General features: G+C 42.2%; 2 protein-coding genes across 3 annotated transcripts; both read left to right on the plus strand.

Moving 5' to 3' along the window:
* The first annotated feature begins 6,869 nt into the window (after window positions 1-6,869).
* On the plus strand, window positions 6,870-76,771 carry LOC125460696 (polypeptide N-acetylgalactosaminyltransferase 15-like). Its single transcript, XM_059638225.1, has 10 exons — window positions 6,870-8,365; window positions 15,620-15,786; window positions 22,586-22,790; window positions 49,256-49,423; window positions 53,466-53,583; window positions 68,445-68,639; window positions 70,864-71,013; window positions 71,483-71,584; window positions 72,131-72,274; window positions 75,677-76,771. Exons 1-10 carry the CDS (start codon window positions 7,893-7,895, stop codon window positions 75,824-75,826), a joined length of 1,872 nt encoding a protein of 623 aa, XP_059494208.1. The 5' UTR covers window positions 6,870-7,892; the 3' UTR covers window positions 75,827-76,771.
* Window positions 76,772-84,230: 7,459 nt separating this feature from the next.
* oxnad1 (oxidoreductase NAD-binding domain containing 1) lies at window positions 84,231-115,883 on the plus strand. Of its 2 annotated transcripts, XM_048519780.1 has the most exons (8): window positions 84,231-84,461; window positions 90,891-90,954; window positions 94,253-94,359; window positions 98,303-98,444; window positions 98,728-98,896; window positions 111,890-112,035; window positions 113,743-113,851; window positions 114,980-115,883. In XM_048519780.1, exons 1-8 carry the CDS (start codon window positions 84,322-84,324, stop codon window positions 115,129-115,131), a joined length of 1,029 nt encoding a protein of 342 aa, XP_048375737.1. In that variant the 5' UTR covers window positions 84,231-84,321; the 3' UTR covers window positions 115,132-115,883. The 2 variants fall into 2 exon arrangements, with proteins under 2 accessions (XP_048375737.1, XP_048375742.1); XM_048519785.1 differs by lacking the exon at window positions 98,728-98,896 and having other exon boundaries at window positions 111,793-112,035.
* The last annotated feature ends 6,013 nt before the right edge of the window (window positions 115,884-121,896 follow it).

Raw genomic sequence — 121,896 nt, forward strand, 5'->3', positions numbered from 1 at the left:
TTCAGTTTTATGTCCTGTTTTAACCATTTTACACACACAGATCCTTGAAAAAGTTACTTTTCTGTTCTTCCATTGTTGCAATTCTTCCACACGGTTTCTGCATTTCAACTTCCTTCTTGATACTTCTGCTTCCAGGTCAAGGACCACCAAGACACATGGGCCAGAATTTTTTCTAATTCAGATCAAAAGAACCACTTTGACCTGGATGATGTCTAGCTTCTAGTGTTGTCAGAACTGCATTCATCCAAGCAATTGGGAAGCATTGCATCACAGTCCTGTCAGTTGCCTTGTAGATGATGGGCAGACATTGGGGAATTAGGAGGTGAGTTTCTTGCTGCAGGATTCCTAGCCTCTGACCAGCCGTTGTATTTATATGGCTAGTTCAGTTCAGTTTCTGGCCAGGGTGTTGATAATAGCGGATTCAGTAATAATAATATCAAGGAGTAGTGTTTAGGCAGCCTCTTATTCGAGACGGTCATTGCCTGACATTTTTGTGGCAAAAATGTTATTTGTCACTTTTCAGCCTAAGCCGAGATATTGTCGAGACTTTGCTGCATAAGACATGAGATAATAGGAACTGCAGATGCTGGAGAATTTGAGATAACAAGGTGTAGACCTGGATGAACACAGCAGGCCAATCAGCATCAGAAGAGCGGGAAAGCTGATATTTTGGGCCTAGACACTTCATCAGAAATGGGGGAGGGAAAGGGTGTTCTGAAATAAATAGGAAGAGAGGGGGTTCGCAATAAACAACTGCACCTCCCAGTCGCGAACCATTTCAACTCCCCCTCCCATTCCTCAGATGCCTTGTCCATTCTGGGCCTCCTGCAGTGCCACAATGATGCCACCCGAAGGTTGCAGGAACAGCAACTCATATTCCGCTTGGGAACCCTGCAGCCCAATGGTATCAATATGGACTTCACAAGCTTCTAAATCTCCCCCTCCCCACTGCATCACAAAACCAGCCCAGCTCGTCCCCTCCCCCCACTGCATCCCAAAACCAGCCCAGCTTGTCCCCACCTCTCAAAATAATCCAGTATATACTGTTATGAGCTCAGCTGTTGCCACAAAACATATCAGATGCTCAACCAAAATTCAGTTTGACATACAATTTTTTTTATTTTATTCAGATGGTTTTCCACTGAAACATAAGCAAGTAACGTAGCAGGTTTGGTTGAACAATAGAAAAAGTATATAATGCAAAGGAAATGAAGAAAACAATAGAATAAATCAAACTATTTCCATGTAACACATATTTAAAGATTTAGAACATAGAACATAGCACAGTACAGCACAGAACAGGCCCTTCAGCCCACAATGTTGTGCCGACCATTGATCCTCATGTATGCACCCTCAAATTTCTGTGACCATATACATGTCCAGCAGTCTCTTAAATGACCCCAATGACCTTGCTTCCACAACTGCTGCTGGCAACGCATTCCATGCTCTCACAACTCTCTGCGTAAAGAACCTGCCTCTGACATACCCTCGATACTTTCCACCAACCAGCTTAAAACTATGACCCCTCGTGCTAGCCATTTCTGCCCTGGGAAATAGTCTCTGGCTATCAACTCTATCTATGCCTCTCATTATCTTGTATACCTCAATTAGGTCCCCTCTCCTCCTCCTTTTCTCCAATGAAAAGAGACCGAGCTCAGTCAACCTCTCTTCATAAGATAAGCCCTCCAGTCCAGGCAGCATCCTGGTAAACCTCCTCTGAACCCTCTCCAAAGCATCCACATCTTTCCTATAATAGGGCACCCAGAACTGGACGCAGTATTCCAAGTGCGGTCTAACCAAAGTTTTATAGAGCTGCAACAAGATCTCACGACTCTTAAACTCAATCCCCCTGTTAATGAAAGCCAAAACACCATATGCTTTCTTAACAACCCTGTCCACTTGGGTGGCCATTTTAAGGGATCTATGTATCTGCACACCAAGATCCCTCTGTTCTTCCACGCTGCTAAGAATCCTATCCTTAATCCTGTACTCAGCTTTCAAATTCGACCTTCCAAAATGCATCACCTCGCATTTATCCAGGTTGAACTCCATCTGCCACCTCTCAGCCCATCTCTGCATCCTGTCAATGTCCCGCTGCAGCCTACAACAGCCCTCTACACTGTCAACGACACCTCCGACCTTTGTGTCGTCTGCAAACTTGCTGACCCATCCTTCAATTCCCTCGTCCAAGTCATTAATAAAAATTACAAACAGTAGAGGCCCAAGGACAGAGCCCTGTGGAACTCCACTCACCACTGACTTCCAGGCAGAATATTTTCCTTCTACTACCACTCGCTGTCTTCTGTTGGCCAGCCAATTCTGTATCCAAGCAGCTAAGTTCCCCTGTATCCCATTCCTCCTGACCTTCTGAATGAGCCTACCATGGGGAACCTTATCAAATGCCTTACTGAAGTCCATGTACACCACATCCACAGCTCGACCCTCATCAACCTTTCTAGTCACATCCTCAAAAAACTCGATAAGGTTTGTAAGGCATGACCTACCCCTCACAAAGCCGTGTTGACTGTATTTGATCAAGCCATGCTCTTCCAGATGGTCATAAATCTTATCCCTCAGAATCCTTTCTAACACCTTGCAGACGACAGACGTGAGACTTACCGGTCTATAATTGCCGGGGATTTCCCTATTTCCTTTCTTGAAGAGAGGAATTACATTTGCCTCTCTCCAGTCCTCAGGTACGACTCTAGTGGAGAGCGAGGATGCAAAGATCTTCGCAAGTGGCGAAGCAATTGCATTTCTCGCTTCCCAAAGCAGCCGAGGACAAATCTGATCCGGGCCTGGCGACTTGTCAATCTTAATGTTTGACAAAATTTTCAGCACATCGGCTTCGTCTATCTCTATCCATTCCAGCATGCACACCTGCTCTTCAAAGGTTTCATTCACTACAAAGTTGGTTTCTTTCGTAAAGACAGAAGCAAAAAACTCATTTAGGGCTTCCCCTACCTCCTCAGGCTCCACACACAAGTTCCCTATGCTATCCCTGATCGGCCCTACTCTTTCTTTGACCATTCTCTTATTCCTCACGTAAGTGTAAAATGCCTTTGTGTTTTCCCGGATTCCTTCTGCCAAGCCTTTCTCGTGCCCCCTCCTGGCTCTCCTCAGACCATTTTTGAGCTCCTTCCTTGCCTGCATGTATTCCTCTCTAGCTGAACTTGACCCCAGCTTCCTCCACCTTTGAAGTGCATGGTAAAATATAATCTCATTAATCCTCATAGCACTCTTTTACTGTTTTTATGCTATAGTTGGTTCCCATATCCACATTACCTATATGGCTTAATTCAATTGATGTTTCAATTCCCAGTCTTGAAAGCAAGGTAATCGCTTCCTTGATAACTGGGCTTATACTTTCTCAGCTTCAAATAACTCCCTTTAGGTTTTAACCAAACACTACTAGTCTAAAACGTTCAAACTGAACTCCTCACCAAGGGAACCTTTTTAAAAGTCGTTCTAAAGCTATTTCCTTTCTCTGCAAGAAACTTTCACACATCTAGCTTCAACCAGCACATCTTAAAACTTGAAAGTGAAAGCCTCCTCCTATCTATGCGTGTTTCGCCTAAGCCAACAAAAACACAATTTCAAATCCTTCTAAATGAAACCGAATGCAGGACACTGATAACAAAGTGTAGTCTGTTTCAGTATTTGAGGAGTCGTGAATGGTGTTGAAAATTGTGCAATCATTAGCAAACATCCCCATTTCTGACCTAATGATGGAGGGAAAGTCTTTGATGTAGCAGTTGAAGATGATTGGGCCTAGGATAAGAACCTCAGGAACTCCTGCAGAGTTCTATTGGACTTGAGATGTCGAACCTCCAATAGCCAAATGCAGGACACTGATAACAAAGTGTGGGGCTGGATGAGCACAGCAGGCCAAGCAGCATCTCAGGAGCACAAAAGCTGACGATTCGGGCTTAGACCCTTCATCAGAGATGGGGATGGGGTGAGGGTTCTGGAATAAATAGGGAGAGAGGGGGAGGCGGACCGAAGATGGAGAGAAGATAGATGGAGAGGAGAGTATAGGTGGAGAGGGGATAGGTCAGTCCGGGGAGGACGGACAGGTCAAGGAGGCGGGATGAGGTTGGTAGGTGGGAAATGGAGGTGCGGCTTGAGGTGGGAGGAGAGGATAGTTGAGAGGAAGAACAGGTTAGGGAGGCGGGGACGAGCTGGGCTGGTTTAGTGATGGGCAGCCCTCCGCTCCAACCCCAACCTCACCATCAAACCCGCAGACAAGGGCGGCGCAGTGGTAGTATGGCACACTGGCCTCTACATTGCTGAGGCCAAATGCCAACTCTCCGACACCTCCTCCTACCGCCCCCTCGATCATGACCCCACCCCTGAGCACCAAACCATCATCTCCAACAACATTCATGACCTCATCACCTCAGGTGACCTCCCACCCACAGCCTCCAACCTCACTGTTCCCCAACCCCGCACGGCCCGTTTCTATCTCCTTCCCAAAATCCACAAACCTGCCTGCCCTGGTCAACCCATTGTCTCTGCCTGTTCCTGCCCCACCGAACTCATCTCCACCTATCTGGACTCTATTTTCTCCTCCTTGGTCCAGGAACTCTCCACCTATGTCTGTGACACCACCCACGCCCTCCACCTCCTCCAGAACTTCCAATTCCCTGGCCTCACCTTCCGCGACCTCTCTGTCTCCATCTCAGGCAACCAGCTAGAAACAGATGTCCACTTCAAACCCACAGCTACCTAGAATACACCTCCTCCCACCACACCTCATTTTCACCACGGACGTCAAGTCCCTATACACCTGCATTCCTCATGCCGACGGCCTGAAGGCCCTCCGCTTCTTCCTGTCCTGCAGGCCAGACCAGCCCCCTCCACTGACACCCTCATCCGCCAAGCCGAACTCGTCCTCACCCTCAACAACTTCTCTTTCGATTCCTCCCACTTCCTACAGACAAAGTGGGTGGCCATGGGTACCCGCATGAGCCCAAGCTATGCCTGCCTCTTTGTAGGTTACGTGGAACAGTTCCTCTTCTGCACCTACACTGGCCCCAAACCCCACCTCTTCCTCTGTTACATTGATGACTGTATCGGCACCACCACTTGCTCCCAAGAGGAGCTCGAACAGTTCATCCACTTCACCAACACCTTCCACCCCAACCTTCAGTTCACCTGGGCCATCTCCAGCACATCCCTCACCTTCCGCGACCTCTCTGTCTCCATCTCAGGCAACCAGCTAGAAACAGATGTCCACTTCAAGCCCACTGACTCCCACAGCTACCTAGAATACACCTCCTCCCACCCACCCCCCCGGCAAAATTCCATCCCTATTCCAAATTCCTTCGCCTCTGCCGCATCTGCTCCCAGGAAGAGGCATTCCACTCCCGCACATCTCAGATGTCCGCATTCTTCAAGGACCGCAACATCCCCCCCCACAGTGGTCGAGAACGCCCTTGGCCATGTCTCCCACATTTCCCGCAACACATCCCTCACACCCAACCCCTGCAATAACTGCCCTAATAGAATTCCCCTCGTCCTCACCTACCACCCCACCAACCTCCGGATACAACGCATCATCCTCCAACACCTCCGCCATCTACAATTCGACCCCACCACCCTTGTCTGCCTTCCAGAGAGACAACTCTCTCAGTGACTCCCTTGTCCGCTCCACACTCCCCTCCAACCCCACCACACCCGGCACCTTCCCCTGCAACCGCAAGAAGTGCTACACTTGCCCCCACACCTCCTCCCTCACCCCTATCCCAGGCCCCAAGATGGCTTTCCATATTAAGCAGACGTTCACCTGCACATCTGCCAATGTGGTATACTGTATCCACTGTACCCGGTGTGGCCTCCTCTACATTGGGGAAACCAAGCGAAGGCTTGGGGACCACTTTGCAGAACGCCTCCGCTCGGTTCGCAGTAAACAACTGCACCTCCCAGTCGCGAACCATTTCAACTCCTCCTCCCATTCTTTAGATGACATGTCCATCATGGGCCTCCTGCAGTGCCACAATGATGCCACCCGAAGGTTGCAGGAACAGCAACTCATATTCTGCTTGGGAACCCTGCAGCCCAATGGTTTCAATGTGGACTTCACAAGCTTCAAAATCTCCCCCTCCCCACTGCATCCCAAAACCAGCCCAGCTCGTCCCTGCCTCCCTAACCTGTTCTTCCTCTCACCTATCCCTTCCTCCCACCTCAAGCCACACCTCCATTTTCCATCAACCAACCTCATCCCGCCTCCTTGACCTGTCTGTCCTCCCCGGACTGACCTATCCCCTCCCCACCTAAACTCTCCTCTCCACCTATCTTCTTCTCTATCCATCTTCGATCTGCCTCCCCCTGTCTCCCTATTTATTTCAGAACCCTCTCCCCATCCCCCTCTCTGATAAAGGGTCTAGGCCTGAAACGTCAGCTTTTGTGCTCCCGAGATGCTGCTTGGCCTGCTGTGTTCATCCAGCTTCACACTTTGTTATCTTGGATTTTCCAGCATCTGCAGTTCCCATTATCACTGAAAGGAAAAGGAAAGATTTTTCTCTGCAGCGATTCACTTTAAAATACTTTCGACTCAGGATGATCAGTTCTTGAAAACAAAAAGGATAAGTTTTGAGATGTTCAGATGAATTTGAGTAAGACGTTCTAGCGCACAAATATGGTTATCACTGAACACGTGCAGTTGTTGCTGGAAACTTTGCAGACAGTCATTCTTGGCAAACGCTGCACAGGCTTGTCATGTGAGAGCAGCTGAACTGGGTCTCCAGGTAACACACTGCGCACGCAACCAGAGTTATTTGCTTCAAAAACGAGAGCTGAAGGCGGAGCCTTCTTTCTTTCAGCAACTCAAAATCCAAACTACTACAAGCTCTGTCGAGTCTCAGAAACAGTGTTCCAGCAGGCAAGACCAATAAATATCTTGAACCATGTCGATTTCATGTTAAAAAGAATTCCAATGTGGCTTTTCATTAGCTTTTTTTTTCTAAAAAAAATACATCTCCACAGAACTTGAATCCACTTTTAAACGTCCCCTCAAACCTTAAGTCCTCAAAAAATGTATTTTCGCGATAACAGAAGCTGCTCTCCTAAGAATGAGGTGGAATTACGTTGTTCATTAATCGGAAGCAGAATTGAACATACCGTAATTAATAAGCTCACTTGAAGCTACCGTTCGAATCAGATAGTATGGGCCCCATGGGATTCAACTGACTGCTCCTGTGAAGATCAGCTTTAATAGAATGGGAGAAGCGTTGTTCTGCACGTGGTTTATATTATTCGCAGCTTGTGAATGCTATAGTTACTCATACACATATTGTCAAATACAGACCTCTCATTTTGAAAAGCACATGGCTTGATCACATTTAGCAACTGGAAACCTTACGTATCGAAGTTGACAAAACATTCTCTGCACCTGCAGAGGAGTAACTTGAGTGCAGAATTGAACCATCGTGCGGGGATTGAGGGCGCTGAGTGGTAGGGAAGAGAGTGAAGTTGATTGCAAATTGAATTTTACATTTTTGACGAATGGAATACATTAAAGAAGACAACGTAAAATGAGAGAATCGTTATGCACTGCCCATAAAAGCGTTTTCCGGTGAAGTGCGTTGTGTTCAGCAGGCGCTAGGACCGAGCGCCCCCGCCCTGTCAGGATGTAGCCAGTGAGAAGGTTGTGTCTGTATCTGCTGCCAGGAGCAGAGCAAAGGCGACAGGGCAGCATCAGGCTGTCTCAGGGCAACTGGGGGAAGGACACACATCCGCCACCACACTGTCTTGTTTTCTCTGCAGTTGTGTTAGCACACAGCATTTTGGTTCTTAGGGAACAAACAAAGTTCAGAGCAGCATTACAGGAAGCTCCGTGTGCAGCAGATTTCTCTGACCTTCCCCCCCCGCCCCGTTGGAAGGATGAGGAGATGCGTTTGGGGAGATGGCCGGAGTTGAGCCCTTTTACAGTCATGTGGAGGAGGCGCTGGGGCTGTGGGCTCTGCCTGTCGCTGCTCGCCCTACTGCTGCTGTTGCTGAATAGCCAACCGCCCCAGCAAGCCGAGCCTTCCACCCCCCGCCACAGACCGCAGCAGCAGGACAGGCACCTCACACCGCAACACTCCCCCCTCGAACTCATCCCTCTCGACTCCTTCAGCGCCGACCAGTTCATTGTAGTGACTGAGAGAGCTGCCCGGACCCGAAGGAGGGCTTACCGGCTGCTAGGAGCCGCTAAAAGGGGCCAGGAAGCCGGGGGGAGCACCAGGCTTCTGCTGCTTGACCCCCCTCCCCCGGCTGACCACAGGCAACTCGAGCTCCAGGGGCTGGAGAGGAGCGGCTTCAACGAAGTGGTCAGCGAGAGGATCTCCCTGCACCGGAGCCCACCTGAAGTACGCCACCCTTTGTAAGTACAGGAGGAACTGCTGCTCATACCCGGGTGTCCTACTGCCCCCCTATCACCCCCCCCCCCCCATATCCTGTACACTGTTCACCCCACCACTGCCCTCCTGTACACTGTTCACCCCACCACTGCCCTCCCATACCCTGTTCACCCCACCACTGCCCTCCCATACCCTGTACACTGTTTCACCCCCATTCCCACTGCCCCTGATATCCTGTACACTGTTCACCCCATTCCCACTGCCTGCCCCCACATCCTGTACACTGTCCACCCCGCCACTGCCCTCCCATACCCTGTACACTGTTTCACCCCCATTCCCACTGCCCCTGATATCCTGTACACTGTTCACCCCATTCCCACTGCCTGCCCCCACATCCTGTACACTGTCCACCCCGCCACTGCCCTCCCATACCCTGTACACTGTTTCACCCCCATTCCCACTGCCCCTGATATCCTGTACACTGTTCCCCACCATTCCCACTGCCCCCCATATCCTGTACACTGTTCTCCCCCATTCCCACTGCCCCCCCATATCCTGAACACTGTTTTCCCCCCCATTCCCACTGCCTGCCCCCACATCCTGTACACTGTCTACCCCCCACTGCCTCCCATACCCTGTACACTGTCCTCTCCCTGCTCCCTCTGCCCACCCCCACATCCTGTACACTGTCCTCTCCCTGCTCCCTCTGCCCCCCCATATCCTGTACACTGTCGCCCCCCGCTCCCACTGTCTCCCCCCTCCCACTGTGCCCCCTTACTGTCTCTCCCATTGTCTCTCCCGCCCCACTCCCACTGTCTCTCTTCCCCCCCCCCCCCCCCCAAATCCCACTACCCCTTCATACTGTTACCATTCTCTCCCACTGCCTGCCAAACCCGCATGGTTACCTTCACCCTCACTCTGTCACCTTTTCCTCTCACTGTCTTCCTTATCCCCTCATAGTCTCCATTCTCCCATCTCAGTGTCTCCTGTCAATAGCTTTCAACCCAAATTTGTGTGATTGTGCCTGCAAAGAACAGTGTTGATTATTGTTTTGAGGATGCCTGAAAGGAGATCCATTCAAGTAGCTGGCCATAAAATTTCTTTTCATTCCTGATGCTGCAGAGTGATCTCATAATATATTTGGAATTTTCCACATGATGTGCAGTACATTCCAAGTTATTCATACTACAAATAAAAACATATTTGGTATTAGTCACATTTCTTACTGTTTCATAAACATTGTTTTACCATGGGTCTAGCTTTTCATTAATATCATCCATCACACCAGTTTAATCCTGATTGAATTCTGATAAAGATGAGTTATTTGCATTAATTTTATAGTTGCTACTCTTATATTCCTTTTAAACTCTGTTTACCTAAGTTAACATTGAGCTGATTTATTCATAATGTCATAATTCATAACTGGCTGAGTGTTGTTTAGTTTTCTTTGAACTTCAGTTGAGAGGTGATAAAATTATGCCAAAAGAAGAATCTGGAGTTTATCTTTTTATGAATGCCAGAGATTTCAGAGGCTGAGTCTTAAGGGGAATGCTTCTATAAACTGTGAACATAACACTGGGTAGTTGGTACAATGACATGTCAAACAGGTAAGCATCAGAAATATGTACTTTCAGTTTTAAGATTTAAAAGGGAGGTTCTATGGGGAATATTTCTTGGAGCATGCGGCAGCATGTGTTAAATACTGCTAATGGCTCACTTTGGGAACTACACTTTGGACTGGGGAAGGTGGAGCTGTCAACCATTAAATGACTACATTGGATTAGTATCTTAACACGTCTCAGGTGAGGAGCTTCTGACTATTCCCAGTTCCTCCCCAATACTCTGCCTTTATACCCAACCTGCCCCCTCTCAAATGTAAAAGTTTGGAACCAAGGAAATCATGTTGGAGCAAGAGATAGCAAAGTGTGGAGCTGGATGCACACAGCAGGCCAAGCAGCATCTTAGGAGCACAAAAGCTGATGTTTCGGGCCGAGACCCTTCTTCAGAAAAGGGGGAGGGGGAGAGGGAGAGGATTCTGAAATAAATAGGGAGAGGGGGGAGGCAGATCGAAGGTGGAGAGGAGACAGACAAGTTAAAGGGGGCGGGGATGGAGCCTGTAGAGGTGAGTATAGATGGGAAGGTAGGGAGGGGATAGGTCATTCTGTGGAGGACGGACAGGCCAAGGGGGCGGGAGGAGGTTAGCCGGTAGAAAATGGAGGTGTGGATTGAGATGGGAGAAGGGGATAGATGAGAGGAAGAACAAGTTAGGGAGGTGGGGACGAGCTGGGCTGGTTTAGAATTGCAGTGGGGGGAGGGGGAGATTTTGAAGCTTATGAAATCCACATTGACACCATGGGGCTGCAGGGTTCCCAAACGGAATATGAGTTGCTGTTCCTGCAACCTTTGGGTGGCATCGTTGTGGCACTGCAGGAGGCCCATGATGGGCATGTTGTCTGAGGAATGGGAGGGGTCGTTGAAATGGTTCGTGACTGGGAGGTGTAGTTGTTTGTTGCGAACCGAGGGCAGGTGTTCTGCAAAGTGGTCCCCAAGCCTCCGCTTGGTTTCCCTGATGCAGAGGAAGCTACAACGGGTACAGCAGATGCAGTATACCACGTTGGCAGATGTACAGGTGAACATCTGTTTGATGTGGAAAGAAATCTTGGGGCCTGGGATGGGGGTGAGGGAGGAGGTGTGGGGGCAAGTGTAGCACTTCTTGCGGTTGCAGGGGAAAGTGCCGGGCGTGGTAGAGTTGGAGGGGAGTGTGGAGCGGACAAGGGAGTCCCAGAGATGGTGGCCTCTCCCAAAAGCAGACAAGGGTGGGGATGGAAAAATGTCTTTGGTGATGGGGACGGATTGTAGATGGCTGAAGTGTCGGAGGATGATGCGTTGTATCCGGAGGTTGGAGGGGTGGTATGTGAGGACAAGGGGAATTCTCTTTTGGCGGTTATTGCAGGGACGGGGTGTGAGGGATGAGTTGCGGGAAATGCGGGAGACATGGTTGGGGGGGTTTGCGGTCCTTGAATAACGAGGACATCTGAGATGTATGGGAGTGGAATGCCTCATCCTAGGAGCAGATGCGGCGGAGTCGAAGGAATTGGGAATACGAGATAGAATTTTTGCAGGGGGTTGGGTGGGAGAAGGTGTATTCTAGGTAGCTGTGGGAGTCGGTGGGCTTGAAATTTTCTGTTGGTTCCTAGGTGGAGATGGACTCAGAGGTCGCGGAAGGTGAGGGATGTGTTGGAGATGGCCCAGGTGAATGTGAGGTTGGGGTGGAAGGTGTTGGTGAAGTGGATGAACTGTTCGAGCTCCACTTGGGAGCAAGAGGCGGCACTGATACAGTCATCAATGCAACGGAGGAAGAGGTGGGGTTTGCGGCCAGTGTAGGTGCAGAAGAGGGACTGTTCCTCGTAACCTACAAAGAGGCAGGCATAGCTTGGGCCCATGTGGGTACCCATGGTCACCCCCTTAGTCTGTATGAAGTGGGAGGAATCGAAAGAGAATTTGTTGAAGGTGAGGACGAGTTTGGCCAGGCGGAATGGGGTGTCAGTGGAGGGGGACTGATCAGGTCTGCGGGACAGGAAGAAGCGGTGGGCCTTGAGGCCGTCTGCATGAGGAATGCAGGTGTATAGGGACTGGACGTTCATGATGAAAATGAGGTGTTGGGGACCGGGGAATTGGAAGTTCGGGAGGAGGTGGAGGGCGTGGGTGGTGTCACAGACATAGGTGGGGAATTCCTGGACCAAGGGGGAGAAAATGGAGTCCAGATAAGTGGAGATGCGTTTGGTGGGGCAGGAGCAGGCAGAAACAATGGGTTGACCAGAGCAGGCAGGTTTGTGGATTTTGGGAAGGAGATAGAAGCGGGCGGTATGGGGTTGGGGAACAATGAGGTTGGAGGCTGTGGGTGGGAGGTCACCCAAGCTGATGAGGTTTTGGGTGGTTTGGGAGATAATGGTTTCATGCTCGGGAATGGGGTCATATCCAGGGGCGGTAGGAGGAGGTGTCGGAGAGTTGGCATTTGGCCTCAGCAATGTTAAGGTCAGTGCACCATACTACAACTGTGCCTCCCTTGTCTACGGGTTTTATGATGAGGTAGGGATTGGAGTGGAGGGCTACACACCCGGCACTTTCCCCTGCAACCGCAGGAAGTGCTACACCTACCTCCACACCTCCTCCCTCACCAAATCCCAGGCCCCAAGAAGACTTTCCACATCATGCAGATGTTCACCTGAACATCTGTCAATGGGGTATACTGCATCTGCCACATCCGTTGTGGCCTCCTCTACAATGGGGAAACCAAGCGGAGGCTTGGGGACCGCTTTGCGCAACACCTACGCTCGGTTCGCAATAAACAACTGCACCTCCTAGTCATGAACCATTTCAACTCCCCCCTCCCATTCCTTGGATGACATGTCCATCCTGGGCCTCCTGCAGTGCCGCAACAATGCCACCCAAAGGTTGCAGGAACAGCACCTCATATTCCGCTTGGGAACCCTGCAGCCCAATGATATCAATGTGGATTTCATAAGCTTCAAAATCCCCCCCCCCCCCCCCCCCCCCCCCCCCCCCCCCCCCCCCCCCCCACTGCGTCCCAAAACCAGCCCAGCTCGTCCCCGTCTCCCTAACCTGTTCTTCCCCTCACCCATCCCCTCCTCCCACCTCAAGCCACATCTTATTACCTACCTACTAACCTAATCCCGCCCCTTGACCTGTCCGTCCTCCCCGGACTGACCTATCCCCTCCCTACCTCCCCACGAATACTCACCTCTACAGGCTCCATCCCCGCTCCTTTAACTTCCACCCCTCTCCCTATTTATTTCAACACCCTCTCCCCATCCCCCTTTTCTGATGAAGGGTCTAGCCTGAAACGTCAGCTCTTGTGCTCCTAAGATGCTGCTTGGCCTGCTGCGTTCATCCAGCCCCACACTTTGTCATCTCAGATTCTCCAGCATCTGCAGTTCCCATTATCTCATGTTGGCGCAGTCAGTTTTCTGTGTTCTGAGAAAGGGCCACCAGACCTGAAACATTAACTCTGATTTCTTTTCTTCACAGATGCTGTCAGACTTGCTGAGCAACTTCTGTTTTAGTTTTTAGTTTTTTTTTTAGTTTTTGTGTGCATGCTTTCGTCAGAAGACTCCCCAAACTCACTGTGTGAAACCGCTCCTGTCCATCGGAGCGCAAATGTCACGGTTTTGTTTAGGATTTGCAATTGATATATAGAATTATGCTGGAAATTAAAGGTGGAATCATTTTCATTCATTTTAAAATTTCCTCGTCATTTAAAGCACACCCAAGCTCGGAAGAAACACTGTACAGAAAATAATACTTGTGGAAGTGTGGAGAAAAATCACAGCTGTTAATTTTATTTAAGTGGCTAGCCTGATCTTCCTGTGGTTTACACTGCTGTCTACATTTTAAATGACAGTTTAATGTTTCTCTTTTACTACACTGGGAGCCTCCCGTCCCAGCTCAACCCTCTATCCCTACTTCTGCTCAAGCCCATCTTTCACCCTCAGGAGGTTGAGCAGGGAGTGTGGATCTAAGGAGGCTTTAGTATCATTGGCAGTGAAAGGATGATGAAATCTGGCCTTGTAGTCTCAAAGCCGGCTCCCACTAGTCTGAACATGTGTTTGGAGTAACTCTGATAAATCTTAGAGAAATCAAGTGAAGCCATGAGAAGAGAGAGTTCCCAGTCTGTGAATCATCGCGGATCGGGAGTTAGCTCCTGACATTTGGATCCATGTGAGAATTGCTTGAGCTAAGTTTGGCTACAACAAAAATACCATGGAGCTTAAATGTGTAATTATGCAGATGTTACTCAGATTAATGTCTAGTTTAACAGCTGGATATAACTGCACAACTGACTCAGCAGCAAATTGAGTAACGTCTCCCAGCTATCTGATTAACACCCCTTCCCTGACCATCACTGTATCTCCTGACCTTCAAAAACCCCCCATCATCATTACGCCCCAACCATCAGTAACTCACCACCAACCAAATGTTTCGTCCAGTGATCCACCTCCCTCCTCATCCATCTATTCACAACCGTACCCATCTTGGTCCTTTATTGCCCTCATTCCCTCCTCCTTCTCTCACCCTTTTGCTTGCTTTGGCATCTCACTCGTGTTACCACATATAGTCATCTGCCATACCCCACCCACTTTCCACGTCATTTTGCCCACCTTTTCAATGACCTATGCCATCGAACTTCCGGTCCCCCACCCACCTGATGCTTTCCTCCCCCCACTAAGAATCAATCAAAGACTGCACCTTTAAATTTACCAGCCTACATCAGCTGGCGATATAAAGAGTAGGTGTTTCCTTTCTTCTCCAACTTTACTCCAATGAAATTTCCGGGGAATACAGCGCTGCATGTTTCTTTGACAGCTGCGATTGAAAGATCCCAGAAGGACTGTACAGAAGTGTGTGTCAGGATAATCTTTATGCACAACATTGCCACTGCTCAGAAGATTCAGGTGTACCTACTGTCAGGTCCTTGTGAGACCGTCAGTGGACTCTTGAGCATTTCCAGTGAGCTAGAAGTTTAGAGTTCCAACTGAACATGGTTTGCCAGAACTTCTGACTCCATTGTGAACCTGCAAAGCAGTGAATGCCCCAGCATAGTGTACATGACCAGGAATATCGGCCTGATTAGAAGCGTAGATAGCCAACACGGTCAGAAGAGAAAATGCCAAACAAATTAAAATAAGACCAAAAACGTAGGAGCAGAAGTTAGGCCATTCAGCCCATCGAGTCTGCTCCACCATTCATTCATTGTTGATAGGTTTCTCAATGCCATTCTCCCACTTTCTCCCCATAACCCTTGATCCCTTTGACGATCGAGAACCTATCTGTCTCCAGAATATAAATATACTCAATATCCTGGCCTCCACAGCCTTCTGAGGCAGTGAATTCTATAGATTCCCCACGTTCTGGCTGAAGAAGTTTCTCCTTATCTCTGTTCTAAAAGGTCTTCACTTTATGAAAAGGCTCTGTCCTCGGGTCCTAATCTCTGCTACCATTGGACAAATAAAATAGTGTGCAATGTAAAAGTAAGACTAACTATGGTAAAGAGAGATTATTTTAATTGCAAAGCCAGATGAGAATAGTCAATGGAATTCACAGTTAGATTTATGCACTGCCGATGGTGTTAATTATTCTAGAACAATCGGTTTATGCATAGCTACTAATATGATACAGCTGGAAATGAGTACCCAGTCATTGAATTGTGTCTACTGAATAATTGGATGGAGTTGTCTATCTTATTACTTTGTTTGTAGATGCCTACAGCAGGAATATAGTCAAAACCTGCCAACTGCCAGCATCATCATTTGTTTCCACAATGAAGCCTGGTCTACTCTTCTGAGGACAGTAAACAGTGTTATGGACACTGTCCCGAAGAAATTTCTCAAGGAAATCATCTTAGTGGATGACCTAAGTAACCAAGGTATATTTTAATTGGAAAATTCAGTAGATAATGAAAAATGAGAGAAGTGTGCATTCATTATTGATTGAGAAATGAGGCTACAGAACTGTTATTTCATTTGAAAGTAGGGAGGAGGAAAGTAAATATATTTGTCTTGGTCAGTAGAGTCTACTCAACAAGTGACTTCTCCATGTGAGCTCCAATCCAATCATCACTGTACTCAGCAGGGGCATGGCCAACAAATTTAAAGTTGTAATCTTTCCACATGGTATCCCCTCATTCTCTACTGTACATGAACATGCTTTCTCTTTTCATGGCGTCAATTGTCCAACCTCCAGAAAATGTTGAATTTTACTGCTAAAATGGTACAAGCTGCTTAATTTTTCAATGCTTTGTATTTCATCATTGGACTTTTATTTTTTAAAAAAAGTTCTTACTTTTATGTGAGATTGATCACAGTTCAACTGACATCAACCATCTGAATGGCAGAGACCAACTTTCAATACAGATCTGCACATCAACATTGCACCTTGGAGGGCTCGTGCACCCTCCATTGCAATGTTGCTGCCTGGGCAATCTGCAGGCAGGGATAGCCACCAATTTCGGGTATTAGACCCCAGTTTTCTCTCTCAATGCTCATTCACTTTCTGTTGATTTGAATGCTTGCAGCATCACTGGCATTCCTTGCTATTTGACTCAGTTACAAAACCAGGCATCTTGTCATAGTTGTCAGTATTGATCAATCCATTGGGTAAATATGTTGCTGTATGGCACCATGCTACATCAGTGTCACACCTGCAACATGTGCCAGCAGCTTATGACGCAAACACACCGTTTGTGCTTCAATCAAATAGCCATGTCACAAAGTTCCATGGAAAGTAGTCATCGTCAGGTTAAGGAAGACAGTCTTCAGTGTGTATTTACTAGCGCAATAAGTCAAAGATAGAGTCCTGTCTTAGTGCAGGGGCTTTTACATGGTCAGTCAGCTGCTTGGGGTGGTCAGGATCGGGGCTTCCGTATCACTGCAGGTCAGGGATTGGGTCATGGTCAGTCCTGTAAGTGCAGTACAACTAGTCCAGGGATTTGTGTTAAGTCCATCAGGGAGCTGCACAGATCATTTGGGGCCTGGTCATTCATTTGTCAGGGATATCTGTTCAAGTCAGTCAAGTCCAATGGTCAGCTCAATGAAAGTAGAGGCAGGCAAAGGGAAAATGTCAGGGGCATTTTGTTAGGTAAGGAAATTGGAGAAGTCAATAGTGGGGATTGAAGGCAGATTTTGGAGAAGCCGGGGGACATAATTGTAAACAGAGCAACTCAGTACACAAAGTTGGGAGATGATAGAGCATTGATGGACATGGGTTACTGCACATAGTGGTGGGATGGGAGGTGTCATTTATGGTCACAACCACCATAGCTTTAATGGGATGGACTGTTCAGTAAAGTAGTTAGCATGAACTGAAAACAACAAATGTTGGAGATCACAGCGGGTCGGGCAGCATCCATGGAGACAGCAAGCTAACATTTCAAGTGTGGACAACTGTTCTTCAGTGCTGAAGTGAAGTGCGGAGGGGACAGCATTTATGATATAATTAGGGGTAGGTGTGGGGTGTAGAGTGGTGGGAGTGAAAAGATGTTTATAGTTCAGATTAAGCGATTGGGCTGTGCGAATGACAGAATAATGGTGTGTCTAACTGTCAGACTTGAAAGAACAGATAGCCCAACTGAGTTGGAGGGCTGGAACCCAGGGTAATGTTGAGAGATGAAGATATAAGTGAAAGAGATATGTAGGAACATAGAAATATTGAAACCAGGAGCAGGAGTGGGCCATTCAGCCTTTCTAGCCTGCTCCAACATTCAATATGATCATTGCTGATCCTCTATCTCAATACCATATTCCTGCTATCTCACAATACCCCATGATGCCTTTTAGAAGCTGAAAATGCATCCAGCTCTGTGGAAGCTGAGTGGGCAGTCAGGAAGTGCAAGGAAGAAAACAACGTGGAGGTTCAGGGGGCTCATTGTCTTGCTGAGCCTGTGGCTCCCTTTGCTCCTCCATATTCACATAGCTCAGAAATGTGTACAGGAATTGGAAAATGGCAGAGAACACACCCAAAGCGCGCAGAATAATAGTCATCTCCCTGTGAAACAGAAATGACTGCAGGCGATATTAAAAGTGGTAACTGGGCGACTATTCACAAAGACATTTGAGGACCTTGTGGGCTGCGCAGGGTCATAGAGCTGATCTCCTCTCACCTTGAAATGTAGGTATTCGCTAGTAGGCTGTTAGTGACAATGCGGGGAATGGTGGTGGGTGCATAATGTATCACGGTGTACTGCTTGTACAGTCTTCATCAGAATAAGATCCTGTGTGTCACACGTCTTCCATAACCCTCCTTGTTGGAGTCCTCCAGGGCCCACTGTAAGTATGACTATGCTAAACCATATAGCTGGCTTTCCCTAGGAGTGCAGGAAACCAGAAACTGTTCCTACACCAGATTGACAGCATCATATAATACAGCTGACTTCATCAGTAGAAAAGGGATCCCTTTCATTAATGTACAAGTGACATGTGATCATCAGTACCACATCTTGTTAGTCTATACCATGTACCAATGAACTGTCATGATGCTTATATCCTTGAGAACTCCCAGGCTTGTACTTCATTTCAAGGGCTGGATGCCTACAAGAATGGTCATTAGGAGACCAGGACTACTCTCTGCATCGTGGATGATGATTTCATTACATTGTATTTCAAATAACATAAGCTAAATTTTTATCACATACTTTAAGGTCAAAACAAAAATATGTTCCTTTTTTTTCCATCCTTTTCTCATTCCTAAGTGATTTATTGTGACTGGAAGCACCCTTTATTATGCAGCATCTAACTGGCTGTATGAAGGCAAGGGTAGGTTGAAATAGTCCTCAATCAAGCACAAATTATTTAAATGTAGTTCAGGAGATCTCAGTTCATTACTTCTCCCATAAATCTTCAGTCCATTTTACAAATTGAAATCAAGGTCAAATTTTAAAAGGATGCAATTTAAAAAATTGAACTGCTCAACAATGTACGAATTCATACAGGCAGTCCCTACATTGGAAATGGGTTCTGTTCTGGGGTTAATGCCATTTGGAACACAATGCAGGACAATGTAAAGCAGCTGTTCTTAAGTACAGGAAATGTTCATTTGTTGAGTCTTTAAAATCACACCCATGAATGGGAGCACATTCATATGTGCAGCATTTGTAAGTTGGATATACATAAACTGGGGAAGTCCTGTGCATTGTAGTTATATGCACAATTATTTAACTGTCACACACAGACAGAAAATCTGGGAATCAACAGAGCTTGCTTTAAAATATGTCTATTTTAATAAAACACTCACTCTGTAAGTCCCTTAAAGATGAATTAATAAAACATACAATTTTTGGATGTCAGCATGAAATTTTCTCTATTTTGTTTGCTTCAATTGCAAGAATTCCTTTAATTGGAATCATGAATCAATCAATCAATCGTGAACATCATTGTGTACTCAATTATTTTTCCACAGTGCCTAATCATCATCTTTGTTAGGGAGGGCACTCTGCATTTTTTTTTATTGGTACCAAAATCAACAATTCTCGCATTATACCTTTAAATAACTCTCAGTAATTTCGTTATGCACTGACCTGCTTACACGCTATACTTTTGACAGGATCTTAACAGTCAGTATCTTTGTCTACTGTAAAAATAGAGTTAAACTGACCAGGGAATATCCAACCATTAATGTTTACCCAGTTTTGCTGAACATTTAAACACACTTTGCATTATTCGAAGACTCATGCCATTCTGGCCACAGACTTTAACCAATATTAGCAAAGAAAAATTGATAATTTCTTTGGTCAGGCAGGACCTGGGAATGAGGAACAGTGTTAATGGGTGAGATTTTAACTCATTCAAAGCATGTCTACTTGGACAGATTTAGAAATGGAGTCCAACATTTCGGATCAATGATTTTTCATCAGACCTTGTTTCTCTCTCCACTGATACCGCCTGATCAATTGTGAGTTTTCACCATTTATTTCAGATAAATGTGTTATTTTCTTTTGTAATTTATTTCTCTGTTCTCCTGATGTTGGGACTGAATGTTTGCCACATTTGCTTTCTTAGTGCAGTGCCTGCAGCTAACTTCTCACATTGTCCTGTAAGTCTCATAATGTATTTCAACATGGAATGTCCCACATAAGTATAAAATAAATAATACTTGTACTTATGTGCTAATTATAAAAGAAAATAAAACAAAGATATTATGATATATACAGAATTCATGTTCAACTAATTTCTTGAAAACTTTGTTAGTGTTGCACAGAATCCAAATTCAACATCCCCATTATATGTGAACATTAAGCACAAATACATTCTAGACAAGTGCCAATTTAAACATTGTATTCCTGTGATTAGCCCAGTTGCATGGAATTATGTTAGCTATTATTTTGTTTGAAACTATTGTATGAGTTAAAATGAGATTTAGAAATGATTATAAGATGTTGGAACAGAAGTAGGCCATTCGACCATCTCATCTGCTCTGAGATGGTGATCGATTTGGATAGTCCTCACCTCCACTTTCCTGCCTTTTCCCAATTGCCCTTGATTCTGTATAAAAACCAAAAGAACTGCAGATGCTGTAAGTTGGAAACGAAAACAGAAATTGCTGGAAAAGCTCAGCAGGTCTGGCAGCATCTGTGAAGAGAAATCAGAGTTAATGTTTTGAGTCTGGTGACCCTTCCTCACAACCTGGCAGGGGTAATGGGATCCAAAATGTTAACTCTGATTTCTCTTCACAGATGCTGCCAGACCTGCTGAGCTGTTCGAGCAATTTCTGTTTTTGACCCTTGATTCACTGATAACCTCAGCCTTGAATAGACCAATGATACATCCTCTATAGCCCTCTGCAATAAACAACTTCTCAGATTTACTAACCTCTAACCTCTTCTCATCTCTGTACTAACTGGATGACCCCCTACTCTGAGATTATACTTCCTGGTCCAAGACTCTCCCACAAAGGGGAACAATTTCTCAGTATCTACCGTGCTAAGCCTCCCACCACCCCCCCCATTTGCCAAGAATCTTATTTTATTCAATAAGGTCACCTCTCATTCTTCTAAACTTCAATTTGTACAGACCCACTGAATTTCTCCTTTTATAAGAAAGTCCCTCCATACCTGGGATCAACCTAGTGAAGCCTGTTTGGACTGCTTCCAATGCCAATATAGATAAAAGGACCAAAACTGTTCACAAGATTCTGGGTGTGGTCCAACCAGTGCCAAGTATGGTTTTAGCAAGGTTTCCTTATTTTTGTGATTATTTTGAAAGGTAATAAAAGACAATTTGCCTTCCCTATTACTTGCTGACATGGTATGTTAGGTTTTTTGTGATTTACGCATGAGGACTCCAAAATCCCTCTCTGATGCAATATAAGTAACATTGATCTTTTCTATTCTTCCTTCCAAAGTGCATAACCTCACATTTTCCCACTTTGTATTAAATCTACCAAGTCTTTGCTCTTTTGCCGAATGTCAGTGAAGATTTAGCAGGCTGATTCCAGGGATGACGGGACTGACATCTGAGGAGAGATTGACTAGGTTAGGAATGTTTTCACTGGAGTTTATATGAAGGAGGTGTATCTTATACAGACCTGTAAAATTCTAACAGGACTAGACGGGGTAGATGTGGGGAGGACGTTCCCGACGGTGATTGTGTCCAGAACCAGAGGTCACAGCATGAGGATTTGGGGTAGACCATTTAGGACTGAGATGAAGAGACATGTCTCCACCCAAAGAGTGGTGAGCCTGTGGAATTCATTACCATAGGAAGTAGTTGATGCCAAAACGTTGAATGTCTTCAAGAGCTGGCTAGATATAGCATTTGGGGCAAATGGGATTAAAGGTTATGTGGAGAAAGCAGGATCAGGCTATTGAGTTGGATGATCAGCCATGATTGTGATGAATGGCGGAGCAGGCTTGAATGGCCAAATGGCCGCCTCCTGCTCCTGTCTTCTATGTTTCTGTCTATAGTCTTCTGTAGACTCTTGTGTTGTCCTCTCTACTTGCCAGTGCATCTATTTTTGTGTCATCTGCAACCTTGGTTATAATACGTTCACTTTCGTCATCCAAGTCATTAGTATGTTGTAAATAATTGTGGCATACAGGGTGTTGTAATTGAAAGATGAAATTACTCGAATCACCGTACAATATGAGTACTTGCAAGCATAGGAATCCTTTGCTCAAACTGTGCCTTTTATTGTTCTGTCTTTGGAAAATTACTTTTAGTTTCTAGACAATACCCTTCAATTTATTTGCTCTGTTTTTATTGTTCTGCTTGGGTTGGCACAATGACCTATCGCACTCTCAGCTTCCGCTAATACCACAACTCAGCCAACTGATAGGAACTGCAAAGATCAGGCGAGGAAAGATGCTGTCTCCAGTTTCCCTTCTTTGTTGCAAAAAGGCATCTGACTGCTAACACTGGTTGGGTAAAATTGGTAACAAAACAGATCATATACACTCAGGGAAAGAAGTTAATTTCTGTGAATGAGAGACTTTTCTCATTTGTTGCTGCCAAACGTTCCAGACACAATTGTGACTTCAATCTGTATGCATTATTCATGTGGATTACCTATGGTGAATGAAACATTCCCATTACAAGTGAGTATAAATAACTTTCTGGGTGACATTTATTGGAAGCACAAAATCTCATTTGTGTTTAGAAATGATGATGCCTTGTAGATTTAGGGATTTTATTGCTAATTTTGTGTGGAATTCTGATAAATTATTCTTTTCATAGGACATTTGAAGGCAGCTTTGAGTGAGTATGTGTCGAAGCTGGATGGTGTGAAGTTGATTCGAAGCAATAAGAGATTGGGGGTAATTGGAGCTCGCTTACTTGGTGCAGCACGGGCAACAGGGGATGTCTTGATTTTCATGGACTCACATTGCGAATGCCACATTGGCTGGCTTGAACCACTATTGGATCGAATAGCTCATGACAGGTATGGTTGGTGAGCTGTTGTTTTCAAAGCTCAATGAAAACAGTTGTTTGAAGCTGAAAATAATATTTCCTCAGAGTGATTTGATAAACATCCAGTTGCACCAGGTGGTACATTGAAACTAAAAGATAGCAGTGTAATGTAGATCAAAATAGCTTCTATTGAATATTATTTAGTGTGACACTCAGTCTTGAGTTTTCACTTTGAACTTTAATTTTAGCTGGTACTGCAATGGTGGTGGTACTTTTGGATTCTGTGAATCTTAACAGAAGAAAGGAAACCATTTCAAATTGCATTTCTACTCCTGACAATGGTTCAATAAACTGGATGAGCCAAACTCTACTCTAATTAAATACCCTGAGGGATGATTTACCTTTTCACATGAGTGAATTTGAAAATCAGGCAAATGATTTCCTCCATCAGTTTTCCAGTAAAGTTATCGAAGGTGACCATTGTTACAAAGCTCCAATTCAGTCATGGTCATGCACACCAGCGAGGATTACCTGTGAAAATGATTCTCAGCATATCTTGGTGACTTAAGCAGTGGAGGCCAGGGGTCATAATTCAAAATCTTAGCAATTTAGGTACAAGACATCTGTTTCAATTCTCTATCATAAAATGGTGAAAATTTCCATTTGTAGTGATTGTAACAAGGTCAGCCAGGTGGACCTCATAAAATATGAGTTCCCTGATTGGGGCTGTTAATCTAGTTCAATCAGAGAACCCTGGCTCGCACATAAGAACAGAGTATCAGAGATCCTGTTCGCTCCGAGAGCTGGCTCTGAGGGAGCTGGGCCAGTGTCAAGAACTCACTGTGTGTAAATAAAGGATGACTGGGTGATGGGAGACTGACCTCTGTGAAATTATTTCACTGGTGACAAGAGAAAAGCACAGTCCTGAAGAAATTTACTCACAACGGTCATCTTTGAGTTGAGGTAAGCACTTCTGGCATCATGCCGTTATTTGGAAAGCTTGATGCGTTTGATCCTGGCATCAAAGATTGGGCCCAGGATGTAAAAAGAATGCATTTTGTTTTCTGGACAAATGACATTGGGACAAATGAAAGACAATGAGTAATTCTCCTGACAGCTTGTGGACCCGTAGCTTTTTCAGTTCTTACGAGCCTAACTTTCCCTGAGGCACGAGATACTAAGACATTTGAAGAGTTGACGGATTTAATTGAGGAATATTACCCCGTCCCGAGCCGCCTCTAATTCTGAGAGGCCATTGGTTTTACTCAGCAATTCGAGAACCAGAGGAATCTGTATTGGGATTTTTGACCAGCCTATGATGAGTGATAAAGGCATGAGGCTTTGGTTTAACTATTAATGAGATGCTGCGAGACCTTTGGTATGTGGGATTAATGATGTAACCACGCAAAAGTGCCTACTGAAGCACAACTGGACTCCTAATAGACACTACAACTGGCTTTATAATTGGAAAACGTGGCAAGTGGACTACGTGAGTTGCAGGGTAACTAAGCTGGGCAAACATTGCTTCAGAGAAGGCAATCATATAGTCACATTCAGGACATATCCTGAACAGAAGGACTCTAGATCAGCCCACAGCAAAGTTCCAAAACAAAGCCAAGCCTTAGCCAAATAGTTAAAATCTTCTTCAGGATCCAGGCCAGCAAGCCTTTGCGGTTGAAGTTGGTAAGCAGACTCAAAACAGCAAAGGAGTCCCACTCAACTGAAGTTGAGTAAGAGAACTGATAGGCTGGTATCGAGGAGAGTGCACATCCTGGAAAGTCCACCAACATTTGGTTTGGAACAGTTAAATTACTTAGCAATATCCAAATTAGAGCCAATCAAAATAAATGTCTGGTTAACTGGTCACCTAGTTCTAATGGAGGTTAATACCAGTGTGGCCTTTTCAGTGATCACAAAATTAGTCATTTAAAAAAAACACTCTGTGCTCCAACCCTTAAGTTTTGCACAAGACCTTGGCCAGACTGAGAACCTGTACCAGGAACCTTTACAGATTAAGAGCCCTACTCTGGTTTCACTCTCTTATAAGAAGCAGCTAGCTCAGTTCCTACTGATTGTAGTGAAAGGCTCGCATCCCAGCTTGATGGGGCAAAATTGGTTGAGAAAGATTCACCTTGATTGGCTTAACAGTTTTCGATTAGGAAATACCCAAAGGTTTTTCAGGAAGGTCTAGGGACTATCAAAGAAGCCAAAGACACCTTGCATGTTGACCAGGAAGCAATTCCATGACTTTGTAAGGCCTCCCCATTGCCATTTGCCTTACGGGAAGTAGAGGCAGAAATCAGAAAGCTGAAAAGCGTCGGAATCATCAAACCAGTCCAGTTTGCGGAATGGGCAGCACCGGTCATACCAATTTTGAAGCCCAGTGGGTCATTTCACCTTTGCAGAGATTTTAAACAAATGGTAAACCATTCCTGGCAGCTGGATAATTATTCAACCCTTCACATAGAGGATTTATATGCAAAGTTTGCAGGGAGTCTGTGTCTCAAAGGTGGACATGAGCCTTGTGTCTTTGTAATTGCAGATAGGTGAGGATACCCAAAAGCATACTACAAGTTTTACCAGCATAAAAAATCGCCAATTAGGGTATCGTCAGCCTGTGCAATTTTTCAGTGGACAATGGAGAGCATTTCACAAACTCTACTCCAGGTTGCAATATATCTAGATGATGTGTTAATAAAAGCGAAGACTAATAAGGAGCACTTAGAGAACTTGGAAATGGTCCTTAGATGTTTCTTCCAGGTGGGTGTGCACCTTAGGGTATGTTCTAGGCACCCTGAGTGACCTGCTTGGGCGACAGAGTCAACAGGATGGGGCTATGTCCGTTGAAAGATAGTGAGGGCAATCAAATGTGCCCTAGCTGCCATATCTGTGCAGGAGTTTAGGTCTTCCCTTGGGCTGGTGAATTATTATGGAAAATTCAAACATAACCAGGCCTCCACCCTGGCACCTTTGCATTAACTCTTATAAAAGGGTCAGCCTTGGAAATGGCCAGATGGCCAAGCCATAGCTTTCAGGGAAGTGAAGAAACAGCTATCATCCTCTCCATGGTGTTAGCACACTATGATCTGGTATTAACATGAGATACCTCTCTGTATGCCATCAAGGTAGTATTAGCTCCTAGGTGGCCCAATGAAGAGGAACGCATCCAGGACTTCAGCTAATACAGAGCATAAATACGTCCAGAAAGAGAAGGAAGGTTTGGCGGTCATATTTTGAGTCAGTAAGTTCCACCAATACCCTTACTGATGTAAATTTGTAATAATAATGGACCACAAAACCCAGCTAGGTCTTCTTAAAGTGGACAAAGCAGTGCCGCCTATAGCTTCAGGTCAAATCCAGCAGCGGGCTCTAACATGGTGCATATAATTACCATTTGGAACATCATCCCGGAGGCCAAGTAGCAAATGTAGATGCCCTGAGCCACCTCCCATTGGCAGATACTGGTTGGTACCACTACTGAAAGGGTTTGTAATGGGTTTAAATTTTCTGGACACACTTTCAGTCACAGGTGACAATATCAGACTTTGGACGCAGAGAGATCTGGGCCTGGCAAAATTGAAACAGCTGGTGGTGATGGGGAAACCAAAGGGCTGTCACAACTAGAATTGAAACCTTTTTGGTGTTGGAGAGATCAGATCATAGTAGAGGACGGAATGTTATTATGGGCAGCAATTGTGATTAATGAGCAAAGGTCACTGTTAGATACTGGCTGAACTCCGCCACGGTCATCCAGGGGCTTCCAAAATAAATATCTTTGTGAAGTTACATCTGCTGGCCAGGATTGGATACAGACATAGCTGCGTAGGTGGGGCATTGCTTAGACTGCCAACAAGAACAAGCATTACCAGCACCACCCCCCCCCCCCCCCCAAAATCTTTGGGAATCACCAGGTAAACCCTGGGCTTGGTTGCAAGTTAGCTATGCAGGTCCTTTAATCTGCTCAATGTTCTTAGTCATTCTAGATGTCCACTCAAAGTGGCTGGATGTGTGTAGAATTCATTCGTCAAACTCGAGGAAGATGATAGAAAAACTGCGCGTGTCTTTTGCAATACAGGGACTCTCAGAAGTGTCAGTCACAGATAATGGACCATCGTTTACCAGCAGAGAATTTGAGTATGTCCTAAAATCGAATGGAATTCGATATAGCTCCATACCAACCATTGTCCAATGGTGTGGCGGAAAGACCAATCCACATTTTGAAAGCAGGCTTACAGAAAGAGCCTACAGCTTCAGTAGATACCAGATTATAAGGCCACCCAACATGCAACTAGATGGATAGCTCCAGCAGAGTTGCTAAGGCTAGAGAAGACTCCACAACAGGTCAAATCTTATCTTCCAGGTCCTGGGAGGTGGAAGGTGAAATAGCATCAGGAATGCCAATGCTAGGCACAAGACTCCCCCAAGCAAGAGAGACAGTTTAATTCAGGGAACGAAGTTTGGTGTAGGGACCAAGGGAAGGGCCTTGCATGTCTATGTAAGGTCAGGTCCAGCAATGTATCTCCTTCCTGAGCTTTATACAATGGTCTCAAACAGGCACATAGATCACATGAAAGCTGCAAACCTGCAAACAGTGCGGGAGCAAAACAACTATCTTTCTGACTGTTCTGGAACCCAGGGTTCTCCCTCTCTGTTACGCTTCTCAGAATCTGAGATGGACATGGTTTATCACTGCCTTGACACTTTTGTCACCTGAAGAGGAGAATGATTTCTTCCAAGACACTCCAGATACAAGAGGTAAGCTACTGTGCATTATACCCCATCCATATCAGAGGCAGAGTTAGAGGAACCAGTGCTAAAATGCCCCAGGGAGGCTACAGAAAGAAAAGAACTAGCCTATGTTCTCGACTCGGAGAGGGAATGATGTTGTGATTCTAATGAGGTCTGCCAGGTAGATGTAATAGAATATGAGTTGCCTGTTTGGGGTTGTTTACCTGGTCCAATCCGGGAGTCCTGGCTGACAGATATAAATAGGATCATCTCAGATTCTAAAATGTGAGGCTGGATGAACACAGCAGGCCAAGCAGCATCTCAGGAGCACAAAAGCTGACGTTTCGGGCCTAGACCCTTCATCAGAGAGGGGGATGGGGGGAGGGAACTGGAATAAATAGGGAGAGAGGGGGAGGCGGACCGAAGATGGAGAGTAAAGAAGATAGGTGGAGAGGGTGTAGGTGGGGAGGTAGGGAGGGGATAGGTCAGTCCAGGGAAGACGGACAGGTCAAGGAGGTGGGATGAGGTTAGTAGGTAGCTGGGGGTGCGGCTTGGGGTGGGAGGAAGGGATGGGTGAGAGGAAGAACCGGTTAGGGAGGCAGAGACAGGTTGGACTGGTTTTGGGATGCAGTGGGTGGGGGGGAAGAGCTGGGCTGGTTGTGTGGTGCAGTGGGGGGAGGGGATGAACTGGGCTGGTTTAGGGATGCAGTGGGGGAAGGGGAGATTTTGAAACTGGTGAAGTCCACATTGATACCATATGGCTGCAGGGATCCCAGGCGGAATATGAGTTGCTGTTCCTGCAACCTTCGGGTGGCATCATTGTGGCAGTGCAGGAGGCCCATGATGGACATGTCATCAAGAGAATGGGAGGGGGAGTGGAAATGGTTTGCGACTGGGAGGTGCAGTTGTTTGTTGCGAACTGAGCGGAGGTGTTCTGCAAAGCGGTCCCCAAGCCTCCGCTTGGTTTCCCCAATGTAGAGAAAGCCGCACCGGGTACAGTGGATGCAGTATACCACATTGGCAGATGTGCAGGTGAACCTCTGCTTAATGTGGAATGTCATCTTGGGGCCTGGGATGGGGGTGAGGGAGGAGGTGTGGGGACAAGTGTAGCATTTCCTGCGGTTGCAGGGGAAGGTGCCGGGTGTGGTGGGGTTGGAGGGCAGTGTGGAGCGAACAAGGGAGTCACGGAGAGAGTGGTCTCTCCGGAAAGCAGACAGGGGTGGGGATGGAAAAATGTCTTGGGTGGTGGGGTCGGATTGTAAATGGCGGAAGTGTCGGAGGATAATGCGTTGTATCCGGAGGTTGGTAGGGTGGTGTGTGAGAACGAGGGGGATCCTCTTGGGGCGGTTGTGGCGGGGGCGGGGTGTGAGGGATGTGTCGCGGGAAATGCGGGAGACGCGGTCAAGGGCGTTCTCAATCACCGTGGGGGGGAAGTTGCGGTCCTTAAAGAACTTGGACATCTGGGATGTGCGGGAGTGGAATGTCTTATCGTGGGAGCAGATGCGGCGGAGGCGGAGGAATTGGGAATAGGGGATGGAATTTTTGCAGGAGGGTGGGTGGGAGGAGGTGTATTCTAGGTAGCTGTGGGAGTCGGTGGGCTTGAAATGGACATCAGTTACAAGCTGGTTGCCTGAGATGGAGACTGAGAGGTCCAGGAAGGTGAGGGATGTGCTGGAGATGGCCCAGGTGAACTGAAGGTTGGGGTGGAAGGTGTTGGTGAAGTGGATGAACTGTTCGAGCTCCTCTGAGGAGCAAGAGGCGGCGCCGATACAGTCATCAATGTACCGGAGGAAGAGGTGGGGTTTGGGGCCTGTGTAGGTGCGGAAGATGGACTGTTCCACGTAACCTACAAAGAGGCAGGCATAGCTGGGGCCCATGCGGGTGCCCATGGCCACCCCCTTAGTCTGTAGGAAGTGGGAGGAGTCAAAAGAGAAGTTGTTGAGTGTGAGGACGAGTTCCGCTAGGCGGATGAGAGTGTCGGTGGAGGGGGCCTGGTCGGGCCTGCGGGACAGGAAGAAGCGGAGGGCCTTGAGGCCATCTCCATGCGGAATGCAGGTGTACAGGGACTGGACGTCCATGGTGAATATGAGGTGTTGGGGGCCAGGGAATTGGAAGTCCTCACACCCCGCCCCCGCCACAACCGCCCCAAGAGGATCCCCCTCGTTCTCACACACCACCCTACCAACCTCCGGATACAACGCATTATCCTCCGACACTTCCGCCATTTACAATCCGACCCCACCACCCAAGACATTTTTCCATCCCCACCCCTGTCTGCTTTCCGGAGAGACCACTCTCTCCGTGACTCCCTTGTTCGCTCCACACTGCCCTCCAACCCCACCACACCCGGCACCTTCCCCTGCAACCGCAGGAAATGCTACACTTGTCCCCACACCTCCTCCCTCACCCCCATCCCAGGCCCCAAGATGACATTCCACATTAAGCAGAGGTTCACCTGCACATCTGTCAATGTGGTATACTGCATCCACTGTACCCGGTGCGGCTTTCTCTACATTGGGGAAACCAAGCGGAGGCTTGGGGACCGCTTTGCAGAACACCTCCGCTCAGTTCGCAACAAACAACTGCACCTCCCAGTCGCAAACCATTTCCACTCCCCCTCCCATTCTCTTGATGACATGTCCATCATGGGCCTCCTGCACTGCCACAATGATGCCACCCGAAGGTTGCAGGAACAGCAACTCATATTCCGCCTGGGAACCCTGCAGCCATATGGTATCAATGTGGACTTCACCAGTTTCAAAATCTCCCCTTCCCCCACTGCATCCCTCAACCAGCCCAGTTCATCCCCTCCCCCCACTGCACCACACAACCAGCCCAGCTCTTCCCCCCCACCCACTGCATCCCAAAACCAGTCCAACCTGTCTCTGCCTCCCTAACCGGTTCTTCCTCTCACCCATCCCTTCCTCCCACCCCAAGCCGCACCCCCAGCTACCTACTAACCTCATCCCACCTCCTTGACCTGTCCGTCTTCCCTGGACTGACCTATCCCCTCCCTACCTCCCCACCTACACCCTCTCCACCTATCTTCTTTACTCTCCATCTTCGGTCCGCCTCCCCCTCTCTCCCTATTTATTCCAGTTCCCTCCCCCCATCCCCCTCTCTGATGAAGGGTCTAGGCCCGAAACGTCAGCTTTTGTGCTCCTGAGATGCTGCTTGGCCTGCTGTGTTCATCCAGCCTCACATTTTATTATCTTGGAATCTCCAGCATCTGCAGTTCCCATTATCTCTCATCTCAGATTCTGTTTGCTCTGAGACCTGGCTCTGGGGGAGCTGTATCAGTGTCAGGGCCTTTCAACGTGTAAATAAAGGGTGACTTGGTGTTGAGATACTGGCCTTTGTGGAGTTATTTCACCATTCATTGTACTTAAAGAACAGGAACTGTTGAGCTAGATGTACACAGTTTGTAATATGTGTTCACATTGTGCATATTAAAAAATAGAAGTTGAATTTTTACTGCAAAGAATCATCGTTGTTTTCAAGTAGAATGTATCTTGCCAGTGATTGTCAGCCAAAGGGAGTTCTTTTGTGTTGCTGAAAGGCCGACACATGACACTTGTGCAAGCCGGCAACCAGGGGCCATTTTTGATATGTGTAAGGGACAATTGGAACTCATCTGTCATGGTTTGTTTACAGCCCACCTATCTCAGTACTGGCCTAATTTGAAGGTTACGGAAATACTGTAGCTGAATGAGTGAAGTAATACTTTCCGTTATTGTAAGCCCGAACTATCCATTTGTATTTAGTATGATGAGATATTTTTGGTTATTGACAGTTGTGAAATAACATATTTTTGAGTGCAAGTCTAATTGCATGCATGGATAAATTCCCAGTGTTTTGGCTTTTTCTAGCTTGCTTTGTTTCCTGTGAATTAATTTTAATGATTGCTGTATATCCAAAAGTTGTTTTGCATCAATTTCCTCATACCAGAAGAACTTATTTTTGTTGGTTGGGAATGTCACCTCACTACACTGACATCATTGTAGTGGGTGATGATTTTGTATTGCTTAGTATTAACCCTTTCAGACCAATATATGAAAATCTGCAGAACTGATTAATTCAGGAATAAAAACAATTAAATGCAACAATACTCCACCAGATATTTTGTACACTCTGCAGAAAGTAATTAGATGCTTTACAAAATGTTACGACTAAATTATTTTACCTTTTGGAAAAATGTTAAGATGATATGCTTACATTTGTTTCCTCCATACAGGCCCATGAGTGTGGCTGTCTGAAATGTAATCTGATTTGTGGCTTTGCACTAAAGGTAGAACTGAACAGTTGATGCTGAACAGTTTGTATCTGATGCAAAATTTGTTTGTACTTTCTAAATCCTGTGGGTGGCATTCATTTCAAATCATCATAGCTTGAATTAGGAGTGAAAATTGCAAAGAGAACAACACAAGTGATTTTTTAATTTATAGTTACAGCCTACAGGATGTTCTGTCAGCAATTTACATCAACAGAATCTCCGGCACACAGACAAAACTGATGAGATGAGATGAGATTATACTAAGTGCAATTGGAATAAATTGTACTCCATCATTTATACAGAAATCGCAGCAGTGATTTTGCTGCAGATTCATGGGGAATTTCCATTTCCTGCACATAATGTAAACACAGCATGAAAATAGTACACTAACTGCTGAAAGTCAGCCCATGTGAAAATACTGCAAAAATAGACTGTGACATAATAACCCCATCAGTAATAATGCTCATTTAAAGAGCAGGTGCAGGCTCGAGGGGCTGAATGAGCTCTTTCTGCAATGTAACACTTCTGTGATTCTGCAACATCAGAGATGTTTATGGCTGTAAGTGCCAGAATAAATTTCATGGGGGAAATAAACTCTCTTATTCTGAGCGAATGGCACATGAAGAAATGGCAATTTGCTTACAGTCATTTGGTGTGAAATAGCACTAGTCCCTGAACTGCTTTTAGGTAATGATGAACAGTCAGGTCCTCTGATCAAAATCATTCAAATAACTATAACTTAGTGATGCATTCTTTGTTATTATATTCTTTCTCTTTTAAGTAACTTGTATATAACTAATCAGTCACAAAATTGATAGATTAGTTTAATTTTAAAAAAAACATAAGTTTACTGAATGTTATTACTAAGTGGTGTGAGCTTCTACATGGTATGGCAGTTGAATGAAACAAAGATGTAGTTACAATAAAGTAAGGTTTTCCACCTGAAGAATACTTGAGCAGCAGAGAAAAATTGTCTAAGCACCTTTTGTGGACCCAATGAAGTGTCTATATCTGAATAATTCAGTTTTCAAGAAGACTTTTAAATGTTTGTTCAGCATTCCCACCCAAAATAGCTGGGAGACGATTTGTAGAATTTAGTTGTAATTTTCATGTGCAATTAGCCAGATATACATTGTGCACACTAAACCTATTTGTACCAGGCATTAAGAAACCTATCCAGTGATCCTTTAAGTGTACCTCCTTTTTTAGGACTTACTTCTGTGATAAGCTTTTGATCATATGCTTTAATAACTCCTTATCCTTGTCAGTCATGGTCCAGTTTGCAGCACTTTTGCTTCTGAGTCAGAAAGTTGCAATGTTAAGTCTCACTCTAGAGCAGAAGTGTGATTTTTCAGAGGAGAAGTTAAACTGAAGCCTCAGCTATCCTTACAGCTGAATCTTTTGAAGAATAGCATGAGAGTTCCCTCATGGAAGTGACCTGGTCAATAGTTATCCTTCGATCAACTGCACAACAACAGAATAGCTGGCAATTATCACATAGCTGTTTGAGGGAGCTAACAGTGTACAATCTGGCCACTGTTTTCCCTTCATTCATAATAGGGATAAAACATCAAAGATACCGTATTAGCTGTAAAGCAGTTTGGTATTTGTTGAGTTCATGAAAGGAGATATGTAAACATAAATCTTCATTTTCAGTTTTTATATGTAGCTTGATGTCAGATTTTCACTTGGAATGTTGTTGTGAAGTACTTGAATGTTTTATTACCTTTGTTTTTGTATAAAGTTGTTTTAAGCAAACACACTCTCCAACACTTGCAGAAAAAGGTAACCCTCAGAACTTCAGTCATTGTTAATGTTGTTCTTGTCATTAAGCACAGTGAGGTTTGGAATTACGTTCATTTATGACTAGAACATGTCCGGAAATCAAATGATTGCTTGTTCAGTAATGATGAATTGGTGGAAAATGGCTGTTTTGTTTTTAGTACAGTAATAATGTCTTTTGAAGAATGGAATTGAATTTTCAACTGGAAAGGTCCGTAAACTACTACTTCAGTGAAAATAAATAACTGCTTTATTGCAATACGTGTTTGAAGCTATCTACTTAACATTCCATATTACCTCAGTAAGTGGTATCATGCCACACTACTTCAGCTTTCCAATATATTGTATCACAAGTTTAAAAGAGTCTAAATATTTAACAAGATGGAGGATTGAAAGTAATTATGTGTATTTTAATTGCATGTTTTGCAGACCAATGACTTTTAATGTTCTTGTACAGCCAGAAATATTTTTGAACTGGAGCCAAACAGCAGGAGAGCGTACATCAAAGTGAAAAATATAAAATATAGTCACATAAGATTTAAACCCTGAATGGAGCCTGAGGTCTTATGAAATTGTTACATTCAGCCGTTAGCAAAAGGAATATCTGACTGAATTCATTAGATCAATGAAGGAAGGGGTAATGATGAACTGTTGTCGATCATTGATGATAATGACAATCTCTGATTCGTTTCCACATAACAGAGATTCTTAAATGACTGTGAAGTCAGGCTTTCACAATGAATATTTTCCCATATTTTGGGTGTGATTTTGACCTAAAGGACAATCCTTCCTTGCCACGGGTTCACTTTCCTTCAGTTAGTTGGATACACTTGGCTTCAGGAATTGTAATGCCGTTACAAATCACTTATTCCTTTCACAAAAAAAAGCAACACTTTTTCCAGTTGCAATGTTACTTTTTTAACATGTTCTTTTGGCAATTCTTATTTTTTGAATTGATTGACACAAGATCAGTTCACAGTAGAACATTGTTTAACGTACCATTAGGCTTTCACTCTTGTTGCATCAATAGCTGACACATCCTGTTCTTTATTCTATCTCACTATTGGATTTTCATGATCGTTTTGAGGTAACTGAGTAGAAAATGATTCAAGTTATCAATGCTGGAATGCTAACATCACTGTCAGTGGCCACTGTGCGCACTTTAAATTGAATACAAGTGCTGGGGTTACTACTCTCTTACTCAATTTCAAATGGCTACTGAGGGATAACTTGTGGCCTTCCTCTGTCTAACTGTAAGGCCCAGGAGCTTTAAAGTCAAAGGCCAACTTCAGGCAACATGAAGACAGAAAGTAAAAAAAATTGTTGAAATAATATTTGATGTTCGTAACCAGCCATGTTCACTGCTCTGCAAGAGAGATTGCAAAACCTGTTTCTTAAAATAAATGCTGCTATCATCCAAGAACCAGAATACGAGTTTTAACAGCAATTCCTGAAATCATTTAAAAGCCTGGGAAAGCCAAACACTGCGTACCATATCGTCCTGATGGCAAACGTATTTGCTTGTTCACACCCAGGAAAGCCCCACACATGTAAAGACAAGGTCAAAATGGAGCCTTGAAAGACACGTGATTGACCACATGATGCCCTGTGATGGTGACAGTTGCCAAGCTGAACTATTCTATTAGAATTACTGTTGACTTTACATTTGCAGAAAGCAGTACAATGAGCGATATGTTCGATGACACCTGCAGGTGGGACCCCAGCTAAACTTACAAGCAGCACAATCTTCACCAAGCTGGACACAAACAGCAGTTTCTGGGAACATCCCCCAGACAAACAATCCAAACTGGTAACCATATTCATCACATGTTATTGTTTTAACTGTCTGCTTTTGACATCACATCCACTCCTGAGCTTTTCTAACCGATGATATTTTCAACATGCTAGAAGGGATGGAATGCATTTTCATCCATGAATGCATTAACGTCCAACATGATGACAGCGTAATGAGAGTCTTAGGATAGTTCCAGAATGCTGGCTTGTTAGCTAATGACAAGTATCAATTCTCAAATCCAATGACTGGGCTATATTGTTCAGGAAATAGGAATTAGGGCAGACCCACAGAAGACAGAAGGCATTGTCACCAAAGAATAATATCATACTCCAGTGATTTATGGGAGTGGTGAACCACTGGGAAAGTTCAGATTCCACTTAATCCAAATTAGTGAGGCTCTCAGCCAACATTTGAAGCATATTTAGGCTTTATGTTGGACTGAAATCAACCACATTCATTCAACTGAATCAAAGAACTGCTCATTTAGTCTGAGGACCTTATACACCAAGATCCTCACCTTCCAACTATAATAGTGACCGATGCAGCATCCAAAGTCTGGGAGGAGCCTTTTTACAGGTTCAACTTGAAGGAATTAGAGGTCTGTCTACTATACTACCACACATATTAATGTCACCAAATAAAGAAGCATATGTGTGAGAAAATCTCTGATTACATTGTAGATCCAGTGAATAAAACTGAAACTGACCACAAGCTACTTGCAACTTGTTAAATACAAAGGCGCTTGTGCAGATTTGTCCTAGAATCCATTGATTTCCGTTGTGGCTGATGCAGTCTGACAGAGTCATGGAATATACAGTGAAAACACCAGCCTCCTGTTCACTCATTATTGAAAACACCCATTAGCAATTCAGGCAAAAAGGGCAAAACATTCTGCAAGAACTCTAGGTTTCTCTGGTCTTAAACACTCACTAATTGCAAGCCAAGGAGAAGATGTTGCAGAAATTTTGAGAAGCTCAGTTACCTGTTGAAGAATATGTGGAGCCCAGTATGTTCTGTCTTGATTGTTGTCTGGAATATGTCTCAGTAACCCTATCTTATGGCAGTATTTTGAAAATGCCAGATCATTACCATTAGCAATGACCGTGAGGTTGAGAACAAAAAGGTACTGATTGCATGAACTCTCTGTTGGGCATCTTCCTGTGACCCATCAAGGACATCCAGATACTAAAAATTTTAGGCTAAAGCCCTGCAATTTCTATAGTGGACAGGGTCTCACAGGTTGCCTCAAAGAGATGGTCTCCAACTGCACTACTCACAGAAAGTAGTAGGGTGGCATGGTAGCTCAGTGGTTAGCACTGCTCCCTCACTGTGCCAGGGACCTGGGCTCACTTCCACCCTCAGCCAACTACCTGTGTGGAGTTTGCACATTCTCCCTGCGACTGCGTGCGTTTCCTCTGGGTGCTCCAATTTCCTCTCACAATTAAAAGGTGTGTAGGCCAGATGGGTTGGCCATGCAGGGATATAGGGTATGGTGTTGGATCTGGATGCGATGCTCTGTGGATGGTCAGTGTGGACATGATGGGCCAAATAGCCTATGTCCATACTGGAGTGATTCTTGATGAATTGAGGTATAGGTCCATTTTAAAGGCCATACTAACTTGCTTGAAGACTGTATTTTCTATTTTAGGAATCTTGGAATTGGCATCTCTGGCAAAGGCCACAATTTGCCAATGAGTGTTTTCAATCCTTTACGGCCTCATATGCATTTGTTTAAGTTACAAGTTAATTGAGGTACTCTCAATACATGTTACTAAGCTGAGAGTAGGGTACATAGCATAAAAATCTTTTTGGAAAGGATGAAGATTTTCACTTAGCCCTATTGAGCTGCAATTCAACCCTTGTGCCAAACAATCTGAATGTACACAAGCTTCAGATGGGTTGTAGTCTCCCTCTCTTTCCCAGTCGCTAATGTCAAGAGTTACAGTGTAGGACCATGAATAAGCACAACAGAAAGAAAAATGTTACAATTGTGTGCTTTCACTCAATGTTTTAGGGTTCACAATCTGCCGTATTAGGAAAGGACACTCATGAGTGGTTCAGTGACTAGTAAATCAAGGGCACTGTGCTTGTGAGGCTCCAACTGAGACTGCACCTTATCCAAATGGCATCTTTTGAAGAAGAAAGAGAGACTGATTTTCACAAGAAAGGAAGCCAATGGCTGAATGACCCACACACCCTGAACCTCAGGAAGACCCTGTGCCAAAACAGATAAGGATTGATAGAATAGAGACAAGGACTAAAGGCCCTCTGAGCAATAGTGTGCATCCATAACATCCAATGAAACTCCGTACACTTCCAGGGATTAATCATAAACCATCACACAGACTTTAATTTCTGCAGCACCACTTTTTAAAGAATACTAATTTCTTTAATCCTTCCTCACTTGACCGTTGCTTTCCTAGCATTTCTGGGATGTTACTTACATCTTCTTCCACAAAGATAGAAGTAAAGTAGTTGTTGAATTGCCCTTCCTGTTCTTTTCTTCATTGACTACAAATGAATGAAGGTGTGATTTAATATCAACAGGGAAAACCTGCATTTAGTAGTTCCGCTAATCATGTACAACTTCAGCAGTTCCTTTTGTGATCAAAATGTTAATTAAGCTTTTAATGTCAGCAAATAGAAGACAAGAAGCCTGACTTTTTTTGCTAGCATTAGAAAATTTATAAATGGCACTTTAAATATTCCAACCAGTTTCACAAGAATTTTCAAATAAATTAGTTGCCATGATTTACAGTAGTTCTGCAGGCTGCGTGTAGTGGTATGAGACTACCTGCCCTGATAATCTTCAATGCTGCCCAGATTTTTGCGCAGTTTGGCAACATTCCTAATTCGTATTGCATTTTGCTGTTAATGTAACAAGACAAACTCAATGTATTGACATAAAACTACTCTTTACCTGACCCACAGAACTTGCTGAGCTTGCAGTTTCTTTTTGTAATAAATGGCATATAATTGCATAACTTGCTTAAGTAGGAATATAGCCCTCAGCCGAACCTGGCATATCACCAGCTTGTTAAAACAAGTACAGCTGTTTTCTGGCCAACGACATGACAGCACTGCAATCTAAAACATAGGTTAGTGCAACACGGTCACCTATTAGGTGAAATAATTGAGATTTATGGTATTCCAACAAAAGGGAGGAGTTGGCATCGACTTTCAAATTATCAGTGCAAATTATTTGAGGCAAAAAATGTTACAGAATTCTTGCATTTTGTTTGAATAGATTCTTACAAGCAAGGGCAAGGAGACACATTGGCATAGTGGTAATGGCAGTGGATAAGCAACCCAGAACCCTGGGCTATTGTTCTGGACATGGGTTCCAATTCCCACCATGGCTGTTGTTGAATTCAAATTAAATAAAAATCTGGAATAACGAATGACAGTAATGGCAATGATGTAACCATTTATTGCTATAAAAACCCAATTCGTTCACAAATTCCCTTTGGGGAGGGAAATTTGTCATTCTTATTTAATCTGACCAACATGTGACTCCGGAACCATAGCCATGTGGTTGACTTTTAACTGCCTTCTGTGTAATTAAGGATGGGCAATAAATGCTAGCTTAGCCAGCAATGTCTACATGTATACTAAACTGGACTGAGAGTTATGAGTTTTGAACAGGTTTATTTTTGAGGGGTGCATTGAAAGTGCAGCCCAAATTAAGAACATGCTCAAAGTGAATCCTTATTTATTAATTCAGGCCCTTCCTGTTGGGTGTATATATTTGTAGCCAATTTATAACTTGACTGCTGGAGTTGAGTCTTAAGCATTTGAGGGGAGGAAGGAGAGAGGTGTTTGGTTGTTTCTACCAAAACAACACAGTTGATTGGTGAGTAGCATTGGTGGCTATTTCTAGCTATTTGAGTAAGAGTGAGGTCTTCTGTTTGTGTTCAAATCTCTAGTCTTTTCTCTTTTTCTTGCAAAACACTTGTTAGATAAGAATATTGACACTAGTGCATAAAAAAAGGAAAAATACTAAGAAGTTCAGTGTTTGGACACTTCAAGAGCACGAACACTGGAGTGATTTAATGAATAACTTAATATAGTGATGGTGGGTCAGGTCATGTGTTGCAACCGCAGCATGTGGTAGCTGCTGGACAGCAAGGTGATCCACAGCACATACATCTGGAGCAAATATTTGCAGCTCAGGCAACTTTGGATCCAAATTGAGGAACTGGAGTCTGATCAGGATGTTATGCCACATCAGGGAGGGGAGGATGTTATCCTTTGCTCAGAAGCAGACACATATCCTTTAGATCAAGCAATTCAAACTTGGTCTATGATCAAGGACAGGATGCCATGATTGTAGGTGAGGCAGTTCTTGAGAAGCCTTGAAGTTAAGAGGTTCTTGCAAGCTATGTGGATGACAACGAGGAGTGCAAAGCAAATCAGAACTGTGGTACAGTGAGCCGTTCAACTGGGATGAGGAAATAAAAATGTAGCACTTCTACGGACAATACAATCGGGGATAAATACACGAGTGAGAGTCCCATAGGCTGTGTCACTTGGCTGATGCCAGGGTTAAGGAGATCTCAGTGCTGGAGAGGACCTTGGAATGGGGGGCTCAGTTGTCATCATCCCTGTTAACACTGATGACATTGATCGGACTAGATGGAGGTTCTGCCTCACAAATTGAAATACATTCCTCCACACCAATCTTTAAGTCACTTTAATTCATGTATTTATCTCAAAGACTTTATTTACACTGGGTTTGTTTGCACATGGCTCAGGTAGTAATCCTGAGAGTTTTCTTCTCCTTGATTTTCTTTTTAACTTAGTTCCTATCTATTCAAATTCCTTCAGCAGCAAATGTGAGAGAGAATCAGCCTGTGATAGGAGGAGCAGCAAGATGGCGAGTGATGGCAGTGAACAGGCCACTGAGACTGGAATGAGCAGGACCACCAAGGACTGAAGGGGGAGGGAGGGGAGAAATGGGAGGCAAGGCTTTTGAGACCGTGTGTCAGAAACACAGGGTGATAGGGCTGGCAAAGTCAGGGGTCTGGGAGGAGATGTAAGACAGCAAAAAGAGAGAGAGTCACAAAGTGGGAGGAAGAAACTGTAAGCGAGAGCACGGTTGAAATGGAGAATAGGCGGCTCAGTAGGAGTGGGGCAGAAGAGGGGCTGCTAAGGGAGGGGAAGGGGCTGAAAAAGGCAGTGAGGAACTGAAAATGGAGTGAGTGTTCAAAAGGGTGATCAGGTCTGCAAAGGTGAGAAAGGCTCATTGAATGGAGAGAGAGAGGGGCTCATTTGAAGAGAACTATTTTAAACCTTTCCAAATGGAACATTCCCCTAACAAGAAACTGGATAAACTTGAAGTCACTAGGGTAATTAATTCCTTGTAAATTAATATGGAGTTTCTAGGTTAAGATTGTAAAAGTTCAGGAGTTTCGCTATGGGGAAACCAAACAGAGACCCTGTGACCTGGCATTTTGATTTTCAAACTGAAATCAAGAACCCATAGCCTAGATAACCTTTGGCTATTAACCTTGCACTGACTTTTCATGTATCATTATTAAAATGTTATTGTCAAGTATTAATTGGACAAGATTTGAAGAAGCTGCACAGTTAGCGACATTGAGCATTGCAAGGAGATGGGAGCTGTGTTCTGGAGCAGGAACATAGAAGGTAGCTGACAGCTTTGATGGGGCTTGTTGTTCCCACAATCAATGTCTTGTATGAGAGAGGAGGCAGGGATTTGGAAAACCAGAGGCCTTAGTGCTTATAGAAGTGGCCAAGTGGCCAACTAAGCAGTACTGCACTCAAACATTCAACAGAAACTAATTGGCAACAACTTTTCAAGTTTAAATGCTATTTTGCAGCTTAATGCACTAACGTACCAGATTGTGTTGCCTGAATTTGTTATGTTTCAATTATACAGGGCATTCGTGAAGCCACATTTTGAATACTATGTGCGATATTAGACTCCTTCCATAAAGAAAGTTAAATCTCTTGGAAGCAGTTCAGGGGAGGTTTATGAGACTGATACATATAAGTCCAGGTTGTCTCATAATGGAAGGTCAGACAGAATGGACTTGTTTAGAAGAATGAGCGGTGACTTGCCTGAAGTGTATAAAACCTTAAATGATCTTGTCAAGGTAGACATCTATTGAATATTTCCACTTGTGGGTAAATTAAGAACTGGGGCATCTATCAAAAAGTTATTGTTTTCTTTCAGAACAGAGTTGAGAGGAAATCTTTTCTCAGCATTGGGTGAGTTTGGAACTCTGCCTCAGAAGGCAATGGAGCCAAGATCATTAAATGTTTTCAGGTGGAAGTGGCTATATTCTTGGGCAAGAAAACCAAAGTATTTCAGGGATAGGTGGTACTGTGGAATTCAAAACACAAACAGATCTTGTTCAATGGCACAGCAAGCTTGAGGGACAACTTACTTTTGCTCCTAACTCCTATTCCTTGACCAAGGTCCCAAGGTCAAAAATACCCTAACTCTGCAAACTGAACCCATCTCTGCAAAGGCAGCTAATATTATTTGGATCTGTCAATAAAACTGACAGTAGGCCATGGTGAACACAATAATTTTTGAAAGCAGTCAGACTGTATTAATATTAGAATGATAACCCTTAAGCTAGCAAAATTTCACATACAGTTTTTTTTCTCAACTGACAACAGGGTGGATTTTGTTTTCTAAATTTTGAAGAGCAGGATATTTAAGTATATGACAGATAGACAGCTTCCCAGACATTACCTGCTAATTATTTACATTGATGTCTATTTGTCCACCTTATACCCCCATCCAAGGTGTGGTCTTCTAATCCCATTCACCCACTTTACATTGAATAGAAGAAATGATTCCTATAGTTGTAATTGCATGTGTTTAAGAAAAGCTTTAAAAAGGTATATATTCATAACTTTCCATCATTTTTAAATCAACATATTAAAAAAACTCCACTCATTACAGCCCAATAATTGTATCAATCACTCAGACCCTTCACAGTTCGAATTTCTGAATGGCAAGACACTTAAGCTTCTGCATATGAGCAGTGTGAAATTGTCAGCAGAGATCAGCCATTGCAGCATCCATTGAAACAGGGTTTGAGTCTTTCAACAATCCAATGATTGTTTGGCCTCCCAACCAAGCCACATAATGTATTCTTTGCTCCCCAGCAAACCTGACTTGATGAAAGCCTGTCCATGCACATGTTGGACAGTGAGGGACAGGGAATGATGTGTGAAAAAGGCAGGGAAATCACATTCAAGATAACAAAGTGTAGAGCTGGATGAACACAGCAGGGCAAGCAGCATCTTAAGAGCACAAAGTCTTGTTCCTAAGATGCTGCTTAGCCTGCTGTGTTTATCTAGCTAAAAACTTTGTTATCAGGGAAATCACGTTGTTCACTGCAGCAATGTATATTATGTTTTAACACTGCAATTTTATGCCCACAATTCAATATCAGTGGAGAGTTGCTTTTGCACTAAGATAATGACTTTAAGACCTGTGTGAATACAGTGCAATGTATACTGTTGACTTTCATAGTATCTTTGAATGTGGTAACTTTCATGATGTTGACTAAATTGAGAACAACCGATATTTAAATATAAAGCTCTAGGTACGTGTTGTTAAGTTTTGAAGTAATCTCATTCCATTCAAATAATTCTTTCCTTTAAATTCCGACTCCTAGAGCAAAGCTTTTTCACATGAAAATTATTACATTAAAAATCTGGCATTTGTGCTTATAATTGCTATGTATGTCACCATGTGCAAGTTCATAAATTTATCTCTAAAGATCTAATGCGGCAATCACCTCCTAATTAATCATTTTCTCTAATTAACCCATTTTACACATAGGTGCTAAGATGTTTGGAAAATTAAAGATAAATTTTAGAATAATGCAATGCAATTTTCTTTTATTTTGAAGAGACAAAAGGTGTTTTCAAGCAATTGCATAGCAAATAGAAAAATAAACCTTTCAATCTGCACAAAATTGCCAATACTCACTTTTCATCTAAAAGGATCAACAAGAAGGGTATTCCAAGATAATAAAATGTGAGGCTGGATGAACACAGCAGGCCAAGCAGCATCTCAGGAGCACAAAAGCTGACGTTTCGGGCCAAGACCCTTCTTCAGAGAGGGGGATGGGGAGAGGGAACTGGAAATAAATAGGGAGAGAGGGGGAGGAGGACCGAAGATGGAGAGTAAAGAAGATAGGTGGAGAGAGTATAGGTAGGGAGGGGATGGGTCAGTCCAGGGAAGACGGACAGGTCAAGGAGGTGGGATGAGGTTAGTAGGTAGCTGGGGGTGCGGCTTGGGGTGGGAGGAAGGGATGGGTGAGAGGAAGAACCGGTTAGGGAGGCAGAGACAGGTTGGACTGGTTTTGGGATGCAGTGGGTGGGGGGGAAGAGCTGGGCTGGTTGTGTGGTGCAGTGGGGGGAGGGGACGAACTGGGCTGGTTGAGGGATGCAGTAGGGGAAGGGGAGATTTTGAAACTGGTGAAGTCCACATTGATACCATATGGCTGCAGGGTTCCCAGGCGGAATATGAGTTGCTGTTCCTGCAACCTTCGGGTGGCATCATTGTGGCAGTGCTGGAGGCCCATGATGGACATGACATCTAGAGAATGGGAGGGGGAGTGGAAATGGTTTGCGACTGGGAGGTGCAGTTGTTTGTTGCGAACTGAGCGGAGGTGTTCTGCAAAGCGGTCCCCAAGCCTCCGCTTGGTTTCCCTAATGTAGAGGAAGCCACACCGGGTACAATGGATGCAGTATACCACATTGGCAGATGTGCAGGTGAACCTCTGCTTAATGTGGAATGTCATCTTGGGGCCTGGGATAGGGGTGAGGGAGGAGGTGTGGGGGCAAGTGTAGCATTTCCTGCGGTTGCAGGGGAAGGTGCCGGGTGTGGTGGGGTTGGAGGGCAGTGTGGAGCGAACAAGGGAGTCACGGAGAGAGTGCTCTCTCCGGAAAGCAGACAGGGGTGGGGATGGAAAAATGTCTTGGGTGGTGGGGTCGGATTGTAAATGGCGGAAGTGTCGGAGGATGATGCGTTATATCGGGAGGTTGGTAGGGTGGTGTGTGAGAACGAGGGGGATCCTCTTAGGGCGGGGGCGGGGTGTGAGGGATGTGTTGCGGGAAATACGGGAGACGCGGTCAAGGGCGTTCTCGATGACTGTGGGGGGAAAGTTGCAGTCCTTAAAGAACTTGGACATCTGGGATGTGCGGGAGTGGAATGTCTTATCGTGGGAGCAGATGCGGCGGAGGCGGAGGAATTGGGAATAGGGGATGGAATTTTTGCAGGAGGGTGGGTGGGAGGAGGTGTATTCTAGGTAGCTGTGGGAGTCGGTGGGCTTGAAATGGACATCAGTTACAAGCTGGTTGCCTGAGATGGAGACTGAGAGGTCCAGGAAGGTGAGGGATGTGCTGGAGATGGCCCAGGTGAACTGAAGGTTGGGGTGGAAGGTGTTGGTGAAGTGGATGAACTGTTCGAGCTCCTCTGGGGAGCAAGAGGCAGCGCCGATACAGTCATCAATGTACCGGAGGAAGAGGTGGGGTTTGGGGCCTGTGTAGGTGCGGAAGAGGGACTGTTCCACGTAACCTACAAAGAGGCAGGCAGAGCTGGGGCCCATGCGGGTGCCCATGGCCACCCCCTTAATCTGTAGGAAGTGGGAGGAGTCAAAAGAGAAGTTGTTGAGTGTGAGGACGAGTTCAGCTAGGCGGATGAGAGTGTCGGTGGAGGGGGACTGGTCGGGCCTGCGGGACAGGAAGAAGCGGAGGGCCTTGAGGCCATCTCCATGCGGAATGCAGGTGTACAGGGACTGGACGTCCATGGTGAATATGAGGTGTTGGGGGCCAGGGAATTGGAAGTCCTGGAGGAGGTGGAGGGCCTGGGTGGTGTCATGGACGTAGGTGGGGAGTTCCTGGACCGAAGGGGAGAAAATGGAGTCCAGATAGGTGGAGATGAGTTTGGTGGGGCAGGAGCAGGCTGAGACGATGGGTCGACCAGGGCAGGCAGGTTTGTGGATTTTGGGAAGGAGATAGAAACGGGCCGTGCGGGGTTGGGGAACAATGAGGTTGGAGGCTGTGGGTGGGAGGTCCCCTGAGGTGATGAGGTCGTGAATGGTGTTGGAGATGATGGTTTGGTGCTCGGGTGTGGGGTCATGATCGAGGGGGCGGTAGGAGGTGGTGTCGGAGAGTTGGCGTCTGGCCTTGGCGATGTAGAGGTCAGTGCGCCATACTACCACTGCGCCACCCTTGTCTGCGAGTTTGATGGTGAGGTTGGGGTTGGAGCGGAGGGCTGCCCGTTCTGCGGGTGAGAGGGGTGGAGTGGGTGAGAGGGGTGAAGAGGTTGAGGCGGTTAATGTCTTGACGGCAGTTGGAGATGAAGAGGTCGAGGGAGGGTAGGAGGCCTGGGGGTGGTGTCCAGGAGGAGGACTTGTGTTGGAAGCGGGTGAAGGGGTCAGTGGAAGGAGGGTTAGGTTCCCGGTTGAAGAAGTAGGCATGGAGGCGAAGACGGCGGAAAAACTGCTCTATGTCCAACCGTGACTGGTATTCGTTGATGTGTGGTTGTAGGGGGACAAAGGTGAGCCCCTTGCTAAGGACTGACCGTTCGGCCTCCCCCTCTCTCCCTATTTATTCCAGTTCCCTCTCCCCATCCCCCTCTCTGATGGAGGGTCTAGGCCCGAAACGTCAGCTTTTGTGCTCCTGAGATGCTGCTTGGCCTGCTGTGTTCATCCAGCCTCACATTTTATTATCTTGGAATTCTCCAGCATCTGCAGTTCCCATTATCTCTGATAACAAGAAGGGTCTTGTTGCTTGAAAAAGGTGGCCAAAGGAGAACATAGAACGTTACAGCACAGTACAGGCCCTTCGCCCTCGATGTTGTGCCAACCTGTCATACCGATCTCAAGCCCATCTAACCTACACTATTCCATGCTTGTCCATATATTAAATATTAAAAAAATTCTTGGGAGGATTTTATGGAACCAAATAAAGCTGGAAATGTGGATGCTGGATGATTCAATCAGGGTGGGCTGCAAAATTAAGTTTGAGATCCAGAGGTGAAATCAGCAACGAATTAGTGGCATTTAGAGCCTCATGTCAGCCTGTGGTGTCTTCATATTTGTAATGGATTTGTGTGTAATCAATACTCATTCATGTAAAACTTTTATAATTACATCCAATATTTAGGATGACGTCAGCAGCACATGAGAATGTCATGGGACCTACTTGACATTTGTTTATCCACGATTCAGCTTTGTGAAATTTTGTGAGGTCAGCGGATTTCCTTGTCCCCGGGTACGAGGTGGGAGGGGATTGGGAGCAAGAAAATAGCAGACTGCGTGGTGCTTCTGTGATCCTCAGGAGGGAATACGGGACTGTGGGTTTTGGTGGTTAGCATGGACAGGGGTTGTGGACATGGAAGAGTTGAAGAAGAACAAGGAAAGTACAAAATGTGGGTTAGAGATATAAGCACTGGAGGCCCAGGCATCATGGATGTGGTGATGGGAGTTGGGGGAATGTGGGGGCAGGGAATGTCGATGGTGACGGGAATAGTTAGTTACAGCAAGAAAATGAGAAGCCTAATGGCCTCAGGATTTTGGCTGGCAGAGTCCCTGCAAAACTTTGAGTTCACCAAAAGCAAAAAAAAATCAAAACAGAATCCCGTCGTCCTCACGTACCACCCCACCAACCTCCAGATCCAACGCATCATCCTCCGATGCTTCCGCCATCTGCAAGCTGACCCCACCACCAAAGACATTTTCCCCTCCCCATCCTTATCTGCTTTCCAGAGGGACCACTCTCTCTGTAACTCCCTTGTCCACCCCACACTCCCATCCAGCCCCACCACACCTGGCACTTTCCCCTGCAACCGCAGGAAGTGCTACACCGGCCCCTACACCACCTCCCTCACCCCCACCCCAGGCCCCAAAAAGACCTCCCACATCAAGCAGATGTTCACCTGTACCCGCTGTTCCAGATGTGGCCGCCTCTACATTGGGGAAACCAAGCGGAGGCTTGGGGACTGCTTTGCAGAACACCAACGCTCAGTTCGCAACAAACAACTGCACCTCCCAGTCACGAACCATTTCAACTCCTCCTCCCATTCCTCAGATGACATGTCCATCCTGGGCCTCCTGCAGTGCCACAATATTGCCACCCGAAAGTTGCCGGAACACCACCTTGTATTTCGCTTGGGAACCCTGCAGCCCAATGGTATCAATATGGACTTCACAAGTTTCAAAATCTCCCCTCCCCCAATTGCATCCCAAAACCAGCCCAGCTTGTCCCCACCTCTCTCACCTGTCCTTCTTCCCACCTATCCCCTCCTCCCACCTCAAGCCCCACTCCCATCTCCACCCCCTTGACCAGTCCATCCTCCCTGGACTGACCTATCCCTGCCCTAACGCCCTATCTAAGCTCAACTTTACTGGCTCAACCCCCACCTCTTTGACCTGTCTGTCTTTCTTCTACCTGCCTTCTCCTTTATCAATCTTCTATCCGCCTCCCCCCTCCCTATTTATTTCTGAATCCCCTTCCCCTCCCCCATTTCTGAAGAAGGGTCTAGACCCAAAACATCAGCTTTCCTGCTCCACTGATGCTGCTTGGCCTGCTGTGTTCATCCAGCTCGACACCTTGTTGTCCTTGAGTTCACCTACCTTACTTCAATTATTGCGGCTATGAGTGATCTTTCTCCACGTCTTTTCCAATGCATTGAAGAAAAGGTCAGGCTGAGCCTGCAAGTTCCCACTACATGATGAATAAAACATTGGACATTAACATGAACATTCAGTAAAGAGTGAACAAAGGAAACCAGATTGTTTTTTGTACATTAAGGGAAATGTCTCTAACTCCCTGTGCCCAACAGTATGTACCAAGTATGAGGCATGCCAATATATTTAGCTCTGATTACATTAACCTCGACCAATAATGATGATGCACAAAAGAAAATCAATGTAATGTGAAATGTTTAGAAGTGCAATTTAATACGTTAAAACCCCTTATGTTCTTTATTTGTGATTTTTTTTTACATTGTCATCTCAGGATCAATTGCAAAATAATGAACAGATGAAAACAGCTTAATTGTTGACTGTGTTGGATTCTGTCTTACCAACTTTATCTTTTTATTCATTTTCAGTTTCAAATTTAAGCTTAAAATGTCTTTTATTGGAGATGGCCAGAGGCAAAGAGTACTAGAGAGAAATGTTTTAGACAAACATACGAAATGGGAGCAGAAGTTGACAATTTTGCCCCTAAAACCTGCTTCACTGTTTAAAATCATGGCTAATTTGTTTGTGTTTTGAAGCCACATTCTTATCTGCCCCCAATAACCCTGAATTCCCATCCTTTCTGAACATACTCCAAGCAAGACCATCCAAAGCTATAGCGATCTGTTACACTGTTGCAGTCATCCGACATTCCTTTCCTATTCAGAGTAATTTAAAATAGTCTAAACGACACCATGAAGCATTTTAATTGATCTGGTACCCTAACTGAGGTCAGACTGATTTCCATACCCTTAATTCTCCTGTTTGGTGTCGCAGCACGTACTTAATCTAATAGAGCACTACAGAACCAATGTCTTGTTATTGTTATCCTCAGCTGGACTTTCAGCCTATTTTTAAACTTTTGAGCACACTCTGCTTAGAAAGGTAAAAGCAGTAGTGGAGAGATTTTCACTGATGCTGGAGGGCCGCTTGAAGTGTTACTGGTGACGGAATTCTCTGTAAAGACCGATTCACTGGATCACAGATTAACTTATTAAAAATACTGAAAAACTTTCAAAATTTGCACTTATGAATTTTTTTTTAAACTGAGTGAAAAGCAAAAAACAAGCAGTGCAATTAAATTTATAGAAGGGTAGTTAAGATCTCCTCTTATCAAATCAAATTCCATCAAAAAGAAAGTGAAGGTAAGCTTCATAATCCTTTATTTTCCGTTACAGAACTCGTGTTGTTTCTCCTGTAATTGATGTTATTGACTGGAAGACATTTCAGTATTATCACTCCGTTGATCCTCAGCGAGGAGTTTTCAACTGGAAGCTGGACTTTCATTGGGAACCAATACCAGAATATGAGCAGAAATGGCGGACATCTCCCACGATACCTGTACAGTACGTATCATAAGTGTCTGCGTATCTGTTCAGTCATATTACAACCCCATAGGATGAAGATTACCTAGAAAGAAGTACTTAGGCATAGTTAATTATATCTAGTGCAACTGACAAACAATGGAGATGGGTAAAAATGAGTATGGAAGTGCAAAAAATTAGTACTTTAAATTTGTCATTTGGTAATACAGAATGTGAGTATTGGCAAAAAATATACACTTTGTTGAAGCACTTATCAACACATTTTGCAAAAATACCAACAAAGGGAAAGCCAACATTTATTTTGCATGAGAGGAAAGTGCTGATTTATTGGCAAGTGGACTCTAAATTTTAGAGGTGATACTAGGGAGAATGTATCATTTAATGATAATTGATAATAAACTATCAGACTGTGTTTAAATTTTAAACCAAATAGCTTGAGTCTGATTGGTCAGAGTATTTTCCTGAGAAGCGACCCAGTAAATGGCTGTCACTGCAAGCCCAGCTAACAATCCTGAATTGGTTGTCAGCATAAATTCTTCACACATTCAAGATTATTCAGCAAATGTTTTGCAGTTGTCAAATCGTATAAGATGTTGGCCACCGTATTGTGAGTTTTTCAAGAGCCAGCTGGTTGGGTGCAGTCAGTATCTTGCTTGTCGTGAACAGCTGGAGGGATATGCTGTTTGATATAGGTTGCCAGTCTTTGGGACATACAGCCTACATATTTGGTACCTCACTGATACCAAAATTCAAATACCATATTACTCAATTGTGTGATGGGGCAGAATGTCTCTCTGGCATGACAACAGCTTCCTGTCGGCGCTGAACACCATTCATGTTGTTTTTACATATTAGCCACATGGAACAGCTGCCTTCAAATGATGGTCAGACTTTTGCAATGGATTATCCTGGAAAGGTAAAGTAAAGCAGATTGGAAACCTTTATAGGTTAGTTATCTCAGCTCCAGGACATTTCTGCAAGAGTTCCTCAGGGTAGTGTCCTAGGCCCAACCAGCCTCAGCTGCTTCATCAATGACCTTCCCTCCATCATAAGGTCAGAAGTGGGAATGATCACCAACAATTGCACAATATTCAGCAGCTTTGGCAACTTCTCAAATTCTGAAGCAGCCCATATCCAAATTTCGTAAGATCTTGTCTGGGCTGACACATGGCGAGTAATATTCATACCACATAAAGGGCCAAGCAATGACCATCTCCAATAAAAGACAGTCTAATCACTGCTCCTTGACATTCAACATCCTGGGGTTTACCATTGACCAGAAACTCAACTGCACTCACCATATAAACGCAATGGCTCCAAGAGCAGGTCAGAGGCTAGGAATGTTGCAGTGAATAACTCCTCTCCTGACTCCTCCAAGCCTGTCCACCATCTACAAGGCACAAGATAGAAGCATGTTGAGATAACCCTCAGTTACCTGGATGACTGTGGCTCCAACACATGCAAGGAGCTTGACATCAACCAGGATAAAACACTCCACTTGACTGGCATTACAGCCACAAACATCCACTCCCTCCAGCACCAATGCTCAGGAGCAGCAGTGTGTACTGTTGAAGATGTGCCATATATTTGATGGCAATAATGTTTAAACTATGAGTATATTTATTTAAACCAGTATCAGTTGTTCTGAATTGAAAGTGGTTTGCAAAATAAAATCAGGTTATCAGTCAGAAAATGCTGGAATTGCACAGCAAGTCTGGCATCATCTGTTGCAATAGAAACACAGGTACTTTTGCAGGTCAGTGACTCTTCATCAGAACCGCGAGAAACTAGAAAAATCTTGTACAAGTGAAACCGAGCGTGATAGGAAGAAAAGCAAAAGGAAGGACCTGGAAATAGCTCCTGGAGGTTACAGCAGGTCAGGCAGCATCCATGGAGAGAGCAAGTCTAGATGACTCAACATCACAGTTCCTAGAAAGTTTTTTAGCAAGGAAATAAATGAGAAATGAGAGGTATAAAACCTGCAAAGGCAGACAAAATGAAATGAGGTAAAACTTGAGATCTAAAACTGTCACACATTACAGTTGAATGCAGAATGCTGTAAAATGCCCAAGTAAAATGCAAGGTGCTATTCCTCAAGCTTGTACTGAACTTAATTGGAACAACCTTAGCAAGCCAAGGAACGTCAGAGAGGGATGATGAGAGAATTAAATTGAAAATCAAAAGGATGTTCAGAGGCATGTTTGCAGATAGAATTTAGATGTTCCATACAGTATCACTCACATTGTGTTTGGTCTCCTCACATAGAGTGTGCCTCATGGTGAGAGCTGTATACTATATTGAAAACAGTGCGAGTATATGGGTCTAGGCCCGAAACGTCAGCTTTCCTGCGCCTCTGATGCTGCTTGGGCTTGCTGCATTCATCCAGCTCCACACCTTGTTATCTCACTACTCCTCCATGTTGGACAACACTTGGAGAAACTACTGAGGGTGACCAGGATGCAAAATTTATTCTGAGTGGGGGATTTCAATGCCCAACCCTAACAGAGGCTCAGCAACAGTATTACGGATCAAGCTGGTCAGATCCTAAAAGGACATAGCTGCTAAACTGAGTCTGCAGCAGTTGGTGAAGGAATCAACAAGAGGAAAGACAGTCATAGAGCTACAAATATACAGCATGGAAACAGACCTTTCGGTCCAAATCATCCAGGCCGACCAGATATCTTAAACTGATCTATTGCCATTTGCCAGTATCTGGCCCAGATCGCTCTAAACCCTTCCTATTCACGAACTCATCCAGATGTCTCCGCCAGCTTGTTCCATACACGCACCACTCTCTGCATGAAGAAGCTGCCCCTCAGCTGCCTTTGAAATCTTTGCCACTCACCTTAAACCTATGCCCTCTATTTTGGACTTCTCTGCCCTGGGGGAAAAAGGCCTTCGCTATTCGCCCTATCCATGCCCCTCATGATTTTATAAACATCTATAAGGTCACCCCCAACCCTCCGATGCTACAGGGAAAAAGCCCCAGCCTATTCAGCCTCACCCTATAGCTTAATCATCCAATCCTAGCAACATGCTTGTAAATCTTTTTTGCGCCCTTTCAAGTTTAACAACATCTTTCCTATAGCAGGGAGACCGGAACTGAATGCAGTATTCTAAAAGCGGCCTCAGCAATATTCTGTACTGCTGCAACATGGCATCCCAACTGCTATACTCAATGGACTGACCAATGAAGGCAAGCGTACCACTGTCCTATCTACCTAAAACTCTATTTTCAAAGGAACTACGCACCTACACCCCTTGCTCCCTTTGTTCAGCAACACTCCCCAGGGACCTATTAATAACTGTACAAATCCTGCCCCGATTTGCCCTACCAAAATGCAGCACTTCTCATTTATCCAAATTAAACCTTATCTACCACTCCTCAGCCCATTGGCCCATCTGATCAAAGTCCTGTTGTACTCTGAGCTAACCTTCCTCACAGTCCACTACACTACCAATCTTGGTGTCATATGTGAACTTACTAACAATATCACCCAAGTTCACATCCAAATCATTTACATAAATGACAAAAAGCAGCGGACCCAACGCCGATCCTTGCAGCATACTGCAATTGTTGTTTGTATTGTTGTTTCACTTAGCTGGAATTTATCAGTTTCTTGCAAAACTGAGGAATCATAATCCTGGGACCACTAGTAAGTGTATCAAAAATAAGCTTGTTCTGGACAGCGGAGCTAGTTCGGACTGACTGTTCAGCACCTTCTGAACTCACAGCTCCAAGTTAACTCTCTTCTACGCTGCAGTTTCCCACTGTTCTTTAGGATAAGTTTTGTAGAACATGTAAAAATGTTTACTGGTGCATAGGATACTATTTTAAGCTGGGACTCACATTGATAAGACACAGTGAAGGGAGAGTCATTCTGAATCTAGCCACTTTATACCTAGTTTCCTGTGTAGATGATGAAGAGTCACAGAGGCAACAGTGTTCTATAGGTTGAAACTATTCCTCTGAAAAATGCACAGGAAAGTCATCGTTTGGTGGTTTCTGTCATTCCTAATCATAATTCATCTCAATTCCTCTCGGCCATTGTCCTCGTTTCAGGAGTCCAGCTGTATCTGGAGGAGTGCTAGCAATGAATCGGCATTATTTCCAAAATATTGGTGCGTATGATCCTGCAATGTTGATGTGGGGAACAGAAAATGTGGAACTGTCTCTCCGGGTAAGGTTAAAAATCTCAAATCTTAGGCTAACTGGTGCTTTGTCTTGAATAAATTGTTCTATGCATGGCAATATAGCATCAGAATTCTAAAAGATTTAACAGAGATAGCAGGAACTGCTGTTGCTGGAGAATCTGAGATAACAAGGTGTGAAGCTGGATGAACACAGCAGGCCAAGCAGCATCAGAGGAGCAGAAAAGCTTGACATTTCGGGTTGGGATCCTTCTTCAGAAATGGGGGAGGGGAAGGGGATTCTGAAATAAATAGGGAGATGGGGGAGGCGGATAGAAGATGGATAAAGGAGAAGATAGGGTGAGAGGAGACAGACAGGTCAAAGAGGCGGGGTTAGAGCCAGTGAAGGTGAATGTAGGTGGGGATTTTGGGGGGTTATATGTCAGTCCAGGGACGACCGGACAGATCGGGGGTGTGGGATGAGTTTAGTGGGTAGGGGATGGGGGTGGGGCTTGAGGTGGGAGGAGGGGATAGCTGGGAGGACAGGTAAGGGAGGCGGGGACGAGCTGGGCTGATTTTGGGATGCGGCCATTGAAGGGGAGAGTTTGAACTTTGTGAAGACCATATTGATACCATTGGGCTGCAGGGTTCCCAAGCGGAATATGAGATGCTGATCCTGCAACCTTCGGGTGGCATCATTGTGACACTGAAGGAGGCCCAGGATAGACATGTCACCTAAGGAATGTGAGGGGGAGTTGAGATAACAAAGTTTGGGGCTGGACGAACACAGCAGGCCAAGCAGCATCTTAGCACAAAACCTGACGTTTCGGGCCCTCCTTCAGAAAAGGGGGATGGGGAGAGGATTCTGAAATAAATGGGGGGGAGGCGGACCGAAGATGGACAGAGGAGAAGATAGGTGGAGAGGAGTTACAGTGGGAAAGAGATCCCTTGAGGTTGGTCCGGAGGGTGGAGGGTAACTTCTTCAGGTTAGGCATCCTGGAAGAGGCTTCGCAGTGAGGTTAAAATTGTGATCAGAGACAATGGGAACTGCAGATGCTGGAGAATCCGAGACAACAAAGTATGGAGCTGGATGAACACAGCAGGCCAAGCAGCATCTTAGGACCACAAAAGCTAACGTTTCGGGCCTGGAGTTGAAATGGTTCGCGACTGGGAGGTGCAGTTGTTTGTTGCGAACCGAGCGTAGGTGTTCTACAAAGCGTTCTCAAGCCTCCGCTTGGTTTCCCCAATGTAGAGGAGGCCACAACAGGAACAGCGGATGCAGTATACCACAGCAACAGATGTGCAGGTGAACATCCGCTTGATGTGAAATGTCTTCTTGGGGTTTGGGATGAGGGTGAGGGGGGAGGTGTAGGGGCAGGTATAGCACTTCCTGTGTTTGCAGGGTAAAGTGCTGGGAGTGGTGGGGCCGGTGGGGAGCGTGGAGTGGGCAAGGAAGTCCCAGAGAGAGTGGTCCCTCTGGAAAGCAGATGAGGGTGGGGAGGGAAAAATGTCTTTGGTGGTGTGGTCGGATTGCAGATGCTGGAAATTTCGGAGGATGATAGGTTGGATCCGGAGGTTGGTGGGGTGGTATGTGAGGACGAGGGGGATTCTGTTTCGGTTGTTAGTGCGGGGAGGAGGTGTGAGGGTTGAGTTGCGGAAAATGAGGGAGATGCGGTTGAGGGTGTTTTCGACCACTGTGGAGGGGAGGTTGCGGTTCTTGAAAAATAAGGACATCTGGGATGTCGGGGAGTGGAATGCTTCATTTCGGGAGCAGAAGCGGCGGATGTGAAGGAATTGGGAATTGGGGATGACTTTTTTTGCAGGAAGGTGGGTGAGAGGAGGTGTATTCTCGGTAGTTGTAGGAGTCGGTGGGCTTGAAATGGACATCGGTTTCCAGGTGGTTGCCTGAGATAGAGACAGAGGGGTCCAGGAAGGAGAGAGAGGTACCAGAGATGGTCCATAGAACATAGAACAATACAGCACAGAACATGCCCTTTGACCCTCGATGTTGCGCTGACCTGTGAACTAATCTAAACACCTCCCCCTACACTATCCCATCATTATCCATATGCTTATCCACGGACTGTTTAAAAGCCCCTAATGTGGCTGAGTTAACTACATTGGCAGGCAGGTCATTCCACACCCTACCACTCTCTGAGTAAAGAACCTGCCTCTGACATCTGTCTTAAATCTATCACCCCTCAATTTGTAGCTCTGCCCCCTTGTACAAGCTGAAGTCAAAGCTGAAGTCAAAAGACTCTCACTGTCCACACTATCTAATCCTCTGATCATCTTGTATGTCTCTATTAAATCCCCTCTTAGCCTCCATCTCTCCAATGAAAACAGACCCAAGTCCCTCAGCCTTTCTTCATAGGGCCTGCGCTCTAGACCAGGCAACATCCTGGTAAATCTCCTCTGCATCTTTTCCAATGCTTCCACATCCATCCTGTAATGGGGCGACCAGAACTGCACGCAATATTCCAAATGGGGCCACGCTAACGTTTTGTACAGATGGAGCATGACATCATGGCTCCAGAACTCAGTCCCTCTACCAATAAAACCTAACACACCGTAAGCCTTCTTAACAGCACTATCAACCTGAGTGGCAACTTTCAGGGATCTATGTCCATGGACACCAAGATCCCTTTGCACATCTACACTACCAAGAATTTTTCCATTGACCCGATATTCTGCCTTCCTATTATTCTTCCCAAAGTGAATCACCTCACATTTATCCACATTAAGTTCTATTTGCCACCTTTCGGCCCAATTCTGCAGTTTATCCAAGTCTCCCTGCAACCTGCAACATTCTTCCAAACTGTCCACCACTCTACCGACTCTAGTGTCATCTGCAAACTTACTAACCCATCCACCTATGCCTGCGTCCAAGTCATGTATAAAAATGACAAACAGCAGTGGTCCCAAAACAGGTCCTTGAGACACACCACTAGTAACCGGACTCCAGGCTAAATATTTTCCATCAATCACCACTCGTTGCCTTCTTACAGAAAGCCAGTTTCTAATCCAAACTGCTAAATCTCCCTCAATCCCGTGCCTCCGTATTTTCTCCAATAACCTACCATGTGGAACCTTATCAAAGGCTTTACTGAAGTCCATGTACACCACGTCAACTGCCCTACCCTCATCAACATGCTTGGTCACTTTCTCAAAAACCTCATTGAAGTTTGTGAGACATGACCTGCCCTTGACAAATCCATGCTGACTATCTCCAATCAAATTGTTCCTTGCTAGATGATTATAAATCCTATCTCTTATAATCCTTTCCAAAACTTTTCCCACAACAGACGTAAGGCTCATAGGTCTATAATTACCTGGGTCATCCCTACTGCCCTTCTTGAAGAAGGGCACAACATTTGCAATCCTCCAGTCCTGTGGTACTAAACCTGTAGACAATGAGGACTCAAAGATCAAGGCCAAAGGCTCCACCACCTCCTCCCTAACTTCCCAGACATCCTCGGAAAAATCCCATTTGGCCCAGGGGAATTTATTTACCTTCACACCTTCTAGAATTGATAACACCTCCTCCTTACTAACCTTAATCCTTCCAATTCTAGTAGCCCGTAACTCAGTCATCACCTCTACAATATTCTCCTGTTTGTCAGTGAAAACAGATGAGAAATAATCATTAAGCAGCTCTCCAATCTCCACAGGGTCCACACACAACTTCCCACTTCTGTCTTGAACTGGCAAGGTGAACTTAAGGTTGGGGTGGAAGGTGTTAGTGAAGTGGATGAACTGTTCGAGCTCCTTGTGGGAGCACAAGGCATCGCCGATACAGGCATCGATGTAACGGAGGAAGAGGTGGGGAATAGGGTCAGTGTAGCTTTGGAAGAGGGATTGTTCCATGTAACCTGCAAAGAGGCAGGCATAGCTTGCGAGTACCCATGGCCACCCCTTTTGTCTTAGGAAGTGGGAGGAATTGGAGAAGTTGTTAAGGGTGACGATGAGTTCTGCTAAGCGGGTCACTGTGTCAGTGGAGGGGATCTGTTTGGGCCTGCGGGACAGGAAGAAGCAGAGGGCCTTTAGGCCATCTGCATGGGGAATATAAGTGTATAGGGACTTGATGTCCATGGTAAAGACGAGGTGTTAGGGACCAGGGAATTCGAAGTTTTGGAGGAGGTGGAGAGTGTGGGTGGTATCATGGACACAGGTGGGAGTTCCTGGACCAAGGGGGAGAAAATGGAGTCAAGATAAGTGGATAACAAAGTGTGGAGCTGGATGAACACAGCAGGCCAAGCAGCATCTCAGGAGCTTGTTCGGGCCTAGACCCTTCTTCAGACCTGATCAAGATAAGTGGAAATGTGTTTTGTGGGGCAGGAGCAGGTGGAGACAATGGGTTGACCTGGGCAGGCAGGTTTTGGATTTTGGAAGGAGATAGAAACGGGCAGTGTGGGTTTGGAGAATGTTGAAGTTGGAGGCTGTGAGTGGGAGGTCACCTGAAGTGATGAGGTCGTGGATGATTTGGGAGATGATGTTTTGGTGGGTCGGGGGTGGGGTCTTCAACAAGGCGACGGTAGGAGGAGGTGTCAGAGATCTGGTGTTTGGCGTGAGCGATGTAGAGGCCAGTGCGCTGTACTACAACTGCACCTCCCCTGTCCGCTGGTTTTATCCTGAGGTTGGGATTGGATCGGAGGGAGCAGAGGACTGCATGTTCTGTGGGGGAGCGGGTGGAGAGGTTGAAGCAACTGATGTCTTGACAGCAGTTGGAGATGAACAGATTGAGGGAGGGTAGGATAGGGTAGGCCCTTCCCATCCCCCATTTCTGAAGAAGGGTCTAGACCTGAAACATCAGCTTTCCTGCGCCTCTGATGCTGCTTGGCCTGCTGTGTTCATGCAGCTCTACGCCTTAACATTTAGCTTAGCTAGCTGACATTTTTTAATATCAAACCCTTGATCTTATTTAGAGTATCTTCAGCAATTATTTCCTGGTCAACCTCACAGAACTACCTCTGGATCCCCTCAGTGAATTGTCCTTGGGCCTTTCCACCTCACCCACCAGCCTGTTCCTCATCCACATACCGTCCCAAAATGTCACCACACAGAGACAAGGATCTCCATTATAACTCCCTGCCAAGGAGAGTCCAGGCAGTGAGGGAGCAGAAGTTAAAATGGAATTGGGAATTACCCAGTTTTCTCTCAACAAGATTTTAAATTGCAGATGGCAAGGACACACATCAATTTGTTCAATCCACCATAAATATCAGCTCATTAAGCTTTGATTATGTCATATTAACCTTTTGCCTGAGCTGGATAACCTGCTGAATCCTGGTTCTAGATACAAGAATAGGCCCAGTAAGAGAAATTTTGAGTTCTCTCAGCTACTGCAGGCTGTCTTCCCTCCAAGCTTTTCTATCCATTTCTCTTCTCCATGCCATTCCCTTTCATTTAATTCTTTCCCTTCCCTCCATACTATCCATTCCCTCAACCACTGCTCAGGACATATTGTCAGCATGAAATCCCTTCATTGCAAAGAATTCCCTTTTATGGTACATAAGGACTGATATCCATTATTACATGAAGTAACAGAAGCCGAGGAGTTGCCCTGACCAAAAGGTTCCTGGTCCTCGTTGACTTTTTGATGGATTTGCTCAGCCCCAAAAGTCTCAAAGTTGTCACTCTTTGAGGGAAGTTCTCTGCAAATTATACCCATGTTTCAATTAATCCTGAAGCAAAAACGAGTCAGTAAGATATGTAGAACATCCACATTTGTTAGACATTTAAAAATTAAGCAGTTTTTCAACCATTGACTTTAACATCATGAAATGGTTTCTGTCAAATTCTATGTTATGCATCCAATTGTGGTACCATATTCATTTCACTCGCAGTTGGAATTCTCTGAAGCAAATTGAACACCTGAAAATAATAAAGGATAGATACGAATTTCCTCAGTGTAGCTAGGACTGAATTCCAGGAGCTTATTCACTGATATGGATTCAATCACACAGCCTGCTGCTGGTTAATTTTAATTTGAAAGGTATTGTGACTCAAGTGGTTGCACTGGGAATTTTGTACTTCAATTAATCCCAAGGGAGTCCTCTAACATTTTTTTGTCATTAAATTATTTCCTCCTGTCATTCTGTGCTAGTGGCTTAAAAAACATAATGATATTTCGAATGACATATTGTGATTTTGTGTCGCAGTGAGACATGGGTTATAGCAAAAGATGACAGCCAGTTTTTCGTCTCTTCTGATATTTATTCCAATTGATATAAGTAGAAATACAAGTTAGGAGAGACATAAACTAAGTAGAGAACTTAGTATCATAAGATTACAGTTTAGATTAGATTCCCTACAATGTGCAAACAGGCCCTTCGGCCCAACAAATCCATATTGTCCTTTGGACCATCCCACCCAGACCCATCCCCCTATAACGAACACACCCCTGAACACTACGGGCAATTTAGCATGGCCAGTCCACCTAGCCCGACCATCTTTGGACTGTGGCAGGAAACTGGAGCACCCGGAGGAGAACCATGCAGACACGGGGAGAACGTGCAAACTCCACACCGACAGTTGCCCGAGGCTGGAACTGAACCTGTGTCCTTGGTGCTGTGAGGCTGCAGTGCTAACCACTGAGCCACTGCGCCGCCCATTAGATTAGATTCCTTACAGTGTGGAAACAAGCCCTTCGGCCCTACAAGTTCGACACTGCCCTTTGGAGATCCCACCCATCCCACCCACCCAGTGTTAAAATAAAAATCTATTCCTTTGTGAAAAGGACATTGACAAGTTGGTGGAGCGGGTGGATAAGATAAATGAGTGCAGAGAACTGTGAAGTAATGCACGTTGGTCCAAAGAACATGGAAAGACAATTTAAATAGGGAGCCCAATTTTAAAGGGAGTGCAGGGATAGAAGAATCTAGTGTATGTGTGCACAGACCATTGAAGGTGGCAGGACAGGTATGAAGAGCAATTAGTAAAGCTGCCAGTGTTGTCAGCTTTATCGCTGGGGGTATAGAGTACAAGAGCAAAGAGGCGACTCTTCCAGGGATGCCTAACCTGAAGAAATTACCCTCTTCCCTCCGGACCAACCTCAGGGAATCTCTCTCTCCATCTTCGGTCCGCCTCCCCCTCTCTCCCTATTTATTCCAGAACCCTCACCCCATCCCCCTTTCTGATGAAGGGTCTAGGCCCGAAACATCAGCTTTGGTGCTCCTGAGATGCTGCTTGGCCTGCTGTGTTCATCCAGCCTCACATTTCATTACGCTGAACAAGACACTTGTTAGACCTCAGCTTGTGTACACATTATAGGAAAGATGCGAATGCATTGGAGAGACTGCAGGCACAATTTAAAGAATGGTTCCAAGTATGTTATGGTCTTATGGAGATGCTTTAGTTATGGGGATAAATTGAAGAAGTTGGGACTGTTCTCCTCAGAGAGAAGAAGACTGAGACGAGTTTTGGTACAGGTTTTCAAAATCATGAGAAGGCTGAATACAGTATATAGGGAGAAGCTATTCTTGCTGATGAAGCAAAAGAATGAGACGGCATTGATATAAAATGATGTGCAAATAAAACAAGTATGTTAGAAAAAACTTCTTCACACAGTGAGTAGTTAGAGTATGGAATGTACTGCCTGGAAATGTGGTAGAGCTAGGTTCAGTTGAGCCATTCAAGAGGATATTGAATGATTATTTGGATAGTAGTGGTGTGTAGGGATGTTGGGGAAGGGCAGGAGGTAGGCATTAGAAAAAAGAGCCAGTGCTGGCACAATGGGCTGAATGGCCTGCTTTTGCACTGTAACAATTCTGTGATCCTGCTCTCTAATATTACTCTAATTATAAAAGTGCTCCAAAATAAATCTTAATATTCTGAAGGGTTTCCATTGGATAGTTGAGGGGAAACTTATTTTCTCAGGTTTAGGGGTTTATGACATGGAGCCAGAACAGGAGTAGTGGGGATTATGTCTTCATTCAGATGGTTCTGGTAACATGAAGTACATTGTCACTGGGAGTGATTTAGGCAGAGTCTAGTAAAAACTGAATAAGTATACAAAAGAAATGGAAATACTGGGCTTTCGGGTGATTGTGAGGAAGCAGGATTAGTTTTGAATTGCTGTAGCAAGGAGAAACTACCGACAAACTTATCCTCTTGGTGTACTATAAACAACTCACTACAAGCCCATTAACCTGTATGGCACATTGAAGATGTTATTTCAAGGGTTTAAATTGACTTATAATCAACATAATAGTAAGTACTAATAGGCCTCACAGCAGCTGTGCATTGGAAATTAATTATCACTATTCCAAGAGTTGTCATAGAAGTTAAAGATTTCGTAAAAGGTCAACAAAATTTCCTAATTTACCTAAACAAAAAAAACTGTGGATGCTGGAAATCAGAAAGAGAAACATAAATTGCTGGAAAATCTCAGTAGGTCCGGCAACATCTGTGGCAAGAAATCAGAGTTAATGTTTCAGGTTCAGTGGTGAAGCAGCATCTTGGTACTTCACCCAATAGTAAGTAGGATCTCCTATTAGACACGAAAGCACATACAAATCTTACTGAGTTCTTGCCTGAAAGCTTTGCGCAACTTTCCACAATGAGTTAGTAGGTCTTACCTAAGAATAGAAATCGTAATTGGTGTGTTCTGCTTACTTTCCCTACATTAGTGGTACATACTCCAACATGCTGCATGCAAATTTAACACAATGCAGCAATATTGTATTCTTTCACGGCATGTTACCATTGCTGTCTTAGGAGTATTTATTGCATTTGAGAAGTTAGTAGTGGGAGAGAACGTCTGACCTGTACGATATTAAGTAGAAACTAATCAATGTGTTGCCCTGACCCTAATGTACTGTGGTAATAACAGAAAAATAACATTAGCAAGTTAGGCTGGTTCATTAACTAATGTGTGAACATTGTGAATTCAGGCTGCAGTGGGCTCACGGTCCAGCTTTTTGAAGAAGCTGAAATAGGACTCAATATTTGGCATATGTTTTTAAAAATTAATTCTCCTTTAATGGATTTTATTGAAACTTTAAGTTCATTAGTATCAGTGAGACAAATAGTTTAGCATCACATTCGATACAATTTCTGGTCTCTTTCGTGATTCAGTTCTGAGCAGAAGTTAATTGAACTGAAGCAGTTTTAATTACAATGCAATTGCTCAAGCTGTACCTTGCCTGCATATGTCAATTGAGACAATGTCATGATCTCACACAATTTCTGCTAAGGTGGTTCACTCAACTTTATTTCAGATGACAAAGTGTGAAGCTGGATGAACACAGCAGGCCAAGACTCCCACAGCTACCTAGAATACACCTCCTCCCACCCACCCTCCTGCTAAAATTCCATCCCTTATTCCCAATTCCTCCGACTCTGCCGCACTGCTTCCAGGATGAGGCATTCCACTCCCGCACATCCCAGATGCCCATGTTCTTCAAGGACCGCAACTTGCCCCCCTCAGTGGTCGGGAACGCCCTTGACCGCGTCTCCCGCATTTCCTGCAACACATCCCTCACATCCCGCCCCCGCCAGAACCACCCCAAGAGGATCCCCCTCGTTCTCACATACCACCCCACCCACCTCCGGATACAACGCATCATCCGCCGACACTTCCGCCATCTACAATCCGACCCCACCACCCAAGACATTTTTCCATCCCCACCCTTGTCTGCCTTCCGGAGAGACCATTCTCTCCATGACTCCCTTGTCCGCTCCACACTCCCCTCCAACCCCACCACACCCGGCACCTTCCCCTGCAACTGCAGGAAGTGCTACACTTGCCCCCACACCACCTCCCTCACCCCCATCCTAGGCCCCAAGATGACCTTCCATATTAAGCAGATGTTCACCTGCACATTTGCCAATGTGTTATGCTGTATCCGGTGTGGCATCCTCTACATTGGGGAAACCAAGCGGAGGCTTGGGGACCGCTTTGCAGAACACCTCCGCTCGGTTTGCAATAAACAACTGCACCTCCCAGTCGCGAACCATTTTAACTCCCCCTCCCTTTCCTCAGACGACATGTCCATCATGGGCCTCCTGCAGTGCCACAATAATGCCACACGAAGTTTGCAAGAACAGCAACTCATATTCTGCTTGGGAACCCTGCAGCCCAATGGTATCAATGTGGACTTGACCAGCTTCAAAATCTCCCCTTCCCCCACCGCATCCCAAAACCAGCCCAGTTCGTCCCCTCCCCCCACTGCACCACACAACCAGCCCAGCTCTTCCCCTCCACCCACTGCATCCCAAAACCAGTCCCACCTGTCTCTGCCTCCCTAACCTGTTCTTCCTCTCACCCATCCCTTCCTCCCACCCCAAGCCGCACCTCCATCTCCTACCTACTAACCTCATCCCACCTCCTTGACCTGTCCGTCTTCCCTGGACTGACCTATCCCCTCCCTACCTCCCCACCTATACTCTCCTCTCCACCTATCTTCTTTTCTCTCCATCTTCGGTCTGCCTCCCCCTCTCTCCCTATTTATTCCAGAACCCTCACCCCATCCCCCTCTCTGATGAAGGGTCTAGGCCCGAAATGTCAGCTTTTGTGCTCCTGAGATGCTGCTGGGCCTGCTGTGTTCATCCAGCTCCTCACATTTTATTATCTTGCTTCCTTGAAAGTTCTGTTGTAGTGGCTGAACTGAATATTAAGGATTGATTCTAGTTATTACTTAAGGAAAAACTTCCATTCTCACAATGAATCTGTTCATTCATGTTATAGGAGTGCTGTCAGCTCTTCATTTTTTATAAGCGAATGTCTTTTGTCTGCTTTGTGATATGCTTTCTCATCCTTTCTCATGCCTTTTCACATTTCACAATTCATATTTAAATGCAAGATAAAGCTGTATTTACTTTTCAATTATGCATTTTAGGAATTCCAGAGGGATTTGACATCTTTCTGCAGATATGAAGCACAAAGGCTTTCCTTTTTGTTTGAAAATTACAGAGTGAATTCTCTAAGCCCTCAAGGTTTGAGGACATAGTGAAAAAATTGTGGGCATAGGTTACTCTTGTACGTAATGGAAGTTGGTTTGGAAAACTTTGTAATGAAACTTATTTGAATACATCAAGTAGTACTTGTACAAAAAAAAGCAGAAAATATTTCACATCAGCACAGATCTACATATTAATAGATGTATAGAAAATAGATACTTTGTGCTCAGTAGTATTGCAGAAACAAATTTAGTTGCAAGTATGGTATGACATTTCCTGTACTTATTCCATCCTTATCACAAGGTACCCACTTAACACCATCACAGTAACAATAGCCGGCGAGAGTCAGAAGGCACAAACATGGGGCTTATTTCTCAAGAAATGAGAAGACTGAGAGTTGACCTGGTAGATATTCTTTAATTTCTGAGAGATTTGATACAGTAGAATAGAGATGTTCCCATTTGTGAAGGAGCTCAAAACTAAAGGCTGTAAAATATATCTAAGATAATCTGTAATAAATTCAATAAAGTATTTAGAGGTTGCCACCTTGCTCAGAATAGTTAATGGAAGTGTGGAACTGACATACCACACTGAATGGTTGAGCACCAAGTTACATTAGAGGGAAAATTGCTAAAAACATAAGGGATAAAGGAAGAAAAATATGTTGATATGCTGATACGGTGAAACTGAAATGAATTGTAAACAGTGACAAAAACCAGCTGAGACTGTAAATTCTATTGTCAGCCCATTGGTTCCAGTTTTCCACTCAACAGATTCTTTTAGGATTTCACTCAAGTATAATAATAACTCTATTCATGATGAACTCTGTCTAGTGATAAAAACAGATGTTGCTGGAAAAGCTCAGGGGACTTGGCAGCATCTGTGAAGAGAAATCAGAGTTATCATTTTAGGTCCAGTGATTCTTCCCCAGAACTGTTCTGATTTGCTTGTGATTTACAGCATCCGCAGTTCTTTTGTTTTTTTTTGTAATCTATTCCTTGAATTTTCAAGAGGTGAAACATGGGAATGTGTTTAATCCCTTTTGCCTGTTCTAAAGTCATTTATAACATCTCATTTTTGTCCATCCGTAATTTCATCGTTGGCATGATCCCAGAGAGTGACCTATGAACATGTCATCTTATTTGTGTTTTGCCCAATGAGACAGAGCTTACAGCAGTCCCACTGAGCCTAAGTCGACTCAGTAGACTCTCCACACTAATTTCATAAGACCATAAGACCATAAAACATAAGAGTGGAAGTAAGGCCATTTGGCCCATCAAGTCCACTCCGCCATTTAATCATGGCTGATGGGCATTTCAACTCCACTTCCCTGCACTCTCCCCGTAGCCCTTGATTCCTTCTGAGATCAAGAATTTGTCGATCTCTGCCTTGAAGGCATCCAACATCCCGGCCTCCACTGCACTCCGTGGCAACGGATTCCTCAAGCCCACCACTCTCTGGCTGAAGAAATGTCGTCTCATTTCAGTTTTAAGTTTACCCCCTCTAATTTTAAGGCTGTGCCCACGGTCCTAGTCTCCCCGCCTAACAGAAACAACCTCCCAGCGTCTACCTCTTCTAAACCATACATTATCTTGTAAGTTTCTATTAGATCTCCCCTCAACCTTCTAAACTCTAATGAGTACAATCCCAGGATCCTTAGCCATTCATCATACGTTAAACCTACCATTCCAGGGATCATCCATGTGAATCTCCGCTGGACATGCTCCAGGGCTAGTATGTCCTTCCTGAGGTGTTATCATGCCAACAGAATACTTGTTCTGGACTAAACCCCACTCCATTGTTACCTAAGTGAAAAAAGCACCTCTCTCTATTCCTCCACTGTTGCTAAATTGTCAGGCTGCTCTCTGACACTCATACCGGCTAAGCAGAAACTCCCTCTAATTTTTTTAGTTATTCATTGGTGGGACATGGGTGTCACTGGCTGGGCCAGCATTTATTTACCATCCTCAGTTCCCTTTGAGAATGTGATGGTGAGCTACTGAGTTGCTGGAAAGACTGAAGCCATTGCTTTTGGTCCAAGTTCTAAATTCTGTTCCTTAGCCATGCTAGCTCTATTCCTCACTGCAGCAATGATGTAAGCTTAAACCAGCTCATTCACAGTCTTAGTGCCACATCTGATCCCATGATGTACTTCTAACTTCATATGCATGTTGTCCCTAAAGTCACCTATTTGTAATTTTGCATGACTCCCTATCTCTGTATTCTTGTCCAGCTGCAGAATTCCTCAAAATATCTGTACTATTCTAATTCTGGCTTCTGATGCGTTCTCAGTTTTTACTGCTGCATCATTGGTGACCATACTTAAATACTTTGTTCCCAAAGCTCTGGAATTCCCTCCATTTACCTCTCAACCTTACCACCTTCTTTTAAGTCTGACCTTAAAACCTACCTCTTTGACCAGGCTTTAGATTGTCAGATGTGGATTGCTGCCATATTCCGCTTGAAAATGCTTCCAGGAAGCACACTGGGACATTTCAATATGTTAAAGGTGCTGTAAAAATGTAAGGTGTTGTTGTTACTGTATCATGTGATCTGATACTGGGCTATTAAGATCCAGGAAGTCTTGTACTCTAACTATTTCAGCTGAGCTGTTACTGGTTGTTTTAGGATTAAAATTGGCTCTGCCAGGAAATAACATTGGTTATGGCCGTTGAGCATTTTAACTGACCTTTAGCAACAGAGGTTATGTTCTGCCTGCTCTTGATGGAAGGAAAGGGTCTAAATATCAAGTGAAAACAGTGAAATCTACTTTGAGCAGTCTAATGCAAACAGGTAATGATGCATGTATAGCCCGTTGCAAAAGAAAAAGTACAAATAAAATGGGACGCCAGCTTGCTAATGCATGTCTTGTGCTACAACAAACATTGAAACATAAAAAGTGCAGGAGGAGATCGTTTGGCTCTTTGAGGCTGCTCCTTATTACATATGATCATGGCTGATAATTAAACTCACTACCCTGTTCCTGCTTGCTCCCCAGATTTTTTTCATCCCTTTAGACCTAAGAACTATGTGCAACTCCTCCTTGAAAATATTCAGTGTTTTGGTCTCAACCAGTTAGTGTGGCACATGGTTCCATGGCCTTACTACCTTCTTTGTGAAGAAATTTCTCCTTATATCAGTTATAATGGCCTTACCCATATCCTTAAATTGTGACCCTGGTTCTGGACTCCCCCATTGGGAACATCCTTCCTGTGTTTACTCTGTCTAGTCCTGTTAGAATTTAATAATTTTTTGGGAGATCCCCCCTCATTCTTCTGAACTCCAGTAAATATAGTCCCGACTGACCCAGTCTCTCTACATATGTTCGTCCTGCCATCCCAGGAATCAATCTAGTAGGTATTCATTGCACTCTATTCATAGCCGCAATATCCTTCCTCAGATAAGGAGATCAAAACTGCACACAATACTCCAGGTGCGGTCTCACCAAAGACCTTCACATTGCAGCAAGACGTTCCTGCTCTTGTACTCAAAACCTGTCATTATCAAGGTCAACCTAGCGTTCACTGTTTTTAGCGTCTGCGCCAAGGATGAATTATGTCTCAAGGTGTATGCACTGAAGCTGAATATACATTATTGGAGCGCAAGTACAGCAGTAGAAACACAGGAGTTAGAAAGAATTGGATCAGGCCATATATTTATCAATCAAGTACAAAACCTTGCTCTCTTCGTCTGACATAGAGGTTACCTTCGCCAATGAGTGTTAGAACTCATAACCAGTGTTTACATTGTGAGCGCAGTTTCTGAGTATCAGTATAAGTCCTGTTAGTCAAGGTTTTTACTTTCCAGCAGGTGGCTTCCAAACTAAAAATTAGTTTCTTTGGTTGGCCATACTAATGATGCTGAACTGATGCAATCTTAATTGATTTTATGCTGATCCAATTGCTGTGTTTTGGAATATAAGGTAAATGCATTAAGTTTCAAAACATTCTCCAACTCTCTTCTGATCCAGCCGTTTCATGTCTGTTTTCTATGGTGTTCATTCTTGCAGGTCTGGCTCTGTGGTGGTTCAGTGGAAGTTCTGCCCTGCTCCAGAGTTGGTCATGTGTACAGGAAACATGTCCCATATTCTCCGCCGGATGAAGAGATTGTGGAGAAAAACAAAATCCGTGTAGCAGAGGTTTGGATGGATTCTTTTAAAGAGGTTTTCTACAAGCAAGACATGCCTGCATATCTGCTCAGTAAGGTCAGGGAGTAATGTTTGTGTTGTTCAGTTTAAAAAAAACAGGTGATTGAGTATTTCCCGGAAGTACATACTCTTGGTTCAAGAAATTGTTCCACACAACCCCCCGACTTGTAGCCTTGCTTTTTTCAGCAGCTTTGAAATGGTTCTTCAATTTCCTCACATTTAAAAGGTGCAATTATCTATCCATTAAATAAACTAGTCATATTTTATCCACCTATAAGTATTTCAATGAATATGAATTCACTTCAGAGAAGGATAGACCAAAATCTGGTGCACAAACTGTAAATTGATGACTTTCAGTCAAACAATTGAAATGAATCAGACATTGATTTTCATTTAAAAGCCAGATGAATACTGAATAGAGGCTCAAAGATTAAAAAAAATTGAGGGACTTACTTTTTTATAACAGTTATCTGCCTTTATAAATCCTGCCCCCCGCCCCTGTTATTTTAATTTTGCATTGATCTCTTCATTTTTAAATAGAGTGACTTCAGCCTATAAGCCCTGTGCTTGTGAATTCCCTCTATTACCTTTCTACCTCACCCTGTTAAAATATTCCTTAAAACGTACATCTTTAATCAAACGTTTTATGACACCTAATATCTTCTTTGGTTTGGACACGAACTTAGATTACATTTCTGTGAAATATTTTGGGATGTTTTTTAGTCTAATAAAGATTAAAAGAAAGTATATTTTTTGCTGATTTTGGTCTGAGACAGATTCTTGCTTTTTGATTCTCCTGAACATACAACATTTAGAGATAAGCACCTTTTTTTGAAAGTAGAAGAGACTATTGTACCTCCATCTCAAAGGCTGGAAATAACATAACTGAATTATTTACTGTATTTTAATTTGTTTATTGTATTTCCAATCAATTATGCCACATATAAGGGATTATAAGTATTTTAAATACTCAAAAATTAAGTACTTGTGTCAAATTGCCCTCAATGAAACATTAACCTTTTGAAATAAGCTCAGAGAAGATCATGTGGGATGTATATAATTAGGCAGGCTGGAGTGACAATACGTTTTTACATTTCACACACACTTTTTACAGTAGAACTGTTAACTCTGGTTTGTGGCGGGGCTTTGTGGTCAGCTATGCTGTAGGCGTCATTCCAAATCACAAACCAACCAACTGAGCGAACTAACCCCCCACTCCTGAGCTGGTATAAGTGCTGTTCAGATTACTCTTATTCAGATTTACTGCAATTTTTAAAAAATCTTGCTGGAATGTGTGTATTTTGATTTGATGCCCATTTGGCCCATCTCCATGTGAAAGAACTGTGACTAAATAATCATGCAATTCATATAATAACTATCACATGAGCATCTATTAAACTAAATGTTTTGATGTTTAAAGCCCATCATCCCATTTTTAAACTATGGTTGCTAAAATATAATGGGGCAGCACGGTGGCACAGTGGTTAGCACTGCAGCCTCACAGCACCAGGGACCCGGGTTCAATTCCAGCCTCGGGTGACTGTGTGGAGTTTGCACATTCTCCCCATGTCTGCATGGGTTTCCTCTGGGTGCTCCGGTTTCCTCCCACAGTCCAAAAATGTGCAGGCTACGTGGATTGGCTGTGCTAAATTGCCCATAGTGTTCAGGGGTGTGTGTGTGCGTTATAGGGGGATGGGTCTGGGTAGGATACTTCAAGGGGCAGTGTGGACTTGTTGGGCCAAAGGACCTGTTTCCACACAGTAGGGAATCTAAAAAAATAACTGAGCTCTTTAGACTAGCTCAAATCATACTCAAATGTAACATTTAAATGTACTTGATTTTGATTGAATTGTTAATATTATTCATTTTCCAGCACCGGATTTCCACTCTCAGGGTCTTGGGGAAGGCCTGATCCTGCTCAGTTAAATGTCTGATGTACGCTTAAATCTGTCGAGCCTATCACAGTGGAGGTGACATGGGACTCCTGCTGGTTTTCCAACCGGTAGGTAAGACCCTGTCATGAAGATAAAATTCTGTCCCAGTTGTCTGTCACATTTTGGTCTGATGCTGCACACTACAGTAGAATTTTCTGAAAGGAAATCTATCAACTTTAACAACATTATATAAGTCTTAATGTTGCTTGATTTGTTTCCTGAGTTAAACATTGAAAAAAAGGCTAGGTTTTGCATCACAGAACAGTCACCATATAAAAGAAAGTTTTAATATTCAACTTGAAGCAATTCAGTTCAATTCCAATGTATCCTTTTCCTTGTTTTGGTAGATTGCAGTTCCTGACTGTACGGCACGACTGCAACTGCGAAAGACGCTGAGCTGTAAACATTTTCATTGGTTTTTGACGAACGTATACCCAGAGCTGTACCTGTCTGAGGACAAATCTGGATATTTTGGAGCAGCAAGACAAAGGTTTTTGGTATTTTATCGAACTTTTTGTTGCAATTCTTGACATTCTTAGTTTTCTAAATGATGAGTTTCAGTTGAGTAACTGTTTTACTTCCAATTATAGATTTTGTTGTTTAAAAACAGATTATTTTAAAAATAATACCAAAAAAATACAGCAGACACTGGAAATCTGAAATAAAAATGTTTGCATGAAAATAAAAATACTTTCATTAACAATATTAAAAATGCTTTATTGGACCTATATTTTATCTCAAGGCATATTAAATGTCACATCCATGCAAGAAAATTGATTGCTTTCTGAATTTAACATACAATTATATTATGAGAAAATCTAATGAATACTGAATTAATTGTTTTGTCTACGTTTGCTGCTAAGTTGCCCTATTTAAATGTAGCATGAAATGTTCCAAGGAGCAATACTGAAGGAAGGCTATTAATTAGAAATATCCTCATTCTGAACACGTTCTCTTTGTTTCTAGCTGTACAATATAGGCACAGGTTATTGTGCAAGTTATGAGACCAAATGGAGCACAGGTGGTTATCCTGTAGGACTTACTCAATGCAGTGGCCATGGGAATCAGGTAATTTCTAAAAAATAAAATGTTTCATGTATATATCAGTGTTGTATATAAAAACAGGCTAGTACTTCTCACAAGCAATTAATAACATCTTGCTGCTGCATTTTAAATACTCAGTCAAATTGTTCAGTCATATATCCATTAATATTGGGTACCAAAGGCAGGGTGAAACTTGGCTTTTCTCAACTGTTGTATGGAATTAAACAGTTGTTGATTTTTTTTTAGTATAAGAAAATAGATTCGATGAGGCAAATCATCTAAATGTTGACTTTCACTTGAGTAAATCTGTCAGCTATTTATTATTTAATTCCCTTGAGACAGTTGAAACTCGTGCATTTTGTTTTGCTTAAAGTAGGACAATTAAGAGTTGCAGTCTATATAGAGGAAACAATTATTCAGTATCTTTAATTTAATACTTATTTTAATCAAAGTCTTTCTTTGGTGCATGAAAGCAACCCTGACATTTCACTTTTAGTTACGTACAATTGTAATGAATCTCTGTTAAATGCAATAATGTTAATGAACATCATCTTTTTCTTTCTCACACAGCATTTTGAATTTAATAATGTAAGAGAAATCCGGTTTGGTGCCTTGGTGCAATTTTGCTTTGATGTCAATAATGAACAGGTCATATTGCAGAATTGTATCAGAGGTAATGGAGTGGAATCACAACAGAAGTGGGACGTGCAGAAGGTTTGTCTGTTTCAAACAATTCATTGGTATACGGAAATAACTGTTTTGACAATATGCAAAAATAGAGGCTGATTCCTGGGTTGGCAGGGCTGACATGTGAAGAGAGATTCACTGGAATTTAGAAGAGTGATGGGTGATGTCATGGAAATATATGAAATTATAACAGGATTAAACAAGGTAAAATACAGGAAGGAATATCCTGATGACCAAGGAATCCAGACCAGGGGCTACAGTCTAAGGATATGGTGTAGGCCATTTGGGACTAAGATGAGAAGAAATCTTTCCAGCCAGAGAGCAGGGAGCCTGTGGAATTCTGTGCCACAGAAAACAGTTGGGGTCAAATACTGAATTTTTGCAAGAAAGAGTTAGGTATAGTATTTAGGGCTAAAGGGATCTAAGGTATAGGGAGAAAGTGAGAACAGGGTACTAAGTTGGATGATCAACATTGATCATTTTGAATGGTAGTGCTGCCTCAAAGGGCCGAATTGCCTCATCCTGCTTCTATTTTCTTTGCTTCTATTGTCTACTCGTTTGAATTCAAACTTACTTAAGTGAAATCAGAGATTCACTGAATGATGGAGCAAAAGAAGAAGCTGTTCAGTTGTCATATTCTGTGTCCAGAATGAGGGGTGACAGACTCAGGATACTGGGTAGAGATAAGGTGAATTTCTTCACCAAAGGACGGTGAACCTCTGGAATTTTCTACCACAGATGGCTGTGGAGGCCAGTCGCTGAGTGTATTCAATTGATAAATATAACTTCAGATTTTTGAAGGAATCAATGGGTAGGGGGAAGAATTGGGAATATGGCCTTGAGATAGATGATCAGGTATAATTACATTGTATCACACAACAGGTTCGAAGGACTGAACAGCCTAGTCCTGGTACTAGTTTGTATGTCAGTTCTTCAGAGGAATATCTACTTAGTCTTTTACTTTTCCTCATGGTAGTGTAATCATTTTCATTTGTAAGTATTTATCCAATTCTCCTTTAACTATTACAGTTGAATATTACTGATCAACTGGCAGAAAAAAGACAAAAACATTCAGTATAAAAAGTGTAATAATTTTATATAGTGGTCAGAGATAATGGGAACTGCAGATGCTGGAGAATCCAAGATAACAATGTGTGGGGCTGGATGAATACAGCAGGCCAAGCAGCATCTTAGGAGCATAAAAGCTGATGTTTCGGGCCTAGACCCTTCATCAGAGAGGGGGATGGGGAGAGGGTTCTGAAATAAATAGGGAGAGAGGGTGAGGCAGTCCGCTCCACACTCCCCTCCAACCCCACCACACCTGGCACCTTCCCCTGCAACCGCAGGAAGTGCTACACTTGCCCCCACACCTCCTCCCTCACCCCCATCTCAGGCCACAAGATGACTTTCCATATTAAGCAGACGTTCTCCTGCACGTCTGCCAAGGTGGTATACTGTATACACTGTACCCGTTGTGGCTTCCTCTACGTTGGGGAAACCAAGTGGAGGCTTGGGGACCACGTTGCAGAACACCTCCACTTGGTTTGCAATAAACAGCTGCACCTCCCAGTCGCGAATCATTTTAACTCCCCCTCCCATTCCTTAGACGACATGTCCATCCTGGGCCACCCACAGTGCCACAATAATGCCACCTGAAGGTTGCAGGAACAGCAACTCATATTCCGCTTGGGAACCCTGCAGCCCAACGGTATCAATGTGGACTTCACAAGCTTCAAAATCTCCCCTTGCCCCACTCTCTCCCAAAAATCAGGCCAGCTCGTCCCCTCCCCCCACTGCATCCCAAAACCAGCCCAGCTCTTCCCCGCCTCCCTAACCTGTTCTTCATCTCACCTATCCCCTCCTCCCACCTCAAGCCGCACCTCCATTTCCCACCTACTAACCTCATCCCGCCCCCTTGACCTGCCCGTTTTCCCTGGACTGACCTATCCCCTCCCTACCTCCCCACCTATACTCTCCTCTCCATCTATCTTCTTTTCTCTCCATCTTCGGTCCGCCTCCCCCTCTCTCCCTATTTATTCCAGAACCCTCACCCCATCCCCCTCTCTGATGAAGGGTCGAGGCCCGAAACGTCAGTTTTTTGGCTTCTGAGATGCTGCTTGGCCTGCTGTGTTCATCCAGCTTCACACTTTGTTGTCTAATAATTTATATAGTAGTATGTTTTTCCTTATCACCCCCTTCCTGTCTGCACCATGAACAGATGTGCTAACTCACGTTTTTAGCACTAAACTCTTAATCCGCAGTTATTTATGTTGTTTCATTCAAACTAATAAATAATTCACTTTTACCTCATAATTGCTTTACATTATCAAGGGTAAGTATTTAATTTCATGTGGATGTTTGTGCTTTGCTTGATGGCTTAAAGTTTAATTCTTTTGTTTTCAAAATATGATGATGTTAAACTAGACTTCATTGCAAACCAAATGCTGATGTAGAGATGTGAATACAAAAGTGAATATGTAAATTGCTGGTAAGTCTAGAAAATAAATCCAATAAGCACATCAGTGAATGTAATTTTTTTACAGTCTGGTTGGCCCCAGTGAGATTGCAGGCCTATCAGTTTAACAGTTGGATGTCTTCTTGTGGGGACAGTCCTTACTGCTGGTAGTGTTTTCATTATGCAGAGGGTATCTGAGCAGTAGTAACACACAAAGGCTCATTTAATAGCACTTTTGTAATCTATAATCTCTACTACATAGGCGGATAACTGTATCATCCGCATGATACACCATATACAGTTCCTCTCCAAGCCACATGCCATAGCGTTTTGCGACTATGTCCCTCTCCTTCACTGTTGCTCGGTCAAAATCAGTCCCTGATCATTCAGCATCAAAAAGAGGGAGGGTGTCGTGCTTGGGAGGTCTCCTGTGAAAGCAAACTCCTGCCCTTGCACTGTACCCCTCCTATAACCTCACTGTCGCAACCTTGCTCACACTCACCTTTGACCTGAGGTTGCTCCATGATCTTAAGCCTTCATTGGATGGATTTCTAATAGCTGCCTCCCCACCTGGTGACTGTGATGGCCCCTCATTGGCTGGTAGTTCTTGGAAGACAAGGTGTCTGCCACTGGGGATAGGTCCAATGGTGATCCCAAAGTGTCTGAAACTAATGGGCCTCCCCGATGGAGCTGATGGGGGTCTCCTGCCAGTTCTTTGATTTGACCCACATTGGGCTGATTCAATACCATACAATAGCTGATTCTTTTCTCTTGCAGCCAATGTAATTAAATTATACTGACTCAATGGCTAGGAGTTTATGGTTCCTGTAGAGAAATTGAAGGAGGAAAATACAAATCTTAAGGCATACATTTGAAACAAAAGAGCTTATCTTATTGGTGATTCCTAACAGATACGTAACAGGAGCATGTGTTTCTTGAAAGATCTAAGTTAATACTCTGCTTTTGCTTTGTAGAGTGGAGAAATCATCCATGTCTTTACTGGCAAGTGCATTGAGGCAGTAAAGAACGGAACAAGCAAAGACTTGTTTCTGAGACCATGCAATAAATACACCACCCAACAGTTGTGGCGATTGGAGAAAGTGATAATTGCAAACAAGAGATGAGCTGTTACCTCCCCCACCTGCTATGTGATGACTACAGCTCACGTGCCTCTGTCTGGTCAGGTGCAATCGAGCCTTTCAACCAGGTACAGAACTCAAGTGTGCCTTGTACATCTGTTTGACTGAAGGAAGTCCTCACAATAGAATGGGAACAAACTGCATATGTTTCCAAGGCTACCTTTATACAAGTCAGGTAAATGAGTAGGAACTAGGCCCGAAATGTCAGCTTTTGTGCTCCTAAGATGCTGCTTAGCCTGCTGTGTTCATCCAGCTTCATACTTTGTTATCTCTAAAGATAAACAAAGTGGGCTACATTATGAGGCACCTTTGAATATTACAAACTCCAGTTGTAACCAGGGTATCTGTGGGAGAAATTAATCAATGGCCATCAAAGATAGTGTAAGGTTTTGCATCAATTTGCAATTTTGTCAGACATTACATCATATGTGTTAATGCTTGATCAAAAAATAAATCTATACCACATGCTTAAGTTGAACCATTATTAAATATTGCAATGATTTATTTTTGCTCATAAGTCAGTAAATGAAAATAGCATCCACTTAGGAATGCAACAATCTATGTAGATCAGTTATGTTTTACAAGTCGAGACATGATATCATTTGTAGAAGATATTACAGGAACTCTATGCAAAATGGCATTTGATACAAGTTATTTTACTGAGCAGTTGCAAAAGGTACATTGGAACAGTAATTGTAAACATTGACTTACATGAGTGAACTACGTGCCAGGGGTCAATGCCTATGCTGAAACAGGTAACGGCAAAGCCTGCCTAAAGTGGGGCATTACTTAGTGTCTTAAAGTAATGTTCAATACACCTGTCTGTTATATGAACATGTTCAAAATTGTTTAATATTTTTGTCACTACACAGTGTTATAAGAGACTGATTAATAAACTGAAAGTGTCATTGAAAAGTACAGTAGGCATATTTCAGTGTGAAGGGGTAGTTCAGCCTTTATCCATTATAAAGTGTACCATTCGGATGTTATAATCCAGTCTTATGAGTGAAATAATTATCCTCCATTACCCACAAATGTTTGATGTCTGTTTTGTCCCTTGCATTTTCAATCATTAGGAAATAATCCTACTAGAAGTAACCAGTACTTCAACAAACTACACCTTGGAGACCCATGTTCCCAGCTTCCGTGATCACGTTGTATTTGATGAGAATTGTTTCTCCACACACAGAAAATAGGAATAACTTCAATCGCACCCTCCCATTTACCTTTACATTTAATTAACACCAGCTATAATTTATATGTGTTAACATGCATCATTGAAACTGTGATCTGAACATTATTTTTTAATCTTAAATCCTGTGAAAGAAATTCACTGATTCTATTATATAATCTATGTGGTATTTTGTCAGAAACAACTTAAAATACTCTGGTTATTGAATCCCCTTCAGGTTCTTTAGTATTGTAACCATTTTTGCTGTAACTTTCTATATATGTTCATACTGGCAGAGTGAAGACTGAAGGGACTATATGTAGTGAGGGGAAAGAAGTGGCCCATATTCTGCTCCACTAGGAGCTTTCTTTTCCCACAAATCCCTCAGATATTTGAATTAGTATTTCCTAAGGTTCATGAGTCAATATAGCACCATGGAATTTATAGTATCACTTTGCAGGAAGAAGGATCCTGACACACAGGTTGCAAATTTGAGCCTCCTCTACAGTTTCTCTATCTTTGGCCCAACTGAAATTGTGACACCACAGAGTTTAAACAGTGCCTACTAATAAAATCTTTCTAATTGGGCAATCTGAGTGGGTTTATCCTGGAACTCTGGATTGTTGCTAATGGAAAGAATTATGTGGGATTATAAGGATCCTAAGTGAAATTCTGTGGGTTGCTAGCCATTCTTTATCCACAGTTCAACACTCAGTCACAAACCAAAATAAAGATTAATACAAAATATGGAAATATTATACACCATTTGAAGTCAAGCTGTAACAATTCATTGTACATTTCATCTGCATGGTCCATAACACCAACGGCAAGTACATTCTGTTCAATTGTAATACCCCTCACACTGAGTGCAATTCACAAGAAAAAGATTGTGCTGTTTTCCTGCACTTCATTATTTATTAAGCTATTTGAGATATCCGGAGAGCCTGAAAGGTGTTACATTAATTCAAGATATTTCCTAATGTGCTGATCTATTTTGAAAACACTGTTATTTTCTTTATTCTTTGTGAAAAATTACTTTGGACACGAATGCATGACCTTTAACAAAGTGCTGTAACAAAGGGTAGTGGGTTGGGTAGCTGGTAATGGGACGAGAAGGTAGAGTTGGTTGGTTTGTTTGGGGGGGTACCTTGGGTGGTGTAGTGAGGGAAGGGTGTTTGCAGAGAATAAAGTCTGGGGGGGTGTCAGGTGGTGAGATTGGGACAGAGAGGGCATCTGGTTTGAAAGGTGTTGGGGTTTCAGGGGGAAAGTCAGTTAAGTGTTGGGGGTCACTTTTATACTTATTTAGGAGTTGGAGGAGGATTTAATCCCCCTAATGTTTCCTGGATGACCACTCACTAAATGGAGTCAGAAACATCAGAATTCTCCAAATCTAACTCAGATTTGGCAACTTCTTCATTGTGACAGTTGCCCATCTGAAGGTGACACTTTCTGGATCATTCCTGGGTAGTTAGTGATTTGGGATATCCCAAGGTCCTCCAAGGACAATCTTCCAATCAAAACATCTCGGCCAATATCTGCCACACACAGATTACCGTAACTGATGACATTTAAAGTAACACAGGCATGACAGGACTGTACAATGTTGTACAATGACTGTACAATCTATTATGATTTTGTGCATATCTGTCACAGAACCTGGTACAGTTATTAAACCTAAATAACAAGGTGTGGAACTGGATGAACACAGCAGGCCAAGCAGCTTCAGAGGAGCAGGAAATGTAAGCTTTCCTGCTCCTCTGATGTTGCTTGGCTTGCTGCGTTCATCCAGCTCCACACCTTGTTTTCTCAGATTCTCCAGCATTGGCAGTTCCTACTGTCTCTGTAACAATTATTAAACGGTTATTTTCCAGGACTATTGTCATTACTAGAGCGACATCTAGTGATGAATGTACCAAAATGCACTAGCAACATATTGCAAACATTTCGTACACTAGGAGCAACATTTCAGAAACAAGGAAAATTTTTTAACTTTATTTGAAATGTGTAAAGTATACCTTTAGGATTAGTTTGATACTCCTCCATTCCAGCCTAAAACCACATTTGATGGGAGTACCACTTGAAGATTCAGAAATGGAAGTTGACACGAACAGCAGAAGATTGAAAGCATTGTATATTTGGTCTCTTGACCTTAATGGCAAGGTTTCTGATCTTGTATATCATTAATGGCTGTATGCTAGGACTGGAGACATGCAAACTTTAAACTTCATAAGGAAATCATGTAAAACAATCTAGCCTTTAAAAGGGACTGTAAGGCTTAAAAAGTTATTTGTGTGGACTTTGTATCCAGCACAATAATTCTACCTGAAATGACATCTTTACGATACCTACTGTAAAAAATATAGACATAGGTAACATGGTACTGAAAGATTAAACAGATGTTTATTTCAGCTTCTCCTGTTAACAAATACTATGGTCACAGGGACTCCATTGTCTGGACTTACATTAAGCAATTCAGTTACAAACTTCCATCAGCACTTTATGCTGCAAGTTCCCTTGGAGTCTGAGACCATCATACCCTCAGATCATGTGGTGACAGTGATGTTATCATCAGTGTGTCTCTACAGGTATTCTAAGATATTAACTGCAAGGCATCTCAATAATTGATTACAGCTTAAAGATGTAAATAGTTATTTATCATTCATTTTGGAGTTCAGATATACATTAATCAGGCACAGTACATCTTAATGCAACTTCTTCATTTTTGTCCATTAATTCAGCAGGGCTGTTGAGAATATTGAGGTTGATAATACATGAGGGACGCAAGATCTTATAGTGGTCTTTGTCCAGAACTCAGTTAGACGCCCCTTGCTCTTCTCCATGTTATGTTTGTTGGAAATGCCTGTTAATGGTTAGATTTGTTTTCTACTGTTGGCTTCAAGAAAGAATACTATCATGCATAAATGCTCAGACAACATTCATGTTTGGGCTGAAAAATGGCATAGGATTCCTTAAGATTCAGGCAATGACCATCTCCAACAAGAAAGAATCCAGTCATAATTGCTGTGACATTGAACACATGACCACTTGATTTCTGCACCACTGTTATCCTGGGGGTTACCATCAACAAAAATCTTAAGTAGACCAGCCATACAAATCCTATATCTGTAAAAGCAAGCCAGAGGATAAGAATTCTATGGCAAGTAACTCATTTTCTGTTTCTTTAAATCTTGTTCACTACCTATAAGGTAGAATTATGTAGTTTGATGGAATAATTTTCACTTGTCTAGATGTATGCAGATCTATCTATATTCAAGTTGTTCAACACTATGCAAGACCACGCAGCCTACTTGAACAGCACCCCATCCATCACCTTAAACATTCACTCCCTCCACCACGTGTGCACAACAGCTGCAATGACGCCTTGCCGAGAAGGCTCACATCACCTGAACAAATGTCAAAAATCTCACTGCAAAACACTTGGATCTATCATCTTTTCCACTCAAAGTTGCCATCTTGTGGCAAAGAGAAGGAAGTACATGTTAAATGTTATTAGCACAAAGAAAATTAATTACTCCCATTACAACATAGAAAGTGGGGTTTTTAATGTTTAGGAACAAAAAAAATCGATGTCTGTCAATATTCTACAGTTTTGTTGGGATATGAGGATAAATGAATTTCTGTTGTTGTGATATTTAATTCCTGTGGATGAATCACGATTCATGATATTTTAACAGAATGTATACCTCTCTTGCAGATAGCACAAACATCCCCTATATTCGCTCATGTTTTCCTCTATTATTTTTGTAAAGAAACTCATAACAATACAAAAACAATGAAGTGACTTCCTACTTTTCACTCTGTATCAATGACTATGTCCTTTCCTCTTCCCACACCTACTGCTATGTGTGCTAGACTAACCATATACTTCAAAGAACATACAAACCAGGAGCAGGAGTAGGCAATTGAGCCCCTTAAGCCTGCTGTGCCATTTGATATGGTAAGGCTGATCTCATCTTGGCCTTAACTCCACTTTCCTGCTCGCTCACCATAACCCTTCACTCCATTATGAATTAAAAATCTATCTAACCCCTCCTTAAATGTGCCAGCATCCACTGTGCTCTGGGAGAGTGAATTCTAGACTGACCACGCTTTGAGAGAAGTAATATTATCTCATCTCTGTTTTATATCTGGTACCCTTTGTCCTAAAACTATCACCTCTCATTCTAGATTGTCTATTTGCATTATGAGTTTGTCCTGAAACAGGTCACCATCATATCACTAGAGGTTACAGGTTGGCAGGCACCACTCTGCGTAGGGCATGGCTGACCAAAAGACACTGTCATTCTTAACCACCTGCCAGAAAGAAAACAGGAAGATTTTACAAGTTGATCGATCCTATTGTAAGGGAAAAGCAAAGTCTGGTATTGTGGTCTCCTCTGGTAGTTGTGAGGAAAGAGGGTTGCCCTCCTCACTGCCATCTCATCCCCCAGTACCTCCAGGTCCCGGTCAGCAATTTGGAGTGGCAACCTGATGCAGCCATCAGCCATCTCCCAGGCAGTTCTTCCAAGACTGCAACTGTGAATGGCAGCTCCTGACTGATAGTGCTTAACCTGGTGCAGAGCTGTGGTTTAAATACAGCTCTGGTGGCTAGTATCTCAGGAGGTCCTGGCAATGGCGTGGACTTCTGCCATAAAAACTTTGGTCCGGCTATTCCAAGGAGTGGTAATCTTGTGCTATTCTAGCAATCTAGATTGCTATTCTAGCCATTCTTTTTTTTCCAACAAAAGTAGTGCTCTGCATTTTTGCCAAGAAATTCCACTCTGGGCTCCCTGAGAAGTGCAGAGTGTACTTTAAATTCTGATAGTTCTTTCAGAGTGCAGAATTGTCAGAAGAAGGCAAACTATGATCCCTTTTCACAGCAGTCAGCTCTTATTCCATGTTGTGGCTCAAGACTTAATTGACAACAATACAATCAGCTATTGAGAATATTCAGTTCAAAACTCAACCCAAATAGATGCAAAGGCAAGTTAGTGTCCTGAGTTTGGTCAGTGCAGAATCAGGAAGGAGGGAACTCCTGGTAACATGTTCAAACTATGGCAGGACAAATAGTACACTAAAATTTTACTGACAATGTTCAAGGCACAAACAGTGGCATATATTCTGGAAGGTATAATGTTGAATCTCGGAAGATGTTACAATATGAATGATGTATTGATTATGAATGAGAGTAATGACAAGTTGTTCATGACCACAAATTAATACCACGAATTAATGATGAAGGCTGATCTCATCTTGGCCTTAACTCCACTTTCCTGCTCACTCACCATAACCCTTCACTCCAATACTAATTAAAAATCTATCTAACCCCTCCTTAAATGTGCCAGCATCCACTGTGCTCTGGGAGAATGAATTCTAGACTGACCACCCTTTGAGAGAAGTAATATTTCCTCATCTCTTTTTTATCTGGTACCCTTTATCCTAAAACTATCACCTCTCATTCTAAATAGTCTATTTGCATTATGAGTTTGTCCTGAAACAGGTCACCATCATATCACTAGAGGTTACAGGTTGGCAGGCACCACTCTGCATTAGGCATGGCTGATTCAGTGAATAGTTTCCAAATCATAATATTTCATATGTATATATTGTTATGATCCCAATATTAGTGGATAAGTCAGATTCCAGATTGAAAGCTGGCTTGCCAGACCACAAATTTTATTTTTGCTATTTGTTTAACATGATGGTCAGTCATTGAACATTTTACCATTGGGTTGCCAATACACTTTTAACATAAAGGCATGAAAGTTTATCACACAAAAGGAAAAATAAACATGAACTATATAAACAAAATTTGAATATATCATTTAATTATCAACAAGTAATATTGGTACTATTTAGTAAATATTTATTACTGATATCAGAAATAAATCTACAACTTATTTCGGCCTCAACAACTTTACAGACGCTCAAATCACAGTGATGGGTCATCCTATCTCCAAATGAAGGTTCTTTGTTCAAATGACGTAGCTGCAATTGTTTTTAGTAATTCACTCAAGGTTTAACCTCCTCACTAAAACACACATAAGCAAACTTCAGACACCATGTGCTGCTCAGAATATATCTACAATTAAACTAAAACTATGACTTGCCTCCCTTTTACACGATATAGAAATACAAACTAAACTTATGATATCTTCTTCCACTTTAGAATTATAATATCATGAATCTTTTCATAACACATAAGATGTTAAAATCCATTTACTGCAAACTCATGGTAATCTTTATGTTTCAACCCATCCAGGGAGCTCTCAAGACAGTTCAGGCATCCTTAGTGATAATGGGAACTGCAGATGCTGGAGAATCCAAGATAATAAAATGTGAGGCTGGATGAACACAGCAGGCCCAGCAGCATCCCAGGAGCACAAAAGCTTTTTGTGCTCCTGGGATGCTGCTGGGCCTGCTGTGTTCATCCAGCCTCACATTTTATTATCAGGCATCCTTAACCCAGTGAAGCTTCCTAGCTGAAAAGAAGGTATTTAAGGTTAAAGGTATTCAAAACATTGAGAGTTTGGGCAGAGTAGTGAAACAAAAGCTATTTCGAATAGTGGAAAGATCAAGTCCAAATTATAAATTTAAGGAGGTTGGCAAAAGAAGCAATTGAACTTTCTTTTTCTTATGCAGTCTGGTTAGGATTTGTAATGCACTGTTTGACAGTGTGGTGGAATAGGGATTAACTTAGGCTTTCAAACGGGTATTGGATCATCATAAGGAAAGAAAAAAAAATTGCAGAGCTACAGTGAAAAGACATGGGAGTAACATTTGCTGAATTGCTCCTTCAGAGAACTAGCAGAGACATGGAATGTAAACATTGTAAGATTTCACATCGTTATTAGGATAAAAAGCGATATAGGCATCTCATGAGACTATCAAATAAGAAAATGGAAATATGACTTTGCCCCACACTATACAGGTGAAGAATGCCTGAAATCCCAAGCAAACTATTCACTGAATCAGGAACTCAGTAAAATTAACAGCAGAAAGATAAAACAGTGATGGATAAAATAACGGAACTAAAAGCGACCAATCAACAGAAATCCGTCACAAAGTTAAGAAAGAAGCACTAATAACAGCAACAGATTACAATCAAAGTCGTTTCTCTCTACGAAGCCTTAATTTAAACTAGATAACCGCGTTCTTCTACTGACAACTGAGGTCGTGACCCTCCTTGCCCCGCCCTTACATGTCACATGACGTGGATTTGTGACGTGTGTGCGCACGGCCTGCCTGGGAGTTCTGACTGGGCCCGCGCGAGCGTTGTCAGTTAGTGGCCGGTAGGTGGGAAGTGTCCATGGCCTTGACCGTGCCCGTGCCCGTGGCCCGAGCTGTTCTCCGGTTCGTCTTCCGAGGAGCTGCTGTCGGTCCAATTGCCTGTTTCCCTTCCAGGTGGTTGTCTGGGCCCTGGAGTCACTGTCATTCCAGATCTGTAAGGTAAGCTGGCCTGCCGTGGTTGCAAAAATAGGACATTGATAATGGGAACTGCAGATGCTGGAGAATCCAAGATAATAAAATGTGAGGCTGGATGAACACAGCAGGCCAAGCAGCATCTCAGGAGCACAAAAGCTGACGTTTTGGGCCTAGACCCTTCATCCCGAAACGTCATCTTTTGTGCTCCTGAGATGCTGCTTGGCCTGCTGTGTTCATCCAGCTTCACACTTTGTGATCTCAGCAAAAATAGGACGGTCGTTTTACTCAATGAATGACTGTAAATTGAGGGAGGGCAGTGTTCAAAGAGAACTGGGTGTCCTCGTGTACCAGCCACTGAAACTAAGCAAGCAGTTACAGCAGGCAGTGCAACAGGCAAACCGTATGTTGGCTTTCATGGTAAGAGCACTTAAGGGCAGGAGCAGGTATGTCTTGTTGCAAAGGTACAGGGCATTGGTGCTGCCACACCTGGAATATAGTGACAAAATCAAAGTTGCTGGAAAAGCTCAGCAGATCTGTGGAGCTGAAAATGGATTTAACGTTTCAAGTCCGGTGACCCTCACTCAGAACAGTATACGATATAGTGTGCAGATTTAATCTCCATATCTGAGGAAGGGAGTTCTTGCCGTAGAGGGAGCGCAGTGAAGGTCTGCTAGATCAATTCCTGGGATGCCAAGTCTGATGTATGAGGAGAGATTGAGTCAGTTAGGATTGTATTTGCTGGAGTTTAGAAGGGTGATGGGGATCTCAAAGAACCCTATAAAATGCCAACAGGACTGTCCAGGTTACATCCTAGAAGGATGTTCCTGATAGTGGAGGTGTCCTGAACCAAGGCTAATAGTTTAAGTATAAGGGGTGGCTTTTAGAACTGATATAAGGAGAAATTTCTTCACCTGGAGGGTGATGAACCTATGGACTTCACTACCACAGAAAGTGGTTGAGGCTAAATCATTTGCACTTTCAAGAAAGATGTAGATATATCTTTTGTTGCCAAAGGCATCAAGAGATATGGGAGCAGGACAGGATTAGAGTATTAAGGTTGATTTATCAACCATGACCATATTGAATGGTAGAACAGGATTGTGGATTTCAATTGTCTACTCCTGCTCCTATCTTCCATGGCTGCTCTTCACTTATTATAATATTCGCTGAAGTCTGGTCACCCATCCTGAATTATCTATCACCATGACTGGCTCCGTGTGAGCATAGGTACGACAGGGGTGTCAGCACCACAGATGCTGAAAGTTTTTCTCTCAAAGATATTTGCTTGATATGTAAATTCAGTCTCAAATCATGAATCAAGTATCTCGTTCACTCATTCTCTGGTTAGATCCACGGCCCCAGTAAGTTACTTTGCACCAACTCTAACCGTGCAATGTTGCTTTTAATGTAGGCTAATGATCAGTCAGATTGTTAAAATCACATACCTTAGCAATTAAGACAGAAGGAAACTTGTCAGGGTTGAAAATCTGAATATTAGACAAACTACCAACTGCTTTCTGATTGATCAATATACTTTATTCACTGAAGTTTATAGGTGCAGTCACTCTAGTTCAACCAACCTTAGTGAGAGTGATTGCCCTTCAAAATGCAACCTTATCCCACCAGCATCATTGATAGAAGCATGGCTTAGTGAGTAAATGCATCACAAATTTCTCAGTTTAAACTGAGAATGAAGGTTATACCATCAGACTACAAAATGTAGGAGCAGAAGCAGACCATTCAGCACATTAAGTCTGCTCTGCCATTCAATAAGATCAGCTTCATTCCATTTTCCTGCCTTTTCCGGAAAGTCCTTGATCCTGTGCCTATCTCAGGTTGAATGTATTTAACGACTCAATAGAATCCCAGAAATTCACTACCCTTTAGGAGGAGAAATTCCTCCTCATTTCTGTCTTAAGTAATCAAACCGTTGTTCAGAGATTGTGCGCTTTGGTCCCAGACTTTCCACATTTGTCAAGTCTGCTAGGAACTTTGTATGATATGTCACCCTTGTATCATATGTTGACAGTGCAGTTTAGTTTATATACATCTCACGGCATATATCCAACCTTGTAAATTAATTTATTGGTGTGTGGTCTTTACCAACAAGTAGAAAATTTTATGATTATACAACATGTGTGCATCAGAGTTCCAAATTTGATTGTAATTCCTCTAGCTCCAACATCTGCCCTAAATCAATGTTTACTGTTTGCAGACACTGCTTGAAATATCAGGAACCTGTGTGTTTTACTGGCAAAATCTACCTGGTATATGCCTGAACCACTACAATGGCTAGGTGCTACAATTACACTTGGATCCTTGTTTCACAAAAGGTTTCCTCTCCTGATCAATAATCATTGATTCTTGCTTGAAAGAGGATGTCTGTAGATGTTGGACAGGACTGGGTTTGGATTGGTATTATGATTTTCAGTTGAGAGAAATAGCCACTTTGAAGTAACAGTGGATAATAGTAACTTCTAAATTGTACCATGTCTTTTGTGATGCTGATTGTTGCTTGTAAAGACATTGCCGCTTGTAAATTTTTTTCAAATTTGATTGAATTGTAATGATGATTTGATGTAAAAAATAAGTTTCCTGTGTTTAAGTGACTGTGTAATTACATTTTTTTTTGCAAAGAATGGAAGTACATTAAAATGTTTCTCACTGCAGGCAATGTAGCCTTTAACTATAATGAAAGATTAAAAATAAAACCCTTTGGGTTATACACGGTGCAAGTATTGGGTACTGAACAGTGAGAAAGGTTAAGGAATGTTCAAAGAGCTAAATTTTGAGAACTTGTCTGGAAAGCAGGTTGATTTAAGAAGAAATGTCACTATATAATTTAAGTGGCTGAAGCTTCAATGATATAGGATAGAATGAAGAAAAGGTGGGTTGATACGTAAGATACCAAAGCTGGAAGAGCCAACAGTATTGTGACTTTGCCTGTAGCACATGGACTGCAGCAGTGCAAGAAGGCAGCTCGGACCATTTTCTCAAGGGCAACTAGGGGCAGGCAGTAAAAGCTGACTAGCCAACGATGCTCATGTGCAAGTTTGAAGACATTGCAGAGTGGAATAGCGTGAGTTGCCTGCGCACTTTTAACTGGGGTTTGATGCATAGGATGGCAGGGGCTGGCAATTTCTGCAATTTAGTGGTGATTCATACTGGCAATTCATCACTTTGCAGGCAGTTGGGGATGGGCAATAAATGCTGGCTTAGACAGTCCTCCCACATCGTGTGAATGAATTTGAAGAAAAAATTATATTTTTCTATCAAGTTTTTATACTTAATGAAGTATGTAACTGCCAATGAACTGCATCTTTTGGAACAGAGTATGCTAGTCCAAGCCAGACAGTAATCCGTTGTCATTAATTGTGCTTTAGACTGGATGAATTGTAAGCTCAATAAACATCTCTTGGGAATAGAATGCTTCCCAGTTTTCTATACTTAGATGCTTAATAACATAATTGATGCAAAGTTTGTTCTTTTGTTATTTAACAATTTGCATGCCCTATGTGGATTTTTCAGCTCAGTGTTAATCACTCCAATGGCCCAGTAGTTTTAGAAATGAGATCATTCAAAATATGTCTACCAAGGTAATTGTTGAAATTAGTTGTGCATCTTTTATTTGGCATTATTGCAAGCAACATCAAAACCATGTTCTTCCTAATTGTTCTGGATATATGAAAGCATAGTGCAGTAACCTACAGAACCACACAGTCATGTATCAGTAGTTCTCGAAAATCAAACAGATATAGCACTAAAAAGAAATCTTCGTCAGTTTAGTTATTCTCCTCACATCTGGAGGGAATAGTGGCATAGATATATTGAATGTGTTGTTTTGACTAATCAGGACATGAAAATGGAAAATCTCAAACCTAAAGGGTATAGTACCTATTTTAAAACAGCCTTGTTATTTAACAGCAACCAATTGTAGCATAAATTACTGAATCGAAAAGGCTATTTAGCCCATCAAGTGCATTTTGCCTGTAAGATATCATGCCCATGCCCATGTTCATGCTTATGACTTGCTCCAAAATCAACACTAACCTGATTTATTTGATTTCCTGCATGAGGCCAAAAATTGCAAAAAAACTTCCATTTGCATTTGTGAGACTGTTTCCTTTTCAAACCTATTATCCTAAATAACCATCAAAATCGGATAACGTTCTATTACTGCGCCTTATCATAATTTGGTTGTGTTCCATACATAGCACTTCCAATTTCCATCATAATGGTAATCGTTGTGTTTGTGTGAATTTAGTGTAATATGTAATTTAGTATATCATTACCCGGTAATATTTCTGTATTAACCTTGTTTATGACTTGTCTACCTGTTTCAGTGGTTCACTGTTTAAATAATTGAGTTTTTAAATTTGAAAAGGTAGGGTGACCTAATTTAGTTGATTCAAGTTATAAAATGATTTTCTTTGTAGATACAAGAAACCATTCTTCCTGGGAATTCAGAATAACAAAGTATAGTCATATATTAGGAAGATGTTGTTTAGGATTGAAATTGAGAAGGAATTTTTCATGCCGATCAAGTTTATAAATCCTGAAATCACTTCCTGAAAGGTCGCAGATAAAATGGAAATTTTGAAGACCATAAATAATAAATTTTGTTAGGTGAAAATTTCAAGTGACTTGAAGCAAAACTGAGTAAATAAAGTACAGATCAGCCATGAATGTTGGAAATAACCTGAGGCCCTAAATGGCCTATTACTGTTCAATGTTTTGATATGAAGCTGAATATTTTCTTGTCAGTCAATGTTTAACTTCACCAAATCGATAAAAACATAGAAATTTGGTAAGTTGCACACAAACACTGCACAGGAGCAGGCCACTCAGCACTTGACCCTGCTGTGCCAATTGATAAGATCATGACTGATCTAATTATGCACTTAATTCCACTTTCTAGATGCCTCTCATGACTCTTGATTCCCTTGCTGATTTTTAGAAAAAAACCAACGTTAATTCTGCTTTGTAAATATTCAATGACCTCCGCTTCCTCTTCAGTCTGCAGAAGAGAATTCTGCAAACAACACTCTGGGGGTAAAGATATCCTTATCTCGGTCTTAAATGCAGAGCCACAAGTTTTTTTTAAAAGTCCTGTTCTCCCTCACCAAAGCAAGGGGAAACAACCCCCCAGAATGCATCCTGTAAAGCTTCTGAAACTTGTACAAGAAAAATATTTTGGATGCTGCAAATTGGAAATAAAGTGCTGGATAAACTTGGTATGTCCGGCAGCGTCTTTGACAAGTAAGCAGAGTTAATGTTCCAAGTGCCTTGAGACTCTTCTTCAAAACTTCCAAAAAAGTCATTGGACTTATGATATTAACCCTGTTTCTCTATCTGCTGAGTTCGTTCTGTACTTGTAGCATCCCTACAATGTGGAAGTGGCCCATCGAATCCATACTGACCCTCTGAAGAGCCAACCCCTTTTCCTATCCCTATCCCTTTTGACCTTAAATTTCCCATGGGTAATGCGCCTAACCTACACATCCCTGAACTCTACAGGGCAATTTAGCCAGCTAATCCACCTAACCTCCACATCTTTGATCTGTGGGAGCTAATGTGCCAACCTGTACTTGCTGTTCATGTTTCTGATTCTCATGTTTCTGGTTATTCTTCTGAACTCCAATGGGTATGGGCCCAGCCTGCTCAATTTTTCCTCACAAGCCAATCCTTTAATTCCAGGAATCAGTTAGTTGACAGTTCTCTCAACTATTGCAATTAAGTATTGATGCACATTTTTATGTTTCTTAAATAAAAACCTGCTGTCTTTTAAACTTTATGAAATCCAAAGAATGGGATTGCAAGTTAGATCCTGGAAAATCTTTTTTGTTGGTAACTTCTGGTTATTATAATCATACATCATTTTAGGAAAGATTTTGCACTTAGCTGTCTATGCAGAATGTAAAAATATTTTAGTGAAATAATTTTAAGAAATAAAAATTTATGTGCTTGCTTCCCAGACACACTTTCTCGTGACTAAATGGTGTTCATTTTGAATACTAATCAAGAAAGTGCATTTAATATCATCTTAGAGGTTTGTTTTAACATCCTAAAGTGTGTTACAATTGGTCAGTTAGTTCTGAAGTACAGTTACTTCGGTCACAAATGATGAGCAGTCTCTCAAACAATACAAGTGTTTGGCATGACCATATATTTTCGGGAAAACCAAATTATTGCATAAATTAATTTTTACTTTTTAAATCATGCTTTTATTTCCACTTGAGAGCTAGATGGGTCCTTTGACATCTCGTCTTTGAATTAGATATTAAGAAAATGTAGCACATCCTCAGTACTCCAGAGCAATGTCAGCTGTGGTTTTGTGTCCAATTCTATACAAGGTTTCATTGCAAAGGTTTGGTGATCAGATCAATAAGAATGTCTCCATTTGTTAAATGCATTCTTTTTTGTAATTTGCTGTATTGTATTTACTTCTGGTAGGGCAATGTCATCAAGAAGGAAAATAGGCCACCTTGAAAGGACAGTCAACAATTTCCGTCAAGAGGTCAGTACAAGTTGCTGATTAGAGTGGGGGTGCGGTGTGATTTTGCTTTTCTCATACTGAATATGAATTTCAAACATTTGTGATCTTGTATCACATCAAAGCTATTGCTTATAATTGTGTTCTATTGGTATGTTCAGTGGCGCATTGAGCAGTTGCAATCATCCAACATTACACAGCTGCCATCAGTTTTTTTCCACCACTCCACTGTTTATTCACTGTCACCTTTTGTCTGTTCCATGTGAGTTGAATGCCAGTTCACATGATGTTAATGCAAAGCTTTGAAATAAATTCTTATTTCAAACATGAACAGTGGAAGTTGTTTTAATCATGAAATTATTTTAAAAATTAATAAAATTTCTTGATTGAAGATAATTTTATCATTTTGCCAATGTAATAGAATTGTTGGCTAATGTTTTAATGTTGAATTTTGTGACACCAAAATGGAGTTTCCCAATTGTTAGTGTTGTATAAAACCTTAATTTTACATTAAAAAATATTGCAAATCTGAATACACACCATTGCAGTTGCTAAATGATCTATTTTAGTTGTGAACACATTTAAATTATTTATTCTATTCCACTAATATTTAGAAAATGGCTTAAACCCCATCCTTCCTGAAAGCTGTAATTTTACTTTTCAAATGCTAACTTGTCAATTTGGTGTCAGAATCTCTTCTTCTAACATGTGCTGGTCTCAAATTTCTCTTAGCGGCAAGAATTCATGTTGCAGTATTCTGAGACCACACCAGCGTATGATTTGAATGTAAAAAGATTAGAATATGCTGTTTCCATTTTCTTCAACACAGTTTATCTTATTGGCATGATAGTTAAAATATGAATCTACCAGTCTATAATTCATGTGCAATTCTGGAAGCTTCTCTTTGTAATGCTAATAACATTCCAATTACGCTCCCTCACACTGCCACTGCCGCCACTGTTCTCTTGGCAGGTCAGGAACCAGAAACAGGTGCAGGCAATACTCAAGACAGCTAATGGAATGCTGACCTTGATATCTAAGGGGTGCAGATGTAATGCTGTGGTTTTCCATATCCTAATTAGACCCCACTTAGAATACTGTGAGCAGATCTGGACACCGCACGTTAGGATATTTTGGAACAAAAACAGAAGTTGTTAGAAAAGCTCAGCAGGTTTGGCAACACCTGTGAAGAAGAAAATCAGTTCTGAGGAAGGTCCACTGGTCCCGAAACGTTAACTGTAGTGTTTTTTTCTTCACGGAAGCTGCCAGACCTGTTAAGCTTTTCCAGCAACTTCCATTTTTGTTCCGGATTTACAGCATCTGCAGTTCCTTCAGTTTTTACTTGGGATATTTAGTCCCTGGAGGGAGTTTAATGCAGGTTTACAAGCATGATAGCTGAACTTCAGGAATTGTGTTGTGAGGAGCAATTAGACATTTAAGACCTTTATTTCTCCAGAATTTATAAGGTTAAGTGATGATCTAAATCAAGGTCTTCAGGATATTGACATGGAAAGACAGGGTGGATAAACTATTTTACACTGGTTGAAGATTCTAGAACTGGGACATGAATATAAGAATTGGGGCCAGGTCTTTCAAGGGATGTTAGAAAGCACTTCAATGCACGATGAGTAGTGGAGATTAGGAACCCTCATTCTCACATCGATGTCAATGCTAACTCAGTTGTCAAAAGGGTCGAATAAACAATTTTTATTAATAAGGATATAAAGGTAAGTGGGTCAAGGCAGGCTAGAGGGACTGAATCCCTCTTCCTGCTCCTGTGCTCAATCCACCCGCCACCCCCACGATAAATAGGAAAAAATGCATATAGCCAGAGCTAATCCAAAACATTCCAGGATATCGGGCACTTGAGTTAACTGTGCAATACCACGTGACGTAAAGCGCATCCAGTCTAACACAGGCTAGAAAGTTCCAGTTTGCAATTATGCTTTGTACTGGGTTAACTGCTTTGTCAGGTTCTCTGTTGGAGTGGCACAATTTACCCTGGCAACCTCGAGCTGCCTAAAGAAAAAAGCAGTTGAAAAAAATCCTATTCTTTACTGTTATGCAGTGATTCTGACTGAACAGTCCATATTTTGTGAATGTTTGGTGAAGATGAAATCAGATAAGCTTTGGATTGCCATCCTTACCACTACAGACCTAGGAGGAAACATTAATCCAGGGAAGCAATCAGGGGAAATTACCAAAAGCTTACCTGAGGGTTTTGAAAGAACTTTAGAAGGAACATTGAGGTAGTCTGTTTGGCAGAGGAAGTCATCAAGAAGAATTCAGTGTATTTGGGACAGTTTCTGATAACAATAAAGCATGGATCCAACTAGGGATTGGGCTATTCTAGATCGAGTAATGTGTAATGAGGCAGGCTTAATAAGTGTAAAGGATCCCCTTTGAAACAGTGATCATAACATGGTAGAATTTAGCATTCAGTTTCTAGGCCTGAAACATCAGCTTTCCAGCTCCTATGATGCTGCTTGGCCTGCTGTGTTCATCCTGCTCTACACCTTGTTATCTGAGATGGAGGAACTTGGGTTGGAAACGATTGTGCGAAGTTTAAGTAAGGGTAATTGCAAAAGAATGGGAGAAGAGCTATCCGGAGTGGACCGGGAAAGGAGTTTAGTAACTAAGATGTTTGAGGAACAAAAGCAAACGTTTATGAAAATAGTTTGTGGCTTGCAGCAGGGTAGATTAGCTTATGTAACTGCAGTATTTTGTTAATATGTTGTTTTTAGTATAATAAAGCATTGTAATATTCAAACAGCATTTCCATTTTGTCCAACTTTTCAATACGTTGAATAGCTAAAAATCATTTAATTTCTAACTCTGGTCGCCATTCATTTAAGTCTCTGCAATTTGGTGAAGTCCATTTATCTCTGATATTAATTTAACTATCTTGTTGCAAGTGCACAGTATTCAGATAAAGTGCTCCTCGTTTACGTTTTTGGCTTTTTCCAAACATCCGACCTGATTTTGATTTATTAACTAAGCACTCTTACCATCAAATTTTTAGTCCCTTTTTTGTTTTATATTCCTCAATTTTTGTAGCGGTAAACTATTGCGAGCTTAAGGAAAATTAATTGTTGGAAATGTTATTAGTTTTGCTTTGCAGATAAGGGCTCTTTTCAACCAGAGGTGGAATGGCTAAATTTCGTGTGGCGGAGATACCTATGTTCTGAAGGTTTTTTTTAAAGCGGATTCTGAAATAGGAAAACACAGAAAATAATCTACAAGATATTTGAAACCTCCCAATTATTGTGTGGGAGAACTATTTTTGGTTGTCAATCAATAAACTTTGTTTTCTTGCATTTAGATGATTGCTGAAGCAAAAGTCTGTGGAATAGTTCAGGAATCTGAAACAGTTAAAAGACTACGCCTTGTCATCATGAATAAAGATTTTGCTTTCAAAGCAGGACAGTGGTAAATCTTCAATTCAGCATTAGATGGGTTTATTGTAACTACCTGGTAATTGCTTTAGTTTTTTGTGTAGTGCGTCTTCTTTAGCAGTTCAAAATACATTTAGCTTCAACGTGACTTTCCTGTAAATTACTGTGTACCAGAGCTACTGATCTGTAAATGCTGATAAATATGTCTTTTAAAAAATATATAGTTTTAAATGTAGTTTTTAGCCTTAGTGGTATACGTTGATCAGCTCTAACATAACTGAAAACTTAATTAAAATTTTACTTTTTGGCAATGTTGGCATTTCAAGGTGGGCCCTATTTTTTTCCCCACACATCATAAAGCAGGTAACAGAATGAAAGTGAGGTTTAAGAATGTCTGCCGCTGCCAGTAGTAAAACTGGAAACTGATAGAAATAAGCTAAGCCAAAGAAATCTGAAGTCCTCATTCAGCTCAAACATTCACTGTCTCCACTACAATAACAGCAGTGTGTACAACATCCAAGATGGTAGTGCATGAACTTGCCAGGGTTTCTTCATCTTCCAAACCCAACATTACGGTCAAGAAAAAAAAGGTAGCAAACATTTGGAAACAACACTACAAGGTGACATGTAATTGTGACTTGAAACTGTATCACTATTACTTCACTGACACTGGACCAAAAACTGGAGCTCCTTTCTTTGCAGCATTATGGCTGTGCATTCATTAGATGGATTGCAGCAGTTCAAGAACGCATTTTGCCACCACCTCCTCGACATCAGTTACGAGCAAATGAATGTCTTATCATAGGGCATAGAGTCCCTACAGTGTGGAAGCAGGCCATTCAGCCCAACAACTCAACACCGACCCACCGAAGAGCATCCCACCCAGATCTATCTCCCTCCCCTATATTTTCCATGGCTAACACACCTAACCTATGGATCCCTGAATGTTACAGAGCAATTTAGCATGGCCAGTCCTGGTAACTTGCACACCTTTGGACTGAGGGAGGAAACTGGACCACCTGGAAGAAAGCCGTGTGGACGCAGGGAGAATGTGCAAACTCCACGCAGACTGTTACCTGAGGGTGGAATTAGATGCAGGCCCCTCAACCTGTGCCCCTTAGTGCCTCTGCTGTTGAAATTCTAGTGCAAGTACGATCTGGAAGGCGCTGTCGAAAGATCTTTGGCAAATTTGTGCAGTGCATCTTGCAGACACTGCTCCTACAGAAAGTTGATGGTGGAGGAAGTAAATGATTGTTGATGTGGTGCCACTCCAGCAGGCTACTTTGTCCTGGATGATGTCCAGCTTCTTAAGTGTTGGAGCTACACTCATCCAGACAAATGGGGAGTATTCCCTCACACTTCTGTCTTCTATTTTTTTATATATGGTAGATGAACTTCGGGGAATCAAGAGGTGAGTTACTAGATGCAGTACTTCTAACCTGTGATCTGCTCTTTCAGCCTCAGTATTTATAGAATGACTGGAAACTCAACTGACTCAATGTTGATAGTGGGGAATTCAGTGATGGTAACACAGTTGTGGTTTGATTGTCTCTTTTTGGAGTGGTCATTGCCTGGCATTTGTTACTTACCACACCCAAATTCACCCTTCTGACGGAGGGACGTTCATTGATGAAACAGCTGAAGATGATTGGGCCTAGGATACTGCCCTGAGGAATTCTTGCAGAGATGTCCTCAAGCTGAGATGACTGACAGCCACAACCATCTTCCTCTCTACATTTGCAAAACACTTCAAAACTGCACGTTGTGGTTTTGGATGCTTTTATGAGTGGTAACAGTTTCTTAGTACCCCTACAGAGTGGAGACAGGCCCTTCGGCCCAACACGCCCACACCGACCCTCAGAGCATCCCATCCTGAAGCCAGAATCACTCCCCCTATAACCCACCTAATCTACACATTCCTGAATGCTGTGGGCAATTTAGCATGGCCAATCCACCTAGGCTGCACATCATTGGACTGTGAGTAGAAACTGGAGAACTCAGAGGAAACACATGCAGACACGGGGAGAATATGCAAATGCCACACAGACAGTTGCCCGAGATTGGAATTGAGCCCAGGCCCCTGGTGCTGTGAGGCAACAGTTAACCACTAAGCCATTGTGCAATTTCAGCCTATTAACCCTCCATAATTTTGCAAACTCCTGTCAACAGCCCCTCGCCCTTCCCTGCCAGGAAAACAGTTTCATCTTTTCCAAAGCAGTCACATTCTTCCCACGTAATGATGACTGAACTGTACACATTTGCGGCTTTAGTGGTGTCCTCTGTATATTCACCTCCATGGTTGTTTATTCTATGCCCGTCTTAATGGAGCATAGAATTGTGCATGCTTTTTCAAGCAGCTATCTATCCTGCCAACTTTTAATGACTTATGTACATATAAACCCAAGACTCTTTGTTCCTGCACAGCCTTTTGAATAGCCCCCTTTAATTTATACTCTTCATGCCTCCATGTTCTTTGTACTACAGTGTATTACCTGTCACTTCTCTGCATTGAGTTTCAGCTGCCACCTAACTGTCCACTGTTCAAATTTTCAACACCCTTTTGGAGTTCACACTGTCCTCCTCCCAGTTTACAATTCTTCCAAGTTTCAGGTCACCTGAAAACTTTGAAATTGTCCCCTCCGCACCAAGATCCAGGTCATTTATTTACGTCAGAATAAGCAAGTCATCCAATACTAACCCCAGAACTCCACTCATAACCTTCCTCCAGTCTGAAACCTTCCTCGGCCACTTTTGTATTGTCTTGCTACTGTTTATTTCATAATATATCAACTTTCTACAAAATTCTGCTGTGACATTTTATCAAATGCTTTTTGTAAGTACGTGTACACCATACCATGCCCTTAACATACACTTGAATGGTCTGTGTTGACTGCCAAGCATGTGTAAAGATTGCTTAGGCAAGTGTAGCCCTCAGCAGATTTGGAACATCTGTTGAGAATGAAGAGGTGCATGACTGCCTACCCAATGGAGATAATATAAAACAACAGTCCTCATTGAGCTGTATATACTGTAATTCCGCAGTGGCCAATATCCTGCTAGGAAGTTCAAGCACTTTCACTCGAACAGGCCTTTGGAAGCTTCTGAATATGTGATGGCAGTGCAAAATACCAGACACCAAGGTCCTCAGCTAAACTAACATGCCAGGCATCTTAACCGTGCTGACTCACTCTCAATTTGCATTTGGGCCAAAATGACCAAAGTGAATCTTTTAAAGTGAACTTGAATCTGGAGTGCTTGCATTGCTGTCAAAGGAAGCATTAAAAAGGGTATTCTAAAGGTTTGAAGATAATAAAATGTGAGGCTGGATGAACACAGCAGGCCAAGCAGCATCTCAGGAACACAAAAGCTGACGTTTCGGGCCTAGACCCTCTCTGATGAAGGGTCTAGGCCCGAAACGTCAGCTTTTGTGCTCCTGAGATGCTGCTTGGCCTGCTGTGTTCATCCAGCCTCACATTTTATTATCTTGGAATTCTCCAGCATCTGCAGTTCCCATTATCTCTGATACTATTCTAAAGGTTTGACTTAGTTTTGCTATTGATTTTGAGTCTTCAGGGAAGCTCATCCACGATCCCAGAACTGAGCACAACTAAATTTAAAAGATAAATAACTGATGCAGAAACCTTTGAAATCACACATATCAGAGAAGGAGCAGCCAGTAGGAATGTATGTACAGGTGTAAATTAGATATAGTGTTAAACCATGAAGTCAATTCAAATGAAAAGCCTAATATATTTCAATTAGATGTCTTTTTGCTACGCTTGCGATCTAAACTATCCTTTTCCAAATTCGCCCTGCCCTTAAATGTGAAACAAATTTTTGCCTGACCAAGCTGTATTAATTTATTTTTATTTTCTGCTACTGCCCTGTTCCGGTTTAAAGAGCTGTGTGAAGAGACAGTTATATAAATTTACTGTTAGTTGCAATCCTTTTATTTAAAAAAAATTATTCCATTATAGGGTAGATTTCTTCATACCTGGCATTTCACAAGTTGGTGGCTTTTCTATCTGTTCAAGTCCGGGACTGTTGGAGAGGGAGAGTGTATTGGAATTGGCAGTAAAATACAGCGAACATCTGCCTGCACACTGGATTCATACTCAGGTAACCAAATTTTTTTTTGTTTGTTTTCAATTTAATGGTTTCAAAAGAATTAAAGCAACATTAGTAAATGCAAACTAATTATGTCAATGCAATGTTTTAGTAATATAAACATGTTTTAAAGAAAAACAATTATTGCATTAAAAATGTCTATTGTTGAATGATGGTGGAGTTTTTTCTGACAGAGAATTGATCGCTATGATTCCTATTTTTGACTGTTTGTACATTTGTCACTAAATATTCATCTTATTTTTAGCTAGCTTTCTTTTTGCTTTATTCATCATAGAATTTGTTAGTGGCTGGCAAGGCCAGTATTTATTACCCACTCCAAAGACCTTCAAGAAGTAATCATGCCCTCTTGAACTACTGCAGGCCAGGAGGTACCAAACAAGCTTCTTGCCTAGTCCTGGATGGTGTAGAGCTTCTTCAGTATTTTTGGAGCTACATTCATCCAGGCAAGTACAATAATAGAATTATATAATGATACAGCACAGAAGGAAGACCATTTGACCCATGTCATTCAAGTCCACTTTATCCAGAAACAATTTATCCAGTCCAACCCCCACCCTTTGCGTGCACTCAGAATTTTCTTTTTCTTTTCAAGTGCCTAACTGCTTTGAAAGTTACCATTGAATCTGCCACAGCTAGGAACAGTGCATTCAAGATATTAATCACTGAGATTTTAAAATAAAGAAAATGTTTTTCCTCCTTTCTCCTTGGTGTCTTTCGCCAAATCAACTCAAATCTGTGCCCTCTGGTCTTTGACCTCTATGTCAATGAAAACAGTTTTCTGGACTCTGTATACACTCTAGGTGTTGAGCACCTCTATTACTTGACATTTCAATCTTCTCTTTAATAAGTACTTCAGCGTCTATGATCTATATGTAGCTGTTCACCTTCACACCCTTCCTGAAGTTCATCTACTCAAATTGAACATAATACCAGTCGAGTCAGCGCCAGTATTTATAAAGCTTCATCATAACTTGGTTTTATAAAACCAAAGTACTGCAGGTGCTGGATATCGCAAATAAGAACAAAATGCCAGGGAAGCTTGGGAGGTCTGTTAGCATCTGTGGAGAGAGGAACAAGGTTAATGTTCTGACAGTTTTTCTGAAGATGCAATGTTAACTTTGATTCATCAGTGGGGAGAGAAACGCTGAAGTGTAATGACACATTTTTGTGTTTTTATTCCTTACTTTCATGCGCTGAGAACAAGAAGCGGATTTGCACATGGAGGCAGGGGGTATTTCAGAAGTGTTAAATTAATGCTTTGCATCTGTCTTTACAAAAGAGAAGGATGCTGTCCAGACCATGATGACAAAGGAGGGATGGATTTTTTTGGACTGGAGGAAGGTTTGTAATGGAGTTTCCTAGGAGTTGGTTTTTGAACTCTGCTTTTCCTTCATATGAGCTAATAGAGTCATAGGTTTCTAAAGCACAGTAAAAAGATCCTTCAGCCTATTGTGTCCACGTCAATCAAAAACAACCACTTAACTATTATAATCCCATTCTCCAGCACTTTGCCCATAATCTTGTGGCCTTGTGATTGTCAAGGTACACATCTAAATACTGCTTCAGTATGAGGGTTTCTGCCTCTACCACCCTTACAGTGATGAGTTCCAGACTCCTGCCACCCAATGGTTGAGTAAGTTTTCCTTCACATCTCCTCTAAACCTTTTTCCCTTTATCTTAAATCAGTGTCCCCTGGTCCTTGATCCCTCCATTTAGGAGAAAATATTCTTCCTGTCTGCCTTGTATGCAGGGAACAATTTCAAAGTGAACAGATGACATGAAATTTGAGAGAATTATAAACTGAGGAGAACAATGTGGAACTCTAGAAGGATACTGACAAGTTAGTGGAGTGGGTTGATAGGTGCCAGATGAGGTTCAGTGCAGAGAAGTGTGAGGTGATTTACTTTAATAGGAAGAAAATTGAAAGTAGTATAAAATAAGGGATACTATTCTAAAAGGTGCGCAGGAGCAGAGGGACTTGTTATTTCCTCATTTGGAATGTTGTATACAGTTGTGGATGCCACATTATAGGAACAAAGCATCTGCTCTTGGGAGAGTGCAGAAGTGATTTAAAATAATGATTCCAGGGCTGAGAAACTTCAGTTTTGCGGATAGATGGAAGAAATTAGGACTGTTCTTTGTGAAGAGAAAGAAGCTAAGAGAAGATTTGACACAGATTTTTCAAATTCTGTGGACTTAATAGAGCACATAGGGAGAAGCTGCTTGTGTGCTTTCTAAAGCCTGCTGTGACTCTACCCTCGCAGATCTAATACAGCTGCAACACTGGCATTTACTCAACAGTGGAAAATTGTCTAGGTATGTGTGGTACACAAAAAACATGACACATACAGCCCACTCAGCTACCACCCAATCAGTCTATTCTTGATCATCAGGATAATGGTGTAAAGTGTCACCAGCAGTGCTATCCAGCAGCAAAGGCTTGGTTGACTGCTCAGTGACACTTAGTTTGGGTTCTGTCAGGGCCATTCAGCTTCAGACCTCATTACAGCCTTGGTTTAAACATGGTCAGAAGAGTTAATTCCAGAGGTGAGGTGGGAGTGACTACCCTTGACAACAAGGCTTGGAATTGAGTGTGGCATTGAGAAAACTCCAGCAAAAGTGGAGTTCAATGAGATTCAGGTGGAAAATCTTTGGTTAGAGTTAATATAGATACATGGGAGCAGCACCACCTGGATTTAAGCTCGAGGCAGACTAGGAATACAGCAAAAGGGAAGGATAACTTAAGATATCTTGGGATTTTCAACCTCTCTAATAATGATAAGAAAGCTAACATTAGGACACTTTATCTAAATGCTCGTAGTATTTGTAACAAAGTAGATGAGTTAACAGCACAAATCCTTTTGAATGATTATGATGTGGTAGGCATCACAGAGACATGGTTGCAGGGAGCTCAGGACTGGCAGTTAAACATCCAAGGATTTACAACATATCGAAAAGACAGGGAGGTGGGCAGAGGGGGTGGGGTTGCCTTTAAGAATGGAATTAAATCTACGGCACTGAATGACGTGGGGCCAGAAGATGTGGAGTCTGTGTGGGTGGAATTGAGGAATCACAAAGGCAAAAAAACTATAATGGGAGTTATGTTCAGACCTCCTAACAGTGATCAGGACCAGGGGCGCAAGATGCTGCGAGAAATAAACAGGGCATGTCAGTAAGGCAAGGTCACGGTGATCATGCGGGACTTCAATATGCAGGTGGATTGGATGAATAATGTTGCTGGTGGATCCAAAGAAAGAGAATTCATGGAATGTTTGCAGGATGGCTTTTTGGAACAGCTTGTGATGGAGCCCACAAGGGAGCAGGCTATTCTGGACTTAGTGCTATGTAATGAGCCAGACTTTATAAAAGACCTTAAAGTAAGGGAACACTTAGGAGGCAGCGATCGTAATATGGTAGAGTTCAGTCTGCAGTTTGAAAGACGGAAGTCAAAATCGGATGTAATGGTGTTACAGTTAAATAAAGGTAATTACAGGGGCATGAGAGAGGAATTGACGATAATCAACTGGAAGCAGAGCCTAGCGGGGAAGACGGACCAACAATGGCAGGAGTTTCTGGGTGTAATTGAGGATACAGTACAGAGGTTCATCCCAAAGAAAAGAAAGATTATTCGGGGTGGGATTAGACAGCCATGGCTGACAAAGGAAGTCAGGAAATATATCAAAGAAAAAGAGACAGCCTATAAAGTGGCTAAGAGCACTGGGAAATCAGAAGATTGGGAAGGCTACAGAAACAGACAGAGGATAACAAAGAGAGCAATAAGGAAGGAGAAGATCATATATGAAGGTAGGCTAGCTAGTAATGTTAGAAATGATTGTAAAAGCTTCTTTTAATGCATAAGAAACAAACGAGAGGCACAAGTAGATATTGGGCTGCTCCAAATTGATGCTGGAAGGCTAGTGATGAGAGATAAGGAATTAGCTGAAGAACTTAATAAGTACTTTGCATCAGTCTTCATAGTGCAAGACATGAGTAGTATGTCAACAATTAGGGAGAGCCAGGGGGCAGAGTTGAGTACGGTAGGCATTACAAAAGAGAAAGTGCTAGAAAAGCTAAAGGGTCTAAAAATTGATAAATCTCCTGGCCCGATGGGCTACATCCTAGAGTTCTGAGGGAGGTGGCTAAGGAAATAGCGGAGGCTTTGGTCGTGATCTTTCAAAAGTCACTGGAGTCAGGCAAAGTCCCAGATGATTGGAAAATTGCTGTTGTAACCCCCTTGTTTAAGAAAGGATGAAGGCAGAAGATGGAAAATTATAAGCTGATTAGCCTAACCTCGGTAGTTGGTAAAATTCTAGAATCCATTGTCAAGGATGAGATTTCCAAATTCCTGAAAGTGCAGGGTCAGATTAAAACAAGTCAGCATGGTTTTAGTAAGGGGAGGTCGTGCCTGACAAACCTGTTAGAATTCTTTGAAGAGGTAATAAGTATGTTAGACCAGAGAAACGCAGTAGATGTTATCTATCCAGACTTCCAAAAGGCCTTTGATACGGTGCCTCACGGGAGGCTGCTGAGCAAGGTCAGGGCCCATCGTGTTTGAGGTGAGCTACTAGCTTGGATTGAGGAGTGGCTGTCTGACAGAAAGCAGAGAGTTGGGATAAAAGGCTCTTTTTTCGGAATGGCAACCAGTGACGAGTGGTGTCCCGCAGGGTTCACCTTATATATTAATGATCTGGATGAAGGGACTGGGGGCATTCTGGCGAAGTTTGCCAATGATACGAAGATAGGTGGACAGGCAGGTAGTACTGAGGAGGTGGGGAAGCTGCAGAAAGATTAGACAGTTTAGGAGAGTGGTCCAGGAAATGGCTGATGAAATTCAATGTGAGTAAATGTGAGGTTTTGCACTTTGGAAAAAAGAATACAGGGATGGACTATTTTCTAAATGGTGAGAAAATTCGCAAATCAGAAGTGCAAAGGGATCTGGGAGTGTTGGTCCAGGATTCTTTAAAGGCTAACTTGCAGGTAGAGTCCGTAATTAAGAAAGCGAATGTAATGCTGTCATTTATCTGAAGAGGGTTGGAATATAAAAGCAGCGATGTGCTTCTGAGGCTTTATAAAGCTCTAGTTAGGCCCCATTTAGAATACTGTGTCCAATTTTGGGCCCCACACCTCAGGAAGGACATACTAGCCCTGGAGCATGCCCAGTGGAGATTCACATGGATGATCCCTGGAATTGTAGGTTTAACGTATGATGAACAGCTAAGGATCCTGGGATTGTACTCATGAGAGTTTAGAAGGTTGAGGGGAGATCTAATAGAAACTTACAAGGTAATGTATGGTTTAGAAGGGGTGGACGCTAGGAAGTTGTTTCCGTTAGGCGGGGAGACTAGGACCTGTGGGCACAGCCTTAAAATTAGAGGGGGTAAATTTAAAACTGAAATGAGACGACATTTCTTCAGCCAGAGAGTGGTGGGCTTGTGGAATTCATTGCAACGGAGTGCATTGGAGGCCGGGATGTTGGATGCCTTCAAGGCAGAGATCGACAAATTCTTGATCTCAAAAGGAAACAAGGGCTACGGGGAGAGTGCAGGGAAGTGGTGTTGAAATGCCCATCAGCCATGATTTCAATGGCGGAGTGGACTTGATGGGCCGAATGGCCTTACTTCCACTCCTATGTCTTATGGTCTTACGTGCCCCTCCAAGCCACTCATCATTCTGCCTTGGAAATATAACTCCATTCCTTCAGTGTCACTGGGCCAAAATACTGAAACTTCTTCCCAAATGGCACTATGGGTCTACCTATACCAAATGGATTGCAGTGGTTAAGAAGGCAGCTCGGCCTGAACTGCTGAGCAAGTAGGGATGAGCAATAATTGTTGGTCCATCCAAAAAAGCTCACTTCCCTTGAATGAATAAAAAGCTGCTGCCATCTCTAGTAGGTCTGTTTTTATTGAATCCTAGAATCCCTGAACTGTGGAAGCAGGCCATTTGACAAATCAAGTCTACACCAACCCTCCGAAGAGCGATCCACGATGCTCCCCTGCCACACCCACTCTTAGATCCACCCCACACCTCCACCCCATCCAACCCTATCCCTACAATCCTGTGTTTCCCATGGAAATTCCCTTAACCTGTCAAAGGGAAAAAATATGCGCAGGAATGCTAATGAAGAAGGTTGGGATTTTGGCTACTAAATTTTACTACGTACCAATTTAGACAGTTGCTTGGCCAGTCTGAGGGAAAATACTCCCAAATTTTGGTAGAACTCACCAGATGTTATTAAATGACTTTGTCGGGTCAAGTAGATTGGTCAGACATGACAAAAAGGTCAACCAATGTCTATTTTGCAGCCGTATGATCCACCTAAAGCTATATTTTTTCTCTTTTTTTTTGCTGATTTATTAGGATAATTCAAAACTGTCAATCATTCTACTGTTTTAGAATCAGTAGATTAGCCTGGATAAAACCCCAGAAATTATAGTGAACAAGTGGGACTAACAACAATATAGTCATTATTCATACTTTCTATTCCAGTTTCATTTAATTAATTGAAATCAGATTTATAAATGATCATTGTGGGCTTTAAACCTGAGTTTTAAGATTATTGAAAACTGATTATCCACTTGGCTTGACATCTGAAATATTAGTCCAGTGACACAAACAATATAAAAGCCTGGTGGGTATATAGCGTAATCCTGAAAACAATTTCTCAATTCTGTGATAAGTAATTAGATTAATTTCTTCCACTGTATGCAGTTGGCTCAAGGTTAAGATGTTGCTGTAAATTACACAAAAGGCTTTTCACTTTACAAGAAATTTAAGGGGAATATCATTTATAATTGCATCAAATCACTGAGTTATGTACACATTTCTGCAACTACTTGTAAGAAAAATGACTTATGGACTTTTCACTCCAGCTCTGCTATTTAGACCTTCAATTCAATGAGCAGAATGGTAAAAGTATAGAGGCTGGTTGATTTTTGTTTTGTCTTATTTGTCCCCATAAATTGAACATGCAGTGGGGAAACTGAGCACATTTGTTCAGAAAATCTGAGTTATTGTCATTGTTGGGACTTGATGTGTTGGAACAAACCCTCCTGGTACTTGAGTGATGTACTTTCACAAAACTGCTCAATAGCATAGTAACATGAATACTGTTCCTTACTTGAAATTAATAATAGCTTAAATTTAGGCAAAGTGGGTAGAACAATGTAAATTGAGCTATTCAATAATTTTGTTTTGTTCTGGATTCCAAATTAATGATCCACTACATGGTGATTTTCATGTTGTGACTGATACACATTCTGCTACCACTAGCTGGTGCTGTAACACTGTTTCACTGCCTTACCTGAATGTAACTGGTATGGACATCAGCGATGCAGGACAATAATTGCGACTTTTGAATTCTGAGTTACTTTTTGTTTCTATTTTGAATTGGAAATTGTGTATTTCAGAAAATTAATATAAATTTGTTATTTGAAAGACAGTGCTCCACTTTTATAATCAGATGAGTCAGCATGCAAGCACAATCATCAATTTCAGCCTTTTATATTCCACATGTGTTGTACATTCCTTGGCATCTAGTCCGGGGCTAAAGCTTTAGACTTGAGGTGATTGTTCTGTATTCTTTAAAAATTTCAAATTGAATTGAAATGGACACCAAAAGAACTCCATCTCTGAAGCTGAATTTTGTAATTTGGAGCATAAAATATTGCACAATTTGCCATGCAAGCCCAATTTTAGGACAGTGAACCGTCATCAAGCTGCGATTTAGATTTATTACTATGGAATGCCGTGGTTACTGGTATGAATCACTTCCTGCTATTCTAACATTTCAATGCTCAAATTAGATCATGAGAATCTCTTCACAATTGCAGATGTGGCTAAGATTTAGATGGTATAAAAGGAAAGCACTTTTCACCTCGAGGTGGAGGGCACTAATAAACATATTCAAAACCATGAAAGGAATGCAGGAATATGCACCGTGCTGCCTGAGATGGTGATGGAGGCAAGTACTCTTGCAACATTGAAGAAACATCTGGATGAGTACTTATAATGTCAGGGTATTGTAGACTGTGGAACAGTTGCAAGTAAATGGGCCATGATGTGGAGATGCTGGCGTTGGACTGGGTTGAACAAGGTCAGAAGTCAGATGATGCCAGGTCTGTTTGAAATTACATGTTCGGAGCGTCGCCCCCTTCGTCAGGTGTAAACTGGGTATCCTTAACATTGATTCTGGATCCCATGAAGTCACAGGACATCAGGTCAAATAATGGCAAGGAGTCCTTCTGATAACCTATTGTAGTGTTTCCAGTCATAGATGACCACATTATGCAGCAAAGATGCAAGAGAAGCAAGGTCAATCATCTTCCATGGGACGGCAATGCAAATGAGGAGGACTGTGGTGCCACAGTGTTTAGAGGTTGCAATCAGAACATCATGTCAGGATTTGCAGCATATCTGCAATGCTTCACGTTTTCTACTAGGGCCAACGACTGCCATAATATGTATCCTGTATGTCAGGTTTCCATGCAGATCACATCGGAGGACTTGTTGCAGTGAACATGGAGTAACAAATGTGATGAATTTATAAAGAAGTACCAACGAAATGCCCTCATGGATTTTGTTTTTAATTATCATTCCACTACTCCCAAATGCAGTTTCAGGTCTGTGCCTGGAGGTGGAGGGAGCTTGCCGCCTTGTGGAGCCTGTTGGTTTTGGAGCTTTCACAAGCAGCCATGTCCACAGACGAGTGTTTATGGCAAAAGGCCCTGGGCATCCTGAGACTGTTCTCCCCAGGTGAAGGGTTACTTTCTTTGGATTGAACTATGCTGCACATGTTTGAGGATTGCAGGTTAAGTGGAGGTGGTGGGGGGAGGGGAGACATCTTTGATGTGTCCTGAGAGAGACTTCCAGTGGACCTGGATGTGATTATTCCTCTGGCTGGGTGCTTACAGGCACACTGCTGTAACCTTGAAGAAGGGCACCTGGAGTGACATCAAGGTCCCACTGTCATCTTGCCTACTTAAAGCCTATAAGAAAGCGCCTTGCTCGTGATTCCTTTAAGCTATCTGTAATGTCTTCCTCAGAAGTGGAGAAGCAGATGCTGCTCTCAGAAGCAGTTGTCTTCTTGATAGCAACTGTGTGGATGCCACAGCTGCCTGTAGGAGATGGAGGGAATGAGTTGTGAAAGAAGGGTAGGAGAATGAGCACATTAAGAATAATTGGTGGTATTGGGAAAGCACTTGACACTGAATTTTACTTGGGTGCCACGTGGAAGAGGTTCCAGCATCACACGAGCAGTTCGGGTTCTCCTCCCTTAAGATGATTTTCAAGAGATTCAATTGAATCACATTGTCTATATCTAAAACAAATTCACTCTTACTCTTGACCAGAACCTCAATATCTCTATTCATCCATTGTTCCTTTAATCTGAGATAATGGGAACTGCAGATGCTGGAGAATCTTACCTTTAATCTTACCAGTTTTACCCTTCTCCAACAGGAACAGAATGCCTCTGAACTGTCATCATTGTGCTCTTGAACTCCTCCCACTTGTATCTGCAAACAGTCTATTCCAATCAACTTTTGAAATTTCTCATCTCATACCATTAAAATTTGCCTTACTCCAGTTAAAAACTTTAACTTTCATGGAAGGCTTATCCTTTTCCATAACCATTTTGAAACTAATAAAGTTATGATCGCTAGACTCAATGATCCCCCACTTTTACCTTCGTCACCTGCCCTGCCTTATTGCTCAAAAGAAGGTGTAGTTTTTCTCCTCTTCTAGTAGGAGCATCTACATATTGAAAAAGAAAATGTGTCAGAAGTGCTAAAGAAAATGTGTCAGAAGTGCTCAAGAAAATTGTTCACCATCCAAACCTTTAATACTGTGGTAGTCCCAGTTAATGTTTGGAAAATTAAATCCTCCATTGTTACAACTTTTATCATGCTTTCATATATCTGAGATCTCCATGCATAATTGTTTCTCAATTTCTGCCTTAGTACTGGGGGGCCTATAGTACAATCCCATTGACGTGATCTTCCCTTATTTGTAATTTTTACCCATATATTTTTACTGGATGATTTTTCAGATGTATCTTCCCTAGTTACAGCGGTAATGTACTCCTTAATCAAAAAATGCTGCCCGCTTCCTTTCTTACCTCCTCATATCTTCCCTACAGCATCTAATTCCAGAGCTGCCAGTGTTGTGCATCTCTCAGCCACTTTATGTAGTAGCTATGATGTCCTCATCCCATGTTCTTAAACATGCCCTGAGTTCATTAGCCTTGCCTGTAACACACCGTGCATTGAAATAAATGCAATTTAGTTCTTCAGAGTTAGTACATACTCTGACTGTCTCTTATCTTTCTTTCCAATTGACGTGCTCTCCTCCCATTCAGAACCTACGTCATCAATCCTTCCATTTACACTGCTACCTAGAATTCCGCTATTTGCCTTCTCTGTCAATATAAAGTCTCCCTTAACAGAATGAGCAAATCTCCCTGCTAAGATATTGTTCCCTTTCCAGTTTAAGTTAGAACCATCCTTTTTGAACAGTTCTTTTCTATCCCAAAAGCTATTCCAATTGGCCAAAAACCTGACCCCCTGAACAATACACCAGCTGATCAGCCATTGATTTATCTCCTTTAACCATTTTTACCTTCCCTCATTTGAGTTTGAGTTTCACGTTGGGAATAAACCAGAAATTACTCCTCTTAAGGTTTTTTTTTTGAACTTCCACTTAACCTCTTAAACTCACTCAGCGCTGCTTTAATCTTGTCCCTAAAATGCCATTCCTACTGATATGTACAATAAGTTCTGGCTTCTGAATCTCATGTTTAACAATATGCTTGAAATATTTAGAAACGTCCTTAACCCTAGCACCAGGAAAGCAACAAACCATCGTAAACGTACACTCACTGCCACAGAATTGCCAGAGTCGTCTGTCTATGAACCTGACAGGAGAGTCCCAAATAACAACAATCCTATTAAATATTGTCAAACACTGCCCAACATAGCAGTCATTCCAAGTGTCCAGAAACTGACTGGCCCTTCCATTCTCCTCGGAGAGACTATCCCCTTCAACTGTTCCAAAAATTGAATATCTATTTGATAGAGGAATAGTCATCGGAGACTTTTGAACTGTCTTCTCACCTTTCCTGACAGTCACCCATCTATCTAACTGATCCTGCTGGGTAATAACTTTTCTAAATCTATTAGCCATCTCACTCTGGCCTTAATAACATTACGTCTAGAAAAGGATGTTTCAATGAAACTTTATATAAAATAAACTACCTTTCATTACCTACAGCAAATAATATTGAAATGAAAAAAAATTGAAAAATATATCTCAAACCTATAAAAATTAAATAAAATCAACTATTTAGCTGATTAACTGAATAAAAATGATTCCTCTTCAATAAATTTTTCAAAGGAAAAGCAATCTACTCCAGAGACTGTAAGACTGTTCAGAACGAAATCACAATTCCTCATTTTAAAAAAAAATTGTTTTATTCAAAAGAGACCCCACAGATTTTTCTAACTTCTGAATTAAGAATAATTGTTCGTTGTAGACCCTTTTTAATTTTTTTTTTAAAAAATCATCTGTTTGGAAAAAGAAGCACTTTTTTGTTTGGTTTTTTGGGTTTTATTTTAATCTTAGTAAAACAAAATGGAAAGAGGCCATATTAGTGAATTGTAATGACTATAATAACTGAAACAGTGAAAGGAAAACTATAATAAATCTTTAAGCCTGCAATCCTAGGAGCAGCTTCAAGATCCGTGCTGCTCACTTAAAAACCAAGGAAGTCATCTTTGTGTTGAGCCGCAGGAGATGAATAGCTACTAAATGAATATTTCATGTCAGTTTTTACTGTGGAGAAAGAAATTGAGTCTAGAGAAGGCAGAGAAATAAACTTTGATGTTTTAAACACAGTTCACATTACAGAAGAGGAGGTTCAGGTGATCTTAGAATACAAAAGTGACCTGATCTAATATATCCCAGAATATTGTGGGAAGTAAGGGAAGAATTTACGAGAACCCTCGCAGAAACCTTTGCATCATCTATAACTAAGGGTGAGGTGCCTGATGACTGGAGGGTGGCTAATGTTATACCTTTGTTTAGGAAAGGTTGTAAGGAGAAACTGGGGAACTACAGACCTGTGAGTTTGACTTCAGTTGTGGGTAAATTCTTGGAGTTGATTATAAAAGAAAGGATTTATGAACATTTAGAGAGGCAGATTTTGATTAGGGATAGTCAGCATGATTTTGTGTGAGGAAAATTGTGTCTCCAAACTTAATTGAGTTTTTTGAAGATGCCAGAAAGGTGGTTGATGGCAGAGTAGTAGATACTGTTTATTTGGATTTTAGTAAAGCCTTTGAGAAGGTCCTACATGGTAGACTAATTAGTAAAGCTAGGCCACCTGGGATTCATGGTGAGCTTCCCAATTGGATACACAGTTGGCTTAACAGCAAGAGACAGAGAGCTATGGTGGAGGTTGCTTTTCAGGCTGGAGGCCTGTGACCAGTGATATTCCACAGGGATCAGTCCTGGGTCCTCTTTTGTCAATTATATTGCACTGACCTAGGGTGACAACTTCTGACCAGGATAGCAGCATGTGGCGGCCTCGTAAAAGCAAAACAGCCCTGTGCACCACCATTCTGCCCACCATGATCACCATATCCTGGTCAGCAAACTGGATAGCCAACTTGCCTGTTCTAATGCCAGTTGTAAGGGGCAATTCCCATCTGGCAGTGACTGAACAGCACAGAGGTGGGGCTTAATTAAGGCACTAGTGGCCGGAATGTCTGGGTGGTGGTGAATGCTTCACATTATTTTCGGCGGAGACGTCTGTGTGTGCAATCAGATTTAATACTGATTAGCAAAATGTGACTAACACAAACAGCAACATTTTCCTGAAATGAAATTGGCATGTCATTTCAGGAAAAATTGGCTGCTTGTGTTAGTCACCTTTTGGATTTAAAGGTTTAATTTGTTGAACCTTCTCAAAGGCCTCCAAATGAGCGCTGTTTCAAGCGTAATGACTTTTAGTGAAATGTATTCGCTAGTTCTGGCATAATATTTCAAATTCAGCAACGTTCAAGTAGCAGATGTTAACTATTTTTGTAACACTTCATTGAATTAGCAATAGTAGGTCATGCGTTCTGACATTTAGCTTAGCTGCAAGGAGGCTCTACTGAAATGCAATGAGCACATTTTACTATACAGCATTAAATCTGATTTTTCAGTTCATTTTCAGAAGCACGGCACACTGAAAGTGGAGGACAGTTGTGCAGAAAATGTTTTGAGCCTATGCCAAATTGCAATTTTGTTTTTCAAAAAAAACTGTTCTTAACAAAAAAATTTTCATTTTCTTCGATAGTGCGATGTTGGCTCAGAAGTAACTCTTCGTGTAGGAGGTGATTTCTTCTTTGACCCACAGCCTTCTGACACTCCAGTGAACCTGTTGTTGGTTGCAGGTGGAGTGGGCATTAATCCCTTGTATTCCATACTGTTGCACGTCGCAGACCTCCACAGAATGCAAGGAAACAAGCCTTATAAATACAAACCAGGATCAGTGCAGCTGTACTATAGCGCCAAAAACACAGATGAACTTCTTTTCAAGGTGAGCTAAACATTCACTTTTACATTTTCAAATCACTATGCTGATCTATATCTGGACTAGATCAGTAATAGAAAGACATTGTTGTTCTACAAACTGAATTTAGAGCTGAATTTGGACTGGATTTTATTACAATGAGTGATGTAATTTAGCACACAATTAACTGGTTGTTTTACTTAATTTTCCTTGCTTTGAGCCAGTGGAATTGAATGTTTCATTTAATACTCAGCTCAGAATTATTCCCTTGCAGACAATGATGCTGTGTTGTCCTTTGTTCATTTTTATTTAGAATTCCTGTTGACTAAGAAAGGCCAGCAGTTATTAGTTCATGTCAATTCCTGGTTAATTTCTTCAACTTTAATCAGAATAAATTGCTTTCTTGCTTGTATATCTTTTGTGAGTATTTGGGGGTGCGTAATTGAAAAATGTGGTTCACTTCACATTTATTGCAGGATTCTTAATATTTGTTGCACCCTATCCTCAACCCACATTGTGATATAGGATTGAAGATGGGAAATTGTCATCTTTGTGATAATATATTTGTATTGTCGTGTTTAAGCAGCCAAAGCCACAGAGTAAAATATTTATTTTTCTTTATGGTTCTGGTGTTTAATTACTCCAACATTAGGTTTGTTTAAATTCACTTTAATTCAGAGCAAGGCCAACTTTTTAATGGAACTTCACAGTGAAGGCTAACCTGAGCAGAGGTGGACCAAAGTTACCTTCAAAGGAAAGTATTAAGGAGGCATTTGAAGATTGGGCATGATGTAGAATATATGGGCCAGGAAATATGAATAGGGATGGCATGTTGCCTTCACCTTAAGGCATTAGTAAAACTGTTGGGTTGTCAACAACCTAACACCTTTCATGGACATCCGATTAATTCAGTAAATCTTCAGTTCACTTCTTCACAATTTGCCTCGATGGGATTTGAGCTCAGTGTCTGGAATCATAGTCCAATATCGTAGTCCAGAATTTCAAAACAGATGATTTAAACTTAGAAATATTTTGACCTAAGAAGAAAAGAAAAGACTTCAAAATGGAATCAACAGACTGTTGAAACATCAAAATGACAGATAACTTCATACTCACTTAGTGTTGAATTTTATCCATTTTCAGAGGAAGAATTAGGAAAGATAAAATGGGAGCAATTCCAAAGGGGTCATGGGGAGAGCTGCTCAAATCATTCAGGGTTACAAGAAAGGTTAAGAACCTAACTTAAAAAGACACATGAAATGCTGAACTTCATATGTAGAGACAGAGAATATGAAATCAAAGATGGTACGATATGCCTTTATGAAAGACTAGTGAAATTGCAAATGGAAATTTAAAAAGAATGAGAAGGCTTTGGAGTATATGTAGAAAAGATTTGGTGGAATGGTTCCACGGCTCAGGGACACCAGTTCCCTGGATAGGCTAGAAAAGCTGGCATTCTTGTCGGGGGAGGAAAGAGGTGTTCAGTTCAGAGGGATTTGAACAATAGAGATTAAGAAACTTCCCATTGACAGAAGTATTGAGAAGTAGAGGATACAAATTTGACATGATTGGCAAAAGTGCCAAACATGACATAATAGAGGGTTGCTTCCACTTTTTGTTTCTCTTCCTTCCCTTTCCTAATTCATTTTCTGCCTTCCCCTTATCCATCAATGTTTATTATTTAAGCAAATTGTAGTTGGTATTCATCCAATACTGTGTAAACGTATCTTCCAGAGAAGCATCATAAACCTGGCTAAAGAGTTTTCTGGAAAAATGAACTGTAATTTTCATGTGACACAACAAAGTTTTGAAATATCTCGAAATATGCAACCTTATGTGACAGGTAAGCTCTAGTGTGTCTAACAAATGTGCTTATACAAGAATTGATGCAGGTCTTAAGTTAATTATTTGGTATATTTAGCAATACAGCACAGTTTTACACTAGGGAATAAAGAAAAGCAGCTTACCCAAGAAAGTAACTACATGAAATAAGGGAGAAAAGCTAAGAATGCTTGAAATTGACATTTTATGAGAAAGACACAACAAATAACATGCATTTTAAGGAGGATCCCAAACCTTGTGAAGACTGCAGAGGAGAATCATTTTTAACGCCCAAAGAGAAACCTTCCACAGACAGAGTGATTGGTAAACCAAGGGCACAAATTTAAGGAAATTTGGAAAAGAACCAGTGAGGAAGATGAGGAAAAAATTACCTCGGTTATGATCAGGAAAGAACCGCCTGAAAAAATGGTGAAATCCATTTCAATGGTAATCTACAAAAGGTAGTTAGTTAAGTAATTGTAAAAGCTTTTCAGGACTGTAACCCATGATCTTGACCTGAAGTAGTATTCCAATTGGGAAGGGAGTTAGAAAGAATGAGTAAGAGTTCATTTTTAAGCGTCAGCTTTGTAATTTAGTGTCAACATTTTTGTTTTAATTGGAAACATGTCACTTTAAGCCTCCTTCAAGGACTGAGCGCAGTCTAAGTTAACCATCCATTGTACATCAAGGGATTGTGAAAAACTTCAATGAAATGTGTAAATGAGGCTCTATCTGCCCCTGTACATGGCTCAAAAGACTCCACAACACACTTATTAAAAAAGCTAGTGTGTTTTCCTTGCATCATGCCCATTTAGTTCCTAATCAACATCTTATCTCACAGTATACATCTCCTCTTTATTTGTGAGACCTGTGTTGTGTGCAAATTAGTTGCCATGATCCTTTATATTACACTAGTTAATTCACATATTTGAAACAATTCTTAAACTGTGAAGTAATTTAGATATTGTGAGGTTGTGAGTCTTGCTATGTAAATGCAAGATTATAATTTTCTTTTTGTTGATAGCTAACATTGTCTTCTAATTGATGAATTAGGAAACATGAGAGTTGTGCATCAAATCATTAAATATAATTGTGTTTTAGACTAGTAATTTTTAGTTGTACCTTAACAGTTTTTTCATTTCTATTTCAGCTGGAAGAATATCGGAAAGGACTCTAGCACATGTATCAAAGGATAACCTCTGTTATATATGTGGTCCACCTCCAATGATAGAGGCTGTTTCTCAACAGCTAGAAAATCATGGTGTTCCTAAAGAGAGTATCATTTTTGAAAAGTGGTGGTAGTGCAAACTGAAAAAGGCAGTTCCCTCAACATTATGATGTGTTCTGATAATCAGAGTTATAACTTTACTCCAGCATTGAATATCAATCCCTGGTTGTTCTTTGATTCCAGAACCACTAGAAATGCTGGAGGCAGTACTCGACGTTGGAAGTTGAAATCAATATAATTGGGTTTAACGCTATTGTTGTGGTGAATTGTCCGTGGAATTTTAAATCATGAATATTGCTGTTAAATTCCTGTTGTGAAATATATAAAATCTTAAAATATCCAACAGTAGAAGTTGACATCCTCTTTTTACTTTCTAACATTACAAAAATGCAAATTACATAATATTTCTGAGTTGTGTTATACACTGAACCTTTAGCTGAAGCTGCATTAGTTTTATATCAATGCAAAATGAGTTATATTGACTCAAATGGAATTGAACAATCCAGGATTTGTACCCCAATCTAACATTCCCATGTGCACCGAAGACCATTTCTAATAAATAGTGGGTAAATGACGCATCAAGTAAAATACAGTGCAAAATCAGTGTGACCAGGAAAGTTGCTATGGACTCGTTGACTGTTCAAGGGTGAGAAGTACTTGACTTGTTACTTTGACATGCAAACTCAGCCATCAGAAAGCATAACGTGGACCCTGTGAAACACCATCTGCCACTTGCACATTTTGCTGTTTGAATACGCGTTGCAGACATTTGTTTGAAATTTCACAGAATGTGGTCATTTTCAAATAAAGTATGTTTGTATTAGAATTTATCCCAGTAGATTATTGCCCAACTTGCTAACTGTCCTGCCTGGGTGCGTATAACCATGCATCAACATGAACAAGAATGAATCTGGACTGCAAGTTTATAAGAGGATTGGAAACTTTTATATTAACCTAAAAATTGTTAAACAGATATATGTAACACCTTTTGAAAGCAGTATTTTAAGGACAATTTCAATGCTTTGAAGTTGAGAATCAATGCTGGCTGGAGTGATTTCTATTTGTAAAAGTTACTTTATTGTTTACAAAGTTGACATTTCTAACTTTCTCATTAAGTACAGTGCAGTTAAGTTTTACTTGTTATTTATTTGAAACATAATTTATTTTATTCAGATTTGCAAGTTTGTGCGGAAAGTGCGTGAGAGAGAGAACTTGACTGGTGATTGTACATTGGTCATCCATGTAATTCTTCAGATACAAGGGGTTATTTAACAACTTGCAGCTTGTTTAGCAACTGCATTGTTTACATTGTCCTGAAAAGTGCAAGACAAAAAGGTTTGACTAAAGAGATAACAAGGTGTAGAACTGGATGAATGCAGCAGGCTAAGCAGCATCAGAGGAGCAGGAAGGCTGATGTTTCAGGCCTAGACCCTTCAGAAATGGGGGAGGGAAAGGGGGTTCTGAAATAAATAGGGAGAGGGGGGAGGCACATAGAAGATGGATAGGGGAGAAGACAGGTGGAGAGGAGACAGACAGGTCAAGGAGGCGGGGATGGAGCCAGTAAAGGTGAGTATAGGTGGGGAGTTAGGGAGGAGAAAGGTCAGTCCAGTGAGGACTGACAGGTCAAGGAGTCGGGGTGAGGTTAGTAGGTAGGAGATGGAGGTGGGGCCTGAGGTGGGAGGAAGGACAGGTTAGGAAGGCAGAGACGAGCTGGCCTGGTTTTGGGATGCAGTAGGGGGAGGAGAGATTTTGAAGCTTGTGAAGTCCACATTGATACTATAGGGCTGCAGGGTTGCTGTTCCTGCAACCTACAGTTCCTACTGTCTCTGAAACAAGGTTTGACTAAATGTCTTTTTTAGCAATACTCGAGCTCCATTTTGTTCATTGCAATACAATCTCTCTGCAATTGGACATCTTTGTAAGCTGCATATCACCAGAAGCTAAGTGAAACTTGCAGTGCCTTACATAATTCTGTTAGTTGTTCCTTTTAAAATGAATCTGAAATTAATCAGTAATGATTACCATGAAGTGATGTCTCTGCACCTGTCCTTCATCTTCCTAAATCAAAGGTTGTTGCCCCAGGGCTGCCATTCATTTGTTTCTATTTTCTAATTTGTTTTTAGAACACAGGAGTGGAATATTTTGAGTTTGACTTGCTTTTAAAATCAATTGCTAGAGTCTTCATTGACTATTTGTACTTGTTGCATGAATTTGATAACTAAATCTAACAAACCTGAACCATTTTAACACTTCCGTTCTCTCTCCCTTACTTCTTATTTTAAATTTAGGAAGCATGACTACGTTGTTCCAATTTCGCAGTCTACCATTCATTTGATTGTAGTTTTATTTTATCCAACTAGGTAAAGTATCGGCAATAAAATGTGACGAATCTTTTAACTGCTTTTTGTGCAGTCTTATCAATCCTCAGCACCTAAGGACAGGAAAGTTTTAACAACATTTAACGGAACAAGTGTGGTTCCACATTTTGTCCATTTGTAGAATCCATACTGTGCAGATAGAGACTACACTGTCCCTCTGAGGAGTATCCCCCACAGACCCACCCCACACTGCTGTATCCCCGTAACACGGTAGGGATTTTTACCCCGTAGCTAATCCACCTAGACTGCACATCCCTGGACACTATTGGGCAATTTAACATGACTAAACCATCTAACCTGGGCATCATCGGACTGGGAGGAAACCCATGCAGAAAGTGCGAATTCCACAGTAAATCTCTTTGGAATTAATTTGTACTTATTTTTCCTAACTCTGTTATCTCTGCGTATTCTTTACTTAGGGCCTGATCCTGTCTTTTGGTTGGGTGAAGAATTGAAATTTTACTTTTCACCATCAATCAAAAATCTAGATAAATGAATGATTGACCTTTCCAGAAGCTACTTGAAGTTTACTACTCTGGCTCAAGTTTTTTTTATTAGCAATTCCACACAGTTATTTAATTTTATTTAGTTTTAATTTGTTAATTAAGGTTCTGAATTATTAATGGTAATTTAATATAATGGCTCTTGATCCATGCCAAATGATGTCTAACACAGTTGACCACCACAGCACAAAACATCTTGTATGATGGAAAGCAACTATTGTTAATATAAAAGTAATAGCTAATTTTTACAACTCAGTTTTGTATTTTATTCTAAATTGCATCATAATTTGTGGCTATACCTACCATGACTCATGCATTTGCAAAATCTTGTCGTTTTGGTAACTAGTACATGTTTCGATATATGGCACATTGCCTTTTGGCCAGAAAGCCATAACCAGTGTTTATTTCGTAAGTTTCTTTTGAATTTAGTTTACGGAGTATAAAAATGCCAAAATTTTCTTTCATTTTTTTATAGGACTGTTAAAAGTGATGCATTTTGTCCAAAGTGCATGCCTCATGTATGCTGCAATAAATCATTTTGGCTTTTATCTTAATCTCATTTTTCATTTGGTACACACTTTATACAGTGTGTACGAAGCTAATCTAAAATGGAAAATTATGTGGAACTGTTTCTTTTTTGTGCAATCATAGCACCATGATATTTTTACCTGGCACCTCAACTTGGGCGTACTTGAAATTCTTCCCTCCGACAAATTGTATCAATCGCAGAGGGGTCAAATTTGTCAGTAGAAAATACATAATGAAGTTCCTTTGGTTGTGTAATATACTTGTTTTAAAATTTTAAGAAGTGTGTTATAACTGTTAGTGCAGAAGATAATTCAGCTTTCTTCTATGAACTATGCATTTAATATATTTTCACTTGAAACCTAGAAAAGGTAGCACAAGTAATTGTTAATATATCAACTTCAATGGAAGTAATGCTGTTAGAAAAACTATTTACTTGGCTATTTAGATAACTAATAAAGCTTTCCAATAAAGAGTGCATGAGAAACCTTTTAACAATTATTTTACAGAAGAAAATCCCTCAATATAATGTGATTTCACATTGTAGTTTAAATAAAAATACCATAGTTTGGAATTAAGATGTGAGTGGAGAAAACAATTGTGCACAATTTGTTATCCTTCCTCTTGTAAGATTGATTGGTCCTTTTGTAGACCAGCTAAGCTTCTGTATTTTTCTTCCAAATTTTGAGACAGTCTCATAATAGTTAAGCCACCATATTGCATATTCCTTAATTAGGAAACAGGTTTGCTATTGTGATATAACAAATGAATTTTCATAATTTTATAAGCATCCAAAGTTGAACTATTACCCCATGTTCCCTTTAACAAAAATCAATATAATGTCAAAGATACATGTATGCAAGAACAAAATAACTCTATCCAGAATTTGTAAAGCCTTTTCATTCAAGTGTGAAGATCTTCATTTGTAGATGTGGAAGAAGTCATAATAAGTGGCAATTAGCACTGTCCCCAATATGCTTTAAATCCAGTAAGTCAAGACAATTTTACTACAGTAATGTATTTACCGAACTCTACATCATGACTTTGTGAAACTAAAATATGAATATAGAGACATTGCATGTTGCATTACTCTCTCCATGTAAACTTACCAATTATGCACAGGACCAGGGAACAGAAGTTTGAACATAATACATTGGAGCATATTTTCCGTTGGCTAATCAATATTAGTGTAGATCAGAGTTGTGTATGAATGTTCTCATGATACATAGAAACAGGAGTAAGACATTTAGCCCCTTGAACCTGTTCCGCTATTTAATTAGGCCACAGCTACTCTGTGGCCTAAGTCCATATACCTACCGTTGGCTCATATCTCTTAATGTCTTAGCAAAAAAATTATCTTTGATTTAAAATTAACAAATGATACAGCCTCCACTGCCACTTCTGAAAGAATTCCAAGCACCAACTACCCTTTTGTGTAGAAGTACTTCCTAACATCTCTTCTGTATGATCTGGTCTGGCCCAATTTTTCAGACCGTGCTGTGCAATTCTCGAATCTTCAACCAACAGGAATTGTTCATCTTTAACTACCCTCTCTTTTGTTAACATCTTGAATACTTTAATTAGATCATCACATAACCACCTAAATTCTAGAGAAAACCAGCGTCATTTATATAATCTCTCTTAATAACTTACCCCTTGAAGTCCAGGTATCGTTCTTATAAACCTACATTGTATTCCATCTAAGTCCAATATATCCTTTCTAAGGTGTGGTTTTCAGATCTGCTCATAGTACCCCAAGTGGGGTCTAACCAAGATTTTGTGCAACTGCAGGACAACTTCTGCATCCTTGTTCTCCATCCTCTAGATAGAATGAACAGGATTGCATTAGCTTGCTTGATTAAAGTGTTGCAACAGATGCAGAATGTAAAGATCTATGCACCTGAAGTCCTAGGCCTCTTTGGATATCCACAGCATTTAACTTCATAACATCCAGAATGTACTCATCTATTCTCTTTCAACCCAAAATGGATTACATGCTTGAGTTTCATTTTGGTTTTCAGACCACGGGAAGATGAGCCAACTGGATATGGTTTACCAGTCAGGTTGGTGAGGGCACAGACTTTTTAGCGCACCTTTTCTAGCCCATTGTCCATTTGCAGTGAGCAGGGTAGATCCTGAAGACTGTTCAGTTATGAAGAAAGCTGCCAAAGTATTCCTGTTTCTGTTCTAAGGCATAACGATAGAGCCATACTTCACCATCTAGCTGCTGGTCCAAAGCTAGTGTCTTCCAGATCGCTCACCCTGTCCCTGTCACCTCTCCTCAATCACCACAGTGTTTACATTGAGTGTGTGTGTGTGTGTGTAGGAGGGTGATAGGTTTGAATTCCCCTAGGTAGATGTCTTGTCTGGGACATCTTTTAATGGTGGGAATGTTGTTGTGCATCAGCAGATACACAGTCCTTGACAAAAGGTAGATCCAGTTCCAATGGCAGTATAACCTCAATGACTGGGAATCTCCCTACTGCAGCCTTCATCTGCCATCGCAACTGTTGATATTAAATGAGTGTCTTCCACCTGGCTCGCTATTGAGGGCTTCTTTTGGATTGCACTGTATCTGTTTCCTTCCCTATGACCTTACCATCATGAATGGACCTGCAAGGCATTACCAACTCTTGACAGCATCACTCAGGATCAACAGAACATTCGACTCTCCACCACAGTAAGGTGGCAATCCACAGAAAGATGAATCACCTTACAAGTTCCACAAACAAGATTAGCAGGAACAGGATTAGTTCTTCAGGAAATATTTATTGGGATGTGGTTTTAATGACCATCTTACTAATTTGTACCAGTGACGACTTTGAGAGAGCCCTTAAAACAAAGATTATCAAACTACATGCACTGGATGGTACTTTAGATTGACACATTGTACAGGCAACTATGCAACAGGATTTGAGTTAAACTCAATGTCCTGCAAAACCTTCCTGTAAAATTGCTGCTTAAAAATAATTTTGAGCAGGCTTGTTCCATTTTTCCTGTTAATAAGTGTTGTCTGCTTCATTGTGCAGTGTGTTTTACTCAGAACTTTAAAAATTATTTGTGTTGGATGGAAATGTACAGTTCATTACAGATCCAAAGCTGAAGTGACTGCCTCATGTTGTCTGCTTTACATTTATCTTATGGTTCAGTTCGCTTACTGGCAAAATCCTTAAAAGTCAGCTATTGAACTTTTATATGTTCTACCCAAGTGTACTTTCTGGTTTTGGTCCAAATAGGCCCAGTCTGTTCTTAACATAACCAATCTGTTTAAACAGGTTGGTTAACATATCTCTGAAGAGAAAAAGAGGGTTTTTTGGATACTTAAAAGAAAACTTATATTACTGTTTGCCAATATACAATTTTTTTTAAAATTTGTGTTTAGTGCTACAGAGTTTAGTTGAGTACTGTCTTGCCAAAACAAAAGTTGCTCATT

Source organism: Stegostoma tigrinum, chromosome 2 (genome assembly GCF_030684315.1).
Source record: "Stegostoma tigrinum isolate sSteTig4 chromosome 2, sSteTig4.hap1, whole genome shotgun sequence".
Taxonomy (NCBI): domain Eukaryota; kingdom Metazoa; phylum Chordata; class Chondrichthyes; order Orectolobiformes; family Stegostomatidae; genus Stegostoma; species Stegostoma tigrinum.

Bases quoted from the DNA above. Each gene is read 5' to 3' on its own strand.
- LOC125460696 (XM_059638225.1), top strand. From the start codon at position 7,893: ATGCGTTTGGGGAGATGGCCGGAGTTGAGCCCTTTTACAGTCATGTGG. The intron at 49,424-53,465 runs GTACGTATCATA...TCCTCGTTTCAG, and splicing joins TCTCCCACGATACCTGTACA to GAGTCCAGCTGTATCTGGAG. The intron at 71,585-72,130 runs GTAATTTCTAAA...TTTCTCACACAG, and splicing joins GCAGTGGCCATGGGAATCAG to CATTTTGAATTTAATAATGT.
- oxnad1 (XM_048519780.1), top strand. From the start codon at position 84,322: ATGGCCTTGACCGTGCCCGTGCCCGTGGCCCGAGCTGTTCTCCGGTTC. The intron at 98,445-98,727 runs GTAACCAAATTT...TATTCATCATAG, and splicing joins CACACTGGATTCATACTCAG to AATTTGTTAGTGGCTGGCAA. The intron at 113,852-114,979 runs GTAAGCTCTAGT...TTTCTATTTCAG, and splicing joins TATGCAACCTTATGTGACAG to CTGGAAGAATATCGGAAAGG.